Consider the following 144,179-nt stretch of genomic DNA (forward strand, 5'->3'; position numbering starts at 1 on the left):
TTCACATACAGACCTGTGCAAAAGTATTACGTACATGTAAAAAGAATTCTGTAAAGCAAAGTTGCTTTCAAAAATAATGAAGTGAAAAGTTGCTAAATATCAAAAAATTATTATAAAAAAAACTAACAGTGAAAAACTAAATCAAATCAATATTTGGGTGACCACCCTTTGTCTTTTGAACTACATCAGTTCTCTTAGGTACATTGTTATACAGTTTTATAAGAAAATCTGCTGGCAAGGTTGTTCCAAATATCTTCGAAAACTTTCCACAGTTCTTCTGAATACTTTTGCTGCCTTGCTTGCTTCTGTCTCTCCAGGTAATCCCAAACAGCCTCGATGATGTCGAGATCAGGGCTCCATGGAGGCCATACCATCTGAAATCATATTAAAAATCTAGTGTGCCTAAGACTTTTACACAGTACTGGAAGTTCTATTCACCTCCTGTGTTTCATTCGTTATGCAAATTTTCACGAGGGAAGGAAACATTTCCATCATTCCGTGAGCTATCTTACTCCCTCTCCTAATGCATATTATGTTCCTCTGGCAAAGCGGAATACAAGCAGTTTAAAGTTTAAAGTGAGTTCACTGATTTATGTTCAGTGTCAGCAAGGAAAAAGTAAATGGGATTAACGTATGCTTTTTGAATACTATCAACCTGAGTATATCATAGTTCTGTGCCAACGTTAATAAATAATTTAAAAAAGTGAGGCGTCACATCTATATAACCTAACCTGTTGAGTTGTAGAAAACAATGGCACAACATTTAAAAGCACATTCATCCCCAAAGAAAATAAGAAAATTTGCATTTCTATATCAATTTTCACAACCAGAGTATTTAACAAATATGAACTATTTTTTTAAAGAGTAGCTACAATTGTAATGAAAGAAATGTAAAATGTATTTTACACATAACATACCCTCTAAAATTGTCATTTGATGCTAACCACATTCTCTTCTTTTAATGATGTTGGATTTGAGACATAAATGTTAACCTAGTCACTGCAGAGAACTCCCTTACTATGTTCCACAGAGGTGATTTGGCATACTTTATATTTACCTGAGCAGGCTGGAAAATAATTGATCTATTGTCTTTTCTTAAAGACAATCCCTCTGACAGTACAGCACTACACCTTCTAAGTTCTACAATGGACTGTCAGCCAAGATTTTGGTGCTCAGTTTACTGGATTGAGACTTGAACGCACCTCTTTTGATTCAGTGGCAAACAAACTACCAGATGTAACAGCCAAAGCAATTAGATTTATACATTACTGGTATTCATTTGATAAAATTAATTTCAGTAGTCAAGTCAAACTTGATGGAATGTAAAATCACAAAAAAATCAAATTGGGTTTGCATGCCACTGTAAACATAAGAGGTGGATTTTTATCTTTATCACTTAGAGCAAAATTGCAAAAGTGTTTTCTCAAAAGATTGACTTAAAATGTTATTGGAAACACTGACCAGTTAAATGGTCCACCTTTATGCATTTATTAGATCGTTGGCTGTCATACTGATAGAGCACAGAAAAGAGGCCACATTTTCCTTTGGGCTTTTGTTGGATGTTTGAAAGATCTATACAATTTGTTTCATATCTCTTGTTCTTTCTGTATTTCTCTAGAAATGTTTCCCCTTTGTGAAGTTTTCTAATATCCTTTGATAACCATTGAATTGAATTGTCAATTATCTTTTCAGGCCGTCTGTTCCAGATCATAAAAGGACACTGCATCATATTTTCCTCATTTCATCTCTTGCTCTCTTTCCAGTTACCATAGCTTCATCAACAATGGCTTGGGGCACAGCCTCCAAGCATGCCCATTTGCAGGTACTGTCTGCACCCTGAAAGTTGACACCAGAGGTTTGGCTGTCATTGGTTCTGGCATGTAATCACTGTAGATTGAATAATTTTGCATTAGTTCTGAAGATGACCTTGGCTCTCAAGGAAAGTCTGGTGAAGCAGAGACACAGTATTGCAGAAAAAATATTGTGTGCTTTTGCAGACCGTGTTCCGAGCTGAAGCATGTAAGAGGATGGGACTTATGATTAATATCATTCAGAAAGATATCCTCAACCTGCTTCTACTGCAGTAGAGGTTCATAAGAAGATCTAGGAAAACATGGACCACCCCTCCCTTTAAGAACCACAACTTAGTGAAGCTGGATATTGATGATGATTGAGGAAGATGTTAAAGACCTCAGACCAGACTCAAAATTCATGGTCTACTAGACAGTAGCAACTGTGCCCTGCAGCTTGCCTCTGAGAGGTGGACCATCTTCAGCAGGCAAATTCAGGCACTGGAAAGAAACACCACCAACAGTGACTCGACAAAACCCTCCAAATTCACTGACAGGATAAACAAACTAATGTCATTGTGCCCTGCCCAGCCAATATCCCAGCTGAATTTAGTCAATATGTTAGATGGCCTCACCTGATACAAAATCTGAAACAGACACACCATTACAAACTTTGTTATAATCAGAGACTACCAAGTCAACAGAAGAAAGGATAAGAGGATGTGCTGAAAACCTTCTTGAAGAAATAGAACATCACCTTTTTCTCTTGGGTATTTCTAGCCCATGACTGCTCAAAGTGCAGAAGGGGCATTTGGTATAGTATTGACAATCTAAGATCAGGAATACTCACCATCTAACAAAGTATCTGCTCAATCTCCCCCCTACCCCACCACCAGTTGGCATTTTCTGTCACTCATTGACCTCATTGGTCACTTTAGTAGTCATAAAACCAGAAGAAGAGGAAGAGGAAAAGGAGAAAAAACATATTGATAACAATGATAGTAATAATGAGCCCTACCACTGTGGTGGGATCGGTGAACTTGGCAATGTGATTACTTGGGTGTTTGGTCGTGCAGCCATGTTTGAGTAGAGTGTACAGCAATGGCACACAGCTCTGGGGTGCACCTGGGTTGATGATTATGGGGAGGGAGGAGTGGTTGGGCGTTCTGACTACCTGTTTGTTTGAGAGTCCAACACCTAGTTGCACGGTGGTGTATTTAGACTGAGGAGTAGGAATTTGTTTACCAAGGTCTGTGGGACAATAGTGGAAAGGAAGATAAGTAAATAGATTCTTCTTTTTAATAGAGAAAAAAAGAGAAAATAATGAATAGTGGGAGAAGAAGAAGAAAGACAACAGCTTTGTATTTGATAATCATTAGGCATATTTCTTCCGAATTCTGCATCATCTCACAGGATGACCAAAATGTCACATATACAGAATCAGTGTCGAAAACTTTGTAAATATTCGTTACCTTTTTCCTTTGGTAAACAAATCAATTCACACATCTTTGCTTTGTACAATTTAATTCAAAGGATATTCTGTAGGTTCTTAAACAACTTCATAAACGCTCTATCCTTTGGCTATAGAGTTGAGTAATCTTTGCATTCTCTGTTTCTATTTCCTGAAAAAGAAACAGTTAAACGTCAATTTTGTTTTCAATTTAATGAAAGGGAAAAGGCTCATTTTTGTTCTGAGATTTTGCCTCTACTTGTTTATCTTAAATAAAATGGTAATAGAAAGCAGTTATTTATGGATCTTGTCAGTACATGGCCTCCTCTTGTGCCATGATGAGGCCACCCTCAGGGTGCAGGAGCAACACCTTATATTCCAACTGGGTAGCCTCCAACCTAATGGCATGAATATTGATTTCGCCTTCCAGTATTTTTCCCCCTCATCCTCCTCTCTCCCTATTCCCCATCTCTGACCCCTTACATCTTTTCATGTGCCTATCTGTACCACCAGCCCCTCCCTCCCAACACCCGGGTCCCTTCCTTCCCTTTCTCCTGTGCTGCACTCTCCTGTCCTATCAAATTCCTTCCTCTCCATCTCTTTATCTTTCCCATCCACCTGGCTTAATGTATCACCTTCTTGCTACTCTCCTACCTTCCCCTCCATCTTGTTATTCTGTCATCTTCACCTTTCCGTTCCAATCCTGAAGAAGGGTCTCAGTCCGAAACTTTGATTCTTTATTTATTTCCTCATTTGCTGTTCCTCCAGAATTTTTTACGAGTTGTTATGTATCTGTTTACTTTCATTCATAAAGATTAGCTACAATGATAAAAATAATGTTTTTTTTATTGTAGGTTGTTCCAATCTGGAAAAGCACAAAAGGAGTATTCCTCAAATTATCATTCTCCTCATCTATAGACAATAGCTACATAGAATGAAAATGAGTCAGCCTCTACTGTTTCCTACAGTAACAGTATATTATTTTGTCTCTGGCCTGTAGAATCTGGTATATCACTGAGGACTATGCAGAAGTATGACCTATTTTTCATCAAATGCCATGCAATGGGTTTCTCCAGTGAGGGATGTTAAATCCCTAATGAAATTTCTAAAAATATCTACTGGGCTCACTCTATCTCTAAATACCCAGCTGACAAAGTGTAGCAACTAGAGAAGGAAAATATTAGAAGCAATCTTTCCAATATAGGCACAACAATAGAGACAGGTAAACGATTAAACTTCAGGCTAATCCTCAAAGCTACTTGCACAGAGTCCATTTAAGCTGGAACTATTATCACAGGTGTGATTCTTTTTACTGCGGAATGTAATTTAGAATTTACAACAATAAAGACAAAATGGATTTAGAAGATTCATAGGTTAAATGAGCACCTTTGTATTGCAGGCACAGGAACCTCAACCTTAATTAATTTGTGCAGGATTTCATTTTGCACCCAACGAGCTCTGGATTGCTATTAGCTGATGTTCATTTTGATACCATCACTTAAATCAGTTATAACTCTAGAGTAGAGAATATCAGAATCAGGTTTATTATCACTGGCATGTGTCATGAAATTTGTTAACTTAGCAGCAGCAGTACAATGCAATACAAGATAAAATAGAAAAAATAAGTAAGTAAATCAATTGCAGTAAGTATAGAAAATAGATTTAAAATAGTGCAAAACAAGAAGTAATATATAAGTAAAAAAAAAGTGAAGTTGTGCTTATGTGTTTAATGTCCATTTAGGAATTGTATGGCAGAAGGGAAGAAGCTGTTCCTGAATCGTTGAGTGCATGCCTTCAGGATTCTGTGCCTCCATTCTGATGATAACAATGAGAAGAGGGTGTGCCCTGGGTGATGGAGGTCTTTAATAATGGTGGTTGCCTTTCTGAGGCAACGCTTCTTGAAGATCTCTTAGATACTATGGAGGCTAGTACCAAAGATGGAGCTGACTAATTTTACAACTTTCTGAAGTTTCTTTCGGTCCTGTGCAGGAGAACACCACCACCCCCCCCCATTACCAGACAGTGACGCAGCCTCTCAGAATGCTCTCCAAGGTACATCAAAATAGTGCCTTCTTTATAGCTGCATTCATATATTGGGACCAGGGTAGATCCTCAGAGATCTTGACACCTAGGAACTTGAGATTGCTCACTCTGTCTAATTCTGACCCCTCTATGAGGATTGGTTCATGTTCCCTCGTCCTCCCATCTCTGAGGTCCATTTACTGACGTTGAGTGCAAGGTTGTGGCTGCGACACCACTCATCTAGCTGGTGTATCTCATTCCTGTATGCCCCCTTGTCTCCATCTGAGATCCTACTGGTAGGTCTGGCTAATGTACAAATGCAAGACGGTAGGTGGAAATGTAGGCTTTGTGGTACTTGCTCAACTTACAACGTAGAAGTTGATGAGCATCATGCTGTTCTGAAATTCGATTGTAATGCACTTAGTTTCAAAAATGGAATTTAGTGCAAGTTATTATATCGCATGCTTCATGTGTACAGCAGTCTACTGAACCTTTTTTTTTTGCCCCGGAGGAACCTTTAGAATAATTTCCAGGTCTCAGGAAACCCCTGCTTAAAAATTATTATATCTACAGCTCACGGTATGTTAGCGTGATCAGTAACTTGTAATCCAAAAATAATTGTCAATGCTCTTTTGAGTTCAGAATGAATTTTTAGCCACCCTTTCTTGAAAAAAATAGGTGGTTAAGCTTAGCTTACCTTTCTTGAAATTAATCTCCTTCTCTTTCATAAATTTTAAAAACTCATAAGGCAAACATAATACATTTCTGTTATATAAATGGCTTAAGCCAAAATGGGATTTAATTTTTCTAAAGGTAGGCTCTATAGATTTAATTTAAATAAAGGATGTAAATTGATTTTAGTTAATGCTATTTACGACATGAAAATTTATTGACAATGTTGAATGGTAAATGTACTAAAAACCATAAGCCAAAACAATATGAATAAAAATATAGCCTAAGCCATAATTTTATACAAGACTCTGAAAAAACATTTTCTTATTAAGTGACATGTTCAGGCTCAAATATAGGCCTAGCATATGAAACATGTGCTTGTTTTTTTGCTGCAAAAATACCTGAATCTGGGTTGAACTTGAGATCAGCACACATAGGTTTAAACTTCAACTGAAATGAGACGATTTCTATCCTCGCTCTTGATGATTGTTCAACAAGAAAAGCTTGCTCACGCATGTCAGAATTTGAAAACTGCAGCAAAATTTTCATTGCATTCTGATGAATGAGAGAGTACATTTCTTTCACAGAAATCCAGAAGTTGTCCAGGAACAGGTCAGTATATCTCAACCTGAGTGCACGATCAGAGTGCATCTCACAAAGTTCTTCGTCTTTTCTCAAAGACAAATTCTCGGGTTGAGCAGAACATTTAGAGAAAGGGTCCCTAACCCAGTCATATACTTATGTTGAAAGGGAGGAAAAACACTGTACAATTTCATTCTACAGTTCTTCCAGGTGGTCTTCAATGAGATTTGAGACTTTCTGATATCCTATTCACTCTCAAGCTCAAGCAGCAGTGGAAACATTTCAAGATTTCCTTTTGTAACATGACTTTTCCAAAGATTCAGCTTCCTTTTAAATCCAAGAATCTTGTCATTTTGAAGTCAAAACATTTTCTCCAGTGCCTTGCAGAGACTTGTTCAACTGGTTCATAAGATGAAAGATGTCCACTAAGTAGGCTAGTTTCTGCAGCCATTCTTCAGCTTCAAAGCACTCAGCAAAATCTGGCCCACTATTTTTTTGAAGTACTTCTGCAATTAACCTTTTAGCTCAAACACCCTGCTGAGAACTCTAAGCCACTGGATTTCTGTATGTAACTGGAGATTGGTGTGTTCTTTGTCCAGGTTTTCACACATTATTTTAAACATTCTCGAGTGAACTGGTCTTTGCTTTAAAAAGTTAACCATTTTTATAGCATCATCCAGAACATTTTTCATTTTATCTCCAAGAGTTTTTGACATCAACTCCTCTCTGTGAAGAAAGCAGTGTGTTGTGACATTGTCAGGATTTTTTTTTACAAGAGGAACAACACTTCTCATGGAGCCAGCCACAGATGGAGCACCATCAGTACAGGTGCCAACACTGTTCCTCCAAGACAGACCTTTTGTTTCCACATATGAAGGCAAAACATTAAATATATCTTGGCCTTTGCTTATTTTGGGTAGCTCTTTACAACAGAAAAAGTTTTCCTGAATTTCACCCTCATTTAAAAATCTTACAAATGCCACAACATGACATTGGTGAAATTTATTGACTCATCAACCTGGATAGAGAAGCTGTTGTTTTTCAGTTTATCACACAAAACTTCTTCGACATCATGTGACATGTCATGAGTTGGTTGACTTATCATACTGTTTGAGAGTGGCTGCCTTCTCAGCTGAACAAAATCCTTGCAAGAGCCCATTCTTGAGCTACTATATGAAAACCACAGTGTTCTTCTCACGCACACAGAGGATGCGCTACAGGCTGCAGACACTCAGTTTGCCAAGGCTGTAAGTGCTTTTGGGTTGACAGTCAGTCTGAAGAAAACAATGAAGCGCCAACAGTAGCCCCCTCATGGCATTTACAAGCCACCTCAGATCAACATTGACATCCCACCCTCTCACCGTGGTTGAGCAATTCACCTACCTGGGCAGCGTCATCTCCAATGATGGTAGTAAGGGATGTTACCAATCCACTCGCCATTGCCAGCGCTTCCAGAAAGGTGTGTGGAAGAACCATCAGCTGTGTCTGTCCACAAAAATCCAGGTGTACGGGGCTGCCATCGTCACAACACTGCTATAAGGTTCCGGAGCCTGGATCTTTTACCGTAAGCAAATCTGGTTGATTGAGCGCTTCCATCAGTGCTACCTCCGCTCCATCATGGGTATTAGCTGGCAGGACCATGCCTCCAAAAACAAGGACCTGGAGAAGGCTTAACTTTCAAACATTGAGGCTACTTTGTTGCTCAGGCAGCTCCGCTGGCCGGGCCACATGTCTCGCGTGGACAACTCCAGGTTACCGAAAACAGTACTCTACAGAGACTTCTCTCAGGGCAAGAGAGATCAACTCAAGTAGCAGTTCTCCCAGGCAAATAGCGAGGTCAATCAGTGGCAGCAGCTAGCCAGCTGCTAGAGACCACTGGAGAACACCAATGCACGGCACAGCCAAGGACCTTGAGACATCCAGATGAGCGACTGCTGAAGAGAAGGAGAGACGTAGGAAGGATCCTACTGCCCAAGTGCTTGCATCCCAGCTGTTCCTGTGTCCCTTCTGCTCCAGAGTCTGCAGAGCCGGAATTGGCCGCTACAGTCACCAATGATCATGCCATCGCTCTTGAGGACTTCTCTTTCTTCCTGAACTTTGCAAGCGAAGAACCAGCCATCATCATCATTGATCGTGAAACCTTTCTAATTTCTCATACTGCATCTCGTCCTAGCATTGCACCGACGATAACTTCACTTGCTACCATTATTAGGTTCTCACCAACTGTGTGACTTTTCCTTTTCTGGGTAATAAGTTATGCTACTAAATAGCTTGATTCCTGAACCCTTTTACTGACTGTGACTTTATTAACAAAAAGCTTTATTCTGTTTGTTTTGAGATTCCAATAGATGTTTAAGATAATCATCACTTTTCTATGTTGTATGGCTGTGATTTGTAGTTAGGTGTATTTTCAATTTTGCAGGAGACATTGCTGCATTTGTAAGTTATTTGCCATAGACTAGACACAAAGGAATAAAACAATTTGAATCACCAGTCCATGTAGAACCTATTGATAAGTAGCTTTCATTGTAAAGGCAGACTTCTTTGAGTCTGTTGCTGTACTAGTGCAGTGAAATGACCCGGAAGTTTGTAATTCAAAAGTCGTCACGTTGGACTGTCAGACATGTCTGTAAAACACAGGGGTTAATAAGATATAAAAGGGAGCGAGTGCATTCAATGCTCAGAAAACACACTTCATGCTCCTCATCAGCCTACTATCCTCCCTTCCGTGCAATATAGCAATCACCAATAATCAGCCTAACGTCCTCCACTCCATGCAATACAGCACTCAATTATCATCCTACCATCTTCCTTTCCATGCAATACAGCGCTCACTATTTATCAGCCTTCTGTATTCTCCTCCATGCAATACAGCACTCAGCAATTATCAGCCTACCGTCCTCCTCTCCATGCAATACAGTGCTTACCAATTATCAATGGCCTCCCCCTATCTCATCAAAACTGAGACTGGACTCAACCAAATAAACACAGTCCTGCTGCATACTGCCACACTGGGCTGAGGGACCTCTAATGAGATTGTTAAAGGTGCTGCTCAGTCACTGTCCACCGCTGTAAATGCTAGCATCGTAGTCATAATTTATGACTATGACTATCGCGTGTCATATGAAGTTCAAAAAGTGATGTTTATTTTTTAAATCACGAACTCTTGTGTAATCCCGAGCAACCACTCATGGAACCCCGGTTGAGAAACCTTGGTGTAGAGAAATCCAATTTCTATCTCACCAACTCTGCTGCAGTACTTCAATATTATCATAAAGTGGTGCAAGTGATGGCAGCAAAGCCTGATAACTCCAGTGACCTGCCTTTATGGGTTTTCTCTGGGTTATCTGGTATACTCCTACTTTCTAAAGACATTGTGACTGGTAGATTAGGTAAAATAGGTTGTAAAATGGATTGATGAGATTGCTTTGAGAGCTGGCACTGACTCGATGGTCCAAATGGTTTTGTCCTTTGTTATAAAAAGGAATTTTGTTGCAGCTCTTGACTTCTGAGACAAGTTCCAGTTTGAATGAAACAATCTGTCACAGAAATAATTTGCCGATCATCACTGAATTAGATTTGACCTCTTCTTTGTTTGTGAAGGTATTGGGTTTGCTGACCATGAAGTTCTAAACTCAATCACAGACCTTAAACCCTATCTGATATAAATAGCTATGAGTACCCTCTCTAAAGTGAGATCATATTGTAAATACCTGACCTTCAAAAGCAAATTCACTTCCCTGTGTATTTTCCACAGCAAATTTAGCTGCCAATACTCTCTATATGAATAGTGGGTCACCTTTTCCTACCAAGGAGAAGATACTTCCAGCAAACAAAGTAGTTTAAGCACAATTCATGTATTTTCAGTGATACATGTTTTATCCAAACAGCATTTTTAAAACATACTTAAAACTCACAGAAGAGTTCTATCTTATATAAGACTTCCAAATTACACACCATTTCTAAAACCCAAAGGATGTCCAAAACACAGGTACAATTCTAATAAGCTAAAAAGACATAGCAACAATGCAGACAAATGTATCGTCTGTCACAGAAATCAAAACCAGAGGAATGGATTCAAGACACTCCATGTTTCTGTTCTTCTTCTTGATGTTTTTTAACCTTTCCTAATAAGTCTCAACTGCTCCATACAGATATACAGATTGGCAGACACTTGGATGATTTCATGTCTACATGATATTTCCTCAGGTATCCTTTTTACCTTAGTCTAAAAGCTTCTTGGAGACACAGTTCCGAGGTACCCACAATTAATGCTGTGAAGCTGACTCCATGAGAACACAAACCTTCCAACTTATTAACATATCAGCCATTTGATATGCTATGTGATATAATCCATCTGGTCTGCAAGGTTCTTTGAATCAAACAATTTACCAACATTGTCTGTTTGAAACAAGCCAATTTAGATAACTCACTGTCTTATACTGCACCTCTTGAAAAATCAGGCCATGTGCTGTAACCAAATATCCTGCTTTCTACAGACAGTGTGCCTGTTTGCAAAACTGTCCCTTCCACTGCAAACTGATTATTGCTTGTCATTGACATTACAAACTGGCCCCCGTTTATGACCAGCAGCTAAACAAAGAATATTATTTTGAAGTTTATCCTATTTGAAAACAATCCTTTAACCTCCAGAAGTATCAGCTGCCATGCTTGGAAAGCAAAGCTTGGCAAAAAAGGAGAGGCTCCCTGGCCCAGGAAGTGAACATCCATCACAGACTATGGGAAACTATGTTGAATTGTGCTGGTGGGAGGGAGGAGCAGAACAAAATGATAGATGAATGAAGATGGAAACAATTAAAATGCAAGCTCTTTTTCAACTATCTTGCAACAAACAGGACTCACTGGAAACTCAAGAAAAATATCCTAGCATTGCAATCTGCGAAAATAGAAAAACGCAAATTCGCAAAGTGCTCAACCTGAATGCAATGAACTATGTTAGAGGTCTTGGAAAAATACATCTGCTGAGTACTTTATTCCCACCTGAGAACACTAAATGAGGTAATTAGTGGAATGAATTTTGAAGCTGTTTGTACCACATTGCACCTTTAGTACTACTGATCAGGATGGATTTCTCGTCTCAAATCATAATGCAGCTTTGACTTTTGGGAGTTATTAGGCCTTTGGAGGAAAATGGGTAATGAACACAAGGAAAGTAATATATTTAATAATGTGTTGAATATTTATAATTATATTAGTGTAAAGTAAATGTATAAACAGGATGAAAGTATATTTTCCAGTTTTGAATATAGTAAATGCTAATAGCTTGCATTTATGCAACTCACTTTAACAAAGAATCTTGCAGCCAGAGAGGCAATTATTCTGTTGGTCCTGGCTGAATTTGAATCAACGATTAAACAATAATGTCAAACCCACTGGTTCCCAGATTAATACACTTAAATGTCATGTAAGTTAGAAACTAGCAGGTGATAAGATGATATCTTTGCTATCTGAAAGAAAGCCACAAAACATTCTAAAAATACCCACATTGCTTGCACAGCCTTTCAGGTGGAGTTGCAGGCCCAGGGCATTTCAGGATTCTTGATATAAATAAAGGTATACATTTTACTTCTACCTTGCCGGCAGGAAAATAATGATAGCTATAAACTTACATCCACTAGTTCTTCCAAATCATGCACACAATAATGTACAGTAAAATAATGAATATTAAATGTAAGATATTACATCTTCTGTAAAATAAATCAATTAGAATTCTTAGATTTGATCGGTGTTAGAATAACTTGATGAAACAAATCTTTGGTTACCAATGGTAAAGTATATAAGATGATGTAAAAAACAAACTGTTAGAGGAAGGGAGGAGGAAAGCAGAGACAGCGACTGGAAAATGACAGCTGGAACTAAACTGTGGATTCAAAGGTACGGTCAACATTTTTGGCAGAAGCTATATCAGGACCGTACCGTGAAGATGGGCAGTATCAGAAGGAGGTAGAGAGGGGTGAGACAGGATTGGTAGGTGATAAGTAGAACTGGGATAGAAGGTATTTTTGGGCAGGGGGAGCCTGGTGGGGAGAGGGAGGGGAAGAGAGTTTCGAGAGATTGATATTGTGATTGATAGGTGGAAGGAAATAAGAGAAAAACATGGGCAGATGGAGTCAGGTTGGGAAGAGTGGATGGGAAAGGTAGGGGCAGAGGCTGGAAGGTGTGGAACTCAATAAAGGATTGATGATGGGCAAATTGGACCAGGTGAAAAGGGGAGAAGAAGTTCAAAGATTCAAACTTCTAAATACCTTATGTATGTGTACCGTATACATATTAAATATGTATATGTCACCATATACTATCCTGAAATTTGTTTACTTGCGGGCATTTACAGGAAAATAAAGAAATGCAATAGAATTTATGAAAAACTACAAATAATAAAGACTAACAACTAATGTGCAAAATAAGACAAGTCATTCAAATAATTAAAAAATAAATAAATAATACCGAGCGTAGAGTCCTTGAAAGAGAGTCTATAGTTTGTGGAGTCAGTTCAGCGATGAGGTGAGTGAAGTTACCCACACAGGTTCAGAAGCCTGATGATTGTAGGGTGATAATTGTTCCTAGACCTGGTGGTATAGGACCTACAGTTTGTGTATGTCCTGACTGATGGCAGTAGTGGGGAGGGAGCATGACCTTGGTGATTATGTCCATGATAATGAGTGCTGTCTTCCTGTGGCAGTGCTCCTTGTAAATGTGCTCAGTGATGGGTAGGGCTCTGCATGTGATGGTCTGGACTGTACCCATCCTGGTGTTTCCATCCTAGGTCACAATGCAATGATTCGGATACTCTCCTCTCTGCAACAATAGAATCTTGTCAAAGGTTTAGATGAAATACTGAATGTATGTATGTAACTTCAGAGGTGCTATCATGCTGTCTTTGTGATGGCATTTACGTGCTGGTCCCAGGACAGCTCCTTTGATATGGTAACACTGAGGAATTTAATGTTATTGACCCTCTCTACCTCCGATCCTCCAATGAGGACTGGCATATGGACCTCCAGTATCTTCCTCCTATGGCCAATAATCAGATCTTTGGTTTTGCTGAAGTTGAATGTAAGGTTGTTTTATGGGATCATTCACTGGATTTTCAATCTTCCTTCTATAATCAATTTGTCACCACCGATGATTCGAACAACAAACTTAAATATAGCATTCAACTTGTACTTAGCTCCACAATCATAGAAAAGGTAGCCCAAGGAAGAAGAAACCCAAGTGTGTGGTTAATGAGCAAATGACCCAGGTCAGGGAGAGTAATGCATCTAGGTGATGGAGGGGGAAATAGCAAAAGTGAACAGAGGGAGAAGCTAAGTGAATCAGTACGGGTGGGGAAGAAATACATTTTTTATGTGAAAGTGGAAAACTCAATGTTCATACCAGGGTGGTTACAGTCTTCATTAAAACAGCTGTGGTTGAGTGTGTCCTCACGAAAATCATTCGGGGTTTTCCCCCTTCGGAAGCCCCGGTTGATCAATGAAATCTGGAACCTACTGAGAGCCAGATCAGAGGCATTCAAGTCTGGAGATCAAGAATGCTATGCGAGGTGTATCTCTCGAGCCATTTCTCAAGCAAAGTGGAGATTCTGGACTAGACTGGAGTCGATGAGGGATGCTCGACAGCTGGGGCAGGGTTTGAATGCCATAACCTCCTACAAAGCTAAATCTTGCCACATAGGGGACAGCGAAGCTTTGCTTATAGATGAGCTCAATGCCTTCTATGTTGTCTTTTACCACCAAAATAGGGAGAAAATATCATATCATACACCCCCATGTCTCCCGATGATCCTTTGGTCTCAGTATCTGAAGATGGTGTGAGGGCTGCCTTCAAGAGAGTGAATCGAAGGAAAGCATCCCGTCCAGATGGAGTACCTGGCTGAGTACTGAAGACCTGTGCTGACTAACTTGCTGGTGTATTCACAGATATACTCAACCTCTCGCTCCAGCAATGTGCAGTTCCCACCTGCTTCTAGCAGGCTTTAACCATACCAATGCTCAAGAAAAGCGTGGTAACCTGTCTACATGACTATCGCCAGGTGGAACTTACATCCGCAATGATAAAGTGTTTTGAGAGGCTCATGTTGAAGCATGTCAGCTCCTGTCTGAATGGTGACCTGGATCCACTCCAATTCACCTGCCGAAGCAACAGGTCTACAGCCGATGCTATCTCAATGGCTCTTCACACAAACCTGGGACATCTGCACAGCAAAGATCCATACATCAGGGGGCTCTTTATCGATTACAGCTTGGCATTTAACAGCATCGTCCCCATAAAACTAAACAGTAATCTCCAAGACCTGGGCCACAATACTCCCTTGTGCAAATGGATCCTAGATTTCCTCATTTGCAGACCCCAGTTAGTTCAGATTGGCAAAAATATCTCCTCCACAATCTCCACCAGCACAGGAGCACTGCAGGGATGTGTGCTTAGCCCCCTGTTTGACTTGCTTTACACCCATGACTGTGTGGCTAAGTACAACTCTAACACCGTATACAAGATTGCTGACAACATCACTGGTGTTGGCTATAACAAAGAGGGTGATGAATCAGCATATAGGAGGGTGGTTGAAAGTTTGGCTGAGTGGTGTACTAACAACAAGCTCTCACTCAATGTCAGTAAGACCAAGGAACTGATTGTAGACCTCAGGAGAGGGAAACCAGAGGTCCATGAGCCAGTAATCATTGGAGGATCAGAGGTGGAGAGGGTCAGTAACTTTAAATTCCTGGGAGCCATGATCTCAGAGCACCTGTCCTGGATCCATCATATAAATATTATTGTAAAGAAAATACAACAGCACCTCTACTTCCTCAGGAATCTGTGGAGGTTTGGCATGTCATCGAAGATCTTGGCAGGTTTCTATAGATGTGTGGTGTAAAGTGAGCTGACTGACTGCATTACATCCAGGTTTGGGAACACCAACATCATTGAGTGGAAAATGCTAGAAAAGGTAGTGGACTCAGCCCATACATCATGGGTAATGTCCTCCCATACATCATGGGTAATGTCCTCCCATCCACTGAGCACATCTTCATGAAACATTGCTGTAGAAAATCAGCATCAATCATCAAAGATCTTCACCACCTAGACAATGCTCTTTTCTGACTGCTGCCATCAGGTAAAAGGTACAGGTACCTCAGGACTTGCACCATCTGGCCCAAGAACAATTACTACCGCTCAACCATCACGCTCTTGGACAAAAGGGGATAGCTACACTCATTTAAGGACTCTGTTATATTGTTATTTCATGCTTGTTATTTATTGCTATTAATTTATATCTGCTTTGCACAGTTTGTTTACAGTTAACAGTTTGCAGTTACTGTTCTATAGACTTGCTAAGTATACCCACAGAAAAAGAATCTCAGGGTTGTATGTGGTGACATGTAGGTACTCTAATAATAATTTTTACTTTGAACTTTGGGTTGTAGGTGACACAACTGAAGTATGCTCACTCACTGCTCCTCCTCTGTGATCTTTGCTGCCGTCCAACTCTTCAACCATGCATTCACCCAGCATCTATCACCTGCTAACTATCCTCCTTCCTATCCTCACCTTTGTATTCTGCTGTCTTCCCCTTCCTTTCCAGTCCTGAAGAAGGGTCTTTGTCTGAAAGATTGACTATTTATTAATTTCCACAGATACTGTCTGACCTGCTGAGTTCCTCCAGCATTTTATGTGTGTGTTGCTCTGGGTTTCCAGTATCTGCAGAATTCCTTCTGTTTATGAAATATGATACATTGTTCACCATGGTGGTGGAGAAAGCTGAGGTCAGACAGTGGTCAGTATGGAATGGGAGTTAAATGACTATCCAAACCCCATCTGGTTTCATTTGTTCATCAGCCTGCCCTTATGTGGTTCCATCTACCATCACCCAGTCTTTGTTTTCCACCTCCCCTCCTCCACACCCCACTACTTTGATCATCTGCCATTTTTTTTTCCTTTACATGTTTCTACCATAAATTCACCTGCCTCTGTATGTGAACTTCACCTCAATCCCATCCCCCCATTTGGCACCATCAGCCAATCAATCTCCCATTTCACCTGGTTCCATCTACTACCTACCAGCCCATGTCTCATCCCTCCCACTCATCTCCTTATACTGCCTATCCTCCCTCTGTCCTCTTTTCCTTGATGCTAGGTCTTGCCCTCTGCAATCAGAGTTCTGAATGGTTCACGAACCTTTGAACAACACCTCACTATTTCCCTTATTGTAATTTATAGTCATATATATATATGTCTTGCACACTACTACTACTACTACTACTACTACCACAAAACAACAAATTTCACCACATATGTCAATGATAATAAATCTAATGCTGATTTGTGGAGGAAGTTAGCAGTTAAGGCAGCTTCCATAGAGGGAAATGAGCAGTTAATGTTTTGGACCAACCCTTCATCAGGACCAGATAGAAAGACGGGAGCAGAAGTCAAAATAAAAGGGAAGGGTGAGATGAAGATGGAAGTTGGCAGGCGGTTTAGCATTTTCCATGGCGAAGGCTTTTCAAGTGCAGTGTGCTGAACTCAAGCGGAGGTGGGAGAAAATGAAGCTGGCTGTCAGAATTGGCAACAACTATGGATTAATGTAAATTTATATTGTTTAATAGTCATGAAACAACAAAGAATTAAATATGTTCCTTGCACCATTTAGGAGATTAATAGCCTAATTAAGCAGTGAAATATTGTGTACCCAACAAGAAAGAAATGAGATTTAACTTTTTCCCAAGAGGCTGAGTCAATACAATTAGAATCTACCCTGTTTGAAAGCAGGAATTAGGGAGGTGATCCCTTTCAATTCAAACTGTGCACATGATAATTACTTTAATCAAAAATAATGGAACTTGTAGATTTAACTAGGTTTATTTGCATTAAAAGGTAAGTAGGCCACAGTAAACCTCAGACTAAACCACAAGGAATCAATTGAAATGCATATTTATGATCAAAATACAGAGTTACCCAATTGTTTTTCAATTTAATTACTATTTGGCTTTTGTGTGGACATTTACTGCTGCAATTTGGAATAACATAAGGTTAGTACTTCAAAACCTACATATTATGTTGACTTCTAAAGAACATATGTTGGCAGAAAATAACTATTCTAATTCATCCAACATTTGATAGCCCATGTAAAATTTCCAACACATTCAATGTCTTTTTTCCAATAGATTTTCCTTCTTCATTTATGAATGAAAATCAAAACAAATATCATCAATATTATATTGCAAAATAGATGAGAGATATAGATTAGATATTAAAGATTAGCTTTATTTGTTGCTGGGACAGTGAAACATGCAGTGAAATGTGTCTTTTGTGTCAATAAATTAACACAATGTGCTGGAGGCAGCCTGCAAGTGTCACTATGCTCCCAGCACCAACATAAACTGGCCATAGCTTACTAACCCTAACACATCCATCGTTAAACTGTGAGAGAAAACCAGAGCACCTGGAAGAAATCCATGCCGTCATCAGGAAAACATGCAAACTCCTTACCGACAGTGGTGGGAATTGAATCCTGATCCCTGATCAATAACTGGGACACTGTAAAGCATTATACCAACTGTTATGGTATCATGCTGCACAATGCGAGATAGAAGGAATTCATTAGATTCATTGGTAGGTTTCCATTCTTATGAACTTGCTTTTTAAACTGTTTGTGTCAAATCTTTATCTATTTCACTTTTAAATTTTTTCTAGATCTGACGTTTACTACACCTTCCAATAGGATACCTTTGGACAATGGAGTGCACTGTAAATATCTTCTCAGGATCACTGGCTTTCATTATTTTCTTGAAGGTCCTTAAGGTGCTGAACCAGGTCTGGATACATTACCAAAATCTTAATAAGTTTATTTCTCTCTAAAACTATCCCTCCAATTTACTCTGATTTGCCTCTCTAATTATAACTGGTCTTAGATGCAACCTTTATGAATTTCTTTTGCATAATCTGTTACTTTTCCCTGTTCTTAAAGCAAGATTTACTGCTCAGATTTTCCATGGATATGCAGTAAAACTCAGGAAGTGCACAAGTAAGGTATTTGTCTTCTTTCAGCATCTGTGATGATCATGGCATATATCTGGGCACTCATTTTCATGTTAATAATAATTCATTTTATTTATTTATTTAGTTGTACAGTGCGGAGTAGGCCCTTGTGGCCATCGAGACAGGCCGACCCAGCAACTCCTGACAAACCTGATTAACGCTAACCTGATCACGGGACAATTTACAATGACCAACTAACCTACCCGGTATGTCTTTGAACTGTGGGAGGAAACCAGGGGACCTGGAAAAAGCCCACATATTCCATGAGGAAGATGTACAGAGATTCCTCACAGAATAGTGCTGGAATTGAATTCCAAACTCTGGAACGCCGCAAGCTGCAATAGTTTCGTGCTAACTATTATGTTACTGTGGCATCCGTGACACTTGTGGAATGTATCTGAATGAGTGTAGGCCTCCAGCGTCCCAAGAATGCCTTTGCTCCTGTGAGTCAAACACGAAGCAATGGCGCGGGGGAATACTGTTGGAAGTGGGACAACTAACAGCAGAAATCCTCAAATTTCATTGAAAAATAATTATTGACTCACACGTCATTTGCATGAGATCTACTTAAAACCAGCTCCTGGTATACAATAGCTTCTTCCAGATACATAGCATCATCCCCACTATAGCCCAGATACAGATCTTCCCAGGTTCTGATGGGGATCAATTCCTGAGAACTGTTTGCAATGCACACAGTTTGGAAATTGGAGAAGTGGCTACCAAGCAACATATTTCAATAAACACATAGGCTTACCAACGGCAATGTGCAATCAAGCCAAGGGTTGAACTACTCAGCTATTCAGAGTTCTCTGCAAGATTACTGCAAACTGAATTGACGCACAAATGAAGATGCCTACAGCCCAAAGCAGCTGGCAGATCCATCCCACCATTCTCCCAAATGCTTTCTCGTATGTACTCGCTAGACGTAAGTTGGATGTTCATAAACTAGGGAGGACATGAAGTTAAGGTCATGATATTCTAAATTTTGGAAAGACTATACAGAACCCAAAGAAATTCATCTATGGTAGTAACCTGCACAGTTGGTGTGCCCTTCGTCCAAAAGAAAATAAACCTTTGTTGATAATTGGGAGACCCTGGATTCCTCACCTGATCAGAGATGCAGAAGTGTGCAGTAGGGACAACCCATGTGATCACTGTGGCAATTTCCCCCTTATTTTTCTTATATTATTAAATGAGTGAGTTTCACTGAACTATGGCTCAAAATACTTAGACTGTCGATGAATTGCAGGTGAAATACTCACCCTATGAACAAATTTAAATTGTCGATGGTGGACAGGCTTCAGTAAGTTCGGAGATGAGTTCCTCCTCACAAAATTCCTAGCCTCTGTAGCTGCATCGTTTGTATGGCTACTCTTAACAGCAAAAAACACCTGTGTTTATTCATTATTACAAACAATGCACAGCTTTCTACCGACAATTATCAAGCAAAACTTAACAATTAGTCACACAAGGAGAAAGAACAGACGCCAAAAAGCACAAAGAGTTAGGATTAAAAGAGTATTTCATACTGTGACAATATGTCTCTGAGACCAGAGTGGATATGACTTATAACACTTCTGTAGTCCAAGCCTAGAAATTTATTTGACATACAGAATTTGTATGGAACAATCTTCCACTCATAGTAATTCACTGGTTAAATTATCCTGTCTTTATTGCATGAACTTCCTGTAATTTCTGCCTTGCTCTATTTAGAGCGCTCTTTGGATTAGGGGTTTTCTGAAAAAAAAAGATTTTTTTTTCAGCTTAGGCTGCCCAATCCCTTTCACAGTTCACTGGCCAAAAATGTCCAGCCAATAGACACTCTGAGGAGTCTATTTAAGGAGGAAACAGAATTGGACAGGCAGACAGAGGATTCAGGCACTTAAAGGCAGGTCTGCCAAGTGCAGGCCTGAGTAAAAACAAAACTGAGTGACCAGCACAAGAGGAGTTTCATGATCTGGAAAACTTGGGCTAAATGAGGTTATAGAAAAATAGAGAGGGTAAGAATAAGAGTAGTTTGAAAACAAGAACAAGAATTTTAAAACCAAAGTGTTGTTCAATGGAGATTCAATGTAGAGAAATAGGCCCAGAGTGAATTAATAAAAGATATTCATCCTGGGTTGGGACAGAAGCAGCAGATTTTTAGATGATCTACATGGAATAAATTTACTAGGAATGTATTGGAAGCCATAAGCACAAGAGATTCTGCAGATGCTGGAAATCCAGAGCAACACATGCACACTCAAAATGCTGGAGGGACTCAGCAGGTCAGGCAGCACCTATGGAAATAAATAAACTGTCACTGTTTCAGGCCAAGGCTCTTCATCAGGACTCAGTGTCTGTATTGGGATTGTCAGTACCAAAATAAACACGGGCACGAATGATGGTTTCACTGGCCCCTGGATACATGGATCAAAGCTCATCTTGGTGCCAAGTATCCAAATGATGAGCAACCTGGTACATTTTCAAGTAGTGGTCAGGGTGAGAGACAGAGCTGAGAGTTAGGGAAGGACAGTTGTGAAGTGGATTGAATGCATTGACCTGACATTTTGCTGGTGGAACTCTTGGCCAATCCATTCCCGAAACAGGCCATCTGACAAACGAAACATCTGATGAGGTGAAGCTTAATGAGATCAGGAAACTAGAGGTGATGCCAGCAGTATTGCAGTGAAGTAAAGGGAATTACAGCTCCACGAGAGAACAACTGGCCAGAAGTTATTGGAATGGGACACCAGCAGGAATGACAGGAGAGCAGCAATGGCTGGAGTTTCTGGAAGCAACTCAGAAGTTGCAGGATAGATACATCCCAAAGATGAAGGCAGGATGATGCAAATTTGACTGACAAGGGAAGTCAAAGGCAACAACAAAAGCAAAAGAGAGGGCATATAATAGAGCAAAAAATAATGGGAGGTTAGAGGATTAGGAAGATTTTACAAGAGAAGGCAACTTAAAAATTGTAAGGAGGGAAAAGATGAAATATGAAGGTAGCTAGCTAATAATATCAAAGAGGTACCAAAAGTTTTTTCAGATATATAAAGAGTAAAACACTGAAAGAGTAGATATCAGACCGCTGCAAAATGATGCTGGAGAGGCAGTAATGCGGAACAAGGAAATGGCGGACAAACTGAATCAGTATTTTACATTAGGCTTCACTCTGGAAGACACTTGCAGTATACCAGAGTTTCAACAATGTCAGACAGCAGAAGTGAGTGCAGTTGAGGTAGCTGAAGAGATTGTGGATGCATTAGTAAAGATCTGTCAAGAATCAATAGATTCTGGCATGGTTCTGGAGCACAGGAAATTTGCAAATGTCGATCCACTCTTGAAGAAGGGAGAGAGGCAGAAGAAAGGTAATTATAGGCCAGTTAGACTGACCTCAGCAGTTGGGAAGATATCAGAGTCAATTGTTGAGGATGAGGTCTCATGGTACTTGATGGCACATGAAGGCACATGATAACACAGGCCAAAGTCAGCGTGGTTTCCTAAGGGAAAATCTTGCCTGACTGATGTGTTGGAATTCTTTGAGGAAATAACCAGGATAGACAAAGGAGAATTGATGGATGTTGTGTACTTAGATTTTCAGAAGGTGTTTCATAAGATGCCACAAGGTGTTTAACAAGATCGAGCCCATGATATTAAAGGAAAGATCTTGGCATGAATAGAGGATTGGCTGATTATCAGGAGATAAAAAGTGGGAATAAAGGGAACCTTTTCTGGTTGGCTGCTAGTAACTAGTGCTGTTCCATAGGTTTCAGTGTCAGGCCCGCTTCTTTTTACGATATGTGTCAATGATTTGAATGAAGGAATTGATGGTTTTGTGTCCAGATTTGCAGATGATACAAGTATAGTGGAGGGGCAGGTAGTGTTAATGAAGCAGGAATGATGAAGAAGGATTTAGACAGATTAGGAGAATGGGTAAAGAAGTGGCAGATGCAATACGATGTTGGAGTGTGTATGATCATGCACTTTGGTAAAAAGAATTAAACCATGGGCTAGTTACTAAATGGGGAGCAAATTCATGAATCAGATGTGTAAAGGGTTTTGGGAATCCTTGTGCAGGATTCCCTAAAGGTTAACTTGTAGGTTGAGTCAGTGTTGAGGAAGGCAAATGCAATGTTAGCATTCAATTCAAGAACAGTAGAATTTAAAAGCATGAATTTAATGTTTAGGTTTTATAACGCAACTGGTGAGGCCTCACCTGGAGTATTGTGAGCAGTTTTGAACCCCTTATCTAAGAAACGATGTACTGACATTGGTGTGCGTTCAGAAGATATCACTAGAATGATTCCGGGAATGAAAGGTTCTTTATATGAGAAGTTTTAATGGCTCTGGGTCTGTACTTGCTGGAATTCTGATGAATGAGGGGAGATCTCATTGAATCCTATCAAATGTTGAAAGGCCCAGATAGAGTGGAGGTGGAGAAGATGTTTCCTATATTGGGGGAGCCTAGGACCAAAGGGCACAGACTCAGAATAGAGGGATAACCATTTAGAACGGAGATGAGGATGATTTCTTGAGCCAGAGGGTAGTAAGTCTAAGGGATTTGCTACTACAGATGGCTGTGAAGGTCAGGTCATTTGGTACATCTAAGCTGGAGCTAGGCTGCTAGGTTCTTGTTTAGTCTGGGCATGAAGGGATGCGGGAGTTGGTAGGAGAATGAGGTTGACAGGGAAAGTGGATCAGTCATGATAAAATGGTGGATCAAATTTGATGGATCAAATGGTCTAATTTTACTCCTCCAGTATGTGTTATCATCCTGTGATCATGGGACAAGGTACAACTGAGAAATTGGTAGGGACGAAGAATAGATCCGTGGGGGAACACCAGCGATAATGATGTATGTGTACAAAATGAAGTTATTGCAGGTTGTTTGCCTTCTTGTGAAAGACATTTTCCCAAGTACCGTCAGACTAAAGTCCAAAGTGTACAAAGTGTGAATAGTGCACAAATGATCTGATTTACCTGGAGGATTAAATGAGGAGTTAAATGCAGTTGCCAAGTTCAGAAAATACTGGCTCTTGGATCAAGATTGAGACACAGGTCATATGGGTCCATTTTTTAAATAGACACTGTACATCCTCGAAGAGCATTACACATATGCATGGGATCTGAAGCTGGTTTCCCGAATGAGCGGCAGATGGTAAGTCAATTGGATTTCACTAACCACATCTGTAACACCTTGACTGATGGATTTGTGGCACATGCTGTCTACCCGTGAGCATGTGGGAAACTCAGTGTGCAGCAGAAGCCCACACCGCAGGATTTCTTTTATTTTTGAGAAGGCTAATACTGCTGCTGTCCTTTGAGACAGCTTTATCATATTAAATGGTCTTCACCCCTAGCAGACAGTGCATACTGCTGTCCGGTGCTTCAGAGTTACATTTCATCTTCCCATCACAATAAGGAAGGTCAGTGGAAAAGTGACATGCTGCAGAGTTATTACGAGACAGGTATTTGCATGTTATAATGAAGCACTCCCAAAACAGAACACAACATGACATAATGTAACAGGTAATCTGGAAGAATAAAGAGCAGCCCAGCGGCCATGTACATTAAGCTTAGCTTGAGCAGAGGGCTTTCTAATGAGCCAAGAGTACATCTTCAAGGATCAATTATGTTGAAGTCTCATCTTAAAGTATCAAATTAGGAACTGTTGAAAAAAGCTGAATGTAATCACTAACCTGCAATATCACCCCTCCTTATTTATTGTAGCAGTACAGAAGTTATTCTGTGGAGAAAATTAAAGCACCAACATTTTTTGCTGGCACCAATATATTTTTCTGGTTTGGTGGAAATGCAAATTTCAAAAAAATGAATGTTCTGTGACAATAACCTCACAATATCACATAATTTTTTGAATGTTAGAAAGACTGCAAGCTGAAAGGCAGCACTAACTTGAGTTTAGTTGGAAGACATTGACATATAAACTGGGAAGCACTGGAATTTTGATATAGCAATATCTCAAGAGACTCTTGCTAGAGTAATAAAAAAAAAATCCAGATTCTTTTTTTTCGTGGGACCCCTGAGGGGGATTGTAGAATGATTGAATGTCAAACTTCTTTTTTGAATAAAATAATCCAAATAATAACTGTCCTGGTCTTCTTCGATTTTAAAAGGAATTAGGAAGTGCTGCCAACATCTTTTCCTGGTCTGCCTTGTGTAATGAAGCTTCTGATACAATAGGCAGACCACCAACTGCCTGGAGAAACTTGTCTTTGTACTTAATTTAACAATAATTTCTGTCTGATATTTCAAGGATCAAGGCAGCCTCATTTTAAATATTGTCCATTCATTCCCATGGCCAAGTACCACGAGAGTACAGCAATTAAAATAGGAAGTCTGAAAGTGACCAAGTTGTTGAAATATGACCTTACCTCAAAGCTCTGAGGCAATTACATCCGGTTTGTCAAATCTTAAACATGTAGCTCTGATAACATTTTCATAATTCAGGTTCATTTTTTATTATAGGTACTTATTCCAAACCACTTCTAGTTTATTTCTGTTTCTGGGACATTAAAACATTGTAACATGGCTGGCCTACACCAACACAGGATTTTTGAAAAGGTGATCCTGATGATCATACAAAAGTATTAGTGCATTGCACCGGGTAAATGCCTCCCTGTATATAAAGCAATGGAGATCATGATGTTTTACTTGTGAATTTCGTTCAACTGTTAGCAATGAGACATCAGCCATTCCCATGGTAGACTATTGGCACTAACATACATTAAGGTGGTCATACAAGAGGGAGAGGATGCAAGGGAAAGGAGAAGTACTTCAAGGTTTAAGAACTTGGGTGACTCTCTCAGGCTGACTATCCACCTGAGCTGCCGTTTACTGTGGCTGCAGAAGGCCGCAGCAATTCTCACAATTAGGACTGAGACATTGTAGAAAGGTGCAATGCATTGTAAGTATGACAATTTACTGCATGTCACTCACAACCACTATTCCATGATATCACACACCTGGACACAGAATCTTTTATCACCATAATTTAAGGAAAACTTGGCTTAGGGACTTTCCTGGAGAAAAATCCACACATTCTTACAGTGGTTATATTTCATTAGGAGTTTGAGATTTGGTATGTCACCAAATATCCTCACAAATTTCTACAGATATACTGTGGAGCATTCTAACTGGATGCCTCACCATTTGGAATAGAGAGGCCACTGCACAGGATCAGCGAATACTGTAGAAGATTGTAAACTCAGCCAGCTCCATCATGGGTGGCAGCCTCCCCACTATTGAAGACATCTTCAAAAAAGACGATGCTTCAAAAAGGTGGCATCCATTATTAAAGACTCCCTCCACCCATGTTCTCTTCTGGTTACTATTGTCAGAGAGAAGGTACAAGAGCCTAGTAACGCACACTCAACATTTTAGGAATCAGTTTCTTCTCCTCTGCCAAATGGTTTTTTGAACCATGAACACTGCCTCAATATTTTTGCACAATTTATTTATTTTTTTAAATATACTTCATATTATAATTTATGGTATATTTTATGTATTGCACTGTACTGTTGCCACAAAACATCAAAGTTCATGACGTGTCGGTGATAATAGACCAGATCTTGATTCTGATTCACCTTAGAGGACTAAAATCAGGATTAAAAGAGGCAGGCATTACAGACAAGGCTGGAGTGCATAGTCAGCTCTGTCTAGCTCCAATTCAGGAGATGGTCACATTTATTTTGTTCTCTTTCAGGAGGTTGTGCAAAGGTACAAAAGCATCATTTGTACTCTGGAGGTGATGCAGACTTTTCTGCAGGAGCTTAATTGTAATCTCCACAGCAATGACTGGGTCAGGAAGCTGCAATCAGGTAGACACAAGTAGTGACTATGTGAAACCTGTGTGCTCCCATAGAGTCTCAGACCTAAGTGTTGTTCTAATCTCGGCAACCTAGGAACAGGTTATTGTCCTTCGTGTGATCTCACTTTGCAGCGGTTTCCTTTCACCCCAGCAGACAGTCTATCTCCCTCCATGATCACTCAATTCTCGATCAAGGGGCTGCATGAAGAGTTGAATCTGAGCAGACATCTGATAGAAGAAGGTAGTTTTGATACAAGACATCTCACTCTCATCTGGCACATATTATCAAGGTGGACACAATCGGAGTGGAGTCTGGGTCAAAAAAAGATTGGCACATCACTGCGTAGTAGCTTTTTAGCAGACTGTGCTGAAGTCCTTTATAAGGACAGCATTTTCTCTTACACCACTGTCTCCCAAGCAACAGGCTCACCTTTGCCCCATAGCCAATTATCCTAGTCTGCTGTTACTTGTGGGAAAGAGCAGCAGTCTAGAGCTGGCTAAGGAAATGAGCTTGTGGTAGGTATCCGACATGGAGATTTACAGCCCATCAGTAGATTTGTTGCACCTATCATGGCAAAGTAGAGGAAGATGGGTCAGAGGGGTGAGTAAGTGGGTGGAAAATGTAACATAGCTCTTGGTCTTCAACACCTTCATATATATTACTCAATAGGAAATGTCACTAGAATCTACCAGAAAGATACGGCTTGAGAACTAAGTTTCATTTCAGCCTTCGTCCCCTTTATTTGTGGATTAATTTAAAAGACTTTGGACATCCCATTTATGTTGTAATAATTTTTTGGACAGCAAAGAATGATCTAACCAGTATGAAATTAAAGTACTGCTGCCACTGATGATGCAGCTACACAGTGGAATTCACTGTGCAGACATTCAGGTAATTATATTCCATAACAAAGAATATACCTTCACTTTCACAGTAAGAGCAAGTTTTCTTTACCACCAACTGGCAAATACAAAACAGCTATGGACATTGCTAGGGTATCTGTGAATTATTATGTAAATATGCTTGCTGTGACCTTTACTTTAGTGAGGCTCAGTAACTGTTGTGGGGGTTTATCCCCACCTATGACAGACTTATTTAATCTGCATTTTTACTGGCTGAACCTAGCTCACTAATGAACAATCAAATTATTGTATGTTATTCTGAGACTACCTTAAAAAGAGCCTAGCAATGATTTTATGATCTTGTCCTCTCCGGAACTTCAACATTTTGCCAGATTATTAAGGGGTTAATTGTCCTAAAATAAGCGAAAAATGGTATTATGGTTCTCTGGAATTTTCTTCAAAGACAGATATAAAACTACTTTATCAATGACAGAATATCTAAGAAGGCAATCGACTACTTTAAGTTAAAAGATCCTCATCAATATTGTATCATTTTAATGAAACATTTTTCCCCAGAACACATTGCTATGGTTATGACTGAATGAAACCCTTGTCTGAAAGGCGCAATGACATGAATAAGACTTCACAAGCATCATTTGAAATCTTTCTTTACAGTACTGTAAATGCATAGCCATGTAGCTGAGAATTTTCACAGCTTAAAGGTTAAAACCAATGATGATGGCTTTGACTGTTTGAAATGTGTTAATGTCCAGGGTTTGCTTGTTGAGGTGGAAGAGCCATTTGATTGATATATAGAAAGTAGCAGTTAATGGGACTGGAATAAAAACCAACATCATTAGGCACCCATTACACTTTGTTCTAATGTCAATTGGATCAATTACTTTGAGTGAATTTCTTAACTCAGAGTTGTAAGAAGGTGCCTTTGTCATTGATTGAGCACGTGCATTAATGGTCATCCTTTCATAACAGCACCTTACCCATTCATAGCAGCATATTATCCATTGGGGTACAAGTACACGGGGATTTCATAGACATCATTAGTTGCAGTGGTACTAGTTTTGTCTTTTCAAGGGCATTTGAGTGTCAGCAATAATGGGATCTTGTTATTTTATCCTTTCAAGCAAGTGATGCACGAAAGTCTTCTCACAGAGCTGATAACAAGGCACAACATTTTTTTTCAAAAGTGTTGCTTCCTCAGAAATATCATTAAGGACCCTCATCACCCAGGATATGCCCTCTTCTCATTGTTACCATCAGGAAGGAGGTACAGAAGCCTAAAGGCACGCTTTCAGCGAGTCAGGAACAGTTACTTCTCCTCTGCTATCTGATTCCCACTTGGACACTAGCTCACTTTTATTATTACTGTGTTTGCACAATTTCAATTTAACTATTATACATATACATATACTTACTGTAATGTATTTATTTTTCTATATTATCATGTATTGGATGTACTGCAGCCACTAAGTTAACAAATTTCACGGCAGATGCCAGTGACATTAAACCTAATTTTGATTCTGGTTCTGATCCTGAAAATTTTCAACAACATCCTTGACTGCCTTCCATGTGATTGTCTCCAGATCCACTATAAGTTGCCTGTCACTGATGAGTTGCTTGACTTGTGGAGCAACAAAAATGCCTTCCTTAATCTTGGCATCAGTTATTCTGACTTGAGTTAATAATTGAAATAACAAATATAGGCAATTTTATAAAACTGGTGTGTGACATGGAAATTTCATGGTGATTTTCATGACCAAAATCCATAAGGTACCCCCAAAAGTATTCAAGAAGCAAAATCTTTGTTGTCCAGTGTAACCTGACATCAACCTTATGAGAACATTTATGAGAAGGGTTTTCATGCATGTTCTCCATAATAGAATGAGTGACAGAGTTACAAAAGCATCCAGTCTTTTGATTGACCAGATTCCGTTACAACGTTGCAGTAGAACTTTCATTAATATTATTACGTGTGGGGTATATTAACTGCAGGAAGAACTGGAGGATGTCATTTGAAAGCTACTACTGATATTGCTTGTATTGAAGACATAGACAAATAAATCAATTATAGGTTGACTACAGATAGGTCTCTTATGATGATGATTATCACAATGACGTTAAAATCGTCCCATAATCAAATTATTACTTTCTGCATGTTGACATGTAACTTCTCTTCAGTGGAAACCACACAATGCCATGAGAGTATCGTCTTCCTGCAGTGGCTCTTTCTTATTGGGTTCTTTCTCATCCTCCTATTCCAGCTGGTGGAGGCAATGGCAATTCATCTGTTGGATTTGTCCTTGATGTTCTGGACGTGCAATCCTCACAGCACTGCTCAACACCCGTTCGGAAAATATAGCAACATCAAAAGCCACCTAGAGGTGGGTATTAATTGTCTCTCAGTCCCCAACCATCAGGTTAAACTGACAATAAAAGATCTCTGGCAAAACAAATTCCAGAAGAAATTAGAGTTATATGTGCTTCTAGAAATGTAATAGTGATAAACTTAAATGAGCACAAATTTGTTCTATTCACAAAGCATTTTTGATCTGTTATGCTGGAGGTCACATGAGTGGGAGGAGAGGAGGGAGGCACATTGCTACATAAGCACAGTCTAGGACAGCTAAGAAAATGGGTAAGATAGCAGTCTACATGCAGACAATACCACATAAACCTTACTGAATCAAAGTATACAAAATCATTTCTCCTCAAGCGTAATGTGTCATTGGCGTCTCTAATCTTGTAATGAGCATAAAACTGGACTCCAAACTGAACTCAATAATTTTAGATAACTATCCTTTCTGGTTTACATTAGAGCTAGCCAAATCTGATGCAAAGCATTAACCTGCAATGTTAACAACGTTCTCCCTCTATAGATGCTGCATGACTTGTTGAGAATTTCCATTATTATAAACATGAGAAAGTCTGCAGATGCTGGAAATCCAAAGTTACACACACAAAATGCTGGAGGAACTCAGCAGGTCAGGCAGCATCTTTGGAAATGAATAGATAGTTGACCTTTTGGGCTGAGACTCTTCTTCAGGGTCTATCATTTCTAATTCTCATTATTGCCTTTCATTACACATTTCTATCAAATATGATGTCTTCAGCAGTTTTATTTTTATTGTTTGCTCTCTCCACTGTCTTCCTTCATAGCTTTCTATTTGGCATATTAGTGTCACACATGGAATACCGTACAGAGAAAATATTTTGCTCTGTGTCCAGACAAATCCAGACAGATTTTGCCATACATAATTACATTGAGGTAGTAAAAGGAAAACAGAAAGCATCTTCTCCAGACAGAGGAGCTCTGATTACTAAACATTTGCATCCTCCCTCCACCAACACTGACACCATCAGTGCTATTTTTTGCTCTGAAACAAAACTGGTAAGTCCTACATCATCTGGAGAAAGAAGAGTAGTTTTAATGCACCAACAGAGAGGCTGTATACAAGAAAGGCCAGGGTTGCCTTTACTTCCTGAGGAGTCTGAGACCCTTTGGTGTATGCAGGCCTCTCCTTCACATGTTCTACCAGTCTGTTGTCACCAGAACAATCTTCTCTGCAGTGCTGTGCTGGGGCAATGGTGATTGCACAGGTAATGCCAACAGGCTCAATGAACTGATTAGAAAGGCTGGTTCTGTTTTTGGAATCATACTGAACACACTGGAGGCTTGGGTAGAACAAAGGACTCTATGGAAAATTCTAGCAATTCTGGTTAATGTTTCTCACCCTCTGCATGCCACCTTGGCCGAACAGGTGAGCACTTTTAATAATAGACTGTGCTGCTCCAAAGAGTGCTATATGAAGTCATTCTTACTTTTGGCTATTAGGCTCCATCAGTCAACCTATAGCTGGGGAAGTGATTACTTCCTCCTGGTAGACTGTTTGAGGTAACTTATTTTTTATTCTTTCTTTCTTCTCTTCTAATATTTGTAAATCTGTATACCTGTGCACTTGCAGTGCTACTGTGTCACTGTCTTTTCCTTTGGGATCAATAAAGTACCCATCTATCTTTCTATTTATCTACCTATCTATCTAATATTTCAGGTCAGAGACCTTTTGTATGAACTGGGAAATAAGGAAAAGAAGTTATTTGGGATAGAATGATTGGGTACATTGTCCCAATGACTTCTTTCCTACGAGCATTGGGACAGATCAACAAATGCAGGAACCTGGGTACCAGGTCAACTTTCAGTCTGGGGTACCTGGTCAACTTTCAGTCTGAAGTACCTGGTCTGGGACCTGGTGGTGAGTTGGCACTGACCACGAATCCCTGAAAGAACTGAACATAGCCCAACTGCAGGGAATGTGCAAACACACTGCCTCTATAAAATATTCACTTATATCCCCATTTTTTAACTTTTTCTTGAATGACCCTCCAATGTTCAAGTCAGATACATGCTCTAACAATTTAGGAAGTGGTTTGCAATACTTATCCAACCTTCTGCCTAAAACAAATATGCTGTTCTCAATTTATAGATTTCTCTGAAAATTACAACAGGTAGGTCTTGGTCATCAACAGCGTGTCAAAGTATTTGTTATACATGAAGCAGCCAGCAAAAGGATAGCGATAAGTTGAAAATCACAGCCAATATACTATATATTTCTTCTTCTTCTATTATTAATGAAGCATTTGGTATTTGATGTGTAAATCATTGAGATTACACAAGAGTGGCTCTAAATTTAATGGATTACTTACTGTCTATGGTAACATTGCATTTAAGACATCATTCATTGCTAATGAATGAACATGAGTTCACATTCAATCTAGATCATTCAATAACACCAAGATTTGCAGAGCTCCAACTTTTTTTTACTACAGATATTTAAGTTCTGATTATGGCTTGCTGATGACCTAGTATTTCGTCATGTATACACAGTACCTCACAAACTCCACTGGAGCCATAAGACAAAGGAGCAGCATGAGGCTATTTGACCCATCAAGTTCTCTCTGCCATGGCTGATTTATTCTCCCTTTCAACCCTAACCTCCTGCCTTCTCTCATATCCCTTCATGCCCTGACTAATTAAGAATCTATCAACTTCTGCCTTAAATATACCCAATGATTTGGCCTCCACAGCCCCCTGTGGCAACAAATCCCACAGATTCGCCACTCTCTGGTTTAATAAATTCCTCTTCATCTCTGTTCTACAAAGACATCCTTCTATTCTGAGGCTGTGCCCCATCTCCCACCCAAAGGCAATTTTCACAAAAATACAGTTAGATGTTAAAATCTGGCGTCCCATACTGATGAAATTCTGCAGAGCAGTAAATTCTATAGCTTTAATTTTTCAGCCTTGCATAACATGTGTCTCCCATCAAAGACTTGCATGATTGGACATGACTATTCATGTAAGTTCTTTGGACATGGAACTTTCCCACAGATAGCTTGGCGATTAAAAAAAAAAAGAATATCCAGTTGCTTATTTAATGGCTGCAGCCAGAAGAAGAGCAGCCAAGAGAGGGAAGAGAGAATTGAGAGATCCGTGAAGTTAGAGGATACTCCTGGTATTGTTGCCTCCACAGGACAGGATTTGAAACACAAAACAAGAATTGTTCTACCATTGCCCCCTTCAGTAAAGGAATTCCAAGCTTGACAGATCCAAAGCATTGAACTGTTGCAAACAGGAGTATTGGCAAGCATTAGACCAGAGCTAATTTGTAGGAGCAACCTATTCTGATCACCTCCATTCTTATCTGAAGAAAAAACTCTACTTAACATCCTGTTGGACCAGTATTTCTTGTGTGGAGGAAACTGGCCCTCATCATACCAATTTAATGCCCTGAAACTATTTGATAATGCTGACTTTCCACTTCTGTGCATTTGTAAGTTCAATGTTAGGGCAAATAAGTAATAATTTAGTGTGATGTTGTGCTACCAGAAACATGCTGACAAATGGGAGTATTTTGTAGCTGTTGATGATAATGTCCCTGTCAACTTCATTCATCTGATGGCATGCACACAGTGACACAGAAGATTGTTGGTTCAAGTCCAAACATAGGCAATTATTAAGTCAATGCTTACAGTGTCATGCAGTATTAAATAAGTGCTATGTTGTTTGAATTACTGCACTCTTTGGACAGAAGGCAGAGATACTTCTAGCTTTTGGGCCTGTTGATAAATAGGTACACAATCATTTGTGGCTGTTAATGTGCAAATTGATTGTGTGTGGACACACAAAATAAGTTATTACAATGCAAGAGTAATCCTGTGACTTTAGAACACTTAGTGAGAGAATCTGAGAATGTGCTATGCAAACCAAATTTTGCTTATTTTAATTTTTCATTGTCAGACTCTTAGCAAAGAATAAACAATGGAAAAAATAGCAAACTATGAGATGTTTTTAAAATTGCATGCAATTTAGCATCCATTTTTAATTTTATAAAAGCATCGTATTTCTGTACTGACCAAATATAAGGTCCTGATACTATCCCAATAATAATGGAATAATATTGACATTTGTTTCTGGGGTTTTGATATTAAGTTAAGCTGATTTTCCCTGGCTATTTTTATTGAATTTACTGTATCTCTGTTCACTTATGCTATAAACCTAATATAACAGTGACCCTGCATTGTACTCAGATTCTGAAAGTTAATTCATTGATATCAAGGAACCAAAGACAAATTACTACCCCCTTAAAGTCTATAGATAAAATGGAAATAACACAATAAAAGCTAACATCATTCACTCATTCATAAAGACATTTATAAAATAATTTTCACTTTAGTGGAATAATATACAAGATAAAGTAGATCAAAGAACTGTAGATGCTAGAATCTGAAACAATAATAGAAAATCCAGAAAATGGTGGGCACACTCATTAGGTCAGGGATCACCTGAGGGAAGAGCAACAATTTACTTTTCAGGTCAAGGATCTTTCGTCAACACTAAGGAGGAGAGAAAAGAATTTGGTTAAGCTATAAGGAAGGTGGATGAGGGAGAGTGACTCTGATAGGGAAGTCTTTGATGACCATAAGGGTAAGCTGTAAACAAGGTATAGAGTTATAGAGTTGTAAAACACAGAAAAAAATGCATCAGATTAAACAGTCTATGGTGACCAAGATGCTCATCCAATCTAGTCGCACCTGCCCACAATTGGCCCAGATCCTCCTAAACCTTTCTAATCCATCACCTGTTCGACTGAATTTAAAAGGTTATGTGATCAAAGAGTGAATAGGAGCAGTTAGAGAGTGAGAACATAGACAAAAGACATGCTGGGCAAGTCTTCATGGTCTGCATTTCTACTATATGGAAATACTTCTATAGATTCTATAATAAAGAATCTTCAATGTTTTTTCCTCTATATTCTCACTCCTTAACGATTCCCATTCACTCTCCAGCTAGATAACCTTGCTTACAGATTACTTCCCACAGTCATCAAATTTTTGTCCTGTTAGGGAAATCCTCCCTCCTGCACCTTCCCTGCTGCTTAATGGGCTTCTTTCCTTTCCTTCCCAGTTATGAAGCAAGGTCAACTGATCTGAAACATTAGCCCTGTTTCCCTTCCAGCCTGCTGAGTGTTTGCAGCATTTTTTTATATATAGTTTGTGGAAAGAGAATCAGTTAACCTTTCAAACCAAGGACCCTTTGTCAGAACTGGGAGAAAAATAAAACACGTAAAGTGTTTCCAGTGCTTTCTGTCCTATTTCTAGATGAAATGAATTTAATATCATAGAATAATACAGAACAGAAACAAACCCTTTGGCTCAACTGGCCCATGCAGAAGATAGCATCCTCCATGCAAGTTCCAGTACCCCATGTTTGCCTCACAACTCTTCAAGACCCTTCCTCCATGTACCTATCCAAATCCCTCTTAAATGCTTCAATCGTACTTGCTCAATCACTGTTTCTGGCAGCTCATTCCAGGTTCTCACTGTCTTCTCTGTAAAATAGTTATCTCTCAGGCCCCTTTTAAATGGCTTCCTTCTTTTCTTAGATATATCTGTGCCCTCCAGTTTTGGATTTCCCAACCCTGAGGAAAAGGCTATGCCCGGCCAGCTTATCCATACCCTTCATGGTTTTATAAACCTCAGAGAGGTCACCCTTCATTCACATGTGCTCCAAGGATTAAAGATCCAATGTGACCAACCTCTCCCTATAACTCAGGCCTCTAGTCCAGGCAGAATCTTCGTAAATCTCTTCTGCACCATTTCTAGCTTGACAATGTCTTTCCTACAAAAGGGTGACCAAAACTGTATGCGATATTCCAAGTGTGGTCTCACCAACAGCTTATATATATGCACAATCATGTCCCTACTCCTAAATTCCATGCCTTGACTGACGAAGGCCAGCAGGCAGAATCCTTTCTTCACCACCCTACTTGCAGTGAACAGTGCACTTATACTCCCCTACCACTCCATTCCACAAAACTTGTTAGTGTCCACCATTCTCTGGGTAAGTCTTTGGTTTGACTGTCACACTTACCTAAAATGAAATTCCTTTGCTATTCCTCTGGCCGTCCCCCTAACTGATTAAGATCTCTTTGTAGTCCATTGAAACCTGCTTCACTATCAACAAGAGCCTCTCATCTAGTATCAGCAGCAAATTTGCCTACCATGCCATGTACATTTCTATCAAAATCATCTTCATACATCACGAATACAGAGGTCCCATACTGACTCCTGGACTACCCCACCCATTACATGCCATCAGTCAAAGAATCAACCTTTAACCATCACTATCTGTTTCCTATCGTCGAACTACTTCTGGATCCGCTTTGCTCCCCCTGAATCCTATGCAGTCTAGCCTTCCAGATCTTTCTGCCATGCAGGGCCTTGTCTTGGCTTATCAAAAGCCTTACTAAAGTCCAAACTGATAACATCCACAGCTCAAATTTATCTATCCCCTTTGTTACCTTTCAAAAAACTTGAAAAGATTTGTCAAACATGATCTCCCACAAACAAAACCATGCTGACTATTCTTGGTCAGACATTGACTACCCAAATGATGGTAGATTTTGTCCCTCACAATTCGCTCCAGTAATTTCATTGAAGTCAGACTCACCAGCCTGGTTTTCTCTGGTGAGTTCTTGTTATTCTTCTCTGGAACAATGGAACATTAGCCACACCCCAATCTTCTGGAACTTTGCCAGTGGCTAACAATGAAGCAAGTATCTCTACAAGGGCTGTATGATTTCTTCCCTAGCCTCTCATAAGATCCATGCTTTGTGCTTTTGGGATTTGCCCACCTCAATGCACTTCAAGCTGTATAAGACACAGTATACACCATACAATATGTCCTATCTCTAGGACATGTGCTGTGGTGCATACTTTGCAATGCTCTTCCGATTAAGCTTTATAAATTAATGGGAAAGATGTGGTTTAGCCGTTCATAAAGCATCTCATTTTGATGTGAGTTAGTTTTTTTTTGAATTATGTAGACTGCTAAGTTAATTTCCTTTTTCATGATGTTTGGTCATTTCTGGTGATATTATCAACTCTTCATCACTTTAGCTCTAGACTCTATCCAAACCAACTACCAATTAATATCAATGAGATTTATATCCTATGAAAGGAAAAGATAGAGGTCATACTAAGAACTCCAAATATTAAAACTCAAGACTAAAATGTTGAGGGGATTTTAAGGAGACTAAGAAAGGAAATTTAAAGCATAAGGTCAAGGAAACGAGAAGTATAATCTTTGATGAAGAAGGAGAGACAGGAGAGGGGGGAGCCTGGAACATTTGGATGTTAATGTAACTCAAGATAGGAGAAAATTACAGATGTAGCAGTCTTAGGGTGAAGGTAATACTCCTGTTTTCACTTCAGTTCAACAAGTGAAAATCATGTAAGATAGCGGCAACAAATCCAAGCACTGTACTGTGCTATTTAAAATAGATTCTTTCCTTTCTTTTTTATTGTATTATAATTCCACTCTCCTACATTTGTCTGGTTAGAACAAATTAAATTACTCTTCGGATAGATGGTCCTGAGCTCATTTCTTTTTTTATATAGATGACGACATATAACATAAGATTCTATTAAATGGGCAGCAAACTGTTTATTCCCAGTAGAGCTCTGCAACTGCATTTGTCCAATGAAAGCACATCACAGGAAACAACATGATCTGGACATAAGCTTTAATTATGACATGGTAGTCATCAATTTATAATGGTCATTCTTTTCACTATAGGACTCAAAAATTATTTAGTGGAGTAATGTTTTTAAAGCATCACTAAAACAAGCCTCAGAATTTTGATGTGAAATACTCCATGAGCTGCCACATAGCTGAATATCACGTTTTGCAATTAACGATTGACTTGTGTAATGCGGTTTAAATTATTTTGTTAACAGCTTATGCTTAAATCCTTAACTTCTTCATGGTTTTTGTTACTGATGATATGATTTTATTCAGTTAATCTGTTAAAAAATATAATACAACAGACTTCATGCAATTTTGCCAATAAATAAGCACGATGCTTTGTGTCACTGTAAGTGTGTATCATTGCAGAGTACATGAACTGGGTCAACAATTGTTTATTTTATAATTATTATCTCTGTATGTAACCAATTATTGAGCCAGAGGATCAGGAGTCATACAGGGAGAATTACATACGTCCTCTCACTGAAAATGCTGGAATCACAGCATTTGCTATCATGCACAATTTTCTAATACCAATCAACCAAGCAGCATGTACCTCATTCTTTATTCTATGATGTATGCTATACCTTTAATGAATGTTTCCACAAACTATCTCCTGTTGTTTCCATCTTTGTATAAATCTCTGAAAAACATGATCAATAAATCAATGTATGGCTAACAACAAAAATAAATTAAAATATAATGCTGATTCTGAATCAGCAGCTAATTTTTCTCTTTGAAGTATAAAATAGCATTGTCAATGATAATAACTGCAGAGATTTTGGTAAATAATTGGTGTATAGTATTTTAATAAATATCCAAGAACTAACTCAATCAAGTTGTGGTTCTGCTATATTCAGCTCAACATCAGTAAGTCAAAGGAGATGGTGATGGACTTTAGTAAGTCTAAGCCTGTACCACTCCCCGATACTATTGATGGTGAGGACCTACAAAGACCTGGGAGTGCACCTGGATGACAGACTTCAGTGGAGCAACAACACAGAGGCTTTGTACAGAAGGGACAGAGTTGCCTTTACTTCCTGAGGAGACTGAGGCCCTTTGGAGTGTGCAGGCCTCTGCAGTAGTGTGCCGGGGCAATGGCATCAACATGGGTGATGCTAATTGGTTCAATAAACTGATTAGAAAGGTTGGCTCTGTTATAGGAGTCAAACTGAACATACTGGAGTCTATGGTAGAACAAAGTTCCCCAAGGAAAATACTGGCAATTCTGAACAATGTTTCTCACCCGCTGCATGCCACCTTAGATGAACAGAGAACAAATTTTAGTAAAAGACTAAGACAACTGCATTGCTTCAAAGAGCGCTAAATGAGGTCATTCTTATTCTCGGCCATTAGGCTCTATAATGAGTCAACCTATAGCTGGGGAAGTGAGAAGTTGCTCCCGTTAGATTGTTTGAGGTAACTTATTTTTTTAACTTTTTTTTTAATCTTACTTCCCCTCTAGTATTTATATATTTGTATATCTGTACACTTGTAATACTACTGTGACACTGTAATTTTCTTTGGGATCAGTAAAATATTTCTCTGTCTATTCAAAACAATTATTTGAAGAAAGGTGGTGACTAGGTGACAATTACAGAGAAAGTGCCTCACCTATCAAAAGTCTGGGCAGGGCAACCCTCACTAGGGTGAGGTTTGCAGTTTGAAGGCCTTTCATCAGAAATTAAAGTGAGAAATCCATTTTAAATATACCCAAAGACTTAGCCTCCACAGCCATCTGTGGCAATCAATTCTACATATTTACCATCCTCTTGCTAAGAAAATTCCACTTTATCTCTAATCTAAGGGGATTTCCTTCTGTTCTAGGGCAGTCTCTAGACTCTCCCACTGTTGAAAATGTCCCCTTTACGTCTATATCTCAGTCTTTCAGCATTCGGCAGGTTTCAAAGAGATCCCCTTCATCCTTCTAAACTCCAATGTGACAATGTTGGCAGTGCTACAGCGGTACCCTTCAGCAAGACCGTCCAGGCAATGTGGAAGCTATGGCAATGGAGAAACGAGGGCTTGACTCAGGACCAGCGGTGGCGGCTGAAAGATCTCCTGGACCAGCACCTCAACACCTTCGCAACCAGAGATGAGGACTGCAGACTCATGGGGCTGGTCCAACACCACGTTAACACCAGGGACACCCAGACCGTTCGCCTTGTTGCCCCCATCGCCTGGCCCTCACCAAACACTAGGCAGTGAAGAACTGGAGCAGCCAATCAAAGGGATGGCAGCAGCTGGCATCATCGAGCCTTCCGACAGCCCGAGGACAGACCCAGCAGTGTTGGTCAAGAAGAAAAATGGGTCATGGCAGTTCTGCATAGACCACCACTGTCTCAATGCTGTGGCCCAGAAGGACTGCTACCCAACACCCCAAATTGATGATGCCCTAGACCAGCGGTCCCCAACCACTGGGCTGCGGACCGGTACCGGGCAGCAAAGAATGTGCTACCGGGCCATGAGGAAACGATATGAATCAGCTGCATCTTTTCCTCATTCCCTGTCACGCACTGTTGAACTTGAACATAGGGTTGCCAACTGTCCCGTATTTGCCGGGACATCCCGTATATTGGGCTAAATTGGTTTGTCCCGTATTTCCCCCGCTAAGATAGAGCATTCCTATGAAACCTTTCGTGCTGAAATGGCATGAAGCAAAGAAGCAATTACCATTAATTTATATGGGAAAAATTTTTGAGCGTTCCCAGACCCAAAAAATAACCTAACAAATCACACCAAATAACACATAAAACCGAAAATAAATAACACTAACATACAGTAAAAGCAGGAATGATATGATAAATACATAGCCTATATAAAGTAAAAATAATGTAGTTGGGAAGATGAAGGCAAAAGCCATTTGTGGGGGGAAAAATCGGCACGTATGCGCATGTGCACGTCAGGCATACACACACAAGGCTTCATGGTCATGGTAGTCTTTCCTGAGGTAAAGTGTCCTGGGATTTGACTGCTACTTTTGTCCCTTATTTGGGAGTGAGAAAGTTGGCACCCCTAACTGTAAAAGACATGTTGAGATGAGTTTAACCCTACTTGAACACCCCACCCCCACCCCCCCGCCCCCAGGTCGGCCGGTCTGCAAGAATATTGTCAATATTAAACTGGTCCGCGGTGCAAAAAGGGTTGGGGACCCCTGCCATAGACTGTATCACGTGTTCGATCTGATTCAGCTTTCTTGAACCCCGCAGTGGCTACTAGCAGGATGAACTAGCCCTGGAGAACCAGCCCAAAGCTGCCTTCCTTATAGCTAAAAGGCTGTGGCACTTCCAGGTAATAGCCTGTGGAATACCCTGGTCACTTCCACAAGACTGTTGGAGAGGGTGCTGGCCCACATTGCTTGCAGAGGTTGTGTCATCTATTTCGGCAATCTCCTGGTGCGCGCCGTCGTTTCTGATGATGCTCTGCAGAACCTGGAAGAGGTCTTTGCCGCCATCTGCCTGGTGAACCTGCACCACAATCCCGCAAAATACTGCCTGCTGTTCTGTCAGACGAAGTTTCTGGCGCATGTGGTGAGTGCGTAAGGAGTGGCGATGTCCCCTGAGAAGGTGGTGGCAATCAGAAATGGAACACCCCCGCAATGTCTCCGAGCTTCACAGCTTCCTGGGGCTGGCATCATAGGACTGTCAGTTCATTAAGGACTTTGCCACCACCGCCAGCTCCCTAAATCAGCTCACTGAGAAGGGGAGGCCCGTCGCCTGGACTGATACCTGGGTTGCCGCCTTCGACCATCTCCAAGCTGCACTCACCCAGGTCCCGGTGCCCCAATCCAGCATGCCCCTTCACAAGATGCCAGCAATGGGGGGTTCGGCACAGTGCTGTGTCTAGAGGGGACCAAGGAGAATGCGTTGTGGTGTACTTCAGTGGCCCTGAATGGAACTGTTGTGTCAACCTCCTGGAGCTCTTGGCCCTGGTTCAGGCACTCTACCACTTATGCCTCTACCTCTTCAGCCTACGGTACCTGCTTCGCACAGACCATGTGTGGTTGACCTGGCTGCTGAGCTTCCACAGTCCTGGGGAGCAGCAGGTGCGGAGGCTCTCCAAGATTCAAGGTCATGCAACTTCTAGTGAGGGTTCCAATGGAGTGTGTAGGTGTGGCCATCCTGAACCACTTCTCCCAGACCAATGCCAGGAACTGCAACGTTCTCATACCCATGGATTACTTCACAAGGTGGCCAGGGGCTTACGTGGTCATAGACCAGAGTGCCACCACTGCTGAGAGGCTTGTGGAGGGGTTCTTCTCCCTTTCTGGTACCCATGAGGATCTCCATGGTGACCAGGGGTGCAAATTTGAGGCACAGGTGTTTGGTGAGGACTGCAAGCGGCTGCGAATCAGCAAAACATGGACCAGCCTTCCCACTTTATCCGCAAAGTGATGGGCTGGTGGAGCACTTTAAGCGTACCCTGGCTCTGTAGCCTGCCATCCTTGTTGGATGACACCAGCGCGATTGGGATTGCCACCTACTCCGAGTACTGTGGGCGTACTGGACAGCAGTTCAGGAGAGCACGAGGTGTACTCTGGATGTGCTCATGTTCGGGCGGGAGCTGCGCATGCCTGTGGTTCTAGTGTTTGGCCCCCCACCCCTCCCGAGCCAAAGGTTCCTGGGGAGACCGGGTTGGAGTACCTGCAGCGCCAGCGGGCTGTTCACGATGCGGCTCAGCAGAACTGAAGTGCAGCGGGTGTCCGCCGAAAACGGGCTTATGATGCCCACAGCCGTGTACAGGACCTTACTGTGGAGGACCAAGTATGGGTCTACTGCCCCACTCGGAAGAAGGGACTCTCCCCCAAGCTCGGAAGGTGCTGGAAGGGGCCAGGAGAGGTGCTCGACCGCATTCCTGATGTGGTATACCCGGTGCAGCTGCCTGAGCAGTGGAAGACAGTCATGCTGCAGCGGGTCCGGCTGGCACCATATCAGCCCTCGGCCTCCACCAGCCCAGCGAGGCTGAGGGAAGGAGGTACACTCCAGGTGCCCCGCCTCTTGCTTCCCCTGGGAGGGAGGGGGCTACAGACACCCCACAGTGTCCCAAGGTGACAGTGACAACAGTACACTGGGACCTTTGGACTTTGTTGTGGACTCTGGGTTGCTGAGGATGGCTAACCCTGCAGGTGATGGTAGTCTGGTGCTCCTGAGGCATGGCTGACAACTTGCCCCAGCATTCCTAGTTCTACTTAATGTACTTATTTTAAAATGCATGGTGTGCGTGTTTGGTAGAGTTATGGTGAGATATTTAAGTGATATCTGTTATTTGTTAAGTAGGATGCCGTGCACAATCATGATTTGATGGATACAGACGTGAGAGTACGGAGGAACATCTGGAGAAACTTCAGAAATGCCTGTTTCGCCGCCGCTGCTACTGTGTGATCCAGAATCTCCGGAGGGGAAGGCCCTGAATCCTCGGCTTTGCTTGTTGCTCAGCGGCCAGGGCCGGGGTCAAAGCGCTCGGCAGAGATGGTGCTCGGCATTCGGTGTTGGAGGCTCGAAGTTTCCGGACGAACTCGGCGTCGGCTGCAAGTTTGCGGCGCTTCCATCTGCGTGAGATGATGGGGCTATCGGGACTTGAGACATTTTTACCGTGCCCTGGTCTGCTCTTTATCAAATTACGGTATTGCTTTGCACTGTTGTAACTATATATTATAATTATGTGGTTTTGTCAGTTAGTCCTGTTTTCTGTGATATCTTTCTGGAGGAACATTGTATCATTTTTTAATGCATGCATTTCTAAATGACAATAAACAAGGACTGAGTGTCCTCATAATCTAAACCTAAGTTCATTCATTGTTACATTTTAGTTCGGGTTATACAGTTGTTTGCTTTTGTGCCACCCTGACTGTAACTGAGGTGTGTGATGGTAAGTGTAACCACAAAATAATCTGCAGATGCTGGGATCAAAGCAACACTCACAACACGCTGGAGGAACTCAGCAAGTCGGACAGCATCCGTGGAAACGATGAGTCGACGTTTCGGGCCGGAACCCTTCGTCAGGACTGAAGAGGGAAGGGGAAGAGGCCCTATAAAGAATGTGGGGGAGGGTGGGAAAGGCCTCTGTTTGTTATTGCAGTTGAGATAAACAAGCTTTTCTCGTCTGCCAGAAGACATTAGCAGACTAGCACTGCCAATGTAGCATCTGCATCCACAGTACTATAGACTATCAGATTCGTACCTACCTGTACAACACTTCAGTGCTACACAGTAAAACGCTTCAGTCCTCTATTAGTGTATACACAATACAGTGACTAACCTGTGATAAATAGTGTAGCAGACCAGGCCATAACTGAATATGGACCTGGATCAGGCAGGGATAAAGGATCAGGCTGGGATCAACATTGTCTTGTGTCCCTGCTCCTTGGTTCCATCTTAGATCCTCAGCTAAGGCTCCTGCATCCCTCATCTTGGTCTTCGTGCAATTCCCCTGATAATATCACAAGCTGCTCCTTTTAAATATTTGCGTCTGTTCTGGGGAGACTCTGGGATGGTAGGACAACCCACAATGAGGGCAGCTGGGATAATGAAAGGCCACGTGGGACAGTCAGGCTGCAGAGATGTGGAGTGTCAGCTAGATGGACCGAGCCCCTGGGATGCATATGGCCTTCCAGTCATATGTGGTTATAGTTAGGAAGTGCCTTAACACGCTAAAGAATAGTACAATTTAGAACTGCAAAGCAAAATTGTTGTTTTTATTAATCTTAAATTTGAACCTGAAAGCACTGTGTTAACAAACACAGTTAAGCAAACAGCACAGGTAGGTGTAAGGTTATATGTCTTCCATTATCTTATTAAATGGTGAAACAGCCTCGAGGGCTAAATAGCTTACTCCTGGTGCTACGTTCCCATGAAATCTGAAAAGATTGAGTGAATTGAGCCAGTTAACAGCAGGTAAGCATCTTGTCATGGCAAGTTAATAATTTAGTACACCTTACATTTATATTTCTTTTACTGCTACCATGATTTTCCCAACTGAATAACAATGTTCACAAATCAAAATGTTCCACTTGTCTTGAAAAATGATGAAAGGTCCATCAGTGTGCGCTAATAAATTGCCAAGACTGCAGCAAGCAGTAGAGGTAATATATTTTTTCAATAATATAAGGCAGAAGAACAAATGGATGTGGAAATTATGGGTGGATTAGAATTGGAAGAGTCACCTTGCTAATTAAAAACTAACAATTGCTTTGTTACACAATACTTGAGACTGTTGATTTGTGGACTGCTCAGTAAAACAGATATTACACTTGCTGTTTTACCTATGTCTTCTGAGCCTCTAGTGTTTCAAGAACTTTTTACAGGAAAAACTTTTGTATTTCAATTCAATTAACAGCCTCTGGGTGCCTTGGTTTCCTCCCACAATCCAAAGACAAAGCCTGTGTTAGGTAAATTGTCCCATGATTAAATTACCTTGAATATACGGTCTCTTCTTCACTGAGATAATCAGTCACTGGGTGTCTGTTTCGCACAACCATTTTCTCAGTCCTCAATGTGTTCCCAAGTGTCTGACTAACAACTCTTAAATCCTCTGGCCCACTCTCACTCTGACTTCTCTTTACTCAGAATTCTGAACTGTTCCACAGATATTCAGCATGTTCTCAAGAAACTTTCAACTCCATATATTCTAGCGTTCTAGAAATGATGTTGAGTTCGACAGTCCGAAAGCAAAAATATAGTAGATGCTAGAGGTTTTCCTTCACTCATGCTGATGAGCAGAACATTTTACACCATTTTCTGTTCTGTTATGAGTTCAACAATGTTAAAGAAAGTGCTTTCTACTTCCATTTACACCTTTCCTATTAAACCTACTGTTCTTTCATTTGACCTCTGTGGTATAAAAACATTGGGTTCAATCTCTGCTCTGACATCCAGAGATCAGGGCCATTAACCCAATGATAGGACTTCAAATTTCTCATGAAAGATGGGGAATTTAAACTTCAATTATTGTGCAAGTCTATTTTTTTTTAAAAAAAGCAACTAGTAACAAAAGCAGGAAACTTTCAGATTTTTGTGGAAAACCTGGTCAGGGAAGCAAATCTGTCATTCTAGGTTGCTTATGACTTCACACCGGTATCATAACTGTTTCCTCAGTTAAGGGACAAGTAAAGACAGAATAAATGCCAGGATTTATCTTCAGTGATATCCGGCAAAGGAATTAAAGAGAAAGTTTGTAATCCCTGTTGCTCCATCACAGACCATCCTCTACGTTCATTGCTAATATTTTCTCTTGTCTATGTCTTTGTGGTTACAACAGGATGTTTTAACAGCCTCTTAGAGAGGTACATGGAGCTTAGAAAAATAGAGGGCTATGCGGTAGGGAAATTCTCGGCTGTTTCTAGAGCAGGTTACACGGTCAGCACAACACTGTGGGCGGAAGTGCCTGTAATGTGCTATAAATTTCTATGTTCTATGTTCTATGCACAGATTTTGCTTGTTGTGACTTTATCATAGAATTATAGAATCATAGAAATCTACAGCACATTGAGGGCACATTGTTGTGCTGACCATATAACCTGCTCGAGAAACTGCCTGGGATTTCCCTACCGCAAAGCCCTCTATTTTACTAAGCTCCATGCACCTATCCAGGAGTCCCTAAAAAGACCCTATCTTAACTCGTACAATTGTGTTTGGCATATATTAAGATCTTGTTAAAATCCTCTGTTCAATTCCAAATACATATAATAGCCCATAGTGGTAAATTCCTAATTAGTTTCCATTCTCCTTTCGGATATGTGTTGGTGAATACACATTTTCTGTACAAGTGAAAGATTTGAATCCAAAGGATGTCATGCATGATTGACAAGGGTTCCTTATCTGAAGGAAATTAATACATTCAAATAGATTTTTACATTTGTCAGACACTTTTATGGTTGGTTTAATTGGCGATACCCAGAACTGACCATATAAAAGGATAATTTCACAACATTGCCCTGGTCATATCAGAGCTTACACTTGCTGCAGTGATGAAATATAATGGATATTGGGAATGTGAAATTTTACTAAAACAGAAGTTCTAATGTAGGGTCTTAGCCCAAAACATTAACTGTTTATTCCACTACACAAATGCTACTTGTCTTGCTGAGTTCCACCATTTTGTGTCTGTTGATAGGAAAAAAAGTTGCAGGTCAGGTGGTGCCTGTGAAAAAGGGGCAAGAGTTCATACTTAGGATCAAATTCAACACTTTTGTTCTTCAGAGCTGATAAAAACTTAACTCTTTAACTCTCTGCGCAATTATTGACTGACTGCTGACAATCCCCAGCTGTGTTCTGCATCCATTTTGTAGGCATTCCATTATTGATCCATCATGCAAAGAAAATTCTTAGCTCACAAAACTGGATACGCTCTTTTCATTGTTTTGCTGAACAATTCTATCACACGATCATGGGTTTCTGAAATTGTTTTCAATAACAATGCAGCATTTAAAAAGAAAAGTAAAAGGTCAAAAGCTTTGCATTAATTACAAAGTTTTTTTGACATGACTGGCTAATTAATAAGAGCAAACATGGCAGCATAATCCACTGCTATTTTCATTGTTGGAAATTAGCATGCTGCTGCTCAGAAACATATTATGTTCAGTGATCATTCCTCTACTAATTTAGAGGTGTAGCTATCAAACTGCTTGACCAGTCTACAGTTTCAAGGGTTAAATCAACTCAATTTAATGTAATGCTAGTCCTTCCTAAGGGTTGCTAATTTCACACTTAGATGATTGAGAAGGTGGGATTTGTTAACATTAGCAAGCTTGTGCCCACACTATATCACTTCTGTTTTTTGACGCTTTTATGCTTCAACAGAAGCTTCCTTCAAACACCCATATATTATTTGTAAGTGCTCTCAGGTCTGTATTGTGTTCCTGACTGTGACAAAGAATTGAGAGAATCAGCCAACTAGGCCACATTGGCCACAGATATTTTTTTTAAATTAAAATACTGTCTGGTATTGCTGCTAAGACCTTTGCTACATAAATAATGTAGTACCAGCCATTATTAATCATTCATATAATTTAGAAGAAAGTCATTTTTTAAAAGTTCAACAGTTCTGTCTCTGCAGACACTGCAAATAGAGTTATTGGAGACATTAATAAGATGATTTTTAATATCTTATTTATTTTTATTTGTATCAGCTTGAAGCTAAATAATGTGAAGTAATTAACAGAGATAATTCTTTTTTGATATGGTGCATTTTCCTGACAGCCAAGTACTTTCTAATGTATTAAAATCAATGCAAATTGGTGGTATTTAAAACAGATGACCTGTGAAATGGGACTAATCCACTAACACCAGTGTGACATACTTAACAAGATTCATTTGAATGAGACATGACTTTATGTTGCAAGTGGACAGTAGTGCTCTCTGCACATCCACCTTTATTCATTTTTACTGCAAGCTGCAATTAGCTAAGTGCTTAATATGAATACATACAGCTCCTGCAACAGTCTATTGATTCTGAATTGAAAGTTCTTTTGACAAAACGGAACAAAATGCATGATGTAACCCTTTGCTTTTAATTTAACAGAGATCTGAACACTTCCTACAATCCTTTGGAGTCTGAAAACAGTCTTTTTGGAAGGCATGAGGCTTTGATGTTCATGTAGTTGATGAATATACCAAATGAAAATAAGTGCTTCGATTCAAATCCCTGTGCACTCAAGCACATGGAACAAAACCTTCCTTTATTCAGTTACGTTTGGCACTAATTGGAAGGAGTAAACGTTTCACTATTGGTGAAGTCCAGTTAGGATTAGAAAGAAGTATAAGCTTTCTAAAAGTACAGACATAATTTTTGAAGTAAAATGAGGTTGACAACCTATTGGGATGGGTTCTGCCTGATGTGGAATAGGATTGGATTCCTGGCACCTCCAATCAGTAGCATTGCAGCAAAGATTGTTGAACTAAAGGACACTTAAAGCTGAAAATGCATCGACGATGAATGTAAAAGTCATGATGTGCTTAAGAATGAGTGTGACACAGACAAGTCTTGTGAAAAGTCTGTTCACAATCATTAAGACAAACAATTAATGAAGATCATATTTAAATACATGCATAGACATCTCCATGACATCTGCAATAAAACAAGAGAGCTGTTAAAGGGTCTAGGCCCAAAATATCAACTGTACTCTTTTTCATAGATGCTTCCTGGTCTGCTGAGTTCCTCTTGCTTTTTGTGTTGTGTTGCCAAGAGAACTGTTGATATTTATCTGTAATGAGAACCTAATGTGCAAAGGAAAAGTGAAACATAACCACTTCAAAATAAAGATCGATGATGAAGGTTATAAACTCCTTTAAAATGGAATTAGAATTGGGCAGGGTTGTGGAGGAGAGGAAGCAAAGTAGATATGAAGGGTTAGATAGGACAAAAAGATAAGAGTCGCTGTACTAACTGGAGATAACACGATGCAATTGAAAAAAAATAGTTTTAAATACTATAGAAACAAAATCCATAAGAATATCAGAATCAGAATCAGGTTTAATGTTATCAGCTCATGTTGTGAAATTTGTTAACTTAGTGGCAGCACTACAATGCAATACATGATTAATATAGAAAAAATGAATGTGGGTAAATCAATTACAGTAAGTATATGTGTGTATATTACATTTTTAAATTTAAAGTAGTGCAAAGATGGAATTAATAAAAAAAAGTGAGGTAGTGTTCTTGGGTTCAATGTCCATTTAAGGAAATGGATGGCAGAGGGAAAGAAGCTGTGCCTGAATCAATGAATGTGTGCCTTCAGGCTTCTGTACCTCCTTCCTGATGGTAATAATGAGAAGAGGGCATGTCCTGGGTGATGGGAGTCCTTAATAATGGATGCTGCCTTTCTGAGGCACCATTCTTTGAAGATGTCTAGGATACTTCGGAGGCTAGTATCCAAGATAGAGCTGACTAATTTTACGACTTTCTGTAACTTCTTCAATCCTGTACAATAGCACCCACCCACGCCCCCCCCCCCATAACAGATAGCGATGCAACCTGTTAGAATGCTCTCCATGGTCCATGTGTAGAAGTTTATGTGTGTTTTAGATGACAAACCGAATCTCCTCAAACTCCTAATGAAATATAGCTGCTGTCTTGCCTTCTTTATAGCTGCATCAATATGTTGGGACCAGGTTAGAGCCTCAGGGGTCTTGACAGCTAGCAACTTGAAATTGATCGCTCTCTCCACTTTTGATCCCTCTATGGGGATTGGTTCATGCTCCCTCGTCCTCCCCTTTCTGAGGTCCACAATCAGCTCTCTGGTCTTACTGACGTTGAGTGCAGGGTTGTTGCTGCGACAGCACTCCACTAACTGGAATATCTCACTCCTGTATGCCCTCTCTTAATTAAAAGAAGATTGAAAACAATAAAGTCTTTTCTAATGGGTCAAATTGTAAAGAGAAGTTAGTATAAATGAACATATCGGCTGTGTGATGAAATATATAAAGGAGGCATAATAGTAAAACAACAATAATAATAATTATGAATAATATGAATAATAATAAGGGATTGCAGCACACATTGAATGAGTTGGCAGAAGTTGGAGAAAAAGAGAAAGGGAATGTTACAAAGTATTGAGATGTTTCTACAAGAGTGATGAATTTCTGGTGATGCAGATGTACAGGATAAAGTTTTGTAGTAATTTAGATTTTTAATACATTTGAGATCTCATTCACACAGATGCATCTAGGACGTTAAATTATTTTTTTTCTTTTAATTTGCTCTTATTGGATGTCCTGTTAGCTATGAAAGGAAGTCTTTCTTCGTCAGTGAGTTGCCCTAGTACAAAGAGCTGAATATGTTGAGGTTACCACTGCTGTGTTACTAACACTGTTATTGAACGAGAGCTGATGAATTTGAATGTGGAAAATACTTTCCCACAGAAAAGGAGTGTGGTTGAGAATAATTGAAAGCAGATGCATGGCCTTCTATATACTAACTACTATCATTTCTAATGAGTTCTTTTCTAAATGGTGGGAGCCAAGATGACTGTCAGACATTTAAAGTGGCAGATGCAAAGTTGCTTAAACATGAGCAAATGACAGTGCAAAAAGATATACTAAATTTGTCCATTGAACTGCAGAGAATTGCTGTGTTGTAATTATTTTTTTGTTTACAGTGTTCTTCAGAACTATTTGCCTTAATGTGCAAAATAATCTGCTTCTAGACATACATATAATATTTCAAATTCTCATTAATGTTGACATTAATACATTGATACATGAAAATTCAAAAAGCCTTGAGAAATGAAAGATACACCAAATAATGCAAGATAATGACCAGAGATATACTGGTCATTACCAACATACTTGTCTTGAAAGGGAAGAGGTGAAAAATGGAAGAAAAAGCATCATAGTGTACTTTGTTGGAACAGTGTGGAGAGAGATCAACCTTGCATTCATTTCAACAACATAAAAGTTGAAGAGGTGGTAAGACTGACCTTGGCTAAAAATTGAAAAAAAATCACAATCTCCTTTAGTTCAAAAGTAAACGAACATGTAGTTATAAGAACTCAGCACCACACTGCCCTCTGACAATAGAGTTTTGGCACCAGTCCTGGAAAAAAATAAACTACCCATATCTCAGACATTGATGATAAAATTTACCAGAACCTTTAATGCAACTACGCAGACCTTCATCACTTGAGGAAAGTAATATTTCAAGATCAACTCCTCAGATCCAGCACAAAACCCATGGTCCACTGACCAACAGGAATGCATCACCAGCTGACTACTTGCCCAGCCTATCAGCCATCATCTGATTTACCTGTGCAAGAGTCTTTAGGTCACATATCAGTCACTTCAGAACCCAAGAAATCGGTGGATGTAAGATATCCTTTACTCTCAAGGTATGCCTTAGCAGAAGAAAGAGTAGAACAATTAAGGAAATACAAAATATATCATCAGCACATTCAACTGAACTCAATCTTATCCTTGCCTGTTATATCTATGAACTTCCTGTTGCAGATCTCTTGGTTGGCAATCAACTCTTATTCCTTGTGTTTTGCTCCTTATGGGGATTTGAAATGAATTCTACCATGTCTGTTTAGGATGAGCTGTCATAGTATGGATATTTCTTGCTACTTTCCTCTTCAGTTCCATGTGTCAGTGTGGGAGTTCACCACCAAGGTATTGGAAACGCATATGTGCACTTGAAAATGTGATCTAGATCAAGTTTTCTTATTCTTATCAAATATTAAAATTGTCTCTCTATAAACCAGAGGTTCTTAATCTTGGGTCTGTGGACCCCTTGCTTAATGGTATTGGTCTATGGCATGAAAAGGTTGGGAACCCCTGCTGTAAATGAGCATTTTGTCATAATTCTGACAGGAATTTACTATTCACCATAAAAAAAAACTACTTGTCATTTAACTCTATCGACAGATTGAGATGTTGGCATAATTTATTTTACAATCATCCTGGTACAAATGAACTTTAAGTGCTCAACTTATTGAATACTGCAATACATTAGAAAATTATTCACTTGTGATATTACAGTTCTTATACCATGTATCAGATTATTTCTATTGTCAAATCAGGGTTCTTATTTGACTATAATGTTGGACAAAAAATATGATATTTATTGGCTCAAAAGTCCACAGTTTGAGGATAGAGGGGAAGCCTTTTAGGACCGAGATTAGGAAAAACTTCTTCACACAGAGAGTGGTGAATCTGTGGAATTCTCTGCCACAGGAAGCAGTTGAGGCCAGTTCATTGGCTATATTTAAGAGGGAGTTAAATATGGCCCTTGTGGCTACGGGGGTCAGGGGGTATGGAGGGAAGGCTGGGGCGGGGTTCTGAGTTGGATGATCAGCCATGATCATAATAAATGGCGGTACAGGCTCGAAGGGCCGAATGGCCTACTCCTGCACCTATTTTCTATGTTTCTATGTTTCTATGATTTATTCATGGATTCTCCAGGCTGTAAGTTCAGACGCCTCTACAGTGTTGCAGCCCAACAATCTGTTAACCATCAGATACTGTGCAAACAGAGTAATTGTCTTAAAACAGTAATTATCTTTTAAAGCCAATGCTATGTATAATACATTCATAGCATACAAGCAAAGTAAATTTAGAACTGCATTATGGTATGTGTATAAAGTAGCTTATCATTGTGTAGAAAGTTGAAGTAGTGGAATTTGAATTGTAAGTCAAACAGAGTTGGCTCAGGACTTACTTCATGAGCATAAATTATTTACCATTCTCCCCCTCCCCACATTGATATGTCATCTGCCAATCTCTAATTAACTCTCTGCAATATCTGCACTCTCTCTGGCTATCTCATCAATTCCTAATGTGGTAGCTCTACAGCAAGGACTATACCTTCAGCCGCCGAACTGGGATACTCCTGGGACTGGAGGACTGTTTGTTTGTGCGTGTTGGTTCAGAGGGAGGAACTAGGTTTGTTTCACTGTTGCTGTTGTTCTTTTGTTGTTGTTGTTACTGTTATTCTGTGAACAAGGTAGTTATGCTATGTTGGTGCCAGAATGTGTGGTGACACCTGTGGGCCGCCTCCAGTACATCTTTAGGCCGTGTTGGTTGTTGATACAAACAATGCGTTTCACTATATGTTTCGATTTACATGTGATAAATAAATGAATCTGAATACGAACATCCAAATTTTCTATCTTAAACCTGTTTACTTTTCTTTCCTCCTTTGATATCTCCCTTAAGTCTACTACTTTGAAGCAACTTTTGATTACACTGGACAAATTTTTTCAGGTGTTTTTTTGTTCATGATAAACAGCTTGAAGCTGAACACAAATATGATTTCAGACTACTTGTATCATGTAGGAATTTGAAGAAACAATAAATTAACTTTTATTGAATATAATGTGTTTAATTGCGTTGTGGTGCTGACACCTTGTAATAGTTCAACTAAGTTAAAAATGTTGATGATTTTCATTTGTACTCAATATCTGAGGCTTCTCGCTTAAGTGTCCAACAATAATCAGCCAGCATTGATGGATTCCAGTTGACCTGATACCACTTCTCCATGACCACAATGATCTGGTGAAAACATCTAGCATGTTCATCATTGACAGTGTCAAGATTTTCAGGGGAGAAGTCTAAATAGGAAGATAGAAAATCAATCTTTAGTGACATGTTGCACTTCATGGTTTTGTATACTCGAAGCATGTTGTCAACCAGCTGTTCATAGTTTACTGTTCTGTAGTTACTAAGAGAATTTTCAACAACATCCTTGTATGCCTTGAATGAGATTTTCTCCTGTCCCACTAGATGTTATTCTAATTGCCTGTCTTTGGTGAGCTGTTTGATTTGTGGACCAACAAAAATGCCTTCCTTGACCTTGGCATCAGATGCCAAGATTAAGGAAGGCATTTTTGTTGAATTGTGAATTAAAATAACAAATATGGATGATTTTGAAAAACTGGTGCATGTTAGGAAAATTTCATGATGATTTTCATGATCAGTAGCTCAAAATCCATAAGATATACCCATTAGCAATCATGAAACAAAATTCTTGTTGTCCAGTGTTATGTACACCATTATTTCCTTTTTTTGTGTTGGCTTTCTAGTGATGCACCTTAGGAAGTTTCTGCTATGTAAAGATGAAGTATAAATTAAAGTTGTCAATCAAGTAAAGATCTGGCTCAATTTTCAAGCTAAATTTATAGGAGTGTTTCAATCTGATAGAAAGCAAACTACTTCACAATGCTACAATTGAATGGTATATATTCCTATCATTTCCTCAATTAATAAACAGGGGGTTTGTATTTTGATCTTATCCACTGGAAATATTTGATGTTTACAGTGCTTTTAATTTGAATGTCAATTTGTTTAAGTGAATTAATTCTTGGCAGAATTAATACCCCTCTGAAGCAGCACGGTGAGTATGAACATTGACACTTCCATTTCTAAAAGCTTTTTGTATCTTCATATATTAATGCATTAATGTCAACATTAATGAGAATTTAAAAAAATATGTATGTCGAGAAGCAGATTATATTGCACATTAAGGCAAATAGTTCTAGCGAAGACTGTAAAGGAATTAAATAATTACAAAGTAGCAATTCCCTGTAGTTCAGCAGACAATTATTTCCCTGGTCTTAATTTTTACTAATCCAGAAATTTGTCTAGTGTTTTCCAATTTTAGAAAAGCTATCAATTCAAAAACATGAAATATATTATGTATTCATTACAGTTCAACATAGTTTATAACTTAAGTTGTGGGGTTATAAAATATGGTGGCAGCGAACAATAATTCTTATTGAGGAATTTTTGGCATGAATCACAACAAAGCTCTGTTGCTCCACAATAGACCCTTTTCATTTATTGTTTGATATATTTCAGATCTTTTCTGGACAAAAGGACAAAAGTTGAGAAGTTGAGATGGTGGAATGATAATACGGATCAGGCAGGGTCTCACTGAATCTTAGATCAGCTTTACAGGCTGAATGGTCTACTTCCTGATCCAACATGATAATAATCTTCCAGTCCCTAAATCCCCAGCTTCATAGTTAAGCTTCCTGTTGGTCATCTATCTCATTTTCAACATAAATTTTGTGAGCAGTTCAACCCACAAGCTCCAATTCACTTGGACTCTGGCCATCTGTATATTATCATTAACATTAACAGCTCAATCTACCCTAGTCTATTATTGACCACTGTTTCTTCTTCTAACTTGTCTTCATGGACTCTTTAAAACTGCCTTTCATTGACATATGCTTGCAATCCAGGCTGAAGACTCGGTAAACTAGACAATACCCTTTTTTTCCTCTCTACTGGATATTTTAAATAAAATTTGCTTATGCTTGAAGAAGCTGGTTAATTTTTCCAAATGTCTTGACTAATGTTTATTCCTCAACCAACACTTTAGTCAAAAGTAAGTGACTAGATGAGGGAGATGATCAGAAAAGCATTAACTAATAAGGAACAGTTGTGAGGAAGAATTGGAAAAGGTGGGTAGATCAAGAGAGGCTGAGCAAGGTAGCATTCAGAAGAAGGTTTAGAGTGATGACAGACAATAAATCTTGGGTTAATTGTAGAGCAGAAAGAATGACTCATGCTTCTGTTCTTGGAAATGGGCTCTTTATTGCTACTCCATTTTAATATCAACCTTTGATAACTCTTTAGTGTAGGCTTCCTCTTACTCTGAAATCAAGGATAAAAATAGACACAAAATTTGGGAAAATGGTGCTGGGGAAAGTAAATATTACATTGATATGGTAGGGATATATTTAATTAAAGAGATCAACACACGCAAAATGCTGGAGGAAATTAGCAGACCAGGCACCATCTATGGAGGGGAATAAACAGTTGACGTTTCAGACCATGATCCTTCTTCAGGACGGGAAAGGAAAGGGGATGAAGTCTGAAAACAAAGGTTGGAGGACGGGAAGGACTACAAGCTGGCAGGTGATAGGTGAAGCCAGGTGAATGGAAAGATGAGTGGGTGGGTGAAGGGGGTGAAGTGAGAAGACAGGAGGTGATAGGTAGAAAAGGTAAAGTGCTAATGAAGAAGGAACCTCATAAGAGAGGAAAGTGAACTATGGGAGAAAGGGAGGAAAAAGGGCACAAGAGAGAGGTGTTAGGCAAGTGAGGACAAGAGAAGAGGTAAAAGGGGAACCAGAATGTGGAATGGAAAAAGAGAAAAAGGGGTGGTGGTGAAATTATAGGAAGTTAAGAAGATCAATATTCATGTCATCAGGTTGGACACTACTCAAACAGAATATGAGGAGCAACACCTGAGAATGTGAGATATTGCTCCTCCAAAACTGAGAATGGCCTCATCATGGCAGTTGAGGAAGCTATGGACCAACATGTCAGAATGGGAAGCTGCTCACAAAGCAGTCCCCCAATTTACTATGAGTCTCACTGAAGCAGAGGACGCCACACAGGGAGCACCAGATGTAGTAGACGACCCCAACAGACTTGCAAATGAAAGATTGCTACAATGAATCTGTATTTTTCAGCATTTTTTTTACACTCATCCCAACTTATTGTCAAAAATTGCCATTAACTTCCCCCAGATTGTACTATTCACTTGCACACTGGGGACAATTTGCAATAGCCAATTAACCTATCAGCTCGTACTTCTCTGGGATGGTGAGGAAAGTGGAACACATAGGAAGAACAACTTCCACAGAGAGCACCAGAGTGTTGGCTGTGAAGGAATTAAAATATGAATAAAATACAACTGGAACAATGGAAGACAACAATACTAATATCCATTTTTTCATGCCTTGTGGTGGAAAGGATGGAGACCACCATTCACCATTTTTGTGACAGGTCTGCAACCTTCGCTTTGTGAAATGGTTTTGCTCAAGCAGAAATATCTGCATCAAAGCAATTAAAAGTGGATACAATGAGGCCCCTATCGATACTTCCAATTTAGTAGTTGTCTGTCAAGAGGTCCATTGGTAAGACCAAAGATATAGGCTTATGAATAGTGCTCTCTGTGTCTGTGATCTGAAGTAACTTCTGTCCGGCAGCTATCTAACCAATGTTCCCTGCAAGGTGTGCGCATGCACACATCTTTTGCTACTAGTGCACAAAGAAATTTAAACTGCACACAAAAGTTTGTCACCCTCTACCTCGTTGGCATGTTAAGTTTATTTCATGATCATACACGATCACATTTTCTTTTGATTTCTGATGCGGACAGTGTTGGCAAGGTGGAGTATGCAATGATTTGTCTGTAGATTTTATTGAAAAAAATATTGATTTAAAGAAGCAAAGGGCGTGAAGTACAAAAGAACTGCTAATTCATTTAAAATAGAATAGCTTAATGAAACAGTAGAAACTGCTACACCGAAAGTTCATGATGTCAGGAATGTGCAGCTACTAGAAATACTTATGAACATTTCTAGCTGGTAAAATAAATACCTCTTTTTTTTTTAAATTCAATGCATCCATGTTGTTGTCACTGGGGAAACAAATTGCACAGCAGTAGATTTTTGCGCATGCTGGTCATTACAAATTAAAGGGAACAATGTAACTAACCTGACGAAAATGGTATGAACTGGTTTTGCTCAGGGAAAACAAAGGATCATGAAGCATGAGCTATTATGTGGGAGAAGAGCAATAAAGTAATGGTCTTTATTGATTATAGCTCAGAAGTAACACTATCATACGTTCAGTTCTAATCAATAAGCTCCAAAAACTGGGCCCTGTACCTCCCTCTGTTCGTGGATCCTTGACTTATTCATTGGGATACCACAGGCAATGCAGATCAGAATCAACATCTCATCTTCACTGCCAATCAACACTGGTGCACCTGAAGGATGCATGCTTAGCCCATTGCTGTACTCTCTCTCCACCCACAACTGTGTGGCTGGGCATGGCTCAAATGCCATCTATAAATTTGCTGATGACTCGACTATTGTTAGCAGAATTTCAGATGGTGATGAAGAGGAGTACAAGAGTGAGATAGATATGCTGGTTGAATGGTGTTGAAATAACAACCTTGTACTCAACATCAGGAAGACTAAGGAATTGATTGTGGACCTCGGGAAGGGGAATTCAAGGGAACACACACCAGTCGTCATCAAAAGACCAGCAGTTTCAAGTTCCTGGGTGTCAACATCTCTGAAGATTTATTCCAGGACCAACATATTGATGTAATTACAAAAATGGGATGACAGTCCATTTCATTAGGAGTTTAGGGAGACGAAGACTCTCACAAATTTCTACAGGTGTACCGTGGAGAGATTTTGAACTGGTTGCATCACCATCTGGTATGAAGGGGCCACTGCACAGGATCAGGAAAATCTGCAAGAAGTTACAAACTCAGCCAGCTCGCTCATGGGCACTCCTCTCTCCGGCATTGAGAACACCTTCAAAAGGTGATGCCACAAAAAGGTGGCAGCATCGTTAAGGACTCCCTTCACCTGAGACATGCCCTCTTCTTATTGCTGCCATCAAGGAGGAGCTACAGAGCCGAAAGACACACACTCAGTGTTTTAGAAACAGCTTCTTCCACTCTGCCATCAGATTTATGAATGTACAATGAACCCATATATACTGCCCGACTATTTTTTCTTTATTTTTCTCTCTTTTTGCTCTTATCTAATTTAATATTTATACATACATTTCTTATTGTAAGTTATAGTTTTTTTTTTATCATGTATTACAATGTACTGCTGCTGCTGCAAAACGGCACATTTCAAGACATATGCCAGTGATACTAAACCTGATTCTGATCCTGATGCATTGGACCAGAGCCAATGGAAAGCTGACACAAAGCTGACACGCCAGAGCCAGAGAGGGCAGAGCCAATGAAATTCAAATTAAACAATTTAAGATGATAAGGAAGAGAATAAGAACAAGTGCCTTCAGATGTGAAGCAGCAGCAACTACTGAGAGCTACTATTGAGAGGAAGATTCCCATGCCAGGGACAGGGAAAAGGAGGATTAATTTGGCCAGTGGGAGATCCCCTATTTCAGTGTTATAAATTGGAGTGTGGTCTGAGTGAGCATTGGCACACAGGGAACAATAGCGTTCAGGATTTAAATGAGTGGCCTGGTGTCAACGTAATTATGTGCACAGAGACAATAAAGTGCGAGTTTTGAGTTAATTAAGATCTATGTCGTGATTTGCCTAATGTAAGTCAGTTTGTTATAGGTCAACAAGATGAGATGATTGAACCTACATCTCTCAAGCTGTAAGGCAACAGCCCTACCAACCAATCCACTGCGCTTGATTGTGGAATTCATTCTTTTTCAATCTTTTTATTAATTTCAAAATATAGAAACAAAACATAGCAATAATACAGATAATATGAGATGTATTGTTACATTTAAAAAAAGAGTAATTGCAAAACCAAATAGTGGAAATTACCAAAACTCCCATACATGTAGAACTGATCACGGATAATATAAAGCAAAAAAAAAGGAAAAAGACAAAAAAAAAGAAAATAAAACCCATCCCAAAAGAAAAAAAAACTAAACTAAACTAAAAGACTTGGGCAAAACTAACAACTTAAAAATGGAAAAGAAGAAAACCTCAGCGTCGACGCCTCCACTCCCCTCCAACAACAGTACAGAGAAATAAAACCAGTTTGGAAATGATCAGATTACATCAAATGAAAATGCTGAATAAATGGCCTCCAAATTTTTTCAAACTTAATAGAAGGGTCATAAACTGCACTTCTAATTTTCTCCAAGTTCAGACACACCATAGTTTGTGAAAACCAATGAAATACTGTAGGAGGGTTGATCTCTTTCCAATTCAACAAGATGGACCTTCTAGCTATTAAAGTAAGAAATGCAATCATCCTTCGTGATGAAGAGGTTAAATTATTTGAGTCTATCATTGGTAATCCAAAGATAGCAGTAATTGGATGAGGTTGTAAGTCTAGATTTAGGACCATTGAAATAATATCAAAAATATCTTTCCAATATTTCTCCAACAAGGGACATGACCAAAACATGTGAGTTAAAGAAGCAATCTCAGACTGGCATCTGTCACATATTGGATTAATATAAGAGTAATAACGAGATAGTTTATCTTTGGACATATGAGCCCTGTGAACTACTTTAAACTGTATCAACCTATGCTTAGCACATACAGAGGATGAATTCACCAACTGAAGAATTTTTTCCCATTTTTCAGTCGGTATATTAATCTCAAGTTCTCTTTCCCAGTCAGCTTTAATTTTATTAGAGGCATCAGGACATAAATTCATAAATATATTATATACAATTGCTATTACACCTTTCTGAGAAAGATTTAAGTCTAAGATTTTTTCCAAAGTGTCCATTGGATATGGGTGTGGAAAATTAGGAGAGACAGATTGTGGAATTCAAATCAGGAGCCCTACTGACAAGATAAAAATGGGTATGCATTAAAGGCAGGCAGTCCGTGGCTAGTTGTTCTCAGAAGAAGCCAGCTCATGAAAGTAGCATACAACAAGTTTTAAACTGCTAATCTGCTGTAAAATGTGTTTCATTTGCATACACAAGAGGGTGCAGTCATTGAATTTGTAGGCCTGAATTTGAATCTGAATATAATTTCATTGCTTGTTATGGGATTTTGTTGAGTATATATTTTGCACAATTCAAAGGTGACGGCATTTCACAGTACAGATCCTCCCCAATTTATGGCAGCATTCCATTCCCAGGAACTGTTCCGAACCTGAACTGTTTACAAGTCAGAAACGTCTTTGTGACCGAGTTCCCACATGATAGAACATTCCTGTAGAGGTGGGTTGTCCCACAGGAATAAGTAGTTTGTAGAAGTACTTAAAATCTCATTTTGTCACTCTTAATCATAAAGCTGTTACTAATAAATTTAGCTCAATGCTATCACAGGCAGGCTAATAATTACATACTTTTAAAAGATCTTTCTGCAGGTAAAGTAAAGTTGTAAGTACTATAAACAACAGGAATTCTGCAGTTGCTGGAAATTCAAGCAACACACATCAAAGTTGCTGGTGAACGCAGCAGGCCAGGCAGCACCTCTTCCTAGAGATGTTGTAAGTACTACTTATGTTTGCTATTGATAGACTGAATGGAGTTGTCTCTAGATAGGACTCACAAAATGCCATAACCTCTTGCAAAGCTAAACCTTGTGACAAAGGGGACAGCTGAGCTTTGCTTTCATATGAGCTTAATGCCATCTATGCTTGCTTTGACCATCAGAACAGGTAGGAATCATCGTGCACTCAACCCTCCACAATGTCTCCCGATGATCCTTTGGTCTCAGTATCTGAAGATGATGTGCGGGATGCCTTCAAGAAAGTGAATCCAAGGAAGACATCTGGTCCAGTCTTCAGTTCCTGGATGAGTACTGGAGATCTGTGCTGACCAGCTGGCAGGTGTATTCACAGATATCTTCACTCTCTCTCTCTCTGGCAGTGTGTGGTAACCATCTGCTTCAAACCGGCTTCAATCATACTGGTGCCCAAGAAGAGCGTGGTAACCTGTCAAAATGACTGTTGCCCAGTGGCACTTACATCCAAAGTGATGAAGTGTTTTGAGAGGCTGGTGTTGAAGCATATTAGCTCCTGTCTGAATGGTGACTTGGATTTGCATGAATTCACTTATTGAAGCAACAGGTCTACAGCAGATGCTATCTCAATGGCTCTTCACACAAACCTGGAACATCTGCACAGCAAAGATGCATACATCAGGATGCTCTTTATCTATTACAGCTTGGCATTTAACACCATCGTCCCCTCAAAACTAATCAGTGAACTCCAAAACCTGGGCCTCAATACCCCCTTGTGCAATTGGATCCTGGATTTCCTCACTTGTTGACCCCAGTCACTTTACACCTATAACTGTGTGGCTAAGTGGAGCTCCAAAATCATATATAAGTTTGGGCTGTATCAAAGGTGATGATCAATCAGCATACAGGAAAGAGATTGAAAACTTGGCTGAATGCTGTAATGACAACACCCTCTCACTCAATGTCATAAGACCAAGGAACTGATTGTAGACTTCAGGAGAGAGAAACCAGAGGTCCATGAGCTGGTAATCATGGGAGGATGAGAGGTGAAGAGGGTCAGTAACATTAAATTGCTGGGTGTCACTATTTCAGAGGACCTGTCTTGGACCCATCATGTGAACATGATTATGCACAAAGCATGACAGCATCTCTGCTTCCTCAGGAGTAAGTGGATGTTCGTCATGTCGGCAAAAATCTTGGCAAACTCCTATAGACATGTGGTGGAAAGTGTGCTGACTGGCTACATTATGGCCTGGTATGGGAACACCAATGCCTTTGAGTGGAAAATAGATAGATAGATATACTTTATTGATCCTGAGGGAAATTGGGTTTCGTTACAGCTGCACCAACCAAGAATAGAGCATAAATATAGCAATACAAAACACCAGTCAAACAACAATATGCAAACTATGCCAGATGGAAATAAGTCCAGGGCCAGCCTATTGGCTCAGGGTGTCTGATCCTCCGTGGGAGGAGCCGCAAAGTTTGATGGCCACAGGCAAGAACAACCTCCCATGACGCCCAGTGTTGTATCTTGGTGGAATATGGCCGGAGTCCAAACAGCAAAAAGTTCAGTATCCGGGCTACAAACATGTTCCTCGATCATAATATGACCAGGATTGCACCATCCGTTGTTAACCAGAACAGTAAGCACCCAACTCCTTTATGCTTACCGCTCTCAGTGCACTTCCAGTCCGCCCGAATGGTCTGGAAGCCTTCCATGGAAAAGTTTTAGTCGGGTATGTCTTCGCTATGTGTTTCAGTAAAACACATAACAGTGCTCTCCTGAAATGTTCTCTGACTCCTGGCTAGCGCCGTCAACTCGTCCATTTTATTACCCAGCGATCTCACATTGCCCATAATGAGAGAGGGAAGACATGGCTTATAACTCCTCTTCTCCATAAGGCTCAGTTATCTCGACCTGGTCCTCTTTCCTTGCCTTTTTGATCCCCCTCTGCATCCTCTGTGTGTTTTCCTCCAGATTTCAGCAAGGGTGTCCGCTGCTCTGTTTGCTAAACTGGCCAGCAAAAACGCAATCAGCTGGTCCCTGGAATAAACAATGTGACCATACTACTCCCACGCTAATGAGACGTGTCCGAATGTAACTATTTCCAGCGCTAAAGACCCAAATAAAACTCTCTCCACCAGCATGTTACAGAGGGTGCAGCTTCAACATGTTACCGTGAAAAAAAAATACAACAAATAACATAAGTTAAAAAAGTAAGAAAACTAGTCGGAACAGCTGTAACAGGCTGCATGCACGACCGGATACAAAATCCTACAAAAGGTAATGGATTTGGCATAAAACATCATGGGTAAAACCCTCCCAACCACTGGGCACATCTACATGAAACATTGTCATTGAAAATCAGCATCCATCATCAGAGATCCTCACCAGCTAGGCCATACTCGTTTCTCAGTGCTGCCATCAGATAGAGAGTACAGGTGCCTCAGTGCTCACACCACCAGGTTTAAGAACAGTTACTACCCCTCAAACATCAGACTTTGAACAATAGGGGATAGCTATGCCCATTTAAGGACTCTGTTATATTGTTATCTCATGCTTGTTATTCATCCCTACTTATTTACATCTGTATTTGCACATCTGCATTTATTTGCAGTTCATAGTTCCTGATGTTTACATTTTACAGTTACTGTTCTATAGATTTGCTAAGTATGCCCACAGGAAAAAGAATCTCAGAGCTGTATGTGGTGACATGTATGTACTTTGATAATAAATTTCACTTTAAAATTTGAAAAATGGTAATCAAGATGTTAATTAGAATGTATTTCTCTTGGGCTCCATGCGGCAAAATTCCACCTAGTGTCAATGACAGTTGTCCGCAGACACTCAGCTGGCATCAAACCCATCTTGTTGGTCTCTCATTCATGTGTATGCTTGTGTGCTCACTGTTTACACAGCTTAGGGGATTGCTTCATTGAGCATCTTCTCTTCATCCACCATAACAACTAAGATCTCCTGGTGGCCAGCCATTTTAATTCCACTTACCACTCACATACTGACATATCTGTCCACTGCCTCCTCCACTATTAAATTGAGGCTAGGTGATGATTAGAGGAACAGCACCTCATATTTGGTTTTGGTAGTCTCCAACCCAACGGCATCAACATCAATTGCTCAAACTCACCACTCCCCTCCCCCCCAAACACCTTTGTTCTCCTTTATTTCTGTGGCTCTATTGCCTCTTCTCTTTCCTCTGCTCCACCCTCATGATCTGCTGAGTACCAACAATTCCCCACCCCTTTCCCTTTATTCCAACTGGGCCATAAGCTTCTGCTGTCAGATTCTTCCTTCTTCAGATCTTTATCTTTTCCATCTACCACCTCCCAGCTTATTACCTTATTCCCAATTCTCCTCCCCACCTTCACCCTCTCATGAGAATTTATCCATCACCTGCCAAGTCATGCTCCCCTCTGTCACCCACCCTTTAATTCTGGTATCTGCTCTTGTCCTTCCAGTCCAGATGAAGGGGCTCAGCCTGATAAGTCAACTGCCAGCTTCCCTGCATAAGATGCTGCCTGACCTGCTGAGTTCCTCCAGCATTGTTTGTATGTTGTTACATTCCAGCATCTGCAGTCTTTCTTGTGTCTTTGTATGTGTGGGCTGTACATAAGTTGAGCATTCTCAAGCTAGGAATGGTTGTACTTCACTGTTCATAAATCATGAGCTCTTGAAATCTTGAAAGGCATTAAGTAAGTTCATTTTTATTTTTGAACCATTGAACCTCAGTAAGGCTAGCAACAGTGCAAACTGACATGGGACTCAAAATTTGGGGAAATGGTGAGAGAGGAGAAATACTGGAGGGAGATCTACATCAATGATTTTTTTTAATGTACATTGTTGGCTTGAAATCAAAATTCCACTCATTTGAAAACAAGGTTGATTTCTAGATAGATTTTTACTTAACCTACCTATTCAGTCAATACTAAGCATAACAAAAAGCAACCCTTTTATGTATCAATCTATACTTCTGCAGTTTTAATGAATGTGAAACAACCTTGAAATGTAGAAAGCAATTGATAAATATAGAAATGTACTAAACTCTATGTGTGCTGTGGAAGTATTCAGTTTAACAGAAACAAGAGTTTTAAATCTAAAATAATCGTGAGCACTGAATGATATTCACTGGAACGTTTCTCATACACATCGCTCAGTAACGCATATCACTCATTTAGCTCACTGTTTTATAAGACTCTTTGTCCTGATGCCAACAGGTTACTCTGTCAACCAGTAATATTAGCCGTGCATTACCTCATTCTGCAATGCAGCAAAAAGACACTCATTGTGGTGTCCCTGCTGTTAATGTTACGCTACCCCTCTTACGCTTCTGTTGAAGTTGTCAGAAAAGATTAGATCAAAGGGGTGATAAAAGGAACTAAACTAACACGGGTTGCTGTGAACTAATGCAACAAATGCTTCCTGGTCCCAATTCGAACAGATGCAATATTTCAACTGAATGGTGGGATGGTGGTGGTAGTGGAAACAGTGCAAAATTCAAGTGCACATCCAGAACCACATTTATGTTTTGAACAGCATGTAGAGCTATCCTATTCTTTTAATGGAGAGATGGTGTGCACAATGAAAGTGGGCAATCTCAAGTAAAATCCATAGAGATGTTAAGGAAGACACTACTCACTAAGTACTGAAGTAGTGCACTTGCTGGAAAATAACACCATAGTTCCAGGACCAGATTTACAGTATAATATGCTTTTTCAGAGCAATGTAGAAGCCAAAGTAAAAAAAAAAATCTTGGAAGAATTGACAATTCTTGCAGTACTGGGGAGATCATGCTGACAATCCAGTACAGTATTAACAGTATGCTGCAGTTGGAGAGAAGCCCCTCCATCTTTTGGATTTGATGTTAACTTGTTTGATTCTCAGTCGGGTGCAACAGATCCCACAAGACAATTTCACAGCAAATAAGGGGAAGTGTCCTCAGTGTCCCTGCCAATATTTACTCCTTACTCAGTATGACTATATGAAAAAAAAATCTCATCTTTAAGTTCTCACTCTTCGTGGGTTCCTGCTGTTCTGAAATTGTCTCCTGTATTCCATACATTACAGCAGTCACTGCACAAAAACGAGTTACTGCTCTTCAAAGACCAGTCCTTGATCTTGGAGGCCCTGTAGGTGTAGTAAAAGTATGTCTTTTTATGAGATATTCATTAATTATATCCAGTAAAGAAACACATCCAGTGATCCAATGACTATAAAATATATTAAAAAAATAGACACTCTTGCAATAAAGTTGTCATCTCCATTCCCTGTGGATTGTCCATAATTTCCAAAACCTTGTATCTTCAGTACTATTAAAGTCCACCAGATGTGCGAAATTGCAGTTGAATTCAGGGGACATGCATCAATTATTTAACCTAAAGCATAAACTGGATTGCACAACAGGAAATTGGTGAAATAAGATTATCCTGGATGCAGAAATGTGTAGGCAATAGAGATACAGAACAAAGCAAGGCTTTCAACAATTTGGAAGAGCACAAACCCAATGAAAAAGCAAACTCTTTGGAAAGTAGGCAACTAGAAATATTCATATAAAACCTGGTGCATTCAGAACTAATGGTGCTATATTTCATTTGGTTATAATTTGATAAATAAAGAACATGTAAACACAAGACCCTTATGCATTCTTAATCATTCAATAAGAACATATCCAACATAGAACAGTACAGAAAAAGAACAGACTCTTCAGCCGACTATGTCTGTGCTGACCATCATAAAAATTTAAATGAATCCCATCTGCCTGCACTTGGTCTATATCCCTCCTTCCAATGCCTGTTCATATGCCTGTCATGAAAAGAAGTCTTGATGAAGGGTCACGGCCCAAAATATCGACTGTTTACGCTTTTCCATAGATGCTGCCTGGCCTGCTGAATTCCTCTGGCATTTTGAATATGTTGTCTAATCTCTCTTTACAGTGAATACATTCAAATTCAAGTAACATCCTGGTAAACCTCTTCTGCACCCGCTTTAAAAACTGCCATATCATTCCTGTGATGCAAATCCTCCAAATGTGGCCTAACTCAAGCTTTATACCAACCAATGAAGGCCTGTCACATTCTTTAACACCGTATCTTTATGTGGAATTCTGGAAATATCTGCCGGTCAGGCAACAACTATGGGAAGAGAAGCAGAGTTATATTTCAGGGTGAAACTCCTTTGTCAAAAGTATCTCTATCTCCCTAAATTCTCAGTGCATCCTCGTCACATAGCATACTGAACTAATAAGGGTCATTCACAATGGAACAATTAATGGTAACCATCATCATGGTGCTTTATCAGTCCTCGTCCTTACTGACATCTCTGTGACCTGATAGAACACATACTTCTCCAACATATTGTCTGGGTGTTAAAACCAAATCCTTTTCTCCAAATTTCACCAAGACTTTGTGCAATTTTGCAAATCTGCTTTATCTTTTGAAAAAAATCATCTGTTTGACAAAAAGACAGTTTTTTTTCTTTCAATAGCACATAGGAATAGAAAGAATTCCTGTCATAGATCCTATCTGAGATCTAATTGCTCTATAGCTCCTTGAAAAATCTGATAAACAATGATGATAGATCTTCATTACTTTCTCATTTGGAGATGATTACATTCGCAAAAGGAATATAATCTTTCTGTTGTTGGTGACTTGCATGAAAATCAAACATCTTTGTAAATTGTGCTACTCCTAATCAAATTCTACAGTGTCCATGGTATAATATATTGATCATCCCTTCAGTGGGCTGTAATTTGATTACATCAGACTATCATCAGTAGTCCTTGTGACTTTAAATAGCTCATTCAGAGCAATCAATCAATATTGCGACACATTTAATAATTTCTCAGTAAAGGACTCAAGGAAATGATTTTAATCACCAGAATTCTGAAACTGCATAGACCGCTTTCAATTTTTAATCATGTTAATTCAAAAATTAAATCCATTCTGATGAAACAAAACATTACAGTCTATTTTCTTCATTGGCCTTGAGAAATGGTTCCAAATTTGGGAAGATGTCTTGTTCAGATTTTGATGAAATTCCAAGCATTTTTTGAGATTGAGTTTTAATTCAAATCCACTCTCTATAATAGGGATGAAATGCTTCTCTCTATTGATGGAAAGATGTCTGAGATAGAGATAAATTTCATAATAAAGAGCACATGAATTAATTAACTACAATAAAATTGCTAGGTCAATTTATAATCGAGGCATAGAAAATGACATCGGGGCATATTTTTTTAAAGTTCTTGGATGGAAGTAGGTACAAAATGGGTGTCAGGGTTAAGTTTTTCCACAAAAAGAGTGGTGGGTGTGTGGAATGCACTGCCAATGATGGTAGTTGAGGTGGATACAATTGGGTCCTTTAAAAGACTAGGTACATGGAGCTTAGAAAAATAGAGGGCTATGCGGCAGGGAAATTCTGGGCAGTTTCTAGAGCAGGTTACATGATTGGCACAATATTGTGGGCCAAAGGGCCTGTAGTGCATTCCAGATTTCTATGTTTTACGTTTTAAAATTAATTCTGTTTGGAACAGTAGGTCTTTGATTTTTTTTTTTTGCTACGTTTATTTGATGGCAACAGAATGGACTCAAAACAGATGACTTAATACAGAATCGCTATTGTATGGTTCATCTGTCCTGATTTTCAGGTGTAATTTCATTTAATTAGTCTCAGATCCTTCCCTAGACAGTCAATAATCTCATTAAAGTGAATAAATAACAATTATTGAATGACAGAGAAAATACCCAATCTACTTTTGTCTCTGGGTTGCTGCCATTGTTTCGTCATGCAACGCAAAATCAAAGGGTGAATTTGAGAAGTTATTTCCAGATAACGAAAGACATTCTGTGGTGTAACAGCTAGGAAGTTCAAACACCAGTCATCACTCTGGTTGCCTTGGAGGTTCAAGTCCTGAAGGTTTCCTTCAATAGTCATTGAGCTGCAGCTTCTATTATCTCTTCTCCCTCATTAAACTACACACAATTCTGCTGATCCTATTGAAGAATATGCAGCTAGTCCACCTTGAGAACTCAATGGCATTATGTTTTCCAGTTGCTCGGGGCCAAGGCAAGGAGCTCGGTTATCACCAGCAGCTTAACAGCTCAATGTGAAAATGAAGCAGCCAATGGAACTAATCAGACCAACTGTTAACTCTTGGGGTGGATGCAAACAGATATTGGTATTGGTGATTATTTGGTTGAACACAAGAAAATCTGCAGGTGCTGGAAATCCAAAGAAACACATAAGGAAGGCTGGAGGAACTCAGTAGGTCAGGTAGTATCTAATGAAATGAATAAACAGCTGATGTCTCGGGCCAAGACCCTTCTCCAGGACTTTTTGTTTGCATAGATGATGCCTGACCTGCTAAGTTCCTCCAGCACTTTGTGTGTATTGCTGAGAATGAAATAAGTGCTGTTGGAGATAAATATGAGAAAATCTGCAGATGCTGGAAATCCAAGCAACACACACACACACACACAAAATGTTGGAGGAACTCAGCAGGTCAGGCAGCATCTATGGAAAAGAGTAAACAGTTGAAATTTCAGGCTGAGACCCTACATCAGAACTATAATTTACAGCAGGAATCAATAATCTACTGGAGGAGTCAATCGATGGATTCAATCTATAATTTATGGAGTCAATCTGTAACTGAGGGAATCAATCAACAGTTTGGGGACTGAGACATCAGCTATTGCAGTCTACATATGGTTGGTGGATTCAATCCTCAGATGGATGAATCAAAATCAGCTGCTAGATTCAATCAACTGCTGGAAAAATCAACAATCAGTTGGTAGAGTCACTCAGAAGTTCATGATCAGCAGCAAGAGTTAGTCATGGAGGGTATACACATACTTGAGTCATCAATCAACAGCTGGTGGAGTCAGCCGTTAGCTGGAGCTGTCAATGTCCGCCAGGGGTGTCAATCATCAGCTGTAGGATCCAATCATCAGGTGAAGGAATCATTCATCAGATGGGACTGTCAATGACTGCTGAAGGTTCAATCAACAACTGAAGGAATTAGTTATCAGCTGGAGTTGTCAATCATCATTTTTAGGAACCAATCATCAGCTGGAAGAATGAGTCAGTGATTAGAGCTGTCAATCATCTGCTAAAAGATTCAGTCATTGGCCAGAATTGTAATTGTCAACTTGAGGAATCAATTGGTAGCTACTGGGGTCAATACATAATTTCCTTGCATCATAGAAAGAGCAGCTCTGACTGTAGTGTAAGAACTGTCTTGTGCAATTTGTTTTCTAATCACAGAGTTTCTCCAGATGCTGGAATTCCAGAGCAACACATGCAAAATGCTGGAGAAATTTTGCAGGTCAGACAGTATCTATGGAAATGAAAAACAGTCAACATTTTGGGTTGAGAGCCTTCATCTGGTCTGGAAAGGAAGGGGAAAATGCCAGAATAAGAACAAGGTGCCAGGGTATGAACTGGGGAGGGGAAGGAGTACAAGCCAGAAAGTGATAGGTGAAGCCATGTGAAGGGGAGAGGGATGAGGTTAGAACTGAAAAGTGACAGGTGGAAAAGGTAAAGGGCTGGGGAAGAAGGAATCTGATAGGAGAGAAGAGTGGACCATAGGAAAAAGGGAAGGAGGAAGGACAGGTAAGTGATAATGGGAGAGCCAGAGGGGGAAGGAGAAATTGATGTTCATGACATCCAGTTATAATGTTACTTTTCTCACCAGCCAGAGACATGATGAACACTAGAATGTCTGCAGATGCTGGAAATCCAAAGCAACACACACTCAATGATGAAGGAACTCAGCAGGTCAGACAGCATCTATGGACATAAATAGACAGTTGACATTTCAGACTGAGACCCATCTACAGGACTGGCAAGGAAGAGGGAAGACACCAGAATTAAAAGATGGGGAGAGGGAAAGGAGGCTAGCTGGAAGGTGATAGGTGAAGCTAGGATGGTGGGAAAGATAAAGAGCTGGAGAAGAAGGAACCTGAAAGGAGAGGAGAGTGGATTTGTAGGATAAAAAGGAGGTAGGCACCCAGTAGAAAGTGCTAGATATTAGTTCATCTTATATTTCACTATGATATAGCTGATAGTCACCTGGCACTTCCAGTTTATGCTGTCTTTCAGAAAATACCATCAAACCTATTTGCCATATATTGACCTGTAACCTATTCTCCTTCAGCTCTGTCTTCATTCTGCTCCCAACACCTATATTCTGAATAGTTCACAAGAACCAATTAAGACACCAATCATCACATCTTTGTGATATAGGAAACTGGAACACCAGGGACAACACACCAGGATTTACAATGGGACAGAAAGACAGCAACACTGTGTGCTGCACCACGGCACTGTCCTGCTGGTGGTCAGTCACTAGGCATGTCATTAACTAACCAGTGGATTCAATCACCAAATAGTTCCATCATCCAATGGAGGATCACAAGAAACTGGTGTATCCTAACTTTAGTAAGAGTAACTCATCAACTGGAGGAAAGAAATATCAAAGAAGAGAAAAGCTGCAGATGCTGGAAATCCAAGCAACTCACACAAAATGCTGGAGGAACTCAGCAGGCCAGGCACCATCTATGGGAAAGAGTACAGTCAATGCTTCTGGCTGAGACCCTTCAGCAGGACTGGATTGACAAAAAGGATAAGGAGTAGATTTTAAAGATGGGAGAAGGGAAGGAAGAAACACAAGGTGATAGGTGAAAGTGGGAGGGGTGAAGTAAAGAGCTGGGAAGTTGATTGGTGAAAGAGATACATGCTGAAGAAGGAGAAATCTGATAGGAGAGGACAGAAGACCATGGAAGGTGTCATGTTCATGTCATCGATTTCTCAGACTTCTGGTAATGCCCCCACACCTTCACCATTCCCCATCCCCTTTTCCCTCTCTCACCTTATCTCCTCGCCTACCCATTGCCTCCGTCTGGTGCTCCTCCTCCCTTTTTTCCTTCCATGGCCTTCTGGCCTCTTTTCAATTCCCCCTTCTTCAGCTCTGTATCTCTTTCACCAATCACTAATCAAAGCTCAAATCCATTTAGCATTAAGTGATCCACTTGATTGGTGCCCTACAACAACCTGAAACATTAACTCCCTCTATACTAGCACGCCATGGCTGTAGTGCATATGATCTACAAAATGCACTGTGATTGTTCACCTTGACCATTTCAACTACAGCACCCAAATCAGCACCCTGACAACCAAGAAGAACAAATACACATGAGGCACATGAGAAAACCTCCAACAGATTCCCCTCAGAGCTGCTCACCTTCCCAGCTTAGAAAGTTACCATGATTGATATATTATTACTGGTCTAAATCCTGGAACCCTCTACCCAGTAGAACTGTGGGAGGACTTTCACAAGAAGCAACTTCATTTCAAGAAGGTGGTTCACTACCATTCTCTCAGTAGCTATTAAGGATAAGCAATAAAGTGTGGCTTCAACAGTATCCCAAAAAGCAAACAAGTAAATAAAATATAAATATAGAAAAATGAAATTCTGATAACTTTCTATAAGCAGCAACTCTGTATAAAATTCTTAACACTGAAATGGGTTTTCTAGTCCAGTATGATTTGTGTATATCTGAGCTTGCAAACATTATTGCTGTAACTATTATTAGTTCTTGGTGGAATCTTTAATATCACATTGCTGCCTGAGTCTGTAAAACTAACATCAGCTCTGAAGAATGCCCGCAGGCCCAAAGTACCTGTGCATACATAAATCAATGAAATGTAAATCATTAAAGTTGTTTCTTTCGATAAACTTCATTACTGTTCAACCAAGACATAATCTATTGAAAATTACTTTCTCGTTTCTTCAATTCCATAAATTTTCTGATCATAAGAAGACAGTTTGTGAAACCAATAACAGAACCTGGAATTCGTAAAGCAATTTCTAATCCCAGTCAGAATGACGGCCAGGTCTGATGCTCCATTATAACATGAGGCATGGCATGTAAGTGCAGTCCAGTTAATGTGTTGATGAATCACTCCAATTTAATTCAGGGCCTACTTCATTAAAACAAGTTTTTTTTTGCTTCTAAATATCAAAGTTCATCCACAGATTGGGAACAGGTGAAACATTTTCAAAGAGTGAATTCAGAATTTTGTCAACAATAAGGAGCTACTTGGATAATAAGCATGAGTCTGAGATATAGAAAGCAAGTAGCTTGAAAAACATTATACAAGCATAGACATTTTTAAATTAAATACATATTTAATTTTCAACTCTTGCAAAGGTTATAAGAATAGATGAAATATGAACTGGAGTCGACCAGCTGGGCCTTCACAACCACTTGATAATGTCATGGCTGAAATTTATGTTACTTTCTTGGCATGACCTTTATTCCCTCAATGTCCAAAAATCTTGCCAGCTCATTTTAGAACATTATAGTATCTGAGCCTTTTCATATTTCTGGGGGAGAGAATACCAAATATTACAACCCAAAATTTATCTTCATCTCATTCCTGAATTGCAGACCATTTGTCTGGGGAGGATGACCTAACTTCTTGACTATCTAGTTAGATGAAGCGGTTTCTTTGCATCTACTCAAGTTCTTTAGCAGCTGAATTCTTCTTCCAAATTTGCAAATTCTAGAGAGTGTGGGCCTAGCCCCTTTGCATGAAATGACCCTCATATTCCAGGGATAATTACAATGAACCTTCATAGCATTGACCCCAAAGGGGTACATCAGTCTTTTTAAAAGAATCCAAAAACAACTTGGCAGATTAGGTGTGAACTCACCATATCCTCAATTGTTACTCTTCTATTCTTGCCCTGGAAATGAAACTAGCATACCATTTGTTTTCCTTCATACTTGTACTTGCATGTTAACTTTGTGCGACTTGTATTCAGAGACATTTAAAGAGTTCTGAATTACAGTTATCTGATTTTCATATTTTAATAAGTTCTCTACATTTTTTTTCATTTTTCTGACTCTAGTGGATTATATTGCACATTCCACTTTAGATTGCATTTTCCGCTGTAAACAATTGCTTAATAAGACTAGACCAATATGCTTGTGTCTTCCTCAAATCCTACTTTGAAAACATGAATGTTGATTTGAATGGCAGAAACGATTAAGGCTCAGTCAAAGAATGATCTAGGAGGGCAGAGAGGGAAAGGTAACAGTGCAGTGTAATGAGGGGTAAGGTAACACGATATTAACCCTTTACAGTGCCAGCAATCCCAGTTCAATTCCCACTACTCTCTGTAGGGCATTTGTATGTTCTTCCCATAACCACATGGATTTCCTCCACTGCTCCAGTTTCCTTCCATATTCCAAGGACATATAGGTTAGGGTTAGTAAGTTGTGGGCATGCTATGTTGGCACCGGAAGAATACTGTCACTTGAAAGCTGCCCGCAGTACATCCTGGAACTGTGCTGGCCATTGACTTAATTGCAACATGTTTCGATGTACATGTGACGAATAAAGCTAACCTTTAAAGTTTAATCTTTAGCAACAATTCCCATTGTTACTGAGAAGGAGCAGAGTATATGAACATAAGAATGCATCAGTAAATTAAGTCAGAATAAAGAAAGATGCCAAGATCAAATTAAGTGCTCCTTATTTGTATTCACACAGTATCCGTAATAAACTCATTGAAGTGTTGACACAAATAGAAACAAACAGAAATTATCAAATAACCAGTACAAAGGCAGAGCTGACAGAAGTACAAAGATGCAGATGCAGGTACTGAGATAGAAAACATTGTAAACACTCATCAAGTTGGGCAGCCTCTGTGGAATATAGTTAATGATTCAAGTTGAAAACCCGATATCAGAACTTAGCAATGTGACTAAGGCTGGGAACTATGGTAGTGTTGTGGTTAGCACAATGCTTTACAATACAGGCCACCCGGGCTCAATTCCTGCTACTATCTGTAAGGAATTGTTACATTCTCCCCATGACCGTATGGGTTTCCTCCCACAGTCCAAAGACCATCCATTCGGTAGGTTAATTGGTCATTGTAAACTGTCCTGTGATTAGGCTAGGACTAAATCAGGGGATTGCTGAAGGGCCGGAAGGGCCTATTCCACACTGTATCTCGATAAATAAATACATATTCAGAGGCAAATTACATTAAAAAGGATAGTCAGAATGAACAACTTGTAGCTCTCTTATTAATTCATTTAATGACTACAATGATGACAATAACACAGTGCAGGAAGGTTAAGATGTGAAATCAGTTTGAATGGAGGTAAAATTTAATGAGTGTAAGAAGATGCTGGAGAGAATTGCCATTCCACCACATCCCCACCCCCACCCTGACCAACTTATAGTTATGATGTAGGACAAAGTATAAATAGATAAATAACGGGGGGAGAGAGAGTTTTAAAAGTTATTGTAATAATTGTGGGTGATCATAATTATCATATGGATTGGTGAAAGCAAATTGTCAAAGGCAGCCTTGAGGGCAAATTCACAGAGTGTATTACGAAATACTATTAATTAATGACTTCTTTGTAAAATTCCTTTAGAAAGGGTAGTATGGTTGAATTGTAACTTTAGTCTCAGGTTGAAAGTCCTAGGTCTAAACTAAGTTTCCTAAGCTTAAATAAAGTCAATTACAACAAAATAAAGAAAGAATTCAGTAAAGTGGAATGGGAAAATAGGTAACATGGTCAATCAGCAGTCACAGACATTTAAGGAGATATTTCATAAATGTCAGCAAAGATTTATTGCAGTGAGGAAGAATGGTTTTATTTGAAGGATATACCATCCATGGCAAATTAATGAAGTTTAGCATGGTGTAAAATTGAAAGAAAAGACATACACTGAGTTGAAGATTAGTGGTAAGCCAGAGGATAGTGAAATGTCTGCAAAGCAGCAGAGTGACTAAAATAATTATAAGAGCAGAATGATAGTGCAAGAGACATCAGAAATAAATGATATAGAACAAACCATGTCATCTTTTATAGGCGTATTTAAAGGAACAGAGAAGCTAAAATAAATATTGTTTCTTAGAGAATGACACAAGAGAATTAATAGTGGGAAATAGAGAATTGAAAAATATTCAAAATACTTACTTCAGATTTGTCTTATGGTAAAATCCCCAAAACATCAGATATCAAGTGGTTTTAGGGAGGAAGGAACTTAAAACAATCTCTTTCTCTTGAAAAAATATGACAAGACCCTTGGATGTGATAGTCTGCACCACTGAGTCTTAAAGGAGTTGGCTGCAGAGATAGGTGCATTAGTTTTAAACCACCGATCTACTGTCCTTACCCTGACTAGCCTAATTATAGAAACATAGAAACATAGAAAATAGGTGCAGGAGTAGGCCATTCGGCCCTTCGAGCCTGCACTGCCATTCAGTACGATCATGGCTGATCGTCCAACTCAGAGCCCTATACCTGCCTTTCCTCCATACCCCCGATCCCTTTAGCCACAAGGGCCATATCTAACTCCCTCTTAAATATAGCCAATGAACTGACCTCAACTGTTTGTTTCAAGGTCCACTTCAGTATGGTTGATTCTTAACTGTTGGAGTAATCTAGTAGGCCATTCCGTTCAGGGACTGACAATCGATGATAACTTTGGCAATAACACCCACATTCACTGAATAAATGAGTAAAGAAACAAACTGGTCAGTCCCACACAGTCTAACCATAGAAATCGACATTATGGGAGATCCTTTGGACAATGGAACATGTCTTCCAAATCTCCTCTTACTTACTTCTGTTCTCGAATAAAGCAACAGAATTTTTTTATGGACTAGTTGAGACAAGGATATATTATATGCTACCCCAGTACAATGATTTGAATGAATGACTAAATGAATGAATGAATGAAATTTATTTCGGTCAGTACAAACATAACAAAAAGCATTATTTTCAACGATGACTTCATAGCGATGATTTCATAAGACAAAATTAGAACAAAAAAAACATAAATATTCTTTAAAACAGACCGAAATGGTGTAGGCTGAAGCTACAGCTTATTACGCCTACCTCTCTTACTTATACAACAACATATTTGCATCAATCATCACATCAAAACAAAAAAAAATCATAATCTTTTAACACAGAAGCCAATTCCAAGTATCATTTATTTACATTACTCCCATTCATTTTAAATCATGTATTTTATATTTGTTTATTAAATTATTTTAAAATAATTTTTTAAGCTTGTTAAGTGTGGTGCATTTGGCTTAAACATCTAAAAGTAAGCTTATAGCTGTTTTGGATAGTCATTCCAGCAAAACAAAAGTACAAAGTCTTCCTATCTCATCCAGTTATTGTCCCTATATACTTTCTAAATGGATCATGCACTATAGAAAAACAGAGATGATCAAAATTGGAGGCAGACTATTTTTTTCTGTAAGAGTTCTTTTTTTGTCTTTTTAATTGTTCTACAATGGCAAGTGTGCGAATGTTTCCCTTCTTCATCTGATGATTGCAATCACTTTCTAATCTTTGCAGCCTCAATCTGTGGAAAATCACATCTATTGTTCAACCTCCAATTACAAACCAACATTAACTGCCCAAATGCCTCAAGATAATGGAGGTAGCAGATGCCTAGATCCCTCCAGTCACATAGGGTAGTTGCTTCTTCAGGGCTTTCAGGCAGAGTGCTCGAGGAACTTAATCCAACAAAAATGAAGTAACAGTGATATAGTTCTAAATCAGCATGGTGTGGGAGTTGAGAATTTGCACAGAGTAGTGTTACCATGCACCTTCTGTTCTTGCCTTTATGATGGGGGGGGGGATGTAGCTTTAGAAACTGATGTCAAAGAAGCCTTTTGGTTGATTTCAGTCCATCTTCTTTCAGTATTTTGGGAGATGAAAATACACCTAAACACCAAGAGCAAATAGCATTCCTCTTGGTGCTCCTACTTTCTGCTAAGCTTAATGTGAGCCAAAGTACTAATTCCCTGTCACCTGTTTTGCACTATCTTCTCAGAATAACTTCACACAAACCCTCCAATATCTGAGAACTCAAGCTTTATAAGATCTAACCACAAAATATGTAGCTATCTCATTTATTCTTCTAGTTTAAAATATTGCTGTTTTACTTTGCCTGTCACCTGGGCTTACTATTATGAAACAATTAAGTGCATTTAGTATTTGTGAAAAGTACTTTTATGAATGGGCCCATGTGATAATGAGGATAATGTGGAAACTCACTGGTTTGCACATTAAACCAATTAACGGACATGCAACTCCAATTTTCACTGTGTTTTAAGACAATGCAGAGCTTATTACACTAATGAAGGTTCCTACTTTTCTACTTAACTGGTTCAAATGGATACACCTACACTGAAAGTTATGGGGATATATTCACGCTGGATTACCAGCATTAAATACTTGCCCAAATATTAATCACCATTTATATTTAACTCTATGCATTCATGTCCATCTGGAGGTGACTGTATAGAGGTAAACACAAACAGCAGCTAATACTCAGACAAGTGATTAACAATGGGACACAAAATAAATTTTGTTTTCTTGTGTCTCAAATTTTAGTTTCATGTGGCTCAGAATCAGATTTATTATCACTGACATAAGTCATGAAATTTATTGTTTTATGGCAGCAGAACAGCGCAAGACATAAAGGATTTAAAATAAGCAGAACGAAAGGGGAAAAGCGACATATTGTTCATAGATTCATGGACTGTTTAGAATTCTGATGGCAAAGGAGAAGAAGCTGGTTTTAAAACATTGAGTATGGGTCTTTAGGCTCCTATACATCTTCCCTGATGGTAGTAATGAGAAGGGGGCATTCCGGGTGGTGAGGCTGCTTAATGATGGATGCCGTCTTGGGGTATTGCCTACTGAAGATGTCCTGCGTGATGGGTAGGCTCATGATTGTGATGGAGCTGGCTGAGCCTACAATGCTCTGGAATTTCTTTTGATACTGCACATTGGAGCCCCTGTACCAAGTGGTGATGGAACCAGTCAGAACGCTCTCCGCAGAACATCTGTAGAAATCCGCTGGAGTCTTCGGTGACACGCCAAATCTCATCAAACTCTTCATGAAGTAGATCTGCTGACATGCCTTCTTCATGATTGGATCAGTATGTTGGGTCCAGTATAGATCCTTTGAGATGTTGACACCTAGGAACCTGAAGCTGCTCACTCCTTCCATCATTGACCACTCAATTAGGATTAGTGTGTGTTCTCCTGACTTCTTCTTCCTGAAGTCCACAATAAATTCTTTGGTCTTGCTGATGTTGAGGTAAAGTTGTTGATGTGACACCCTCAACTAGCCAACCTGTCTTGCTCCTTTATACCTCCTTGTCACCATCTGAGATCCTGCCAACAAATTTATAGATGGTGTAGAGAGTCATGAGTGTAGAGAGTGTAGAGCAGTGGGCTAATTATGCAACTCTGATGTATGGCTATGTTGATTATCAGCGAGTAGGAAATGTTATTAATGATCTGCACCGAATGCGAACTCTCTAGGAAATCAAAGATCCATTTGTAGTGGGAGGTACAGTAAGAGGTTAAAAAGGTCCTCGAACATTCCAGCCAGTTGGTTGGCCCAGGTTTTCAGTACCTGTGAGGTACACCAATGGGGCATGAAACCTTGTGAGGGTTCACCATCTTGAAGAATGTTCTGATATCAGACAGAATATTGCCAGATGCTATGGAATCCTATGACTCTATAAGATCGTAAAGTCAAAAAACATAGGAGCAGAATTAGGTCATTCAGCCAATTGAGTCTGATCCGCTATTCCATCATGGCTGATTCCAGACCCACTCAACCCCATACACCTGTCTTCTTGCCATAACCTTTGAAGCCCTGACCAGTCAGGAAACCACCAATTTTCGCTTTAAATATACCCACGGTCTTGGCCTCCACAGCTGTCTGTGGCAGAGCATTCCACAGATTCACTACTCTCTGACTAAAAAAATTCCTCATTACCTCTGTTCTAAAGAGTCGCCCCTTAATTCTGAGGCTCTGCCCTCAAGTGCCGGACACCCCCACCATAGGAAACATCCTCTCCACATCCACCTTATCTAGTCCTTTCAACATTCAGTAAGTTTCAATGAGCTCCCCCCCCACCGCATTCTTCTAAATTCTAGTGAGTACAGGCCTAAAGCCACCAAATGCTCCTAATATGTTAACCCTTCATTTCCAGAATCGTTGTCGTGAATCTTCGCTGGACTCTCCAATGACAACACACCCTTTCTGAGATAAGGGGCTCAAAGCTGTTGACAACACTCAAAGTGTGGCCCGACTAGTGTCTTACAAAGCCTCATCATTACTTCATTCTTATTATATTCAATTCCCCTTGAAATAAGAGCCAACATTGTGTTTGCCTTCTTTACCACAGACTCAATCTATAAATTAAACCTCTGGTAGTCTTGCATGAGGAACCCTAAGACCCTTTGCACCTCTGTTGCTTGAATTTTCTCCCCATTTAGATAATAGTCCGCACTATTGTTCCTTTTTCCAAAATGCATTATCATACATTTCACAATACTGTATTCCATCTGCCATTTTTTGCCCATTCTTCTATTATGTCTAAGTCCTGTTGCAATTTCATTGCTTCCTCAGCACTACCTACCCCTCCACCTATCTTCGTATCATCTGCAAACTTTGACACAAAGCCATCAGATCCATTATCTAAATCACTGACAAACAATGTGAAAAGCAGCGGTCCCAGTACTGATCCCTGAGAACACCACTCGTCACTGGCAGCCAACCACAGAAGGCCCCCTTTATTCCCACTCACTGCCTCCTGCCTGTCAGCCATTCCTCTATACTTGCCAGTATTGTTCTTGTAATGCCATAGCATTTTGTCTTGTTAAGCAGCCTCATTGGTGGCATTTTATCAAATACCTTCTGAAAATCTAAGCAAATGATATTCCCTGCCTCTCCTTTGTCCACCCTGCTTGTTACTTCCTTAAAGAACTCTAATAGATTTGTCAGGCAAGACTTCCCTTGACAGAAACCATACTGACTTTCACTTAGTCTCCAAGTACTCTGAAACCTCATCCTTACTAATAGACTCCAACACTTTCCCAACCACTGAGGTTAGGCTAACTGCCTATAATTTCCTATCTTTTGCCTTCCTCCCTTCTTAAAGAGTGGAGTAACATTTGCAAACTTCTGGTCCTCTGGGACCATCCCAGAGTCAAGCGATTCTTGAAAGATCATAACTAATACATCTACAATCTCTTCAGTAGCCTCTTTCAGAACTCTGGGATGGAGTCCTTCTTGTCCCGATGACTTATCCCCCTTAAAGCATTTTTCCTTCATCATAGCAATGGCACTCACTCCTGCTCCCTGACACTCACAGACCTCTGGCACATAGTGAAGACAGGTGCAAAGTACTTATTCAGTTCATCTGCCATTTCTTTGTCCACCATTACTACCTCATCAGCATCATTTTCCATGGTCCAATATCAACTCTCACCTCCCTTTCATTCTTCATATATCTGAAAAACTTTAAGTATCCTATTTCATATTATTGGCTTGTCTGCCCTCATATTTCATCTTTTCCCTTCTTATAGCCTTTTAGTTGCCTTTTGTTGGATTTGGAAAAACTTTCCAATCATTCAACTTCCCACTCATTTTTGCTACATTATATGCCCTTTCCATGACAGTCCTTAACTTCCTTTGTCAATCATGGTTTCCTATCCCATTTGAGAACTTCTTCTTCTGTGGAACATATCTATCCTGCGCCTTGTGAACTATTACCAGAAGCTCCTGCCATCTCTGCTTTGTTGACATCCCCGCCAGATTCCTCCTCCAATCCATCCGTGCAAGCTCTTCTCTCATGCCTCTGTAATTCCCTGTATTCTATTGTGATACTGATACATGTGAATTATGCTTCTCCCTCTCAAGTTACAGGATGAACGCAATCATATTATGATCACTGTCACCCAAGGGTTCCTTTACCTTAAGCTCACTAATAAAATCTGGATTATTACACAATGCCCAATCTAAGATAACCTTTCCCTGAGTAGGTGGAAGCACAAGCTACTCTAAAAAGCCATCTCATAGGCATTCAAAAAATTCCCTCTCTTGCAATTCGACACCAACCTCATCTTCCCTATCCCCTTGCATATTGAAGTTCCCCATTACAATTGTGAAATTTCTCTTATTACATGCCCTTTCCAACTTCCTTTACAATCTCAACCCCACATCTTGCTTAGTATTTGGAGGTCCATATATGATTCCCATAACATTTTTTTTACCCTTGCAGTTTCTTAACTCCACCCACAAAGATTTAACAATCTCTGACCCTATGTCACCTCTTTCTAAAGATGTAATTCCATCCCTTACCCACAGAGACACACCACCACCTATGCTTTCCTACCTGTCCTTTCCATACAAAGTATTTCCTTTGATGTTAAGCCCCCGACCAATCTCTAATTGCACCACAAGTTCATCCACCTTATTCGGAATACTACATGCACTTAAATGCAGCACCTTCAGCCCTGCATTCTTCGCCCTTTTGAATTTTGCCTCTGTGGTACAATTTAACTCTTTGCACTGTCTGTATTTGTACCCAGTCATTGGTTTGTTCTTCCTTACATTTATGTTACATCTATCATCTACTTGTAAACCTGCTGGCTCATCCTCAGCTCTTCCTATGCTAGTCCTATCCTCACTGCCACACAGTACCGGCAGCAATCCCAATATTAATCCCCTTGAGGTTCTGCTTCTCATCTTCCTTCCTAACTCCCTGTATTCTGTTTTCAGGATCTCCTGCCCTTTTCTCCAATATGTACCATAACTTCTGGCTGCTCATCTTCCCTTCTGTGTGCATTCAGAAACAACACGGACCCTGATACCTGAAAGGCAAACTACCATCCATGTTTCTTTTTCATGTTCACAGAATCACCTATCTGTCCCCTAACTATAGAATTCCCAATTACTGCTGCCATCCTCCTCAGTTCCCTACTCTTCTGAACCACGGGGCCAGACTCAGTGTCTGGGGCATGGCTGCTGTTGCCTCCCTCAGGTAGGTCCCCCCCACAACAGTACTCAAATGGGGTACTTATTGTTGAGGGGGTTGGCCACAGGGGTGCTCTCCATGATCTGATGTTTCCCCTTCCCTCAAGCTCCTTGATGTCCATCAAAGAGCTGGAAGCTTCCTGGAAATACCACATCTGACAGACAGAACACTGGCCTTGCAGACATATCCCTTATTCTTTCAAGAGTTAAATAAGAAAAAAGAAATAAGGAATAAACTTACTTACTTACTTCACCTTCACCTGTTCTTGCCAAGGTCTTACCACTCTGACTCAGAGCACTCCTATGATGACTGCTCCGCTAGACTGTACCTCTCTTTTATGGAGACTGGGTTTTTCAAATCGGATTTGCATCTGCGCAGGAAGACCTTCTACTGCATCTTCACCACTGCCCAATCAAAGGCTCCTGCTGAAAACTGTCTGCATTTTCAAGCTGCGCTGTGGACCTGCGGGGGAACGCTTCTCTGTGGTTGTGACACTGTCCAATCAGATGCAGTTTTTGTTCTCCATTTCAAAGTGTGCATAAAAGGTGTAATATGTATTGAATCAGCCTGTATCATGCAGAACTGCAGAAAACTTGCAGTATAGGAACAGGCAATTCAACTCAGATAATCACTATTCTTCCTCATTTCATTCTTTCAGAATGCCTTCTGTTTTTTTCTTCAAGAATTCATCTAGCTTCTTTTTAAATTTACACACACTCATTACCTCAAAACTTCCCTGCTGTTGCAAGTTCTACATTCTAACCAGTCGTAAGTACCTCATCAGATGTATTGTTGTATTCTTATATTTCTATCCTCCAGAAGACTTTGGAAATTGGAATTGCTTCCTCCATTTCTTCTGAACTTGGGAAGTATAAACTTGCCAACTACTTGCATTTCAAGGTGACAGTTTTTCAACAAGGAAACAGCTGTTAGTGTTTAGCATAGAAGAAGTTGCACTGGGAATAAAGGTTGTCAGTATCTACTGATGAGATCACAAGAAAGGCAAAGCTGGAAGCCGCTTATTCATTTTCTCCAGAATTTCTGTCTTTTTTCACTGTAAGTGGTAGCCTCATTCGAGCATTAGACGTGTGGAAATATATGCTTAGGCACATAGAGTAAACACATGTCATTTTTATTCATCAACAAACTGAAGTGAGAGACAAAATTCGGCCAGTATTGGAGTTGTATAAGGAAGGTAGAAAGGGGTTAGATTTTAATCCTCAGGTGCTGAATCAAATGGAGTATACCTAAGTGTCTGTACGCCATCTATAGAATTCAGATTAATTACCACCAATACTGCCAATCAGCCCTACTATGCAGAGGTCAGAGCACAAGGATAAAATTCTGCCCTGTCTACTGAAGAGCATTTAGCTGATGCTAAGCTGGAATTTTAGATACCTATAGAATGTACAAACGTAGGTAAAGGATAAATTCAATGACATAGGAGAAGCAGCATCTTTGGGATATCTAGGAGCAAATCACATTGGATTGAAGGTGAGCCTTTAATGCAACATGGATCCAATGACGAGGAACTTCTGCAATTTTAAGGAAGAAAGTTCAGCTGTTTTAAGCAAGAAGCATTAAATCTCAGAATCAATCAGATTGATTGTAAAACAAGTGTGTGGATAATCATAACTAGTTTAGACATTTGACTGAGAAGTACAGGGTCACTGAAGCCAGAAATGCATTACATTTACCTATTACCAGAAATTAAAGGATATAACCTTTTGCTGTTATCTATCAACATCCATTTTAAAGCCTACTATGAAAGATGAAAGAAAAACTTAAAAAATGAAAGGAACCATTCCTGATATCTGTGAAATTTCTGTAATCAAAGCCATTGACAAACAGGACTCTGCATCAGAAATGGACTATTTCTGAACCATGCATTCCTGCAATTTCGGCTAAATGTACGTTGACGGAGGTTTGACTCTATTTGCCTTTTGCCCTGGGGTACAATAGGGATCAAAAGTGACCAGGTTCCTGCTTGATGTCCATGGCAGTATGAACACCAGTACAGAGCTGAGCACCAGTTTCCTGATCCCTCCCTGCATTGATCTTAACTGAGCGTAGCATGTGCCAAATCATATCCCCTGCTTTCCTTATGTTCATCACCAGCCAGACCAGAACTTCTTCAAGTCAGTATTCTCATGTTCCAGTTCTCCTCAGCTTCCCTCTTATCCTGGGCCATGGAGGCCCCTTTGTAAATTTTAACTGACCTTGCCACCCCACATCCATCTTCATCCACATAACTTTTATATGCTTCTATATTTCAAATGCTGAAATCACACACTTGAATCATATTCAGGTTAATTTCTCCCATTTCTTTCCCCTTATTATTCTATTTATGTGCTTTGCAGCTAACGTAGACCAGACTGGACTGACCTCATGTGAAAAAATTCCCATGAATATCCTAATCCCTGATTTTACCAAATATCTTTCATTTACATCAGAAAATTGACTTAAAGACTTCACTTTCCTTTTTACAGACTTGTATTTGGATTTAGAATTGGTTTATTGTTGTCACATCTACCGAGTTGGAGGTACTTTAGCCAAAGGAGGGTGAATCTGTGGAATTTATTGCCACAGAGATGGCTATGGAGGTCAAGTCACTGGATGTATTTAAAGCAGAGTTTGATAGGTTCTTGATCATTTAGGGTATCAAAGGTTACGGGGAGAAGGCAGCAGAATAGGGTTGCGTGAGAAAATAAATTAGCCATGATAGAATGGCAGAACAGACTCTATGGGCTGAATGGCATAATTCTGCTCCTATGTCTTATGATACTGTGAAAGTCTTGTTTTGGATACCATTCATATACTGTAGATAAATTCATTACACAGCGCGTTGAGATAGTAGAACATAAAATAATAATAATAATGCAGGACAAATTGGAACAGCATAGTAGGGGAATTAAGGGTTATGGGGAAAATGCAAGTAGGTGGAGGTGAGTCCATGGCCAGATCAGCCATGATCTTATTGAATGGTGGAGCAGGCTCGATGGGCCAGATGGCCTCCTCCTGCTTCTATTTCTTATATTCTTATGTAGCTACAAAGACATGTTGTGCAAGTTAACAATAAGGCGCAAGAACAAGGTGGACGATGAGGTCAAGAGCTCAGCTTATCAAACTAGCAGTGTGTGCTTTCAGATTTTTGTATCTTCTGCCCAGTGAACGATAGGAGAATAGAGAATGTCTGGCTGGGTGGGAACTTTAATAATGCTGGCTGCTTTACCAGGGAACATAGATACAGTCCATGGAAGTGAAGATGGTTTCAATGATGTGCTGCACTATATCCACTGCTCTCTGCAGTTTCCTGTGTTATAGGTAGAACAGTTGCCATAAACTGTTGTGATGCATTGAGAAAAGATGCTTTCTATGGTGGATTGATAAAAATTGGCAAGAGTCTACAGGGACAAGTCACATTTATTTAGCCTCCTGAGGAAGCCGAGACCCTGGTGAACTTTCATGGTGATGGTGTCAACATGATTGGACCAAGACAATCTATTGGTGATGTTCAATCCAAAGAGTGTGAAGCTCTTAACCCTCTCTGACTCAGATCTAACCCTCACCCCACCCAACCACTTCCTGAAGTTAATGACCAGCTCTTTTGTTTTGTTATCAGTGACAGAAAGGTTGTTGTCATAACACTATGAGATCTCTCCATCTCCTTCCTGTATGCCAACTCATCATTATTTGAGATGCAGCCCACAGCAAACTTGTAGTTGTCATTAGGGCAGAATCTGATCACACAGTCGTGAATGTAGAGGCAGTAGAGTAGAGGGCTGTGGATACAGGCTTGAGGAAGATCAGTGTTGAGAATAATTGTGGCAGAGATGTCACTGCCTATCCTTACTGATCATAATCTTTTGGTTAGGAAGTCAAGGATCCAGTTGCAGAGGGAGGAGTTCGCTCCCAAGTATCAGAGTTTGGTGGTATGTTTGCTTGGACTTATAGTATTAAAGGCAGTACTGTAGTCAAAAACTATAATCTTTGGAGAAAATTCCATTCTTTATATGAAACAAATAAAATAGCAGACGTGGAAATCTGAAACAAACAGAAATGATGGAAGAACTGAACATGTCAAGCAGCATCTGTAGAAAAAGAAACGAGTGAATATTTTGGATCAGTGCCCCTTCATCAGAACTGGGGTGTGGAGTGTGAGTAAAGTGGTATCAGTTTTCAAATCAGAGGTGGGCTCAAATCACTTATTCACTTGTATTTCTTCCAATCTATTCTATGCCATTTGTTGTTCACAGTGTGGCCACCTCTACGGTGGAGAACCCAAATCCATGTTGAACTTTGGTGAGCCTGTGCTCAGTCTGCCTAGGTGAAGCTGAACCTCTTTTGTCTCCTTCACTACTGCACTGAGGCACAATATAAATGAAAAGAACATACTATCTACTAGACAACCTTCTTGAAATAACACTGAATTTTACTTCAGATAGAATGGCCCCTCATCTTCACCTATCATAATGCTCATAACCTTTCTCATCATTCTATAAAATACCTCGTTACTTCTGCCCTTATCTCATGCACAGTCTTCGCATGCACTCTTATATCTAATCAACATGCCACCTTTTGTCTTAAACCTAATTTCTTCCACCAGTTCTACTTTGAAGACTAACTCCCGTTCACTCTAACCCCCCCCCCCCAATTCTGAGGAAGGGTCGTTGACAGGAAATGTTAACTTTCCGTGGTTGCCATTTGAATAGGTTAGATTCCCCAACATTTCTGTTTTTATTCTAGCCTTTACATGTGCTAGGCAATGTCCTTCATCTTCAGACTTTTCTTCATAAAATCCATTGTCTTTCAGCTTACAAAAATCATAGCCTTCTTACATAAAAAGAAAATCATGGACTATAACATAAGACTTTTCACTAAATTTTTCTATTTGAATGTTAATAACAATTACTTCTCTTTATTCAGAAATTGATTAAGAGAGAAAAATTTCCAAAGGCACTTCACAAAGGCACACACGGAGAGAAAAGAGCATAGACAAGCAAGAACTATAGTTAATCACATTTCTTGGAAAGCTTTTTTTTTAAGCCACGCTCATTTATAAGCAAGACAATTTACATTTACGCTCCTATTTTTTGCTATGTGACATTCAATGGGATAATAGCACTTTTGCCTGACCATGCACATTAATTCAAAGTGGCTCTATGTTTTGTTACAAAATTTGAAATTTATTTCTAAGGTTCTTTTAAAAGGGGATCAAAATAGAGGTGCTCAAAAGATATATTGTGATAATTTATGCAATAGGTTTTGAAATCCTTTCCGTATGTCTATCAGAATTAATTGGATATGTTCTTTCCTTTTAGTTAAGCCTATGAAATATTTGGATACTTCTTAAAAACTTATTTTCTCACTTTTCAATATTCGCGAATCATTTAAACTTTGGAAATTTGTGTGCGATGTGATCAAAAAGATCAGAAAATTTAATGGAGTTTCTGATAAAAGAAGAATCATGGCCTTAAGAAATCATAAATTATATTCAATAAATGCTCAAATGTTTTATGGTATCTGCAGCACTCAAAATATGTCATTATATCTGACATCATAATGTGGCTATTTTTGTTTTGTTTTCATTTGCAGAATGTGGCCACTGTAAACTTCAGCATTTATTGTCCATACCTCATCACTTTTGGGGAGGTGGTCGTGAGACAATGCATTGAACCTCTGCAGACTATATGGTGAAGTTGATCCACCATTTTCAGTTTATGTCCCAGACTCTCAATACCCAGAACACACTGCCAGAGGTACTGTTGGAAGCAGATGCAGAAGTGGCATTTAGGATCTATTTAGACAGCCATGAGAATATGCAGGGAATGGAGGAACATGGATCATGTGAAGGCAGAAGTAATAAGTTTATTTTGCCATTGTACTCGGTACAGACATCATGGGCCTACGGTCTTGTTCCTCTTCCGTACTGTCTAAAAGAGGGAGTAACCAGATAGTAAAGGAACGACTATGTGGATCAGTTGTAGCAGTAGAAACTAAATACCAGATAGGTTCAGAGACACAAAAGATTCTGAAAATGCTAGGAATATTGAGCAACCTACTTATTTACACCTACCTTTTTGTACTACATATTTATATTCTTTAAATACATTTGTAATTATAATGTAGTATACTTGTACTATGTATTGCACTGTAGTACTACTGCAAAACAACAAACTTCACAACATACGCCAATGGTAATAAACCTGATTCTGTTTCTGAAATACTGCAGGAGCTCAGCAGAACAGTCAGCATCTATGGAGGGAAATAAATAGTCAATATATCGGGCTGAGACCCTTCATCAGGTGTTTTCTTCCCCCTTTCTTTCCTATCCTGAGGAAAGCTTAACTGTTCATTCTCTTCATGACCTGTTGAAATCCTCAAGCATTTTGAGTGTGTTGCCATATGTGTTGTCCAAGAATTGATGTGTTGACCATTCATGTCACTATCTAGTTTGCCAGATGGGACTGCAAAATGAATTAGGAAGTGTTACTCTTTGAATTACTAGCTGGGCTGCGACCAAATGGCAATTGCCCACGTGTGAAGTATGCGCAGAATATAGAGGCTGGGAGAGAGCATTAAAACAATTTGTCAGAAGAGAGAGCTGTGGCATCCAGTGTGAGTTATCTAGAACCCAGACTGAATAAGGGGGGAAGTAATTTTCCTCAAGGAATAGAAAACTGCAAGGTATTACATCATCCTGAGTTATAAAAGTTTCCTTTTATAGAAACGTAGAAACATAGAAAACCTACAGCACAATACAGGCCCTTTGGCCCACAAAACAGTGCCAAACATGTCCTTACCTTAGAACTACCTAGGCTTACCCATAGCTCTCTATTTTTCTCAGCTCTACGTATCCATCCAGGAGTCACTTAAAACACCCTATTGTTTCTGCCGCCATGGGCAGCCCTTTCCACGCCACTCTTTATGTAAAAAAACTGACCCCTGACATCTCCTCTGTACCTACTTCCAAGCACCTTAAAACTATGCCCTCTTTTGCTAGCCATTTCAGCCCTGGGAAAAAGCCTCTGACTATCCACATGATCAATGTCTCTCATTATCTTGTACACCTCTATCAGGTCACCTCTCATCCTCCATCACTCCAAGGCGAAAAGACTGAGTTCACTTAACCTATTCTCATAAGGCATGCTTCCCAATCCAGGCAACATCCTTGTAAATCTTCTCTGCACCCTTTCTATGGTTTCTACATCTTGCCTGTAAGATATCTCTATCCAAACTGGCTAATTTATTATTAGGTGGCAATTTTGGAAATACCAGAAATATTGAAAATGAAAAGATAGATTTAAGTGGGAATGGGAAGCATATGAAGAAATGGCCTGTGGAACCTGAAAAATGAGAGGGATCCAAAACTGTGTCTTGATAGGTGGTCACCACATGGGGATTTTCAGCTCTGCTATTTTCAAGACAGTTTTAAATTATCAATGCTTACAAAACAATATAGCTCTGCAAGTTTTCAACTAACAATGATGACAATAGATAGTAAAGTTTCAGGGCAGGTATTAATTAATTAATGAATTAAATTATTTATTTTTTGCAGATTTACGGATTTAAGCAATTATGATACATTGCAAGATCAAGCAAGATCGATAATCTATCTTGGATAGATGAACCTGTTCCTATCTCTGTTTAATAATACATTAAAAAAGGTTGTTATGATTTACTTAATTTATTTCCACTAACAATGCTATGTTGGTTTCAGAATATGTGGTAACACTTGTATATTACCCCCCAGCAGATCCTCAGTTTGTGTTGGTTGTTAACGGAAAAAGAACACACACTTCACTGTACATTTTGATGTACATGTGATTAATAAAGAAATCTAAATCTAATTCTAATTTTCAAAATTTTTGCTACTTATCTTTTATTGTTAATCTACATTTCATTTGAGTGTAATGCATATAGAATATGCATTAACATAATCAAACATTGTTCAACTTCACTGTTGGAAATATTAATTCATTAACACAACAGAAAGATATGGATGAACTTTTATTCTAGTGAATTTCTAAATAGTTTACTTGAGATACTTCGATAAAAAATATTTTTTATCTATTGTATATTATGCTACCTCTACATTCTGCATCTTACACAACTTTAACCCTCAATAGTAATGATAATAACTATTCACATGTATAGTAAATGTCTCTAACTATTAAACTACATTTTATACCGTCTTCATCCTGTTTGCTTGCTGCAAGACTATGAGCTATTTGAAACACGAACACTTAATGTTCATCCATTAGAACTAGAAAATGGCTTGATAGTTGAGTCTGCTGGGCCCTCTGGTGTTTGTCAAATATATTAATGTATAACGTATGGATGAGAATGTAGGTGGGATGATTAGTAACTTAGCAGATAACTTCAGAATTGGAGGTAGTGAACTGTGAAGCAGGTTGTCTGAGATTACAGCAAAATACAGATCAACTGGGGAAGTGAACAAGGGGGATAGTAGGTAGAATTTAACACAGAGTGCAGAGTGATGCATTTTAGGAAGTTAAACCAGGACAGGACAAAGTCAGTCTCTGTGGAGGGCTGATGGAGTACAAGTACATAGTTCTCTGAAAATGGAATCGCAAGGACTCAGGGTCACAAAGAAGTTGCATGCAATGCTTGCCTCCATCAGCTGAGACATTGAAGTAAGACTAGGAACGTCATGTTATTGTCGTACTAAACATTGGTCACAACACTTATAGAAAGGTGTGATAAAACTAGAGTGGGTGAAGTAAAAGATTCACAAGAAAGTTGCCTGGTTTGGAGGGGTTGAGTTACAGGACAGACTGGATACCTCTATAGGAGGCCTGTTTCCTTTGGAAAAGAGGAAGCTAGGAGTTGATATTATGAAGGTATACAAAATTATGTGAAGCATAGAAAGAGTCAATAGCGAATGTCTGCTCCCCATGGTAGGGTGACCAAAACTTAAGGATATAGGTTTACAGTGAAATGTAAGGGGTTTCAAAGGGATGTGAAGGGAATTTTTTTTTTCCGCTCAAGAAGTATTGGTATCTGGAATGAGCTGCCAGGGGAAGCAGGAGCTGTAACAACATTTAAGAGGATTGTGGACAGGTATTTGAATGAACAGGACACAGAGAGATAATAGAACATAGTGAAGTAATACAGACAAGTGGGATTAGTATACATAGGCATGTGGTCAATGTGGTTGAGGTATTCTGTTTCTGTTCTGTACATCTTTATTACTCTATGACACTAAAAGTTTAAGCTTATCTCTATTCCACAAATTTAGTGTATGGGTTTCATGTTGGTATTAAATGTGAGAAATGTGTCTGTATTTGCAGGTTCTTTAGGATTTTCTCCGGCACATGGACTGTTCATGAAGTTGAGCAAAAAGACAATTGGTTCCTCATGACATACGAGGAGAAAATATTTGGTCATTTTTTGGTCTATGTTGTTGTTCCAAGAATTACCAGCACCCCAATGAGTGGTTTAGCTTCATCTCTTCCTCATAGTCACACTGAAAACATGTACGGATGTGTTACTGAAAGTTGAATGTAGCAACCTTAGATACTAGTATTACAGATCTGATAAATGGTCATTGATCTGAAACATTGATTTTATTTTTGCCTTTATAGATGCCGCACGATCAAATTGTTTCTGATATTTAAGTTCATGCATGCACTTACTTCATCCAGATCGAATGGTCAGAAACAGCCAAATCAAATGACTTAAATTTTGGATTGTCCAAATTTTCCTCGTGAGTTTCAGAATTTCTCTCGGATCTTTCTGTTTTCCTTCATCTTCCCAGATCTAATGTATAAGGAACTCCTTAATACCACAGATGTACATTTACATTTGTACAAATTTACATTTCCAAAAAAATTGTATGAAGTGGACCACTAGTAGGTTCTCCATAGCTGTGAAATGGCTAGTGGTATTATTAGTATGTGATCATAGCTACATTAAAAAATTAGTCTGTAATTTTGTGCGACTATTTTATTTAATTTAGAAATACAGCACGCTAACAGATCCCTCCAGCCCAAAAAGCCCACAATGCCCAATTACACTTGTGTGACCAGTGAACCTACTAATCTGTACATCCTTGGGAGGAAACTCATGGAGCCAGAGGGAGAGCACACATACTCCTTACAGACAGTGGATGGAAGAACAAACATGAAAAGAAAAAGTGTTGGATGAGATTTGATAGTTAATTGATGACATTCAAACTGGCTAAGTTGATTGCCTCAGTCCAGGTCAGAACAAGGAGTATAGATTATTGTCTGTACCAAACCCATGATCCCTTATCTATTCAATGAGCACAGCCTGCACTGGCAATTCAGCATGCTCTGATATCTACATGCAGAACTTCAAAGAGATGGTTCAGTACTTCCTCAAAGATGTTGGGGAGTTTGCTCAGAAAAATGAGTACTGTAGTTTATTGTCATTAATTTCATTATATGATTTTCAATAGAATTAAGACTGATTGGTGTGTGAGCTCTGTAGTTCATCTGCAGGCCTCCTTGCCTTTCAACCATAATTTCTGCATATCAGGCACTCTTAAATCCCAAGCCCTGAGCAAGATTTTAGTCCTAGTCCTAAAATGCATTTCTATTTCAGTACTTTTGTCAAATGTCGCCTTGAGAAATTTTGCTCCATAATAGGTGCCATTTAAATGGAAATTGTTACGATTATTTGATTCATTAGAATGCTTCATTTCTGATGGCTGTTTACATACTTGACTCATTAATTCTCAAAATAGATGATTTTTATTAATTTGTTCAACGTATTAATTGATGTTCTCTGGCCTTTTTTAAAATTCATTTTCAAGATCTAGGCATCTTTGAAATGATGCAATATTTCAAAAAGGCATTTCATCACTTGTCCCTAAATTATTATCCATATCCCTAACCTATTTTTATTAATTCCTAATTGCCCTTGAAAAATCGGTGAGTGATGAAATGTTTCTTTTGAATCACTGCAGTCCATTTGGTGAAGGTAATTCCACAGTGCTGTTGAGTAGAATATTCAAGGATTTAGACCCAGTTATGATGAAGAAATGATCATGTGCAGTTCTCAGGGAAACCTTCAAGTGGTGGTGCTCCCATACACCTGTTTCCTGACCTTTCTTTATAGTTGAGGATGTATATTCGGGAGATACTCTCAGAGTGACTTGAGTGTGTAACTATACAAACATTGCAGCCATTGCCAGCTTCTGGTGGAGAGAATGAATGTTAGGGTGGCATTTCAGAAACAGAATCAGATTTAACATCACTGCCATATGTCATGCAATTTGTTAACTTTATGGCAGCAAGTACAATGAAATACATGACAAATAAATATAGAGAAAAAATGTAGAAATAAAAAAATTAGTGAGATAGTGTTCATGGGTTCAATATCTATTTGGAAATCAGATGGCAGAGGGGAAGAAGTTGTTCATGAATCACTGAGTGTGTGGCTTCAGGCTCCTGTACTTCCTTCCCGATGAAAACACTGTGAAGAGGACATGTCCTGGGTGGTGGGGAGCCTTAATGATGGACGCTGCCTTCCTAAGGCACCGCTTCTTGAAGATGTCTTGGATACTATGGAGGTTGTTATCCATGATGGGGCTGGCTAATTTTACAAGTTCTAGCAACATACTTCAATCTTGTGCAGTAGCCCCCTTGTACGAGTGATGCAGCCAGTCAGAATGCTCTCCATGGTACATTTGTAAAAGTTTTCACGTGTTTTAGTTGACAAACCAAATCTGCTCAAACTCCTAATAAAATGTAATTTCTCCCTTGCTCTCTTTACAGCTGCATCAATATATTGCACTCAGGTTAGGTCCTGAGAGATATTGACACCCAGGAACTTGCATTTGCAGTGCCAGTCAAGATAGCTATTTTATCTTAAGAGCTTGTTGGCAGTATATGCATCTAGCCTGGTGGAAACTTTGATTTGGGGTAAAAACCTTGGGATATAAGATGAGTCACTTGCCATAAGATTTACAGTCTCTGACCTTCTCTGCTAGCAATTTTATTTATATTGCTGGACCAGCTGAATTTCTGGTCAAAATTTCCTCCCAGGATATTGGAAGTGGAGTCGGTGATGGCAATGCCATTAAATGATAAGGGCAGATGGTAAGATTCTCTCTTGTTGTCCATTGGCTGTTATGTGATCTCTGGTCTCTGGTATGAGTGTTACTCGCTATTTAACATACCTGAATGTTGTCTTAGTCTTAGTTAAAGCTCAACTTACTGATGAATTTCCAAGAGGAATTATACTACCATCAGTTAACAATTACATTTCAACCTCTGTTGGTTTGAAGGTCATAGGTGAAGCATGGTTAGACACTGCCCTGAGGAACTGCTATTGTGATCTTCAAGGAATGCGATAATTGATGTCAAACCATCAACCATTTCCCTTCGTGCATGGTATGATCCCAACTATTGAGATATTTCCCTTTTGATGAATATTCACTTCAGTTCGACCTGCTTCTTTTAAATCTTGGGTCTATGGTTATTCAAATAGCAAAATTTCAATGCAAATTCAAATGTTAGAGATTTGAATTATACAGCACAATATTTATGTTGAATTCTGGTGTGGCAGAACAAAAAGCACAAGGCTTTTCACTCAAGCTTCAAAATTGCTTCATGTAATTTCCAGTACACAAGTGTAAAAGAGAATGAAATAATTGTTCGCAAACACCAGGAAATCTGCAAATGCTGGAATTTCAAGCAACACACATCAAAGTTGCTGGTGATCGCAGCAGGCCAGGCAGCATCTCTAGGAAGAGATACAGTCGACGTTTCGGGCCGAGACCCTTTGTCAGGATTCACAAAGTTCTGACGAAGGGTCTCGGCCTGAAACGTTGACTGTACCTCTTCCTAGAGATGCTGCCTGGCCTGCTGCGTTCACCAGCAACTTTTATGAAATAATTGTTACTCGGGATCCAATGCAGCACAAAAAAACACAATAAGATAGTGAACACAATAACAAAAAAAAACAATTAATACAGAATATTTACATTAGATAGCTTATTTACATAGATTTGACTGCATGTCTATAAGGTGGTGCTAGGCACTGAAGTGTTTGTACAGAAGGTGACTGACAGGAAATGATAAAGTAGTGGTGCTGGGGGTGTGGAGGAGTGGGTTCATGAGTGGAGAGTTGATCAGCCTTACTGCTTGGGGAAAGTAACTACTTTTGAGAGTGGTGGACCTAGTCATGCTACATAGCCTCCTCCCTGAGGGGAGTGGACAAACAGTCCGTGAGCCGGGTTGGTGGGATCACTTATCATGTTACTGGCCCTTTTCTAGCACCTTTCTGTATATATGTCCTTGATGCTGGGTAGGCTGGTGCCCGTGATGCTTTGGGCAGTTGTGACTAAAAGTTGTAGAGCCTTCCTGTCCACCACAGTGCAGTTCCGTGCATGTAGTATTAGGATGCTCTCTACTGAGTATGTGTAGAATGACATGAGTATAGATGTGCATAGTCCAGCTCTCTTCAGCTTCCTCAGGAAATAGAGAGAGAGAGTGGACCCTTCCTGTTTGTGTGGAATGTGTTCTGAGACCATGAGAGGTTGTGCAGATGGTGCGCTCCCAGGAGTTTTTAGCTGCTCGCAATTTGCACTGTTGTGCGGCCGAGGTAAAGGGGGATCTGAGTGATGTGAGTTCTCCTGAAATCAACGTCCATCTTTTTTGCATTGTTGACATTAAGACAGAGGTTGCAGTATTTTCCTGGGACCAGGCCTCTTCCGCCTTCTGCCTGTAGATCATCTCATCATTGCTGGTGATGAGGTACACCACTGCCATGACAGCGGCAAATTTGACAATGTAATCACTTGGGTGTTTGGCCATCACAGGTGAGCAGAGTGTACAACATTGCTTCATGTAATTTCCAGTACACAAATGTAATGGAGAATGAAATAATTGTTACTCGGGGTCCAATGTATCACAGCTCCGGTGGCATCTGTGTTGAGGATGTTGGGGAGGAAGGAGCTGTTGTATATCCTGACTATCTAAGATCTGTTGGTTAGGAAGTCCAAAACCTAGTTACACAATGGTGTATAGGAGTTTGTTCACGAAGGTCTGTGGGACAATAGCGTTGAATGCCAAAATGAAATCCGGAAACAGCTTTCTCATGCATGTGTCCTTCTCAGGGCTGGGTGCATGACAAATGCTATGGTGTCCGTCAGAGAATAGTTCTGTGGTAAGCGTGTTGGTGTATGTCCAATATGGTAGGGCTGAAGTTTTGATGTGCGCCATTACCATCCATTCAAAGCACTTCATGATGGTTGGCGCCAGTGCCACCAGGCGGTAGTCATTTAGTTCTGAAGGTGTAGGAGTTCTTTGGGACAGGGAGGATGCTGGCTGATTTGAAGCATGTGACGAGAGCGGCCTACATGAGTGAGGTGTTGAAGATGTCTGTGAAGACATCCATGAGCTGGTTTGCACAATTCCCGAGTACTCAGTTTGGGATGTTGTCTGGCCCGGCCGTCCTACAAGGGTTGACTCTCTGCAGAGGTTTTCTCATGTCTGCTGCTTTTACAGATAGTGGATGATTACCCAGGAGGAGGCTAACTTTCATGGCTGGTGTTGTGTTTCATGCCTTGAAGCATGTATACAATTTGCTCAGAGTATCAGGGAGGGAGGAGCTACTGGTACATTTGACAGTGATTTTCCTTGCATAACAGTAATAAGATTCCCACTATCCTTTGATCATATGTGTATGGTAGCACTGTGCTAATATCACTAGGCTAATAATCAGCATCTCTGGATGATAGATCTTGAAAACTTAGATTCAATCCACCATGACAGCTGGGGATTTCAAGATCAATTAATAATAAAATGAAGAAAGAAAAGTAAAGATTCAAGATTAGCTTTATTTGTCACATACATTAAATTGCTGAAACATACAAAGAAGTGTAACATTTTGAAGAAAACAACAAATGTGTAACCACAAAACTACCACATTTTCTTCAAAACCCAGAAGACCACCATCTGTGTTTATCAGAAATTACTTCTTCATCTTGCTGACAATTAACACTGACGCACCTAAGGGATGTATGCTTAGCCCACTGTTCTACTCTCTCTATATCCATGACTGAGAGGCTAGGAACAATTCAAATATCATCTATAAATCTGCTGATGATGCAACTACTGCTGGCACAATTTCAGATGGTGATGAGAAGGCATACAGGAGTGAAATATATCAACTAGTTGAGTACTGTTGCAACCACAACCTTGCACTCAATTTCAGCAAGACCAAAGAACTAATTGTGGACTTCAGAACGGGTAAGATGAGGGAACCCACATAGAGGGATCAGAAGTGGAAAGAGTGAGCAAATTCAAGCTTCTGGGTGTCAATATCCCAGACCCAACATATCGATGCAGCTACGAAGCAGCAATATTTCATGAGGAGTTTGAGAAGATTTGGTATGTCACCAAAGACACTCGCAAATTTCTACAGATGTACTGTGAAGAGTATTCTAACTGGCCATATCACTGTCTGGTACAAGGGGTGTGTGGCTACTGCACAGAATTGAAGTAAGTTGTAGAGAGTTGCAAACGTAGTCAGTTCCATCACGAGCACTCTGATAAAGAAGAAAAGGGAGTTGCATGACATGTATAGGAAACAGGGAGTAAATAAGGTGCTTGAGGAGTATAAGAAGTGCAAGAAAATACTTAAGAAAGAAATCAGGAGGGCTAAAAGAAGACATGAGGTTGCCTTGGCAGTCAAAGTGAAGGATAATCCAAAGAGCTTTTACAGGTATATTAAGAGCAAAAGGATTGTAAGGGATAAAATTGGTCCTCTTGAAGATCAGAGTGGTCGGCTATGTGTGAAAGCAAAGGAAGTGGGGGAGATCTTAAATAAGTTTTTTGCCTCTGTATTTACTAAGAAAACTGGCATGAAGTCTATGGAGTTAAGTGAAACAAGTAGTGAGATCATGGAAACTGTACAGATTGAAAAGGAGGAGATGCTTGCTGTCTTGAGGAAAATTAAAGTGGATAAATCCCCGGGACCAGACAGGGTGTTCCCTCGGACCTTGAAGGAGACTAGTGTTGACATTGCAGGGGCCCTGGCAGAAATATTTAAAATGTCGCTGTCTACAGGTGAAGTGCCGGAGGATTGGAGAGTGACTCATGTTGTTCCGTTGTTTAAAAAAGGATCGAAAAGTAATCCGGGAAATTATAGGCCGGTAAGTTTAACGTTGGTAGTAGGTAAGTTATTGGAGGGAGTACTAAGAGACAGAATCTACAAGCATTTGGATAGACAGGGACTTATTAGGGAGAGTCAACATGGCTTTGTGCATGGTAGGTCATGTTTGACTAATCTCTTGGAGTTTTTCGATGAGGTTACCAGGAAAGTGGATGAAGGGAAGGCAGTGGATATTGTCTACATGGACTTCAGTAAGGCCTTTGACAAGGTACTGCATGGGTGGTTAGTTAGGAAAATTCAGTCGCTAGGTATACATGGAGAGGTGGTAAATTGGATTATAGATTGGCTCAATGGTAGAAGCCAAAGAGTGGTAGTAGAGAATTGCTTCTCCGAGTGGAGGCCTGTGACTAGTGGTGTGCCACAGGGATCAGTGCTGGGTCCATTGTTATTTGTCATCTATATCAATGATCTGGATGATAATGTGGTAAATTGGATCAGCAAATTTGCTGATGATACAAAGATTGGAGGTGTAATAGACAGTGAGGAAGGTTTTCAGAGCCTGCAGAGGGACTTGGACCAGCTGGAAAAATGGGCTGAAAAACGGCAGATGGAGGTTAATACAGACAAGTGTGAGGTATTGCACGTTGGAAGGGCAAACCAAGGTAGAACATACAGGGTTTATGGTAAGGCACTGAGGAATGCAGTAGAACAGAGGGATCTGGGAATACAGATACAAAATTCCCTAAAAGTGGCGTCACAGGTAGATAGGGTCATAAAGAGAGCTTTTGGTACATTGGCCTTTATTAATCGAAGTATTGAGTATAAGAGCTGGAATGTTATGATGAGGTTGTATAAGGCATTGGTGAGGCCGAATCTGGAGTATTGTGTTCAGTTTTGGTCACCAAATTACAGGAAGGATATAAATAAGGTTGAAAGAGTGCAGAGAAGGTTTACAAGGATGTTGCCAGGACTTGAGAAACTCAGTTACAGAGAAAGGTTGAATAGGTTAGGACTTTATTCCCTGGAGCGTAGAAGAATGAGGGGAGATTTGATAGAGGTGTATAAAATTATGATGGGTATAGACAGAGTGAATGCAAGCAGGCTTTTTCCACTGAGGCAAGGGGAGAAAAAAAACAGAGGACATGGGTTAAGGGTGAGGGGGGAAAAGTTTAAAGGGAACATTGGGGGGGGGCTTCTTCACACAGAGAGTGGTGGGAGTATGGAATGAGCTGCCAGACGAGGTGGTAAATGCGGGATCTTTTTTAACATTTAAGAATAAATTGGACAGATACATGGATGGGAGGTGTATGGAGGGATATGGTCCGTGTGCAGGTCAGTGGGACTAGGCAGAAAATGGTTCGGCACAGCCAAGAAGGGCCAAAAGGCCTGTTTCTGTGCTGTAGTTTTTCTATGGTTTCTATGGTTTCTATGGTTTTCACTAGCCTCTATAGTAAGGACACCTTCAAGGAGCAATGCCTCAGAAAGGCAGCATCCATCATTAAGAACCCCCATCACCCAGGTCATGCCTTTTTTTCATTGCCGCCATCAAGAGACACCTGAAAGCGCACCTCAATAATTTAGGAACAGCTACTTCCCTGATTTCCGAATGGACATTGAACCCATGAGCAATACCCCACTACTTTTTAAAATTTTTATTTTTGCACCACTTATTTAACTATTTTATATGTATACTTACTGTAATTCATGTTTTTCTTTATTATTATGTATTGAATTGTACAGCTGCCACAAAGACAAAAAAAAAATTCATGATATCTGCCTGTGACATTAAACTGATTCTAATGCTTCTGTATGTCCCAGACTGGTCCATGTTTGTTTCCAGATATACAGCTATGTGATTGAACACAAGAGATTCTGCAGATGTATTGCTCAGCAATGTGTTTGCCTCTTTACTGCATTCTGATAAGCCCTGTTAGGTTACTTATTTCAGTGATGTAATTTGACAATAAATGCTGACACTACTAATGCAGCCCATATTGCAAGATTGAATAAAGAAATAATTGTTAAATACTCGGGCTTCTTTCAATATACAACTGTTTACTAATTTTGTTCAAACTCCCAGAATAAACTTAGTCAATGTCCTTGAAACAGAGCTGAAGTTCCAATAAAACGTACACAGAATTAACTTTTTCTGCAATCTTACAAACTTGCTTCCACTGGATTTATAGATGTGACCTTGACCATGTAATCAATGCTTTTTGTCTTCTGGCAACATATTACACTCCTGATGGCTTCTGTCACCTCTGAGACAATTTCTAAGTGTGATGCTCCTTCAATGCAAGCATAATAGACTAAATTGTTACCTTAGATTTTCAATCAACTTAAAAGAAACGACTTCATGTTTTCTTCTGCTACATTCCTCTTTCTATTTTTATATAAGGTTATTAGAACTTATTTGCTTTTATTTCTTTCCTAATCATTACAGCAATGTTTTCAGTCACCATTTAAATTTAATTTATTTTGCTTTCTTTCCTAATAGGTTGTTAATTCCCATATTAAAAGCATATCTTAATGACACAAACAATCTTTGAGTGCAACAAAGATGCAGTTAATGAATATAAATACCTGTGGCCATATATTGAAATGCATTTATCTTATAGCAAACAGTAATTAACCACACCGGCAATTACTAACAATTATTTGAGCTGTGACCTCACTCTGTAATCCCTTTCTTAATTCTTTTTTTTGGATTTTTAATATCTCAATTAAAATATTCTAATCATTTAATCATTGACCTCTGCTAATGGCCTTTTATGATTTATCCCTTTCAGTTAGTTTGACAATGAATAAGAATGAGACTGTCAAAAATACCCTGAAGGGTTGACTGTGAAATAATTGAGTAGTTAAAAGCGAAGTGTAAAAGATGTTCAGTTCAGAATGCAAGATCATAATAGAACAGAGAGTGGGCCATTAAGCCCATTGACTCTGGTGTGCACTCACAGAAATGCTGTAAATAATAAGCATAAATAACCTCAGATTTTCCTTGTTTATATTCCATCTGGTTCTTTTGCCCAATCATTTAACTGTCTACATCACTTAATGGAGTCTACATGTATCTCACAGCACTCTTTTACAATAAACATTAAAGTGACAAAATCAATTCAGAAAATTTGAACAATTGTTTTCAGTATTATCATCCTTATTTTGAAAAAGTGAAAAGTATGGTTATTAGCATGATACAAGCCATAAATCAAGAATGTTTAGAAGCTTACTCTGGCCATTCATGCTATATTAACTGTACAGTATATTCTCCTTCCAGAATTCATTCCACTGAGAATGAATGCAGAAACAAATTAGTGACCAGAAAATGCCCAAATAGATCCATCTCAGATTTATTTTGTGACCACTTCAGATGGGTGCATGACAGATATTTACTAAACTAAATGCATAGAATTATCACAGAATAATCTGCACAATTTTGCAGATTTGTGTTCAATGGCTATTTGGATGGAAACATCACAGTTGATTAACGCTAGTTCTTGAAAAATTTTGAGTACTGATATCTGTGACTGATCTATGGCATATCAGTTTTTTAAGGTAATTAATACAAATTGTCCAACATTCTGTAATTCACACCAGGGTTTAACATTGCTCTATTATGGATAATTCATCCTATGTATAATCATTATCGCACTTCTGATAAAAGTAACCCATTTTGTTGCTAAGTTTTTCTGGTTAAGTTATCACTATATTACAAAAATACTTGATTTGATTTTAGAGCATACATTTTATTAAAATACTCATTTCAAATTTAAACCACTGGTAACACAGTGGACCAAATTGTTTGAATCTTTTACTTATAGTGGATTTTATTTCCACAGAAGTTAAAATTTTAGGTAAAACACAGTCAGTTGATCTGATTTCATTATTACCCCATACAGGGGCACCATATTGTTTCCATTGCTTTCAACAATACAGGTTGATTACCCCTTATCTGAAATGCTTAGGGCCAGATTTGGAAGCAATCTTTGTGTTATACTTATTCATTGCACATATGTACATAACAGTAAACAATATTGCATACTATTATGCAATATCCTTGTTATATACCTTTGCTTGTTTCACAATCATCATGTCATTAAGCAGCATATGTTCACTCTGATGCTGACAATACATGATCAACAACATCATTGTACAATTTATGCAGTGTGTTTCTATTTTTCATTAATTTCTGTTCACCACGTAGGTGAGATCACTTCTCAGAACTGTGTGTGGTGTGCAGAGTCCTGGCATCACTTGGAAGCCTTCAGCGTCTTGTGGAATCTTCCATCTGTGACATCGTGCCAGCATGCAAAAGAAAAATTGTATTTCAGAGTTTTTCAGATTTTGGATTTCGGATAAGGGATACCCAACCCGTATAATGTCCTCCAGACCAATAACCCCATTAGTTATCTATGAAAAAAATACCTGCCCAATCACCATCAGCATTTAACCTGCTGCACCAGAGGTTGCAACACACTAGGCCGCTGTTACACTAAGATAAGCAATGCATCACATTCCATGCCCAGACCTCATTTCAGGAAATCTAATCACTTGGCTGTTCTGCTCTTACTTGCGTACAGGCGAGGGCTAAAGAGCAAGGCTCTGGAAATTAGGGCAACAAAGATATGGTCACAGGAGACAGATGAGCAACTGCGGGATTACTTCAAGTTGGTGGACTGACCTGTTTTCAAGGATTCATCTGTAGATCTGAATAAATACACCATTGTTGTCATGGACTCTATAGAAATAGCTGTAGATGAGTGCTTCTCAGCAAAAGCATTCAGAGTCTTCCCCAACTTGAAGTGCTGGAAGAACCATGTCTGCTGAGGGCCAAAACAGAGGTTTTCAAGACTCGTGACCATGAAAGAATCAAGAGGTCCAGGTATGAGCTCCAAAAAGCCTTTTCACAGGCAAAGTGACAATTCTGGACTAAACTTAAACAATAAAGGACGCAGAACAGCTATTGCCTCTTATAAAGAGAGATCAAGTGACGTAGGGTCAACAGGGCTTCTCTTGCAGATGAACTTAATGCCTTCTATGCTGGCTTTAACCATCAAAACATGGAGAAAACATAATGAACTCACACAGACCCTGATGATCCTGTGACTTCATTCTTTGAGGCTGATGTGTGAGCAGCCTTTAGCAGGTGAACCCACGGAGAGTATTCAGCTCAGATGGGATACCTGGCTGAGTACTAAAGACCTGAGCTGATCAACTGGCTGGAGTGTTCACTGAGATCTTTAACCTCTCACTTCAGTAGTCTGAGCAAAACCACCCTAATGTATTGGATCTATTTCTGTTAGAGCAATGACCTCCCCCTCCTTATCACTACATATTGATCTGTTGTCTGTGCATCCGCTGTTGTCTACGCGTACACATTTTTTCTCTCTCTCTCTCTCGCTGCATTGTCAATACACCAGTTAAAGCCATCTCCTGCATGCGTGCTTTTATTTAGTTGGTATGTAATTTTGCACAAACACAACAGATTGGTGATGAGTATGAACCTGAACATCAGAGAAAATCCCCAACTGTACCAACAGTTACGGGATGAAACAGCGAGAGTTAAACTGCACGAGAAAGCTGTTACAGATGCTAACAAATATGTGAGTACAGTGCATAGTAACAGGGAAAGACGCGCTGAATTTGAAGTGAAAATAACATGGCAATACCTTCAGTAAGGAAAGTTGATGAATTAGTTAGTGCTAATGAAGGCTGGGAGTCAAACATTGAAAGGACTGAACTGTATTATAATGTGAACAACATGGAGGAGCAAAAGAAAGCCCCTATATTCTTAGCTTAACGTGTGCAAGAACTTGTAGTCTCTTACACAACCTAGTAACCCTTGAAATGCCAGCAAGCAGGACGTTTGATGAAATTGTTACAACTTTACTAAATCACTTGAGCCCTAAACTGCTGGTAATAGCTGAGAGATTTAGATTTACAAAATAAACCTGCCAAAAGTGAAGGCCTTTCTGAATACATTGCAGAACTGTGCAAATTTTCCTAGTACTGTGACTTTAGAGATGGACTTTCTGATGCATTAAGGGACAGGCTTGTATGTGGCATGCATAGACAAAGCACTCAAAAGAGGCTACTATCCGAAAGAGACCTAACCTTAGAACAGGAATTGACCATTGCAATATCATTAGTGACTGCAGCAAAGGATGCAGCAGAATGACAGAGAAGGAGGTTAGAATGTGAAATGCACAAAATGTGCCTGAAAGGTGCAAAAAGCCAAAGATGTTATTGATGTGGCAAATCCTCCCATGATTCAGATGACAGTTGGCTCAAAGAAAAGTCTGCAGAAAGTGTCACAGACAAGGTCATATAGAGCGAATGTGCAAGGCAGACAAAAAGCAGAACCGTATGAAAAGCCTCAGAACAAAACTAAGCAAGTGCATAGAGTTATTGAATGTAAAACAGAATCAGACAACATAGAGTCTGACAAAGGTGAACTGTCATGCCTAGAACTGCGCAGTACAACTAAAGCAGATCACAAAATTTTCTGGATCACAATAGATGTGTCTAGTGTAAAACTGAAAATGGAACTGGACATACAGTCAGCTTTGTCTATAATTTCAGAGACTGACTACAACAGACTGTTTTCTAAGATATCATTAGAGAAGACCTCAGTGGTGCTAAAGACCAACACAGGTGAAAAAGCGTCTCCCAAAAGCAAACTGAAGGTAACTGTGACATACAGATGCCAAACACAGCAGTTAGAGCTTTATATATTGAAAATTAGAGGGCCAGCACTTCTTGGATGTGAATGATTGCAAAAAATCCAACCAGACTGGAACTCAATCAAAGCTCTCATTGTGACATCAACAGGCAACTGCAGCCAAATTGTAGTACTAACCAGAGACTGTCACAGCTGCTTAAAGCTAATCAGAAGGTGCTTGAGAAGGGAATAGATAAATAAATTGAACACTTGGTCAGAAGCTTCTCGGGAAGCCAAAAAGTTCAAAATGCACTCCCGCATATACCATTACACCCTTGGGAGTGGCTGACATCACCATGGCAAAGAGTACATATTGACTTTGCTGGGGCATTCATGGACTCCATGTTCCTGACTGCAGTGGATGCTCATTCAAAGTGGCGGAGTCACTTGAAGTACCAATGAAGTCAACCACCTCAGCAAAGACTGTCTTCGCTCTGAGGATTATCTTCACCGGAAATGGCTTACCAGAACAAATTGTGGGTGACAACGGACCACAATACTCGACAGAAGAATTCCAACTGTTCATAAAGAAAAATGGCATCAAACATTTCAAGTTGGCTCCTCACCACCCAGCAATGAATGGGTTAACTGAAAGGTTTATCCAAACCTTCCAGAAGTCCATTAAAGTGATGGACAAGAAGGAAATTTCTCTACAACACAAGGTGGACAATTTACTTTTTGTGTATTGGAACTCAGTTCATGCGACAACAAATCAGACACCTGCAATGCTGTCCTTGAACAGGAATCTGAGATCTTGCATAGACCTTCTGAAACCAGGATCTATGGGGGGAAATGCAGATTAAACAGTTCAGCCAGTTGCCAAGTAAATCAAGGAGCTTCGAGGTTGGGCAGGAAGTCCTGGTGTGTGATTACCGAGAAGACAAGTGGACACCGTTAGGATAGCTACAAGAACTGGACCATTGATGTACACTGTGGATGTTAGAGATCAGACATGGAGATGCCATGTGGACCAGGTACTGGATGCTCAACCAAAGAACACATCTGAGTCGACTGCATCCAACAAGATGGACACATTACAGTCACCAGATCACTTTATCACATCAGTACATTGAGATAGTACAAGGAAAAACTGTAACAGAATGCAGAATAAGGTGTTACAATCACAGAGAGTATGCAGTAAAGGCAGACAATAAGGTACACACCCATAACAAAGTAGATTAGAAGTAAATATCCTAGTACAACATAAGAATGGGTAGTAAATGTAGGCCTTGTTAGTGGAGGCAATATCCTGTGAGTGAAGGAAAAGGTACCTACAGAATTTTTCTGATACCCAAGTCGAATTTTCCCATCCCTCAGGTGCTCTTTAAGGATTCTTAGGTCAAACAGTCATTTCCCAAAAATCCCATTTGAAAGATCAGTGAACTCACGATGTCATTAGAAACTGGCACTTCATCCGCAACGCAGCTAAAGGGACCCCAGGAATCTGACATCAAAAGACCATCAAATAGCTTGCTTCATGCAAGATGTAATTTCCTGTTGTGCAAATGGTGATTTTAAAATCAACAAGCAATGCCTGCATCTGATTGAAATCACACCGTTTGGAGAATTGTATCATTATTTCATGTTGATATTTTGGGGGAGGTGTTGGTTTAAATTACATTTATTATCAAAGTATGTACACATTGTATAACCTTGAGATTCATCTCCTTACAGGCAATTGTAAGAGAAGAAACCCAAAAGAACCCATTGGAAAAAATACAACTGACACCCAATGTGAAGAAAGGTATTAAAAAAACAATAAAAGTAAGCAGTCAGCATTCAGAATGAAAGTGAGCCCATAGACACGAAGCCCGGGGCAGCAGGAGCAGCCCCAGGGCCTCAGCTTCAGTTCCTCACACAGTGGAGCAAGACATCGTGGAGCCCAAGACACAAAGCTCGAAGCAGCTGGAACAGCCCACAGTCCCATCCTCAGTGCAGTGAAGAACAGAGCAAACATGGCGGAGCAGTGAGTGGAACAAGCCCGACTGCCAGCTCTGGTCCAGACACCCTGTCTTTTCAGTTCATCCGGCCTGGCTCTGCATGCAGTAATACTTGTTACCATTTGTTCAAAAGTCTTACTCATTGTTTTAAGTGTACGGGGTCTTTCTTTTTTTTGTATGTTAAATTTAAAATGGCTTCTTTGTTATGTTATACTGGGGAATGCTTCTTTGTTATGTTAAATGCTGAGAAAGTCTCTAGCTAGACAGTTGCTTGGGTTAGTACAGAGAGCAGGGTGCTGTTAGCCAATGGGTGTTCATGTATCGTTTTGTTTTCGGATGATAATGCTGCATCATAAGACTGTGGACGGGATTTTTGGCGGGGAGTCGGAGGAGAGACGGGGAGGACAGCGGACGTGCGGAAAGGCTCCGGTCGATCACTTCGGGTGGTCCCGGGCCGTGAGTCGACAGGATCCGGGTGGTCTTCAGGAATCGATTGAGCTTCAACGGTTGCGCACGAAGAACTTGGACTTTGATAAGTCTTGGCACATTTTTTTCATTACTCCCTTTTCTGTATTGAATTTATATTAATGTCATAGAATTAGTAATATCTATAAAGTGTACTTGGTAAAACGTATTGGGTGTGCTGGCTAATGATTGATGTTTGGGATTGATTCGGGCGGCAACCGACTCCGTCGGAAGCGTTGAGGCAGGTGCTGGGTGGGATTTCCCCTAGACATATACAAGCCAATATAACTGAGCGTTACATAAGGTTACACACAAAATAACTATAGATACATCAACGAATGATTGTGATCTTATCAATGGGAGAAAGAGAGGTATTTTCTAAGTTTATCCTGCAGCTGACCTCTTCCACCTTGTTCATCTAATCATTTTTGGCATCTTTAGTAGCTAGAAGTAACGGTACACCAGTACCATCAAGATTTGAGGAATTTCCAGGAGCTACAAACAATTACATTTGTTAAGGCTGCATTGATTACAGAAGCGGATATTGGCTGCTTATAAAGCTTGCACAAGGATTGCAATGGGAAGTGACCCTGCCATTGGTTTGCCATTTTGTCATATTGCCATTCAGCTCATTCTGGGGAACTGAAAGGGAAAGATAAATATCATTCTTAAAATATCTCTCCTCAATTGATATACAGTCAGTGACAACCCATTCAAATATTTCAAAGTTTAAAGTTCAAAGTACTTTTTATCAAAGTACATGGCCGGCTGGTGGCGCAATGGCATTACGCCGGACTCCAGAGCGAAGGCTCCCGAGTTCAAGTCCAGGTCAGGCCACCCCCCAAGCACGCTTTCCATCTGTGCCAGTTTGAGCGCCGAGCTAGCCACTCGGCCTCGTTAGAACGTACATATTGTGACCTGGTTAATCCGAAAGGAGACCAATCCTGACACCATGTGCCAGACAAAAATGGCTGACCGTCTGGTGCGACACGCAAAAAAATAATCAAAGTACGTATATGTCACCATATACTACCCTGAGTTTCATTTTCTTGTGCACATTCACAGTAGATACAAAGAATCTCAATAGAATCAATGAAAAACATGACACAGCCAAAGATGGCCAATCAACAAATGGGCAAAAGAAGACAAACTGCAAATTCAAACAAATTCAAAAAATAGGATTCCTGTGGCAGTGCTTTCCCTGACTATCAACTAAAATAGTAACTGAAAAGCAGCTGAAATGCTTTTAAAGAGCTCATTTAAATATAAAGTTTAAATGAAACTTTACCATGTAGTGAACACTCACCCAGAATTTGCTGGAAATATATTGAGCCAGTGTTGATAAGAAAGACAAGTAATTATAATACAACTTCCACATCCTTTTCAAAATGTCTCAAAGCATGTTACCACAAAGAATTATTTCTGTAGTCATCCCCTTAAATTTATAAATATAACAGCCAATTTCTGGAGAGTCTGGGACTAGCATTTCAAAATTATAGAATATAGCCCAGATACTTGGTAGAATACAGGCAAGGGCTCACTTTGTAATTTTATCCAAAAAGACAACACTTCTGATAGTGCAGCGCGCCATCAGTAATGCTCCGGACGTTCAGTCTGATTTTTTTGTATTTAGTCCTCTGTGGAGTGACTTGAGCACAGACTGTCCTGACTCAGAGATGTGAGTTGTATCAACTGAGCCACAGCTGACACTTGCAGGTTGTAGCTCCATCTGTTTTATATCTCCATCTATGTCAAACACTTCTCTCTTCATTTCCAAGGTTCTTCGTCTCACTGGTTTTAGCATTCTAATCTAGGGAGAAAAACCAAAAATAATCCTGACTGAAAATGTTTTCTTTCCAATACTGTCACAAATATTTGCATTCATATGAAAAGTTGTTGCCTACTCTTCATTTAGAGTTTAAATGCTAAACTAATCTCCTTCTGTTTTCTCCATTTCTCTGCAGGAAATGGTGTTACTGACACTTCATATCACATAGGATTTATCAGAAACTCCAAGGTCATGATAGTACTAAGTTCTTCAAAGAATCTTAAGGTTACAACATAACCTGTTTCCTGATCCTCAGCAAATGAATTTAGTTCCTTGACTTTACAGATCTGGTGTACCAGAGGGTTATTGTTGCTCCAATGGGGTTAGGATATGGACGATAGGAATGCAGCTTCGAAGGAAGACTTGTGCCCAATACATGTCATCTCTAAAAATGAATGATGGGTGGTGGGGTGGAGATACATCTCTATCAAAGGAAATGTAAGGCGCTCCTTCACTCCGCTAGCCTGCAGGTTACCCTTCGGCAAAGTGTAGCGCCTGCTCAGCCCCTCAATCGGGTCACATGAAGCCATGGGGGGAGGTGGTGAATGGTCATATGATCAGCTGGTGCATATCACAAGTCCTGGTTATATGACTACTGATACCAGGCGGTCAATCTCTGAAGAGAATTGACACTGGCTGAGGTCACCCACCTTAAAAGACACTGCCTATAAGAAACCACTTCTGCAGAACAAATTGCCAAAAATAATCATGGTCAAAAGACCATGATTGCTACATCATATGACACAGCACATAATAATGATGATGATGAAAAATGATTGGGATGATCATCGTGGGATGCAACATATATGTATTGATAGATGATCCTGCCATTTCCCGAGAGCTTTTCTTTGATTATTGATGTGCCATTTTCCTAAAAGTCATACCTATTAAAAAGTTAATTGAGATTATTATAACTGCTCATAAAACTGCTGGAGCTAATTAGGTGGCAGTTATTTTTGAAAGAAATCTCTCGCTTTTCTGAATAATTTCTTATCTGCAGCAAACCGTCAGATTAAAGAAGATAAAGTAAGCTTGGTTTTTTCAAAGGGCAAACCATCACCCTGTCAGATTTCTCCTCAGACAGTGAAGGTAAAGATGATATCTCTCATGTGAGATATCCAGAATGTTATCAATGTTTGTTGGGTACAAAGTTACATACTAGATGTATAAATATGAAGATATATTAAATTACAGAAGTGGTGAATTTCTCCCCTAAATTTAACACTTGGTGAGTCCAGAGGTCATAGTCAGAAGGTCTAAACTTTCAGTTTGGCAAGCTCGGAAGTTAGAGGTCTGATGTCTATGAGTCTGGGGCCATGGTCTGGAGGTCAGAGACCCAGAGGAGGTCTGTCCTGGGCTTGTAGGCCTGTCTTTGAGCGTGTGGGTGGGGAGGGGGATATGAAAGGGTTTGCTTTGCTATTGTTGCCTGTTGTTTGTTAGCCATGTGGTGTTCTGCTGAACATTGTTGGCATGCTATTTTGGTGCTGGAATGTGCAGCGACACTTGTGGGGTGCTTCCCAACACATCTTCAGATTTTATTGGTTGTAACACAAACAACACATTTCACTCTGTGTTTTGATATACATATGATTAATAAATAAATCTAATCTAATCTACTCTCATCATTAAAGATGAACATACAATCAAATATATTCCTTTAAAGAAAATGTCCACAAACATCATTTCTTTAGCCTGAACAATGTTCCTTGAGCAAGCAACATTGGACACCCATAAAATGAATGCTGACTGTAAAGCGGAAACTGCTTTGTAGTGTTGCTAGAGCAGCAATAAATCTTTCCTTTTGAATGTGGTGTGCTTAGCATTCTGGCTAAAACTCTTTATCTAATGAAAGCTTCTTTTGCTGTCCACCATGACATTTCCCACTTAAGCGATCTTTATAGAGCAAAACAAGCAATAACACTTATTGGCAGTTTTTGTATTTTCACACACAATTTTGCTTTTGCTAAGAATACTTCAAATCAGTTAGAAAGAAACTTTCCTCCCATCTGTTCTGACTGGATGAGAGCCCGAGTTCCAGTGGGGAAAGAAAATCTGCTAACGTTTTTTGACACCCAGTGCCTACGCTTTAAATACCATGGAAAATGGAAAATGTGAATAAGGAGAGCAAGGATTTAAAAAGATGTTTTTAAATTGTTTTGCTTAGCTTCTGTGGTATATTAGCAATATCTACATTAGGTTGCAATGTCAACACCAAGATGCATCAGAGTTATTTACTGCGAGATAGTCAATGTACCTCGCTGAAAGCAAAATTCTGGTGGGTGAGTATAGAGGTAGAAGACAATGGTGCAATAAGTGAGTGCAGGGCCAGAAGTCTTGAGTAGCAACAACTATTTTATTTTATATGCAGAGCACAGGATTGCAGGAATGATTCTTTGGGGTAAACAAAAATAATTCCAAGCTTGCTTTAACTGCATTCTCTGGCTTTCAGTATGAAGTCTATTTACGAGGATGTTGCCATGCCTAGAGGGCTTGAGCTAAAGGGAGAGATTGGCCAGGATAGGCCAAAAGGAACATAAAGCCTTGGAGAATAAGGACAACCTTACAGAAGTGTTTAAAATTTTGTGATCCACAGATAAGATAAGTGATCATAGATAAGACGGTGGCAATCTTTTCCTCAGGGTAGGGGTAGTCTAAAATTGTGCGGCACTGATTTAGGGTTAGAGGAGAAAGATTTAAAAGAGAATTGAGGAGCATTGAGGAGATGGAATGAGCTGCCAGAGGGAGTGGTTGAGACAGGTGCAATAGTATTATTTAAGAAGCACTTGGAGGGGATCTGGAAAGATATGGGTTGAATACAGGGAACTGGGACCAGCTTTGTAGTTGGAACAATGTAGCTGGCATGGATTCATTGGGCCAAAGGATCTGCAACTGTGCTGTGTTGCTCTGTGATACTACAACACAATGTGACATTTTAGTTTGTCATGGGTGACATGATTTCGAAACAATGGAATTGAAGTGAGTTCTGGTGAAAGATATGTTTGGAATATGTCCCTTGCTCTTTCTCCTCCCTTAATAATTTCCCTCACTCTATGTTCATGTATTCTCATTGCTTTTAGCCAAAGCAATCAGTGATTGACCAGCTAAATCTCGTGAACTGTGCTGAGATGCCCACATGGTGCCCATAGCTTGTTAGTTGGTTTGTTAGGCTGGCACCTCAAAAATCCTGGTTGCCGCGGGTGACCAGCTCATTAGTAATGCAAAAGTCAAATACAATGCCCACAAAATGAGAGGTGCATAAAAAATCGAAATGAATTTTATGAAATTGTAAAGAAATGCATGCACTAGCTGATGCTACAGGGAATATAGATGCAGAATTTAATGGAGGTTATAATGTGCTCTTGTTTGCTTGCACTGAATGCACAATATATTAACAGCTGTTGTACTCCTCTTTTGAAGTTCAAATCCAGTGAATGAGGATGTGTCCCACACATTATTCAGATCATTAATAATCTGTCACTTAGAGCTCTAGGCTGGAATTCCTCAATCATAAAATCTGACATGCTATATAAGAAAGAAAGTGAAGAAATACAGGAAGTATTTAAAACCTGCTGAATGGTATCAGCATATTTATTAATTCAAAATGAATTATGCTAATGGTATAAATGAAAGGCAACAATAGAGATGATTTTCTCTGAGCCAATTTAAGCACCTTAAGACCCATAGCAATAACTTCGTACTTTCAGAGCTCTTTGATCTAGATGTACTGAGAATAGGGCTCCCAGCTATGCCTTCAGCAACAAGCTGTGTATTTTACAGCTTCACGCTGTATTTCATACAACAAGTTAGTTCCCGGTTGATTTAATCTCCAGACTACAACTTAAACTGGCATGATTCACTGCAACATGTTTGCATTTATAAGTAAAAGGGGAGAAAAAGAGAATATGATAAAGTACAGTGCTACAGAAGGGAAGGCTTATTTATATAAGACCTTTTGCATCTTTTACAGAGCCTTCCCAAAGCTTTTCATTGCCAGTGAAATACTGTATTTTCTGAAGTAAAGGACACACGACACACTTTTGGTAATGAGCAAAGATCAGATTATCTGTTTTATAAATGTTGTCTGAGGGACAAATATTGGTCAGGCATCAATGATAAACAGCCCCTTCTTGCCTCTAATAGCACCAACGGATTTTTAATGAGTACCTAAGAGAATACAACATATTTCAGTTGAAAAGACAACAGCTCCCACGATGTAGCACTCCCGGAGTATTGCAGTGAAGTCTTGGCAGAGGCTTTTGTACTACTGTATTAGGAGCAGGTCCTGAAACTAAAAGGGCCTGAGCCACAGCTTGTAGAAACAGCTTCTAAATAAACTTACAGGGACACAAAAACCTGTAAGAGTCTTTGATCTCATTCCAAAGAAAACTCTCAATAAAAGGCAGAGATATGTGGAATGCAATCAACTTGACAACATTTGGCGAAAGTCACAGGCGCTAGTCTGACAATATCCATCATATATAATTTATCAGTGAAGCAATTTAGAATATTTCATTTTCCAGTTAAAGGTGCTAGATAATCCTGCATTACAAGCTAGAAGTCAATCATATCACCTAGTTTCTCATGGAGATAAATTTGTTTTAATGCAATATTATCATTGCTTTTATCCTTCTTTAGGAACATTCTGAAGTTGAGTGAATAAAAGTGACTCTGCTTGCTAATTCAGTTATGAAAAAAATAATTTATGCATTTTCATATTTTGATTTGAACATAAAAAGAAAATCTCGAATGTTTTCAAGAAGAACACTTTTACTGCAAATATCTGTGAAGATCCACATTTCTTCAATTCTTACACAGTATTCTCAGTACAAGAAGCCAGGATGTAGGTATAAATCTGTTTGAATGGAACAGCTTCTTCTCCTCTGCCATCCGATTTCTAAATGGATGTTGCACCCATGAGCAGCACCTCAATACATTAAATTTCTGGTTTATTTTGCACTGCTTATTTTAACATAAACTATTTAGTAGACATATATATATATATATATATATATATATATACACTTAATGTAATTATTTCTTCTGTATTTTTATTTATTATGTATTTCATTGTACTGCTGCTGTAAAGTTTAAAAAAATCATAACATATGCTGGTGATATTAAACCTGATTCTGTTCTGAACTTAGTGCCTGTTGCTAAGATCAATCACTAATTGTGCTGATTGGTGAAAATCAGATGTAAGAGAAGTCAGTGTTACCTGTAAGATGTATTAAACTTTCCAATTTTCTGAGAGCAAGAACAAAAAATAATGGCTTGCTTTTATATTGTTTCCTCGATGACGTCAAGAGCACCCAAGCACCTTATATTCAACTATTTTCTTAAACATTATTCACTGTTATATATGAAACATCATAGTCAATTTGTAGCCAGCAAGCTGTCAACGATAACAATGTGATAATATCCAAATAATTGTTTTTGTTATGATGATTGAGGAAAGAAATCTTGCCAGTGAATTCCACTGCTCTAATTCAAATGAACATGAGGAGGCCTGACAACACCTGACAGAATTTTGACTTTTGACTTTTGAGTTTTGAGTCGGCTATTTGGCCTGTCAAGCCTGCTGTGCCATTCAATAAGATCCTGGCAGATCTGGCTATGGACTTCGATCCAATTACCTGCTTTTTCTCCATAACCCTTAATTTCCCTGCATGCAAAAATATATCTAACTCCCTGCAAAGATACATCTCACTATTCAATATTCAATTTCTCTTCCTTTCCATCCTAAATCTATACTCCCAAATCTGTAGACATGTCCCCTAGTTCTAATCTCAGTTACCTGTGGTAACGATCTTCCTGCTTCTGTCTTCTATATGTCTTTCATAATGTTATGTTTCTGTAAGATACCCTCTCATTCTTCTGAATTCCAGTGAGTTTAGTCCCAGGTAATTCAATCACTTCTCACGGACTAACCCCTTCGTCTCCACCTCCAAAGCCAGCATACCCTTGCTCAAGTAAGGAAACCAGAAATGCTTGTAGTTCTCCGGGTGCAGCCTCACAAGTACCCTGTACAGTATAACCTCTCTGCTCTTAAATTCAATCTCTCTACAAATGAAAGCCAACATTCCATTTGCGTTCTTGATAGCCTGTTGCACCTGCAAACCACCATTTTGTGATTCATGCACAAGCACTCCCAAGTCCCTCTGCACAACAGCATGCTGCAATCTTTCATCTTTTAAATAATAATATCATCTACTTTTCCTTCAAAAATGGATGAGCTTCTATTTACCAACATTTTGCTCCATCTGCCAGACACTTGCCACTCATTTGACCTATCTATATCTTTGCAGCCGCTCCCTATCCTCTACACAACTTGTTTTCCACTCTGTTTAGTGTCATTAGCAAAGTTAAACATACTACATTCAGTCTCTTCTTTCAAATTATTGTTGTATATTGTGAACAGTAGCGGACCCAGCACTGGGTCCTGTGGCACTCTGCTCTCCACTGATTGTCAACCAGAGAACCATCCATTTATCCCAACTCACTGCCCTCTATTTGTTAACCAATTCTCTATCCATGCTAATACATTACTCCCAAATTCATGCATCCTAAACTTATTGATAAGTCTTTTATGCAGCACCATATCAAACACCATCTGGAAATCCAAATATACAACATCCAACCTCATGGAACCATTTCTATCCAGATGTCTCACTATTTCTTCCTTAATGATAACTTCAAGTCTGTTCATGACTTTAAATGTTAAGCTATAATGACCATCCTTTTGCCCACATCCTTTTTTAAACAGAGGCATGGCATTTGTTGTCTTCCAATCTGCACAGACATGCCTAGAGTTCAGAGATTTGTTGATAAATTATCACAAATGTGTCTCCTATAACTTCCGCTACTTCCTTCAGTACTTAGTGATGCCTCCTATCAGGACCAGGGGAGTTGATGCACTCTAGGGCCACTAGTCTGTCATTCCAGGCACATTACCCAATATCAATTTCCATTTAACCACCCTTTTCTGCTTTATATCATTATAAAATCTTTGTATATATTGTATTAGTTTACTTTTATCATCTATCTTATTGCTTGCTGAGTGGTTCATTGTTGCTTTTTATTTTTTCCCAATCTTCCATTTTCCTATTACTCCTAGTGACTTTCTATTCATGAGCTTTTTTTTAGTTTGATGCCGTCTTTCATTTCCTTAGTTACCCAAGGCTGGCTCTCCTCACCCTTGCCTTTAACTGGAATATACTTCAGCTGAGCAGTCTCTTAGTAAAAAGTGTCTTTGAATGCCTTGTACCATTCTTCAATCATTGCAGCATGTAGCCTGTGTACTCAGTCAATGTTAGCCAGCTTCTCCCTCATCCCATTGTAGTCTATCTTGTTTAGGCGTAATGCACTGGTTTTAGATCAAACTATTGGATGCTCCATTTGTATGAGAAAGTCAGTCAATCTCGGATCACTCTTTCCAAAAGGATACTGAACTACAAGATCATTAAATGTGTTTGCCTCAATACACAGGACCAGAATAAGGTAATTTGGATTGTGTCTCTTGCCCACTATGGCGAGAAGGTAGAGTTAATGACCAACTATTTTAGGGTACCTCCTGTACCTAATAAAGTGTGGTGCTTGGCCAAGTGGTTAGGGCGTTGGGCTCACGATCTGAAGGTTTTGGTTCGAGTCTTGGCCAAGGCAGCGTGTTGTGTCCTTGAGCAAGGCACTTAACCACACACTGCTCCAGTCCACCCAGCTGAAAACGGGTACTGGCAAATGCTGAGGGTTAACCTCGCGATAGACTGGCGTCCTATCCGGGGGGGGGGGGGGGGGGAGGGGGTAGTCTCGTACTCTCAGTCGCTTTCACGCCACAGAAACCAGCATAAGCACCGGCCTGATGGGCCACAAGGCTCGAGACAGACTTTAACTTTAACTGTACCTAGTAAAGTAGTCACTGAGTGTATGTTTGTGCTCCTCTGCTGCTGTAGCCCATTCACTTTAAGGTCAATGTGTTGTGCATTCAGAGATGCTCTTATGCACACTATTGTTGAAATGTGTGGTTATTGGAATTACTGTCACCTTCTTGTCAGATTGAACCAGCCTGACCATTCTCCTTGGATCTCTTTCATTAACAAGGCATTTTCACCCACAGAATTGCTGCTCACTGATTTTTTTTTTTGTTGCTTTTTTTGTACAATTCTCCATGAACTCTAGAGACTGTTGTGAGTGAAAATTGCAGGAGATCAGCAGTTTCTGACATAATCAAGTCATCCCATCTGGCACCAACAATCATTTCATGGTCAAAGCCACTTAGATCACATTTCTCGCTCACTTAGATGTTTGAATTGCACCTCCGGACCATGTCTAAATGTTTTATGCATTGTGTTGCTGCCAAATGATTAGCTGATTAGATATTTGCAAAATGAGCAGGGATACAGGTACAACTAATAAAGTGACTACTGAGTGTATGTTATTTAAGTTACCTTCTTGATCATCTCAGAAACACCAGCACGATTGTTACCTGGATTATGCTTTGTGGAATTCCAGGACACTTTATGGAAATCATTAAATACATGATTACAACAGCAACAAGAGCCAGGAGATTCTTTACAGGAATGACCCTGTTCTGCTATTTTAATTGAGGCACTTAATCATTCAAAAATAACTCAATGAATACCTACACTAGGTTAAGGTAGGTTTTCACCTGTTGTTTTTGACAAGAACTTCAGTCTGTGTTGCTATTTTAACCTTGGAGAGAAGGATTTTTTTTTCTGCTGGAAATGAATCATTGCTCTGTAATTTATAAAGAAAAACATCAGAAGTTAATGGAAAACTGATTTGCAGGCACAGGCATCAACTACTGAATTGTATGCTCTCAGGTAGACTTGACTGATTACAGGGCTACAGTAGGTGGTTAGAAATGGGAATAATTAGACTGCTTTTTCAAGGAGCTGGCACATGGGTGATGGGCCAATCAGCTTCCTTCTGTGCAGTATAATTCTATTATTGCCTTCTGTCTAGGGCTTTACTATTATTTGTACTCTTTTTGATTACTGGGATGATTACAACAATCTCTCTTTTCTACTCCCCAAAAGCTTGAGGTCATTAGAAAATATAATGCTCATCGAGAGAATTTATTCCCAAACCACATTAATTTCCCAAGTATGTGAATCTTTAAAAAATAATGTAATGATGAAAGCATCCTTCTTGCCTCAGAAACATGCAGCAACCTGTGATGAGGTAAATGAACCTTTCCGTCAGACACTAACCATTATGTATTAGGAAATACTTTCTGACGAAATATGCAGATTTTGTAAGCTTCTATCATTTTTCTGTAATAAATTGAAAGTATCCAGTTTGCATGATAGCAGCAGCTAATATTTGCACACATTTGGGAGCAGGAATTTTTAGGAAAGCACCAGATCCATCAACCATCCTCCCCTAAAAATACCATCATGAGTCATTAATTTGAAAATCAATTTTATAATAAGACTAAGGAACAGAATTCGGCCATTCAGCCTGTCGAGTTGCTCGCTCATTCCATTATAGTTGATTTGTTATCCCTTTGAAACCCATTCCCCTGTCTTCTCCCCATAACCCTTGACATCTGTACTAACCAAGAACATATCAGCCTCTGCTTTAAATATGCTAGATGACTTGGCCTCCACAGTTGTCTGGGGGAATGAATTACACAGATGCACTACTCTTTAGCTAAAGAAATTCCTCTACATATCTGTTCTAAAGGGACATGCTTCTATTCTGAGATTATGTCCTCTGGTCCTGGACTCCCCTACTGCAGAAAGTATCCTTTCCACGCTCACTCAATCTTGGCCTTTCAATATTTGACAGGATTCAACGAAGTTCCCTCCATCCTTCTAAACTCCAGCAAGTACGGTCCCCAGGCCATCAAATGTTGAGAGATCAGGACCATTCCTTAATCAGGAGAAGGACATTCAGCCTCTTGAGCTGCTTCCGTAAGTTTTCGCAAATCAAGAAATTTGAAGCATTTTATCAAGAGAAAATCTACAGATGCCAGAAATCTAAGCAACAAACAAAATGCTGGAGGAACTCAGCAGGCCAGACTGCGTCTATGGAAAAAAATACAGTCAATGTTTCGGGCTGAAAACCTTTGACTTCCTGCTAAAAGGTTTCAGCCTGAAACGTTGACTGTACTTTTTTCCATAGTTGCTGCCTGGCCTGCTGTGTTCCTCCAGCATTTTGTGTGTGTTGTTGAGGCAATTTATGTTAAGAAAAACAAGAACAATTCATTTATTTTACTCCAAACAGGAGTAAAATTGACACCCTCTACCTTAGGCCACAAACTTATCAATCACCCCTCGTACATTACCCTACAGTTCCACCATTCAATGAGGATTGCAGCCAATCTGAATCATTACTCATCTCACTTTATTTTTTAATTGAGACCTACAAGAGTGCATATCATGAAATATTGAGTAACAAACAATCTAGTGGTGGAACTCAGCAGGTTGAGCAGCACCTTTAGGAGAAAAGTAATTGTCGACATTTTGGATTGAACTCCTGCATTGGGACTCTAGTTTCCTGTATTTCTTAATTCCTTTGGTGAACACAAATCCAGAAATCTCATGTGTTTTTAATTTGAATGAGCACTTGTTGTGGGAGAGTTCTGCATCTAATCTTTGTTAGAGGAAGAATTTTTTAACACCTCCATGAAATGACCACAATCTGATTAAAAGATTATATGCTCTTTAATTTTAATTCCACGTCCCATTCCCATTCTGATATGTCTATCCACGGCCTCCTGTACTGTCAAGATGAAGCCACACTCAGGTTGGAGGAACAGCACCTTATATTCTGTCTGGGTAGCCTCCAACCTGATGGCATGCACATTGACTTCTCTAACTTCTGTTAATGCCTCTCCTTCCCTTCTTACCCCATCCCTTATTCATTCATTCATTCATTCATTCATCTTTATTTATTTATTTATTTATTTATCTATCCATCTATTTATCCATCTATTTATTTATTTATTTATTTATTTATTTATTTATCTATTCACCTATGTATGTATGTATGTATGTATGTATTTATTTATTTATTTATCCCTTTTTTTCTCTCTCTTTCTTTTTTCTCCCTCTGTTCCTCTCACTATAACTCCTTGCCTGCTCTCCATCTTCCTCTGGGCTTCCCTCCCCCTTTCTTTCTCCCTAGGCTTCCCATCCCACGATCCTCTCCTTTCTCCAGCCTCGTATCGATTTTGCCAATCAGCTTCCCAGCTCTTAGCTCCATCCCTCCCCCTCCTGTCTTCTCCTATCATTTCGGATCTCACCCTCCCGCTCCCACTTTCAAATCTCTTACTATCTCTTCTTTCAGTTAGTCCTGACGAAGGGTCTCGACCCGAAACATCAGCTGTACCTCTTCCAATAGATGCTGCCTGGCCTGCTGTGTTCCACCAGCATTTTGTGTGTGTTGCTTGAATTTCCAGCGTCTGCAGATTTGCTCGTATATGCTCTTTATCATTGGTTCCCTGGCTGATTGACGGAAGTTCCCTCTACCTGAAGTATGAATCTCCTTAAATGTCCTATATTTCAAAGAATGCAAATGAAGCTTTTGCAAATTTTCTGATATCCTTAGAAAACCTGAAAACAGTTCGCGTTCTTTTCAAGTGTTGCCATCCTTCATTACGCGTTCTTTTCAAGTGTTGCCATCCTTCTGATTGCTTAGTTTTTGCATTGAACAACAATCATCAGGACACGGTTATCAAGCTTTTAAGGTTGGATTTAGCTGTAAGTGCCAGCATCTTCAAACAGTACCTATGAACCCAAGCAAAGGCTGCATGTACTTTTCTTGTGAGCTGCATGTAAGAAAGCTGAACCTCAGCCACTGAACCTGGGAGGAGTTCAATGCAGGTCAAGATCCGTAGTACAGAAACATCTGGCTCTCAATAAAAAAAAAGTGACTACAGCTCTTTTCAGCTGCTAAATTATTCTCCAAAGCAAGAATGGATCTTCCCCAGATCAACCAATTTGCTGTGTAGTCAAGTGTAAAACAATTCATCGATGCCCACTTTGCCAAGATACATTTATTTTTTATACAGTAGTCTGAAATGGAATAAAAAGCCAATAAAGCTATATTTTTTCTTTATTTCTAGGATCCTCTGGTTGTGAAATTTGCTGACTTCACCCATGTGACATTGATAACACAGATATTTTCCAAACTATATCTCTCCAGAATTAGATGAAGTGCAAAAGCTTTTATCCCTGGAAGGGTTATGTTGTTTGCTATCTTATTGCTACTCTCCGTTCAGTGCGATTTCATGGCAGACTGCAATCTACTCTAATGCCTTTATACTTCATCTTTCCAAATTCCTGGCTAGATTTCTGTGACAGAAACAAAAAGCACCATACCCACAGAGTGATCTGAATTATTGACATAAGATCAGAAGTGATCCAATCAAGCATTCTAAAAGACAAGGTTACTGAATGAACAAGTCGTGAAAATGCTTTAATGGGGTGTTGAGAGGTCCCACATTGCCATATTTTCTGAGTTACATTTTGCATTTCTTTGGCATATATCAAGTACTTTCTCATTTCACAGTCAGAGAAGGGCTGATTATTGATGTCCTAGATCAAACCAAAGAGGGTAAGAGTGATGATAAAGAACAGACCAGTGCAGATTATGCAACAGATCTGATGGCCACTCTCATCTGTTAACCTCAATCAGTCAAGCTTCACAGATGTCTGGACCAATAATTTTCTGAGCTTTCATCTCATTGAATAGCAGCTCTGGCTTACTTAACTCTGCTCCCTTATAGAGAGCCTTTGTATCATCTTCTCAACTCTTTATACAACACAGTATTTGTTCCTCTTGGAGATAAAGCAATATCTTATTGACAATTTCATTAGTAAGTCATCACTATTTACAAAAGTCATTTACTTGGTCCCTTTATCATGCACTTTCTTTATAAACTCATTTTAATCCAATATGACAAGATGTAACTTTCCAACCCAAGAGGCTGAGAGTGTTCCAGGTTATCAGATCAGAATAATGTGAGGAAATGTAGAAAAAATGCCTTAAAATATGCTCAAAATGGAATCAATGACAAAAGAAATTAATGGAAAGAAAGAGGCTGATGGTAATTATATTGGAAGGCTCCATGCAAATTAAATTTTCCTTACCAGAGATAGAAGAGAAAAAAAAAATCATGATCACAGACATGATGATGGCTTATAAAGCAGGATATAAATGTAAACAGTATGACAGTCAGGACCTTTTGAACAAAGACATGAAAAGTCAAGGACATAAATTGTCATCAGGTAGATCAATTAATTTGGAAGTCATCGTGGTATGAATCTGATGATGTGGGGTAATTGTCACCAGAACTGCTGAACTCTTCCAACACAAATATCACATAGATTGAAATATTGGAGTGTAGTTTTCTTTAAAATTTACAGCACTGGAATATATTTTTAAAACTCTACTATCTTCAGTCTTTATTGCTCAGCCCTTAGTTCTTTATTTTAAAATCCTAGTAGTTGCTCTCAGCTTTGGAGAATTCTAATCTGTAGAGGAATAAGGCAATAGAGTTTGACAAGGAGAGTGGAAGATTTTGGGAGTTGGGCTAGAATTTGCTGGAAAACTCCACAGAAGTTCCAAGTCAGACTACAGGTGTTCACAGGTAGGTAAGTGTTGGAACATCAGAACACAAGCAATGACATGAGGGTGTCATGCTTCCTTCATTGATATCTGCCTATGAATTCCCAGATGAGCTCTGTATCTGAGGGTAAACCCAGTATAGCCAATGTGAACCTATACATTTGTATACAGAGATAAGTGCAGGGGGGAAGTGTAAGTGTAAATAATTTACAATTTATTGAACTCAGTTTACTTTAGTGTATTTAAGTACAGTATTTAAAATTTATTAAGTACAGTATTTCGAGAGATATAATTGCTATTTGTTTACTTTTTAAATAGTTTTTAATAGAACATAGAACAGTTCTGTACAGGCCCTTTGTCCTATGATGCTGTGCCAACCAATATAAGCTTAACTATGATCAATCTAACCATTCCCTCCTACACAACCCATAATCCGATAATTTTTCTAACCTCCATATACCTATCTAAAATTTTTTTTACATGTCCCTTTTGTGTCAGACTCCACCATGATTCCAGGAAACGATCATCTTTGTAAAACTACCTCTGCTATCTCCCCTAAACTGTCTTCTGCTCTCCTTAAATGGATCTGCTCTGGTATTGGCCATTTCTGACCTGCATAAAATGTGTTTGCTGTCCACTCTATCTGTGAATCTCATATTCATATACACCTCTACCAAGTCTCCTCTCATCCTTTATCACCCCAAAGAGAATAATCCCAGCATGCTCAGTCTTTTCTCAAGATATGCTCTCTAATCCAGGCAGCATCCTAGTAAATCTCCTCTGCACCCACACTAAAGGTTCCGCGTACTTCTGATTGTTGTGTATTGAATTTTCACTACTATTTGAGATATATTATAAATATATTGTTTGATTATGCATTACAGTTAATTTAAATAATTCATTGTTATATGTAAAAATATGTGAATTTCATACATCTTGACACTACCACATGATACGAGGGGTGATTGATAAGTTCATGGCTTAAGGTAGAAAGAGATGAGTTATACAGCTCTTGTTACATGCACATGCAGGTCAACTCTTTGAGTGATTATACAGAAAGTTTGAAGTTAATAACTCATCAGTTAATAACTCGTCAGGGGTGATTTATAAGTTTGTGGCCTAAGGTAGATGGAGATGAGTTACTAACCAAACTTTCTGCATAATCACTCAAAGAGTTGACCTGCATGTGCACGTAACGAGAGCCGTATAACTCATCTCCTTCTACTTTAGGCCATGAACTTATCAATCACCCCTGCTGTGGACACTTTCTGAAGGTCCAAGATCCGTATGCTCCACGACCGCTGGACTAAGTGTGTAAATGTAGCAGGGGACTACGTTGAAAAATTAATGTGCGAGGTTTTCTAAAATTGAGTCCTTCTACCTTAGGCCATGAACATATCAATCACCCCTCGTATGTGCATGCCTTGCTTAAAATAAACACGAGTATCACATTTTAGGCTCCCTTGCTTTTCTTTCAATTAACTTTTTGGAGTTAAAAAAAATAACAGAGGTGATGAGTTATTTTAAAAATGAACCCGAGACAGCTACCTACCTGTGAAGCATAGTGAGATGTTCGAGTTTAAAAAACATGCTACTCAGCATATTTAGAGATGGTCATGTTAAAAAAAAACAAAGCAGAAGAGTTCATGGGTTCATAAACTGTGAGTACTGGGTGGTAATAATCATAAAACCAAACAGAAGTGGCTGGTTCCATTGGGAAGATTGACGCACTTGATTACACAATAGAGAACTGATTTTTAAATACTGAACAAATTGAGTAGCATTTTAAAGCAAATGGAAGAGCCAATAGGAAACAAGTACCAATGTTGATGAGTGCATTGCGATTAAAGGCATACAGATTGCATTGAAGTTTAACTGCTTGAAGCAAACCAGCTAAAATGAGCTATGCTGATATTGTGAAAGAAATACTGCAACATCTAGAACTGAAACTATTCTTGATTGCAGAACACATTGGGATTCATGAGTGGAATCAAAAGGAAGAGGAGTCCATTTCAGTGTATGCGGCTGAATTGAAGAAATTGTCTTAACATTGTCAGCTTAATAATGCGCTGAAAGATCGATTAGTTTGTGGAATCTTACAAGAAAGCTTTTAAAAACAGCTTGTAACTGAAGTACAATTTAGATTTAAAAGAGCAATTGAAATAGCTGTATCAATGGAAATAGTAGGCGTAGACACAATTGAGTTGCAGTCCAGAATTAAAGTGAGAATGAAGAAAATTGCAGCATCTAAACAGGAACTGGCCAGGCTGATCAAATCATGTTACCATTGTGGCAGGGGTGCACATATACCGGATCAATGCAGATTTAAAGATGAAGCTTGCAGAAAATGCAACAAAATAAGACACATACAAAGAGCATGTCAGGCAGACAAAAGTAAATGAACTGCACAGTGAAGAGAAAAAGCTAAAATGTCAAGTTGCAGTTTCAGAAAGAGCACTAATCTGCATGCTGTTGATGAAAAATTGAATAATGAAGAGAGTTACGTAGGGCTGAGTACCCTTGAGATTTACAATGTGAAAACTAATGATAGACAAGCAAATTGGCTGACACCAGAAGTGAACAGCAAATTAATTAAAATGGAATTGGCTGTTGGCTCTGCTGTTTCAGTCATTCCACAAAATGAGTTTGAATGGCATTTCATATATACTAAAATGAAGGCTGCAGATATCCAACTAAGAATTTATATTGGAGAAAAGAAAACTCCTATGGGAATGACATTCATAAAAGTTAAATACAACAACCAACAAGGCGCATTGAACTTGTACATGGTAAAATCAGGAGGGCAAGCTTTGAAGGGACATGTCTGGCTGGGGCAACTACAACTGGACTGGAGAGCCATTCACAATTTGCATGCCACACCCCTGGCAATAAAGCCAACAGAAAGTGAATTAGGAAAGTTATAGGGTGATATCATAGCAGCGTTCAAGGGTGGCATTGGAGAACTCAGGTATATCAAGGGTTGAATGAAAATGCTGCACCCAAGTTTTGCAAAGCCCATCTGGTTCCTTATACCATCCTTGATAATGAAGCTAGTGAGCTAGATCGTATGGAGGCTGAAGGAATTCTTTCCAAGGTTGAGTGGAGACCTTAGTCAATACCATTGGTGCTGGTAGCCATGAAGAAAGGACCTGTCAGGATCTGTGGTGAGCTTAAGTTACCAGCAACCCAGTACTCAAAGTAGATCAATACCCTCTGCCCAGAGTAGAAGATATTTTTGCAAACCTTCCGGGAGGAAAACCATGCAGCAAAGTGGACTTAGTTCAGATCTACTATAGTAGAAGACTATAAAGTGTTTCTCATCATTACCACTTACAAAGGGCTTTGTAATAGTCATATTTTTGGAGTAGCCTTTGCACCTGCACTTTGGCAAAAAGCTATGGACCAGGTGCTGCAAGGCTGCCCAGGCACTCAGTGTTATCTGGATGACAACCTGGGTGACATCATTGTTATGGTAGGTATAAAAAGAAGATTATGAGCTCAGAGCAGAATGCAACAAGTGTGAATTCTTTAAACCGAGCTTTACTTACTGTAGTCACACAATTGATGCACAAGAATTACACCAGAATGCTGAGAAATTTCAAGCAGTGGTAGATTCCCCAAGACCATAGGATGTGTCACAGTTGTGGCCCTTTTCAGGACTTGTCAACTACTATAGCAGGTTCCTGCCAAACCTGTCTACCGTGCTCCATCCTTTGGACTCATCACTGCAGATTGGAAGGAAATGGTACTAGATAAAGCAGTGTGAGGTGCTTTCAAAAAGGTAAAGGAAATGGTGATGACTGACACTGTACACACATATGATGATCTACATCATCCAGTGAAGCTTGCCTGTGATGCCTCGCCTTATGGTATAGGTGTTGTCATATCACATGTTATGAGTGACAGAAGTGAAACGTCATAGCCTTTGTATCATGTTTCCTTACCACTGCAGAGAAAAATTACACACGTATTGACAAGGAGGCCTTGGATCTGGTTTGGGGTGTAAAAACATTTCAATCAGTAGCTGCAAGGGACAGGGTTTACTCCGTTATTGATTATCTTCAACTACCAGTGTCCATTTTCATTCCACAGAAGGGTGTTCCATTAACAGCACCAACACAAATACAGAGATGGGCTGATTTTCGTGGAGGACACAATTACAAGATTGATTTCAAGAGGACAGCTAATCATAGAAGTGCTGGTGGATTGTCCCGTTTATCCTTGGAAAAGGAAATGCAGGAAAAGTTTACATAAAGGAACACTCCTCTTGACATATTCTCCCTAACACAAATTGAAGGTCTCCTTATTATGGCAGAGATGAATTGAAGAGAAACTGAAAAAAACCCTACACCACGTCAGGTGTACATGGCAACACAAAATGGCTGGAATGTGCAGCAGAGACTCCAGTTCCCCCATTTTTACCAGTGCCAAGATGAACTTGTCCTCGACAGAGGTTGCCTTGTGTTGGGATTGAGAGTTGTTGTACCATCCAAGCTGAGAGCTAAATTGTTGGAGGAGCTACCTACCGGTCACCAGGTGTAGTGAAAGTGAAAGCATTGGCTCAAAGCTTTATCTGTGGCCTGGGATAGGTCAGCAGATCGAGCAGTTTGGCATGCACTGTTCAGAATGACAACACGTCCAGAAGATGCCAAGATCAGTGACATGACATCCCTGGGAATGTCCTGCATTCCTCTGGCAGAGGATTTATGTGAATTTGGCTGGACCATTCATGGGCACAACTTTCTTAGTAATGTGGATGTGACTACAAAGTGGCCAGAAGTATTCTCAATCATCTCCACTACAGCCTCACACATTGTAGATGTGTTGAGAAGCCTCTTTGCAAAGACTGCTGTTCCAAAGCACTTAGTCAGTGACAATGGATCACCATTTGTGGCGGAACAGTTTCAATCATACCTGAGATGAATGGAATAAGACATATTACATCTGCACCATGCCATCCAGGTACAAACGACTTGGCAAAAAGGTTTGTCCAGAGTCCAAACAAATGCAAGCAATATCAGTAGAACACTACACTAACAATTCATCAGAAGCTCGTCAATTTCCTCCTTACATATCACAATGCAGCACACTCCACAACCAACAATTTACCAGCTATGCTGCTCCTGGATCTTACGTTGCATACACACTTGGATGTCCTCAAACCCAATCACTGAAGGAGGGTTCAGGTCAAACAGCTGAGACAAATTGAAGGCTCCCCAAACAAGGGAAGGAGATGAGTTATACTGCTCTGGTTACATGCACGTGCAGTTTAACTCTGTGAGTGATTATGCAGAAAGTTTGAAGTTAATAACTCACCTCCTTCTACCTTAGGCCACAAACATATCAATCACCCCTGCTGTCGTCCAAAACGCCGACTTCTACAAAGGAGGGATCCATATGCTCCACGACCGCTGGATTAAGTGTGTAAACATAGGAGGGGACAATATTGAAAAATAAATATGCTAGGTTTTCTAACATTGACTCCTTAGGCCACAAACTTATCCCTTACCCCTCGTATCACACTGGCAGTGAAACCCTTCCCGGGATGTTATATACACCCTAGGAAAGGTTTCACTGCTAGCATAATGGTAACGGTCTTTCTGTAGGAGCAGCTGGGTTATGTTTAGAGATATGAGATGCTTTGGAACATGAGCTGGGTTTTTTGTCCAGCACGAGATGAAGTGAGAGGACGCTGGAGAGAACCATTCGTAGGATACGACTTGATGGAGAGATCATGGTTTGATGAAGCCAGATGGTGAGATCAACTGAGGATCAGTAAATTGAGCTCCAGCTGCTGCACGTTTGACTGTTCAATTATAATGGGCCATTTTTGATTTTTTCTCTCTTTTAGTTACCTTTTAGTTAAGATTCATAAATATAATTCCTTTAATTGTATGCAGTGTGCTGCCTGTCCTATCTTGGCACTGAGTTGCAACAGGGTTGCAAATTACACAACACCCACACAAACTGGATTTGGGATTGGAGAACCGTTTCAATCTCACCAGTTTGGCGGGACGGGGGTGGCTATCCTCTGGACTTATACAGCCAAGGAAACCATATTTTATCGCTACATGCTCCCAGTTCCCCAACCACTGGCATGGACCTTGTTACTATGGGCAATTTCCAAGCTGGCACGACCCTCCTTGTTCTTGCCACTATCATCAGAGGTTTTTGTGGACAGGTGTAGCGTAAGCACGAGGGATTTATACTGTGGAAAATCATGGAAAATATTCTATCTTCATAGAATAATGAACATGGAACAGTCCAGCATGGATGCAGGCCCTTCATCCACCCTATCTACACTGACCATGCTGCCAGTTTAACTAATCCGATCTTCCAGCATGATATCTGCACTCTTCTAGTCCCTGCCTGTCCAGGTACCCTTCTGTATTAAGAGTCAATGTTGCTATCCTACCTGCTTCTACCACATCACGTGGTAGCATTCCCTGTGTTAAAAAGAAAGCCTGCCTTTCATGCTTCCCTTAAATTTTCTGCTCTCTGCTTAAACCTACACCTTCTGGTACTTCGCATTTCCATCCTGGGAGAAAGAACCTGACCATCAACACTCTCTATGCTTCTCATAATCTTATATAGTTCCATCAAGTAACCCTTCAGTCCCTGATACTCCAGAGAGAGAAAAAAAAACAAGAGTTCCAAATTATCCTTGTAGTTTATACTCTCCAGTTAAGGGGACATTTTAGTGAGCCTCTCCTACACCGTCTGCAAGGTCTCTACATGTTTTCTGTAGTTTGGCAACCAGAATTATGTACAATACTCTAAATATGACCTTGCTAAAGTTTTATACAGCTGCAACATGACTTTCTGACTTTCATACTCAGTGCCCCAACAGACTGGGGCAAACATACCATAGATCTCCTTTACCACCCTTCTGTGACCATCTTCAGGCAGTTGTAGACTTGAAATTCAAGATCCTTCTGTACATCTACGGTACTATGCAAAAGTCTTAGGCAAATGTAAAAAAAATCTGTAAAGCGTAGATATTCTCAAGAGTAATGAAATGAAAAATTTCTAAATATCAAAAAAAATACTATAAAGAGGAGCAAACAGTAAAAAAACTGCCTTTAAAACTGCATTAATTCTCTTAGGTTAACTGTTGTGCAGTTTTATAAGAAAATCAGCTATTTGGTTGTTCTAAGCTTCTTGGAAAACTTGCCACAGTTCTGCAGAATTTTGTTGTCTTGCTTGCTTCTGTCTCTCCAAGTAAACCCAAACACCTTTGTTGAGATCAGGGCTCTGTGGAGGCCATACCATCAGAAATCACATTAAATATCTAGGGTGCCTAAGAGTTTTGCACATTACTGTATATGCCACGAAATACTACCCTGTGATTCTTGCAGACATTCACAGTAGAACAAAGCAATACAATAGAAGTAATGATAAACATAATAAGGATATTCTATTTCCAGTGACAGGAATCCTGCCAGGAATCAAGCAGGAAAAGTGAGTAAATGAAAAGCAACACGCATAAAATGCTAGTGGAACGCAGCAGGCCAGGCAGCATCTATAGGAAGAGGTACAGTCGACGTTTCAGGCCGAGACCCTTCGTCAGGACTAACTAAAAGAAGAGATACAGTAGTAAGAAATTCAAAATGATAGGAGAAGACAGGAGGGGGAGGGATGGAGCTAACAGCTGGAAAGTTGATTGGCAAAAGGGATACAAGGCTGGAGAAGGGAAAGGATCATGGGATGGGAGGCCTAGGGAGAAAGAAAGGGGGAGGGGAACATCAGAGGAAGATATAGTGAGAGGGAGAGGGAGAAAAAAGAGAAAGAAAGAAAGGGAAAAAAAATTAAAAATAGTAAATAAATAAATGAGGGATGGGGTAAGAAGGGGAGGAGGGGCATTAACAGAAATTAGAAAAGTCAATGTTCATGCCATCAGATTGGAGGCTACCCAGAGGGAATATAAGGTGTTGTTCCTCCAACCTGAGTGTGGCTTTATCTTGACAGTAGAGGAGGCCGTGGATGGACATGTCAGAATGGGAATGGGACGTAGAATTAAAATGTGTGGCCACTGGGAGATCCTGCTTTATCTGGCAGACAGAGCGTAGGTGTTCAGTGAAACGGTCTCCCAGTCTGCGTTGGGTCTCGCCAATATATAGAAGGCCGCACCAGGAGCGCCGGACGCAGTATATCACAGCAGCCGACTCACAGGTGAGGTGTCGCCTCACCTGGAAGGACTGTCTGGGGCCCTGAATGGTGGTAAGGGAGGAAGTGTAAGGGCATGTGTAGCACTTGTTCCGCTTACAAGGATAAGTGGCGGGAGGGAGATCGGTAGGAAGGGATTGGGGGGGGTGAACGAATGGACAAGGGAGTCGCGTAGGGAGTGATCCCTGTGGAAAGCAGAGGGGGGGGAGAGAAAGATGTGTTTGGTGGAGGGATTCCGTCGGAGGTGGCGGAAGTTACAGAGAATTATATGTTGGACCTGGAGGTTGGTGGGGTGGTAGGTGAGGACAAGGGGAACCCTATCTCTAGTGGTGTGGCAGGAGGATGGGGTGAAAGCAGATGTGTGTGAAATAGGGAAGATTCGTTTGAGAGCAGAGTTGATGGTGGAGGAAGGGAAGCCCCTTTCTTTAAAAACGGAAGACATCTCCTTCGTCCTGGAATGAAAAGCCTCATCCTGAGAGCAGATGCAGCGGAGACGGAGGAATTGCAAGAAGAGGATGGCATTTCTGCAAGAGATAGGGTGGGAAGGGGAATAGTTCAGATAGCTGTGAGAGTCTGTAGACAGTCCTTCCAGGTGAGGCAACACTTCACCTGTGAGTTGGCTGGTGTGATATACTGCGTCCGGTGCTCCTGGTGCGGCCTTCTATATATTGGCATGATCCAACGCAGACTGGGAGACCGTTTCACTGAACACCTATGTTCTGTCCGCCAGAGAAAGCAGGATCTCCCAGTGGCCACACATTTTAATTCCACGTCCTATTCCCATTCGGATATGTCCATCCATGGCCTCCTCTACTGTCAAGATGAAGCCACACTCAGGTTGGAGAAACAACACCTTACATTCCGTCTAGATAGCCTCCAACCTGATGGCATGAACATTGATTTCTCTAATTTCCGTTAATGCCCCTCCTCCCCTTCTTACCCCATCCCTCATTTATTTATTTACTTTTTTTTATTTTTTCCCCTTTCTTTCTCTCTCTTTTTTCTCTCTCTCTGACCCTCTCACTATATCTTCCTCTGATGCTCCCCTCCCCCTTTCTTTCTCCTTAGGCCTCCCGTCCCATGATCCTCTCCCTTCTCCAGCCTGGTATCCCTTTTGCCAACCAACTTTCCAGCTCTTAGCTCCATCCCTCCCCCTCCTGTCTTCTCCTATCATTTTGAATCTCTTACTATCTCTTCTTTCAGTTAGTCCTGACGAAGGGTCTCGGCCCGAAACGTCGACTGTACCTCTTCCTATAGATGCTGCCTGGCCTGCTGCATTCCACCAGCATTTTGTGTGTGTTGCTTGAACTTCCAGCATCTGTAGGTTTCCTCGTGTTTGCGTTTTTAAAGTGAGTAAATAAACTTGTTTTAAGTTCAGTGAAATGGAGGGTAATGGTGGAGGATGCCCCCCCACTGCAACTAAACCACACCTGATTTCAAGTATTTCCAGTTAAGCAACACATGTCCTTTGACCTTGTCCAAGCTCTCCTTTCAGGTGAAACAATAATTCATTTGACCTCCTTTCAAACATGTATAGTTCCTTCAGAATACGTATGTGATATTCTCTACACTGATGAAGCAAATGCAGGTTAAGTAAGTGCTTTACCGCATTACTGAACACTTCTGTGCCGCGCTGTTCCAATGAAACTTAACATAAAGTTGATGACCAGTAACTCATTATCAATCTAAGCATATTGCAGCCCTTGTAACTCCACTGAATTTCAGATAACCAGACCTTCTTGTTTGTATCAGTATTAGCCAATTCTGATGTAAGGTTATCAGCACAACATTCATTCAGGTTGTCTGACAGATGCTATCTGATTTGCTGAATTTTTCCAACATTTCCTTTTATTTCATATTTCCAGTAACTGTCAAATCTGCAGATTATAATTGCAGCTATGTTTGTTTTCGCTCTTCTGTCCTAATTTGTTGCTCCCTATTTATACGTCGTCTACACAGGTCAGCACTGATCAACCAGTCTTCTCCATCCATTTTGGATAGTTCCAGCAACATTTATGTCATATGAATTCATTTGGTCTCCATTTAAAACAGACCTGAATCATTAACTCTCTTTTCTTCTGCACTGATGCTGTCCAGACTGCTTAGTATTTATAGCATTATTCCACTGACAAGGAGATAATAGTCAAAAGTCGCAAAAGTTGAAGTGAACACAACAGAAAATGAAACATCTTTTTACCGTAGTTAATTATGTTCCAGAAAGTCTAGCCTGAAAGGAGGTTGGAATGAGATTCAACATTAAATTCCATATGGAAATCAAAATGTTTTAAAGGAGAAAAAAAAACAAGAAAGGGGAAAGAATGTGGGAGGAAACCAAATACGTAGATTTTTAAAGAACTTAATCTAGAAGATAGCCTTCTCCTGAGCTGTAATTCCCTTCCACACCAACTCATAAATATGACATTGCATATTCACTGTAAGTACTGTTAACAACAGGGACATTAATCTATTCAGTAGACTGACTCTGACTTTTTTTGTTTGTTAACTCTGTATTAAATTTCTCTGAATTAATTTCAAAAGTTGAATCTTAATTTTGAATTGTTAATGAAATACCATCTTCATATATCCTGTTACTTATGTTTTTGATTAACTCTATTTAATGTTTTTTACTCCTGGGCAAAGTTAGATGTTGCTCACTGTGATTATAGGCTTAAAGTGCAATATTTCACTTTCAATTATTGCCCAGCCTGTATTTTCCCTCAAAGTCAGCCTTTATTGCTTTATCTCTCTATGACCTGACGAAGGCAATGGTGAACAAGAGCAGACTGATACCACCTCTACTTAATGAACTGGCCATTGAGTATGTTTCTGATATTCTGTTACTATAGCTAATCCACTTCAAGTTTTGATGTGTCGTGTGTTCAGAGATGCTCTTCTGCACACCACTGTTGTAACACATGGTTATTTGAGTTACTGTTGCCTACCTGTCATCTAGGACCAGTCTGGCTATTCTCCTCTGACCTCTCTTATTAACAAGGCACTTTTGCCTACAGAACTGCTGCTCACTGAACTTACTTTGTTTTTTGGACCATTCTTTGTAAATACGAGAGACTATTGTGTCTGATCTGCAGTTTTTGAGATACTTAAAGCAACCTATCTGGTACCAACAATCTCTCCGTGGCCAAAGTTAATTAGATCACATTTCTGCTCCATTCTGATGTTTGGTCTGAACAACAACTAAGCATCTTGACCATGCCTGCATGCTTTTTTGCATTGAGTTGCTGCCACATGTTTGACTAATTAGATTATTGGCATTAATGAACAAGTGTACAGGTGTACCAAATAAAGTGGAAACTGATTGTATTGCTTATTAATGATCTTGTTAACTGGATTAGAGAGGAAGAGTTAATGTAAACAATAATTGCCTTATTCAAATCCAGGTTACTCCATGACAGGATCTTTGAGCAGTGGCTACTTGGAGCGATCAGAAGCCTGAGAAAGAGGAGGGGTAACATTACTAGTCAGGGAAAATGTCACGGACGTGCTCAGTCAGGACAGCCTGGAGAAGTCATCTAGTGAGGTGTTACATATGGAAATGAGAAATATGAAAGGTATGACCACATTGAAGGGGCTGTATTACAGACCAGCCAACACTACGAGGGATATAGAAGAACAAATTTGTGGAGAGACCGCAGACTGTTACAAAAAACAAAGTTTGTTATAGTAGGTGATTTTAACTTTCCATGTATTGACTGGAACTCCCATACTGGCAAAGGACCAGATGAGATAGAGTTTGTCAAATGTGTTCAGGAAAGTTGCCTTAATCGGTACAATGAAGTCCCAACTGCTATCAGGGAATGAGACAAGGCAGGTTACAAAAGTTTGTGTAGGGTAATACTTTGCATCTGGTGATCACAATGCCATTAATTTCAATGTAAAAATGCGAAAAAGATAGGTTTGGTCTGCAGGCTGAGATTCTAAATGGGAGAAAGGCCAATTTTGACGGTATCAGAAATGATCTGCAAGTGTGGATTGGGACGGGCTATTATGTGGCAAAGAAGAATTTGGTAAGTGAGAGGCCTTCAAAAATGCCATTTTGAGAGTACAAAGCTTGTATGTACCTGTCATAAAAAAAGGTAAGGATAACAAGTGAAAGGAATCTTAATTTCAAGAGATATTGAGGCTCTGGCTCAGAATAAAAAAAGATAGTAGGTATATGGGGGTAGAAACAACTGAGGTGATTATGGAGTATAAGAAATGCAAGATAACACTTCAGGAAGAAATCAGGAGTCTTTAAAGAAGGCATGAAGTTACCTAGCAGAAAAGGTAAAGGGAGTCTACAGATATGTTAAGAGCAAAAGGATCGCAAAGGACAAAGTTGGTCCTCTGGAAGATTATAATGATAATTGATGTGTAGAGCCAAAAGAAATGGATCTGTACACAAAAAGATAGAGGAACATAGAAATCTATTGCACATTACAGGCCCTTCATCCCACAATGTTATGTCGACCATGTAACCTACTCTAGAAACTGCTTAGAATTTCCCTACAGCATAGCCCTCTAATTTTCTGAGCTCCGTGTACCTATCTAAGAGTTTCTTAAAAGACCATTTTATATCTGCCTCTACCACTTTGCTGGCAGTGCATTCCATGCATCCACCACTCTCTGTGTGAAAAACTTACCTCTGATGTTCCTCTACTTCCAAGCACCTTAAAACTATGTTCCTCGTGTTAGACATTTCAGCCCCAAGATAACCCTCTGACTATCCACATGATCAATGCTTCTCATCACCTTATACAACTCAATCAGGTTACCTCTCATCCTCCGTTGCTCCAAGGAGAAAAGGCCAAGTTCACTCAACCTATTCTCATAGGGCATGGTTTCCAATCCAGGCAACATCCTTGTAAATCTCCTCTGCGCTCTCTCTATAGTATCAACATGCTTCCTGTAATGAGGTGACCAGAGGTATTTACTCAGGAAATGGACAGAGTGGCTATAGAAGAGAGGCAAATCAGCATCTATACAGTGACCCTATACAGATTACAGAAGAGAAGGTGTTTGCATTCCTGCGGCAAATCAGGGTGGATAAATCCCCAGGGACTGACAAGGTGTTCCCTTAGACCCTACGGGAGGCAAGTGCAGAAATTGCTGGGGTCCTAGCAGAAATATTTAAATCATCCTTATCAATAGAAAAGGTACTAGAGGATTGGAGGATAGCCAATGTTGTTCCATTTGTTTAAGAAAGGCTCTAAGCATAAACCAAGAAATTATAGGTCGGTAAGTCTGATATCAGTTGTGGACAAGTTATTGGAATATATTCTAAGGAACTGGGTTTATGAGTATTTGGATTGACATGGACTGATTAGGGATCGGCAGCATGGCTTTGAGCATGGTAGGTCATGTCAAACCAAGTTTTCGAGGAAGCTACCAGGGAAGTGGATGAAGGCAACACGGTGGATGTTGTCTACATGGAATTTAGCAAAGCATTTGGCAAGGTTCCAAGTGGGACGTTGGTCAAGAAAGTTCAGTCATTCGGCATTCAAGATGAGGTAGTAAATTGGATGAGACATTGGCTTTGTGGGAGAAGCCAGAGAGTGGTAGTAGATCGTTCCCTCTCTGTCTGGAGGCCTGTGACTAGTGGTGTGCTGCAGGGATTGCTGCTGGGTCCTTTATTGTTTGTCATCTGAATCAATGATCTGGATGATAATGTGGTTAACTGGATCAGCATATTTGCAGATGACACCAAGATGAGGCCATAGTGGACAGCGAGGAAGGCTATCATGACTTGCAGAGAGATCTGCCTCATCTGGAAAAATGGGCTGAAGAATGGCAGACAGAATTTAATGCAGGCACTTTGCACTTCGGTCAGACCAACAAGGATAGGTCTTACACAGTGAACAGTAGGGCATGGAGGAGTGTGGTAGAACAGGTCCATAATTCATTGAAAGTTGCACAACAGGTAGATAGGCTCGTAAAGAAAACTTTTGGTGCATTGGCCTTCATAAATCAATATATTAAGTACAGGAGATGGGATGTTATGTTGAAGTTGTATAAGACATTGGTGAGGCCTAATATAGAGTAACGTGTGCAGTTTTAGTCACCTACCTTCAGGAAAGATGTAAATAAGTTTGAAAAAGCACAGAGGGGAAAGGACGTTGCCGGCTCTGAAGGACCTGAGTTATAAGGATAGATTGAATAGGTTAGGACTTTATTCCTCAGAATGTAGAAGTGTGAGAGGAGATTTGATAGAGGTATAAAAAAAATTATGAGGAGTATAGATAGGGTAAATGCAGGCAGGCTTTTTCCAGTGAGGTGGGGTGTGACTACAACCTGAGGTCATGGGTGAAAGGAGAAAAGATTAAGGGGAACCTGAGGGGAAAATTCTTCACTTAGAGGGTCATGAGAACTTGGAACAAACCGCTAGCACAAGTGGCATATGCAAGCTTGATTTCAACTATTAAACAAAGTTTGGTAGGTACATGGCTGGTAGGGTTCAGGAGGACCATGGTCCCGGTGCAGGTAGATGGCAGTAGGCAGTTTAAATGGTTTCGGCATGGACTAGATGGGCTGAAGGGCCTGTTTCTGTGCTGTACTTCACTATGATTGCATGATTCTAAAACTAACACAAACCAATCCAAACAACAGGAATTCTGCAAATGCTGGAAATTCAAGCAACACACGTAAAAGTTGCTGGTGAACGCAGCAGGCCAGGCAGCATCTCTAGGAAGAGGTGCAGTCGACGTTTCAGGCCGAGACCCTTCGTCAGGACAAACCAATCCAGTGAGTCAAATGCAAACCTCTTCAGCTTCTAATTATTAAATTGATCATTAAAAGAAAACATAGAAGTCTTTTTGATGTGCTGATGTGAAGAGGATTAAGAAATGTCCTGGTGACCTTGAGGAGAATATTGTTAGAGAATTAATCCGGATGTATTTGTGGTATCCATTATCTAAACAGAATATAGTTCTCAAGTCTTGAAATATATGCAGGATAGTTAGTCTCCGTTTTATTGGAAAGAAAACAAAAATGTACAAAATACTCAACAAATGAAGGGAGAAGCAAATTTGATATTTTAGGTTAATGACCATCATCTGATATTTGGTACTTAGAGATTTCAAATTCAAATGTTTCTGTGATGAGCAATCAGGACATCTGTTGTCAATGTTAACTCAGATGGTTGAATACCTCTAAATTTTGACCCAGAAATGTCACTCCTGAGATGTGAACAAATCAACCTCTGCCAATGCTCTAGTGCAGTATAAACTGCTGTTTTTTTTTCATGAAGTCATTGACTGATCTAACTTGATCTCACAGTTCCATTACTTCCATTTTAACATATTATTTGGTGGTTATCCCTTTTCTCTTTCTAGAAATTTTCCACATTCATGTTGTTTGTTTTCTTTTGCATTACAGCACTGAGTATATTTCAGAAGTATTTCACTGGCTGTCAAATGGTTTTGGTATATCCTAAGTTGTGAAAGGAAAGACACCATTTAAATAGAAGCATTCTTGGACTTTTAGCATAATGGAAGAAGTTGGCAATCTACTTGTATTTTGAATGGAGTGCTCATTATTGAGGATCAATGGCAGAGCTCTTCCTACAGAATGAGGAAGGTTATTATCACATGGATTTTTTTTGTGTGCATATAGTTCTTTTGACCCATCCAGCCCACGGCAATGATAATACTCCACTTGAAACAATCCTTCAGAGAACACATACTTAGCTAATGAGTAATGATCTGGAATGCAATGTTTGAAGTGAATGTGATAAATACTTGCAGGAGAAATAAAAAAATTTAGAACTATTGATAAGTAGTCAGGGTGTCAGGCTAATTCAATGGCTTTAGCAAAGACTATATCTAGATAAGATGGTCCAAAATAATAGTTCTCTTCCATAATTTAATGATACCATTTAACTTAGCATAAACAATTCAACATTCTCCATATCTTTCATAATTCTTTATATTTCATAATCCAGTTAATAGAACTCACCAAATGTGTGTACAATTCTTAACTGAGAACTTCACATTGAACTGACCAACTTGTCTGGATAATTTGATTCTAGTACAAAGATGTTAAGAGTTAGAATAAATAACCGATGTGATTCAAATCGATACAAGCATTTAAATTGGGTACAGAAATTTGCAATTTGATTTGTTCAACTGTTCTGTCATTTCAGAATCAGAATCAGAATCAGGTTTATTATCACCGGAATGTGACGTGAAATTTGTTAACTTTGCAGCAGTAGTTCAATGCAAATTATAATCTAGCAGAGGAAAATAATAATAATAATAATAATAAATAAAATTTAAAAAGTAATGATAAATAAACAAGTAAATCAATCACGTATATTGAATAGACTTTTTAAAATGTGCAAAAACAGAAATACTGTATATTAAAAAAAAGTGAGGTAGTGTCCAAAATTCAATGTCTATTTAGGAATCAGATGGCAGAGGGGAAGAAGCTGTTCCTGAATTGCTGAGTGTGTGCCTTCAGACTTCTGTACCTCCTTCTTGATGGTAACAATGAGAAAAGGGCATGCTATGGGTTCTGGACGTCCTTAATAATGGATGCTGCCTTTCTGAGACACCAATCCTTGAAGATGTCCTGGGTACTTTGTAGGCTAGTACCCAAGAAAAAGCTGACTAGATTTACGACATTCTGCAGCTTCTTTCGGTCCTGTGCAGTAGCCCTTCCATACCAGACATGCTGCAGCCTGTCAGAATGCTCTCCACGGTACAACTAAAGAATTTTTTGAGTGTATTTGTTGACATGCCAAATCTCTTCAAACTCTGAATGAAGCCACTGTCTTGCCTTCTTTATAACTACATCGATATGTTGGGACCAGGTTAGATCCTCAGAGATCTTGACACCCAGGAACTTGAAGCTGCTCACTCTCTCCACTTCTGATCCCTCTGAGGATTGGTATATGTTCCTTCATCTTACCCTTCCTGAAGTCCACAATCAGCTCTTTCGTCTTACTGACACTGAGTGCCAGGTTGCTTCTGCGGCACCACCCCACTAGTTGGCATATCTCACGCCCTCTCGTCACCACTTGAGATTCTACTAAAAATAGTTGTATCATCAGCAAATTTATAGATGGTATTTGAGCTATGCCTAGCCACACAGTCACGTGTAAGTAGAGAGTAGAGCGGTGGGCTAAGCACACACCCCTGCGGTGCGCCAGTGTTGATCGTCAGCAAGGGGGATATGTTATCACCAATCCACACAGATTGTGGTCTTCTGGTTAGGAAGTCGAGGATCCAATTGCAGAGGGAGGTACAGAGGCCCAGGTTCTGCAACTTCTCAATCAGGATTGTGGGAATCATGGTATTAAATGCTGAGCTATAGTCGATGAACAGCATCCTGATGTAGGTGTTTGTGTTGTCTAGGTGTTCTAAAGCCATGTGGAGAGCCATTGAGATTGCATCTGCCGCTGACCTATTGTGGCAATAGGCAAATTGCAATGGGTCCAAGTTGTTGCTGAGGCAGGAGTTCAGTCTAGTCATGACCAACCTCTCAAAGCATTTCATCACTGTCAATGTGAGTGCTACCAGGCGATAGTCAATAAGGCAGCCCACATTATTCTTCTTAGGCACTGGTACAATTGTTGCCTTTTTAAAGCAAGTGGGAACTTCTGCCCGTAGCAGTGAGAGGTCGAAAATGTCCTTGAATACACCTGCTAGGTGGTTGGCACAGGTTTTCAGAACCTTAGTAGGTACTCCATCGGGACTTTCTGCCTTGCGAGGGTTCACTCTCTTTAAAGACAGTCTAACATCGGCCTCTGAGACGGAGATCACAGGATCATCAGATGCAGTAGGAATCTTCACAGCTGTAGTTGTGTTCTCCCTTTCAAAGCGTGCACAGAAGGCTTTGAGTTCACCTGGTAGTGAAGCATCGCTACCATTCATGCTATTGGGTTTCGCTTTGCAGGAAGAAATGTCTTTCAGACCCTGCCAGAGTTGCTGTGCATCCGATGTCACTTCCAAACTCATTTGAAATTGTCTCTTCACCCTTAAAATAGCCCTCTGCATATCATACCTGGTTTTCTGGTGCCTGCCTGGGTTGCCAGACTTGAATGCCACATACCTCGCCTTCAGCAGATGACGTACCTCCTGGTTCATCTATGTATTTTTGTTTGAGAATGTATAGTAAGTCTTTGCCGGCACACACTCATCCACACAGGTTTTAATGAAGTCGGTAACAACTGCAACGTACTCATCCAGGTTCGACGATGAATCCCTGAATACAGTCCAGTCCACCAATTCAAAACAGTCTTGTAGGCGCTCCTGTGCTTCCCTAATCCATACCTTCTTGGTCCTCACTGCTGGTACTGCAGTCTTCAGTCTCTGTCTATACTCAGGGAGTAGAAGTACAGCTGGGTGAGCAGACTTCCTGAAGTGAGGGCCTGGAATAGCATGGTAGGCATTCTTGATGGTGGTTTAGCAATGGTCCAGTGTGTTGTTTCCTCTGGTATTGCAAGTGATCTGTTGATGGTACTTGCTTAGTGATCTTGGCCTGGTTAAAATCTCCCAAAACGATGGTGAAGGAGTTAGGGTGCTCTGTTTTGTGCATGTTGATCCTATTACTCAGACTGTCTAAAGCCTGCTTGACATTGGCCTGAGTTGGAATGTAAACTGCTACCAAAATGACCCCAGAGAACTCCCGTGGTAGGTAAAAAGGACGACACTTTATAAGGCTCTGGTTGTTTTGTGAACCATATTTTTAAATAGTAACTTCCTCATTCTGAATTTGTTCAAGAAGGAGCAACCTCTCCACTTCCTACCTGTTAGAAAGAGCAAACCTAAGTTGTGAATTCCAGCAGGATTTCAGCCAGTTTCTGGACATAGTAAATGAGGCTGCATTCACTTAGGGATTTGATGTTCTGATAATATCCTGTTGTGAACTGCAACTATATTCTGTGACTAGAACTCAACATTTCTCAGGCCTCCAATTTGTAACATTATACAATTCCTCATTTACTTTTGCCTCTTCATTCATATCACGAGCACTATAACCAAGGTGCCAAAGGCAAAGAGTTGAAATACAGCATCATCTACTGTTCTCATTGATCACATTGAGTTTCGGCACAATTCTCACCCCAGAGACAAAATAATTCTCAGCCTGATACTTTTATGCAATACTGCCTGAGTACAGCTTTCACTACCACAGTTTTTCAGAAGAAATGCTAAAGGAGGCCCCTATCTGATTTGTCAAAAGGGCATAAAGGTTAATTTTCACTCTTTCAAAAAATCAGGGAAGTTATGCCTGGTGTTTTAGCCAATACGTATTATAAACTTTGTTTACATCACTAAAATATCTGTCATTATTATATTAATGTTTATGGCAGCATTACAAGTGAAATTATCTGCTCTGCATTTTCCACTGTAGTGATAACCATACTTCAATAAATACTTCTTTGGCCATATAGTATGCTGGCATAGATTTAACTTTAAAAATATGAAATTAAAATTAATGTAGAAATCCAAGTCTTCTGACTTTTTCTTTTCATCTTTTGTGAACATCTACAATTTAGGATGCCTCATTGATATTTGTATATGCTGTCATACCTTTGAACTTCCTCTGGTTGTACTCAAGCTGATTTGTTCAGTTTAAGCAGTGACACACTGCACTCAGAGCAACAAAGCTCTCTGTAGTGCTTCAACATGCACAGAAGGTCTATAATAACACCATCTGCATTATGCTGTATCAAAGCTGGGCCATTGAACTTTCTGGCAGGTCATGGATGCATCACTCTCCAGCTTGATGAAAAAAAACACACCAACTTGCCACTTATATGTAACATCAGAGTGTTTATCTCCTAATCTTGAATCCTTCAACATCCTCTGCTAACACTGTTAGCTTTTTCCAGCCTATTGATCAGTACTTTATCTACTCTGTGCTTTGTATTATAAAGCTACACCTTCCAATTGCTAAGCAAGATTGATTAAGAATCTGGTGATAGTGCTTCATTAAGAATCTTTTTATACCTAATTTCCCAAGGAATTATTGATATTATTTAATATTCTACATGTATATTCATCCCATCTTTGAAGTACCTTTACCTCAGTTCTGAGTGTAGCTGAATAAAATTTACAAAATTACAAAGAAAGCATCACAGTTCATTTACAGAGGGATAGAACTAAGAATCAGAACATGTATAAACCTTTTTGTTAGATCACTCTTTCTCAATACCGTAAGTACATTTTGTAGCCACTACAAAAGTGTGACAATTTTACTGGAATGGCATTAAACTGAATGTTTAGGAAAGGTTCATTTAATATCAGAAAATGTATACAGTTGTAAGGGGTTTCTTCTTTTATGTTATATTATAATTAAAATGGCTTCTTTGTTATGTTAAATGCTGAGAAAGTTCTCTCGATGCAGCTTGTTAGTGTTATTGATAAGAGAGCGAATGAACTAATGGGTGTCCATGTTATTCATTTTTGGGGTGATATACTGTCTCATATGGCTGCGAAACAGTGATTTTGGCAGGCTTTTGAGGAGAGGCCGGGAGTAAGAACGACGTGCTGGAAGCTCACTGGTCGATCACTTTGGGTGGTCCCAAGCTGCTGGTTGAGGGGGTCAGAGTGGATCGCAGGGTAAAGAGAGAAGACCCCGGGTATTTGAGCTCCAACTGTGTGCACAAAGAAATTGAACTTTGATAAGTCTGGCGCCTTTTTCATTTCCTTTTATATTGTATCTCTATTAATCTCATTGTCCTAGTAAGATTTATAAAGTGTAAACTGTAAAATGTACATTGTGTGCTGTCTGATGATT

Source organism: Mobula birostris, chromosome 19, assembly GCF_030028105.1.
Source record: "Mobula birostris isolate sMobBir1 chromosome 19, sMobBir1.hap1, whole genome shotgun sequence".
Classification (NCBI taxonomy): Eukaryota; Metazoa; Chordata; class Chondrichthyes; order Myliobatiformes; family Myliobatidae; genus Mobula; species Mobula birostris.